Genomic DNA, 113518 nt, shown 5'->3' with positions numbered 1-113518 from the left:
TCACTGAGCCGGGCTCAGCTTCAGCTCTATTGATCAGCCTGGGATACAGGCCTAAATTTGGAGCGGAGTAATTCAGATTCCACAAACACAGACACGCCGAGCAGGCTGACACATTTCAGGTTTCTATATGTTCAGTTTTGCATGCAAAACATTACAACGCTCATATTATACCCGAACCTAAACATTTCATTCAACATCCACGACAGCAGTCACCAGATGTCACCCGTCTCTCTCAAAGCACAATGGCATGAAATATAATGTTTCTGATAAATTGTGATTTCTGCAACAATCTGACAAACCCTTGTAGTTTTGATAGGGAGAGGAAATGTGCCGTCCTGTTTCGGAGGGTTAAAATGATGGAAGCCTACTCAGCCTATCTCAAGGTGAACAACGCTGCCTGCCTTCTCCAGCTCGTCCTATTGTCTCGGGTTGATGCATGGCGTTTTTGTGCCTCTGTAATCTCCATCCACCTCTCATTACACATCGCACCGTTTTGCACTATAATGATATTAAGTGGCCTGAATAGCGAATATATCACGCAGCATTTTCACGCTTAAGAAAAAAAAAAACACACACACACACACACACAGTTCTTAATAATAATAATAAAATAAACTATTTTATTATAAGGAACCTGCGCTGTCAGTTCACAGTTTAGAGCCAAATCATAAGAAGGTTATTTAAAATAATAATATTAATAATAATAATAATAATATACTTAAAATACAGCTTCATAACAGAGATGCATCAGCTCCTGAAAGGCATGGACTGACTCTCCCTCCCCCTGAGTGTGAGTGTGCATGCTTGCACGTGTGCGCGCGCCCGCGTGTGAGTATATGTGTGTGCTCCTGTGAATAACTGCACTCTCACTGTCTTCGTCTGCCTTGACCTATTTCAGGTCAGGTAATCAAATGGAGTAGTAAATACATTACAGGCTACATCCTCTGCCATGCCACAAAAATAGAAATATTTAGTCTGGATGGGAAAGTGGCCCATTCGCAAAATTAAAATAAATTGTATTTTACTGTAAAAATATATTATCTGGATTTAAAAATAAAATAAGCTCTCCAAAAGGGATAGCTTATATTTTGCATCAGTGTTGGCTGTAATTAAGGGGGGAAATCCACACAAGGCAGATTAATTTCCAATAATTTCTAAATTATAAATAAATTATTCCTTTTATATTATAGATTCTCCATCTGAGGTCCCTACTGGGTTTTTCAAATAGATTGCTTTCGATCCCCAATATAGTATTCAATATTTGCTTCTTAAATGTAATAACTAAAATAAAATAAAAACTCATTTAGGCAACATCTAATAGAAAGCAGACATATCATTTAAGCTATTTCATTTTCAGCACCATTATCTACCTATGCTGCCAGTTATAGCCTTCAATCCAGTGCCACACCAACAACAATAAAATCGCTCCATACCCAGGTCCTTGGGAAAAAAAAAAAAAAAGAATCGCATTGACCGAGCCTTCTTGAGGTAATGTGTGAGCTTGCATGTGAATCCTCAACGTGAAAACGTTAAATAAGCCCTGCTATAGCACACATGACCGCTGAAGCCCGAGTCTGTAGGCTGCAAAGCGATCCAAGGTGAATGGCCGCTCGTCAGGAGGACTGCCTTTGTTTCCACACTGAGAAAGTGCTTTGCAGTCGGCCATTACCTTCCCCTCGCCATGCTGTTACATTCAGCCTTTCCTGTGTGCCCACTAACGGCCTGTAAGAATAAAACTACCGATCCTTTACTAGCGTTGTAAATATTCCAAAACTGTACGCACGGCATTTATATTGCTGCTGCGTAAATGTGCTTGGCTGTTCGCTTTTTATTTTAGCTGAAAATTTACGAAATCCTGCATCAAACAATCGTTCGAATAAGAAAAAGAAAAAAAAAAAAAACTTCAAAGGATCGACGACCCTAATGTAACCGATTAAGCAAATGTCAATTACATTTGTAGAATCGAGTCGACAGCAGAAAAGCAGATTGTAAATCAAATTACGCGATATCGGTCGGATCGTGCAGCGAGACAAGCGGCCCTCAGTGACTGAGCTGGCCGGCAAGGAGTGCACCTCGGCCGGGGCGTGTGAAGACATTCCTGCCGTTCTCTTTCAATGCAGATTTTTCGCTGAATTTATAAGACTGGCAGCCATAATATACACCCACCGACAGGTATAGGTCTATAGTCTAAATAATTGATTAAACGATCTTTTTTTTTTTTTTTAAATATCCTACATTAAAAATAATTTAAATAATTTATAACAAAAAACAAAGATAAAATACATATAAGCGTCTTGATAATAAAAAAGAGCTCCAAGGTCGTTGATCAGTAATCATTTTATAAAATTACAATACAATGGAATAAAGCTTCTAATAATAAAATAAATAACAACAACAACAACAACAATAATAATAATAATAATAATAATAATAGCCTGTTTAGGTAATGTAAATGTAGGGTATAAAATTACGATTTATTCCTCGGAGGATACACATAATCTTGTTTTGTTATTTTGGAAATTATAACAAGGCACTCGATAATGCACAGCATGCCACATACAGCCTGGCATTTTTTACTACATTTTTACTACACCATCTGTCATTTCACAACGAGGAGACAGGCCCTGATATGTTTTTATTAAAAATAAAGAATATCAGGTATATAAAATTACTACTTACTGGTATGTTAAATCCTTGCATAACCATAAATTATAAAATCACAAAATTCAAGGAGGAAAGGTGCAAGGCCAAGTGCGACGCCCATTTAAAATCAAAATCTGAAATAAACCATGTGGCTAGAGTGTAATCCTACAGTAGACTATTTCCATCTGAGGCTGTGCAGTAGCCTGCTGGTTCACTCTATGGAAGCAGTGGGACCGGGGCTTCCGGCCTGGCTGGATTGCGGCTCGGATCTCCGAGCAGCGGTTTCTCTCCCGGTGCAACTGCGTACCTCGCGTCTCGAGGGCAGGGTAAACACACCCTCCCATTGGTCGGATACCTGCATGTTAATGAGCTCGTGCCGCCCGCCTGCAGATAGGGAGGGTTCCGATTGGCTGGCAGCAGAGACCAATGGTGTGGTGACTGGCAGTGCTAAACAGAGTGAGAAGCGCCAGATTTAAAGCTGGGATGGACAAATCACTACAATAGAGCGCAGTGCACCATCAGCACAGCTTGTTATGTATGGCAGATAAAACTCTCATAGAGAAGAGCTTCATAATAACGTAAAATCCAGAGTTAAACTGCAAATATTACATTTATGTGTGGTAATTGTGTATAACAGTGCTCCAAACTATTTAACAGAACAGGGGAGACACACTCAAATAAATAAAAAAAGAAGCTGTTTTAGCATTTACCAAGATTTTAAAGCCACAAATGAGCAGCAGCCAACATAAACTTAAAAAAAAAAAAAGAATGTAAACTAAAGCAAAATAAAAAGGCTACATTATTAGAGGTTCATGCTTTTAAGATGACTCGTTTCATTCTAAATAGAGGTCACATCTTTGCCTACAAACCATCTGAAAAACCCTTCAACCACTAAAACATATAGTGTCCAAATAATCAAACAGGAGGAAATTGACAAAATATTAAATGAAATTTCAAAATATATAAAAAAAGAACAGTTTTAAAAACAAAACCTTGCAGCACCAGCTACAAGTAGACTATTTATGGTATAGATCAATAGCCTAGCTATCTTCCAGCTTCTACTTAAAGCCCCCTTTTTATATTTTTGTTATCAATTCAAGGCATTTAGCCATGGACATCAAATGCCATTCTTGTGTTTCTATTTCCCCCTTCTTTATAGCCATTAGAGGCTTTTTGACCAATGCTTGCAAAATCAATTTATCTAAACTGTATGCCGAACATGGAGATAAGACAGAAATTGCCCCTTTTTTCCCCCTTCCACACACACTATTACTATGGATTGGTTACTGCGTTATTTTAAATGTTTACAAATGAATCCCCCCCTTGTATGTCAGCTTCTGATTGGCTGGCACGGGGCCAGAGCATTGTCAGTCACAGAATGTAAACAAGACTGTGATTGGCTGTTGGCCAGTCCGCATTGGGCTGTCCGGGAAAAAAAAAAGGCAATAACTGGCCCTGCAGTTTCAAGGCGTCCCGGGTTGGATGATGAAAGGGGATAAGAAGAAACGGTTTCAAGGCGCCCCAAAGGCGGACCCCTATTGGCCCTGAAGCCATATGAGTCAAGCGTGAATCAAAGGGAATACTGCAGAGAGGGGGAAATTATATGTTGGATATTTAAAATAATGGAGGTTAGTTTTCGTGTAAATGTCGACTAGTGACGCCTGTGCTTTATGAAAAGTAATGAAAACAAGTGAAACGAGCCTCGAAACGATTCAGGTTATAGGCTGCACGTGAGGGCGCTGGGAAAGGGGGGCAAAAAAAAAAAGAAAAAAAGCTCCGGTTTTGGATCACCCCGCCGAGGTCCGCTTTAATGGAGAAGAAAATCTGCATGGAGTCTTTCAGCGTTTTAAAGTGTGGCTGCATGAGGTTTGTCGTGGTCGGGTCAGTGCGGTGATAATAAAAATCCTGCGTGATTTGTTTGAAGGAAATTTACTTGGAGTTAATCGGATAATAGCGTCGCATGCTGTTTGTGTGGTTTTCGGTAAATTCAGATTGGGGTGCAAAAGAGGCGAGATAGCGGATGGCTCTGTGGAGAGAACGTAGAGACGATCGTGAATGTGGTGCAGCCAAAATATTTGGCTTTAAAAGAAAAAAAAAAAAAAAAAAAAGGAAAGGAAAAAAGAAAGCGGTCCTGTACGTCTCTGTTACTATTCCAGCAATAATTTGTTGACTCAAGGATTTACTGAAAATACTCTTGATCCCCCTGCTTCGCTGCTACCTACGAGTGTTTTATTTTATTTTATTTTTTTAAATTCAGGCTTTATTGTAAGAATAATAAAGAAGCGAATGGTCATGTTGGGGTTTTTTGGTTTTGTTTGTTTTATTTTTGGCATAATGCCTAATAATAACTTTTTTGTTAAAATGTCGACTTTAGGAAAATCAAGGATATCAATTTATTTATGGCAAATATGAAGGATTTAGGCTGAATTGTTTGTCTGTGTGTGTGTGTGTGTGTGTGTGTGTGTGTGTGTGTGTGTGTGTGTGTGTGTGTGTGCGCGCGCGCGCGCGCTAGTAACACATCCATCTAAGAATCTTTTATTTTTAAATAGGTGGTCAGACAAAAATGAGAAATCTGCTTATTTATTTTGAGCAAAAAGAAAAAAAATACACCTCAGACTGGTTTGGGTGTCAGTATAATTCAGAAAGTCTGTATACGTCAGCCCTCTGTTGCTACAAACAAAATATGTCCTATGCTGAGCTGGACTTTGCTAATTGTTTTTTCTTTTCCTTCTTCTTCTTTTGAGTCCACTCAGTGTGTTTCCAGTGTGCACTGCCCTGTGTGAGATCTCACAAACCCTCGGCCGCATTGCTTGAATACTAACTTGTATTTTAGCAGAAGGTGCTGGAATTTCATCTCATCATGAGCTCTTCTCAAGTGAGTGCGTGCAATGCGAAATACTCAAAGGGTGGTTAGTTGCACACAGGAGCGCACACGCTAATACGCGCGTGTGCATGCACGCCCACACACAACAGGCGGAGTGGTAATTAATGCGGAGTGAGATTTCTGCAGAAAAAAAGGACCCATTTTACGACGGGGATTGTCCTTGATCAATGAAGCATTAATGATTGACAGTCTGTAGCCTCCCACCCACATCTACAGACGGATAAAGGGCCCTTGGATATTAAGGACAGAAAAAAAAAAATCTCCATATGATTTTAGTTCCACAGTGAAATACCCAGAAACATTACAAGCAGCTGATCATCCGGGGAATTTTGAGCATGATACAGAATCCACGTTAAGAAAATATCCGTGTTTGGTCAATTTGGGGGGAAAAAAAGATTAAAGTTGGCCGGGCAATTTTAAACTGATTTTCTTTACAATTTAACCCCATATTCAGAAAACCGTTTCATCTGAGTTTTAACATAAAACACGGAGATTCATCCCTGAATGAATTTATGACTCAGGGTCGCTTCTATGCTCCTAGTTTGGTCAAGTTAAGCCTTGAAACCACATGCAGCCTGAAATAATACAGAGATGGCTGAGAACAGATGACCTTTGACCTGTGTGTGTGTGTGTGTGTGTGTGTGTGTGTGTGTGTGTGTGTGTGTGTGTGTGTGTGTGTGTGTGTGTGCGTGTGTGTGTGTGCGCATACTTGTGTGTTTGTAAGGTGCTAGTGCTAATAACTGTGAATTGAATTGTGATGGCATATGGCATCACCAGAAGCCTACTAGGGTTGGCACGCTATTTAAAACTGCCCCCCAACATGGCTCTGCCTTCACTACAAGGAGAGAACTCTGGTTTTACCACACTAATAAAATGATTTCAATACATTTTATTCTAAAATACTTATCACATAGATCTTATTCTGGCTAAAGAAATGTTTTAAACCAGGACTTCTTCATTTGCATCTTATTGAAAACAAAGGCTTGCTGAATGAAAGTAGTGCAGTTGATGTCTACAGCCAATGCGAAATGTACACACACACACACTTATCCAGCAAATGTCTATGTTTAATGAAAAAGTACGTGTTGACTGCTTAAAAAAATAATGCTTAATAAAAATGTGAAAATAAATGTTTCAGTCAAAATAGCACAGAGTTCGAAGTCAGAGTTTTGAATCATGCAGGACATTTGTTTATATAAATGCAAGATCTAATCTTTAGGTTCACTGAACCTCATGTCATATTTTAAAACCCTCATTACCTCGGTGAGGATTACAGTAGAGCAGAGATGTTTCCCCTGTCGCCCCACAGGCCCACAATAGAAATGATAACATGTGAAGAGTGCATCGCCAGTTGTTAGTACGATTCCATGCTTCTGAAGTAACACGAAGGAAACGCACTCAAAAGCTAACTGAGTTTCATGCTCATGTATGTGCTAAAAACTAAGAAACTGTTGCGAGTAATGAATTCAACTGACAGGCTGCGCATTCGGTAATGTGAGCAAAACGGCTGTTGTTACCAAAAAGCTCTTGTCTGGGAGAAGAAAAGAGGGTTTGTGTGTTGGGTGATTGATTTTCACCCCAGCCGCAGGTTGGAGGACATAGCATAAGCGTCACATGATCAAACTGGGCAACGATCATGAAGATCAGTTAGGGGGGTCCCAGATGAGCCTGGTATGTCCCAGGCCAAGGTTTGTTCATGGCAAGTCAGCTCAGCTATTTGGGCTTCCTCTTTTCATTCAGGAGCTCCTTCTTCATTCATTACACACACACACACACACACACACACACACACACACACACACACACACACACACACACACACACACACACACACACACACACACACACACACACACTTCTCTCTCCCTCACAACACCAGGAATCCTTGTTAGGACTGGTTTATTAGGATATTTTTGGTTTCAATAGGCAGTTTCAATACTAAAGGATTTCTGCCGGCTGTGAAATAGCTCAAATGAAGACTTTTTCCTGCTTGCTTTGTGATGTAAGAGAAATTATGTTGCAAAGCCCGCTTTAAGATGATTGTTAACACACTGATAAAATTCTTTGCATGCAGATGAGTTTTAAAATGATAAGAGCCCAGATTAGCTTGAAATTTCACTAGAATGAATGAAAAGCAAAACAATTATGAGCAACAGTTTGGGTTAAGCTTCTCTTCACTGTGAATCAGCAAAAAAAACAAAAAAAAAAACTCTCATAAAATGATCAAGGTACCAGATAATAATTACCAACACATATAAGTCATAGAGAAGCCTCAAATAAATCAATAATAAAGCACACACACACACACACACACACACACACACTTTATAGCTTACAAAAATAGTAAAACAGTGTCGTCACTACAACACTCCATTATGACTTTACTACAGCACATGAAGCAGTCACTATTAGAGGCTGCAGAGCGGAGCATGTTTAAGGCCAGGAAATGAAACCAGAGCATAACACGGAACCGCTGCTGAATCAAGAAGATGCTGAGCCTGAGCCCCCAGTTACTGATGAATGATCAATAGGGATTCAGTGATTCAAGCCTCGCAGCACAGCAGGCTGCGGCCCCGGCTAAAACTGTGTGGCTTTTAGTTGAAGTCAGGACATGTTAAAAATGGCATGACTGCCAATAACAGGCAGAACAACTGGAGTAAAACTAAGCGTTCCTTCACAGCTATCTGATGTGGTGCATTGATTGTAAAGCAATAACAAGAATATAATAATAGTGCCCGCGTGTCTGCCTTTGATTTATTTTCCTTCTAAGCATCTCTCCTTCTTGTCATGTCACTGTCACTCCGTGTGTCTGTTTGTGGGCTACTATAAATCCATTCAGCCATCATTCCAGCAAATGAGTTTATATGACATGTATATATTTTTTGCATGAAGCATCCAATTAAAAGTGTCCACTGCAAGGCCTAAACCAGTTTTCCTGCATGGTATTGTGGTCTCCAATAGCAGATGGCCCTTCTGTCATAATAATTTCACATCCCAATGGCCAATTGGGATTCCAACATAAAAGTGAGCAGCTGTATTTCAGGGCCCTGGCTAATACAACTATGGGGGCAATATGGGGGCCTTCTTTATGGATCTTCAAATATGCAGCTATGATTTCCTGTTGCTCACCTGACAAGCCTGCAATGTCTGCCAAAGATAAAAGTTTAACAGTGCCAGATCCATTGCAGCAATGCTGGAGCAGAAAAAAGCAGAAATTGCATCAGACGCTGTCAGTTCAATAAGCAACATGTGCTCTAATATCATCAATAACCCCTCATTTTTAAGAAAGATTGAATGTTATGAGATGCCAAACCAGCAGAGTCACAAAGCAAGAGACAAAGAGAGAAATGATTTTTGTTGTTGCTGTTGATGATGATCTCACTACGAACTTCATATAAATGGGCGCCCTTTCAGAAAGTTAGTGCTTTCACATTTTCCTGAACTGAGCATGTGCTAAAAAAAACAAACAAAAAACTTCATTTAAATAATTTTCCAGTATATACCGGGCTGACTTTAAATGCAAACAGCAAGTGTAACTTTAAGTATAACTTCATTTGTGCCTCTAGTGTTTACATATTTTTTTTCTTTCCTTATTAAGTGGTCATGATTTTCAAATTCAAACAATGCTGTTTGTTTTTGTTTTTGTATGTGTGAATGTGCATCACCCCCCCCCCTAAAAAAAAATATATATATATATATATATACATTTATTGCAAAAGCAAAAGGTTAATATTCTTATTTGCTTGAATATGACCAGGAAGCCACCTTCTTCATCCTCAAGAGGACATGACACATGGCCTAGGCCAGAGAATAGAATAATGTGTGGTGGAGTGAATGGCTGCACATGCTCATTAGTGTCATTAATCACTAGGGACAGAGATGCCTAATGATAGAGGGAGGAGGGGCTTCACAGAGAGAGGGGAGAAAAGGATATGACAGAGATGAAGGATTCCTCAAGAATATTAACATTTGGAAAATATAAGAAGATTTCACATTCATTCAAATTTATCTATTTTGAGCACTCCTGGGTCTGGCAACATCGCAGGGATTTCTTGAAACAAAAGGAACAATGTAATTAATACCAGGCTTAATTGTCACTCTAAATTGTCATATAATTCTCACTCCAAGTGTGAGAGCAAAGTGGGCTGTGCCTGTTCCCTTGTGGGGAGGAAAAAGATCTCTTTTGGGATCAAATGGGTGTGCGACATTTTCTCACAAACGTTTGATTGTGAACTGATGGATTTTTCTTATGGGGGTTCTGCTCACTGCTTAGGCCTTCGTTACCCTCCGTCATATATGGCTAATGGGAATAACTGAGCCTTGAACCAGATCTCGGGGTGGAGAGTGTCGAGTGGAGCTGCTGGCTCCTCTGTAGCCTGTGCGGTGAGAGCAAGAGGCCCTGAGCTTGTCCATCCCTCTGCAGCAGCAGAGGCTCCGGGGATAGTCGTACACGGTGAGGGCAGACTGTTTGATCAGCACATATTTTTAATTGGCTCGAGGCACCCTGGAGTGTCAGCATTGCCATGGAGTAGACTCCTACCGCACCTTTTCTAATTAAAATCATTATAAATTCCAGGCGCATCATAAAGGATTAAATGAAACTTGTGTGTGTGTGTGTGTGTGTTTTATCTAGTGGTGTGCCTCTGCACGGGCGCGTTATCTCCTTGATAGCTAACACGTATAGCTTAATTGTTTTCTTCTTAGTAATAGTGAATGAGAGAGGGCTGCCTGTAATCCTGGTCCACTAATCAAATTACAAGAAAGGGGATCTCTCAATATATTCACACTGAAATGCTGTGATGGAATACGTGTCATCGAGAAATTAAACGCAAACACCAAAAAAACCATCTTGTTGGAGTGTTTACCTGCAGTTTTGTATCTTTTATTGAATATTCACATCTGTCCTGCTGTGCAGAGTAGATTCAACAAGAGCAGTTTGCCTTATAAGAAATAAGTGATGTCAGACAAACTGTGCAGTTCCACAGAGATTTCTGTCTGAAAGGCTTGGAAAACAAATGAGCTCAAGAAAACTTCTTTAACTTCAGTGGATGTCTTATTCCCCACTCTTTTTGATGGAAACATACCTTGCCCATCTTAATCTACAGATGATGAAAATATTGTATTAAAGCCCAGCTGGTATACTGCGCTTTAACGGGAAAAAAGAAGGAGTGGCTCCAGTCTCCTTGACAAAGGAGGCTTAAATCTCTTAAATATCTAGCACTGCCACTCTGCCCTGAGGGAGCATAGGAACAAGGGAGTGTTTCTTTGGTCTGATATTGGAAGCTAGAGTTCATGGGAGCAAAATGCAAGCAAAGACTATAGACGGATTTGAGGAGCTGGCTCTGTTCAAAAAACATGCACCCAAAGCCTTAACATACACCCTGAGATAAATTTAAAAACTGTGACAGCGAAAACTACTATCATTCATGAATTTAATAATCATGTCTGACCAACATTTACGATGAATATCTCAGTCAGGAGCAGTTATAAAAACCTCTGTGGCATTCAGGAACAATATGCAAGTGTTGGAAAGTAGCTTCAGAGCCAAGAGTTATGGAGATTTGGATTGATAATGGCTCTTTTGGAACACAGTGGGTCTTTTCACATCAACAACCATAAAAATACAGCAACTTGTATAACAGTTAATAGATGGCATTTTCCAGCAATGAATGACTCTACTATAGGTATGTAGATACAACAAAAGATGCCATACAGACAGTCAAAGTTCATTCTAACTCTTCCTTTTGGGGGGTGTGACTGCTAAACTGGAGAGAACTGCATGTGTTTGGCTGAAAATATTGAAAAAAGGCTGTACAAAAGGAGAAAATGGATAACACGTATTTAGGGATTTTTTTTAAGCTCCCTTCATACAGTCAAAGTTTGCAGAAAATACATTTTCTCAGTGTTGCTCATGACCAACAGACTAAATATAGACAAACGGCTTTGTGAGGATTCAACTTTGTAGAGAAAATATGAAAAAAAAAAAAAAGCAAACCATCCTTTTGAGGCCTATTTTTGTGGAACTGGGTTTCCATTGATGCAAAGAGGACAGACAACTGAGAGACATGGCAGATGCAAGAAAGTGAAAAATGGATCGGAAAGACGACTGAGGGTGGGGTGTCTCTTCAAACATGGACGCTTCCTGTCCGGAAAAGTCCATTCATCATTTTCACGTCTTCGTGTCGTGGCTTACTTTAGCAATAGCCAGAAGTGTGGCAATGATGACACAGAGGATTGATGAGGTGCAGGTGGGGGTGGCTAGCAGGGGTTTTTGGGGTTGAGATGGTCAAACCAGATGTGGCAGGAGGTGGGGCTGGATGGACCGAGCGGGAACTGATGAAGGTCACAATGTTACCTATTGCTCCAATAACCATATCTGTTTGCAGACCTAAATGAATGTAGGCCGTCTACAGCAGCTGCACTATGTAATCTGGTGTATATGCAAAAAGACACACCAACGACACTCTCCACTCCCATGTTTCCCTTCAGAAGACAGGGATGCTTTAGCCATGTTATGGACAATACATCAGCACTGCAGAGAAAACATATTTAAAGTGAAAAGAACAGCGTTGGGAAATTCTCTTGTAAAATAACCGCAGTACTCTAACGTTTGCAGGCGATGTGCAGTATACAAAGCTACTGCTGGTGATGCACAAATAGCCTCTTACATTCCTGCACAACTAAACTGCATTCTTTATCATGCTTTGAATGAAAGGCAGCAGAGGTATATCTTTCTCAGCTGGTGTGCCTGTGTGTGAATGCATTGTCTTCTTGATAGCTAACAGATTTCTTTTTTTAATAGTAGTAGCAGCTGCTCCTGCTACTAGAGAGCTTTATATTTGAAAGAGGAGCGTGTGGAGGTCAAATGCAGATCTTTCACCCGGGCACCAAAAGTACTTGGCAAGGTTGATTTGATTATGGTTTGATGTGGTTTCACAGCATTAGCCATTTTTTTAGAGACTAATCTGCTTTTTTTTTTTTTTTTTTTTAATGGTTGACAGTATTGCCTTGTGTCATTTAAAAAAAAGCAATTTGAGAGAAAATATATCCATCAGTCTTCGTCTGCTTATCCAGTTCAGGGTCGGGGGGCTGCAGCCTATACCAGCTGTCAAAGGGCAAGAGGTGGGGTACACCCTGGACAAATTGCCAGTCTGTAGTGGGGCTGATACAGAGTCACAAAACCCATGCATGTTTTTGGATTGGGGGAGGAAGCTGCAGTACCCAAAGAGAATCCACAAGATCTCCAGCTTCATCCAAAAATTTCTTGAGGATGTATTTCTATATGGGAAGATAATTTGCAGATGCCTGCTAAAGCTCCTTGATCAAAACAATGGTACACAGGTGTAACCCCCCCAGGGGGCTTTGACTAACTACCTTTAACATTTTCATGACCCATCCCTAAAACCAAGGACGGTCAGCAATAGCACCAGCATGCCCACTAATCCTGTGAGCATTTTTTTTTTGTTCCTTTAATACCAGTTTAAATACTATTACACTGTATGGTGAAGACCAATATAAAGAGAAACCTAACAAAAGCAATCTGTGCCATTTAATACAACCCTGCAGCTTAGGTGCAAATAATTTGACCTCTTTTGAGTCCTATTTGTCCTTAGGTGCTTTAAAAACTCAAACCTGTTGATCGCCAAATGATATTAAAGGCTACAACATAGGCTTCTAATTATCCTTCAAACTACTGTAATATTTTGGAAACCCCCTGTGGATCTGTTCATGAAAAAATGCATTGATATTCTAGCTAACATCAAACCTGAAAAGATCTGCCCATACTTTAGTGATGAAAGCTCTTGGGCCTACAGAAGCAGCAATACAGGAATGGGTATTACCAGACTCCCCCTTGTGGCAGAATATCACAACTGTAAAAGAATGCAGTCTGCCAGACAGACAGCGACACTCAAAATTGTAAAGGGGCAACAGAACTCAAACTGAATTTAATTAGAGCCAAGGGTGATATCAAAATGTGTCCTCTCTTCCTTCTCTCTCCATCTTTCACTCGGCAGCATACCCCTGCTGGCACAAGGCGGACTCCAAAGAGTGCGGTTCTCCCAACTCAGTAGCTGATCAAAACCAGGTGGGAAGGCCTCCATGTGCTTTCCATTTGTGCAGGATGTAAATGGATTCAATTAGATCCAAATGCACAACCTGTCAGCCAGGGGGAAGTGGCAGACTTTCAAAGGCCATTAGATTATGGACAGGATTTGGAATAAAAACTTCACTGGTCGGGATTGCACCATTAAATTGGTTGATGTGAAACTACTGAAGTGATTTGAGCTCGCATGCTGACTGTGCACTGTTCATGTAGGTGCAAATTCTGTCACATACACCCCCTTCCTAAATTATCATTATAAGACCCCCCTTTCTTTTTCCATCTCCTTCTCATGTACGACCTCTCACACATGCGAATGCAAACACACAAAGGGTATATGCCTAAAGCAGTAATATGTTTTCAAACATATTGCCAGTGGCCTCATAATCTTGCCTGCATAACAAACAGGAGCTCCTACAGCTTTAAAGTCAAATGGCTCCATCAGTCATGGCTATTAAGAAGCCCAGCCATAAAAATTAAAGACTTCCAGCAAACTGACCAACTGTAACACATTTCCTTTGTTTTGATTGGCTACAATAAGATGATGTCTACTGTGCACATTCGCTAACACTCACCGGTCTGTTTAAAGGTGCAAAATATTGTAAAGTCTGGAGGATGGTATATTTTAAAAAGCAATAATATAAGATAAAGCATTTTCACACTTTGGTTCAGGAAGCCTTACAGAAATGAATATCAGCAGGCTGTGCAGATGCGTTAACTACAAACCAGCTTCACTTATGATGAATTAGAGTGGGGGAGGGGCAGTCAAAAACAAAGGACTTGCCAACCCGATACAGGCAAAACACAGAGTAGGAGAGACTGTTCAGTTGATGACCTGTGATTTTAATGAAGAGAGAGCCTTTACTTTACTAGCCTGATACAGGACTGAATCAATGAGACATTTCTAAGCCATTATTATCAATCACCATTGCTTAAGACAACCTAGTGAGCTCATTAGATAAAATGAACACCAGATTGATTGCAGAATGTGGCAAGTAAAAAGTAAGATGTAGAGTAGTGGGAGGTGATGGAGGAGAAAGGAAATGGGTCTCATGGATCTCTCCAGAAAGAAGAACTGGGGAGTGAAATTAGACGACAGGTCGTGTGTCTTGAACCGTATTTGAGTTTCCATGTTCTTTTTGTCCCAGATTTAATTATTTGCATCTTTTCAGTCTATTTAAAAAAAAAAAAAAACCTGCACAGACCTGACCATAATAACTGAGATATTTTTTTGTTTGTTTGTTTGTTTGTTTGTTTTTGGAGAGGCAGAGTTAGCTTCTGATGGCAAGATGTCATCAAACGGAGTGACAAAATGACCACAAACCCTCGCTGCTTTCAAAATGATCTTGTGTCTCCCACATACAGCTATCTGTATGTGTTCCATGCAGTTAATTACGAGTCACCAGCCACTTTTATAATATGTGGACATATTATTAAAGTGGGGGAGGGAAATAGAAAAAAAGGTGTGGGGGGGGAGAGAGAGAAATGAGAGAAATAAAGCAGAAATAAAAGAACAAAGAAAGAAATTTCAGTGAAGTCACACAAGCAAGAAAACAAAGACGAGGAAACAATGCGTGTGAGAGTGTAAAGTATGTGATTTGAGCAGACATTTGTTCCCCTTGGGCGAGCGTAATAGACTGCTCCGCCTGAATAGGGGGAAAGTACGAGAGCCCCGCTGGTGTAGGATTTTGGCTGTTGTGGTGCTGCAGTGGATTGAAAAGTGAATATATGTAAAAGAGGGTCAGTATAAAAGCAGCAGAATCCCACTCTGTCTCCACCTAGGATGGAACAGATGTGCCCACAACTCCAGCTGTTGCCAGATGTGGATATAGAACCATCTGCATGAGCTGTTACCGTGTGTGCATGTGTGTTAAAAAAAAAAAAAAAAGGCATGCACAGAAAGCTGCAGCTTATATGAGTCAAACTGAGTAATGTCACTATTTTTGATGATTTGATCCTGACAATTTTTTTTCTCCAATTATTCTCTCTTAGAATTACAGAAGATCCTGATAGCCTCGAGGTGCACGTGGGCTGTTTTTATGGGAGAGAAAAACAGCTAAATGTTTAATTACTGGAACATAGTTTGAAGTGTGTACATAAAAAAAGCAGATCATAAACTGTAGCTGTACAAACACGGTTTGATCTCTCCCATGTGACTGTTTCTATTCATTAGTTTAACCATACTGACGCACATACAGCATTCATAAAAGACATATTTCTTTCTATTTCAGTGCAATAGTAAGTGCACGTCTTTCTTAAGTCTTGTACTGAAGTGTAAAAACAATACTTCAACTCTTCTTAGAGCCTCATAACATCATCCACTCATTTAGCTGGAAATATCTTAAGAAAAAAATTGATGTGACTGAAAAGCCAAAAAGGAGATCAAAGACATAAAAAGCGGAAAGTCATCTTTTGTATGATCGTAGAATATAAAACCTGATGAGACATATAAAGCCATAAAGTGTTATGAGACCCCGGGAGATGGCAGATTAAAATGTGCAAGGGCAATTTCCACCAATAAAGTCAGAGACAGCGGCTGCTCCACTGCTGTGCTCTGCTCCACCAGGCAAAGAGAATGGTCTGAATAGATTTCAGCAACCTTCATAAAGCCAGGACTAAATCCACTTTACAAACGGGAACAGAAAGCAAGCCAATCAATTAATGCCCCCCCCCCAACAATAACGAACACAGACAGGTAGAAATGCTTTCAGACCCGGTGCATGTTTGATACTCGCTGGGTTCCAGCGTCCTGTGGCATTGAGCCGGAGAGTCAGGGTCTACTCTCTGCATGTTCATGGCTTCTTTCTTTGTGTGTGTACATAGGTCTGTGTTCTAATGTATCCGTGTGTGTGTCTGTGTTGAAAAGCTCACTATTGAATGAGTACATTCAACAGAGCGCTGTGCTCTTTAAATGCCAAGGAAAATAAAGAAAGGGAAATTGTAGGCACTCTGAAGCAACAGGGAAAAAACCAACAGAGCGAGACAGAGAAAGCAAAACCTTACCGTGCCAATAGAGACTTCATAAGGTTTAGCAGCCCTCCACTCAAATATATAGGGGCCATAAATCCTCCACTTAATGTCCTTTGGGCTCCACTTTTTATGGGCAGTGACAGCGACAGTGAGTGACTTCTTTTTTAAAAATGTTAATCAACACAGCAAATTTCAACAAGGCTGTCTGGACAAACTCCAGCTTGTACTCTCTGAAAAACTCCAATTCCAGTAATGAAAGCCGACATTACGCTCTGTTGCACTACACAAGACATCCAAAGGGATGTAAAAGATTATGTTTCCACTGAAGTTTGGAAGGAGTAAATCATTAAATAGAAACTGGACAGCCCAATACATGATACTGCACTATTTTAAAGACCACACTTGAAGAAATAAATGGATTATGTTTCTTTCTGGGCATTCTTTGGAGATCCTATTTTAGTCCTAGGAATTAAATTTACGGCAACAATTCACGTGCAACCTTACAAAAGAAGTTGCACTTAAGTATCAGCTGTAAAATTTACTACTCAGGAATCAAAAGTAATAGTCATCTTTGTGAAGAATGGTCCTTTCCGGAGCGATAAATTATTAATGCGCAAAGCTGTAGGGAGGATTTTAATGTAGTTGTGCAAACTATTTCAAACAGTCTTAGACAGTCTGAACACCTATTATCATTTCAGGAAAAGTAGGGTTGTCAGTGAGAAGGGATGCTGTTCACACAGAAAGTCCAACATTTTGGGAAACATTCGTCTTTTGGTTGAGTGTTAAATGTGAAAAATCAATATTGTCACGCTTGTCTAGGAAATATGAAATTAGAGCGAACAACTTCGTCCAGGATAAAGATTCAAAATGGGGTCAAATAGACAATTATGGCTTTGTTTAAAAGGAAGACAATACACCTACCAGTACTACAGATTAACTTATTTTTGTTTGTTTGATCTACAACCAAATGAATATGTCAGTATGTTTTATGCCTTGCTGTTTTTTTTTTAAGTAAAATTGATGGCTTTGAACATATTCTTAACACAGTATGAATGGAATATTGAGCATAGAATACAATAACACTGTGAACGGCTCAGTGGTCCAGGTCAGTAAATCGAACAAGCTGAGGATGCTTAGCAGAAAGCTGGGCCTAGTCAGCACCACTTGTCACATAAGTGTTCATGCCCATAATAGTGAATAACTTTAAGCCTTAATACAATGTAAACAGGTAAGTTTGCTGTAAAGTTGGGCACATTAACATGGCAGTCTGTGGGGACTGACCACAGACTGATGAACGCAGCCACCGTTGATGTCACCCACTGGTTTTGGAGTTCCTTTTGAAAGTCTCAGCTTTAGCATTTTGTTGTTGCTGCTGTTTGTTTGTTTGTTTGTTTGTTTTTAAGCCAGAAGTTACCTTGAAGAAGAAGATGGTGGCGTGCCAAGATATCAGCTGATGTTAGCAAGGTGATGCACATACACTCAGATCTGCTAATGAGTGTTTACAGACTAATAAAATGCTAGAATTTCACTCGGCATAACTGAGGCACAAACTTGAACAGGCTGCAGACGATTATGCACCATCGTTCACAGTGACATTTAGATGTTTCGACAATCATGTGCATGCCCAAACCACACTCTGTCCAAGGATTACTCACTGCTTTCTTTGGTGAGATGACACACAGCATGCCATATTATTTATCAGATCATTCAATTAAAAATGCTCCAAAAGGCAGAAAGAGCACAAACACATAATGCACAGTTCAGTGGAGGTTTGGCCTAGCAAAAAAAAGCAATTAGCTACAACTAGTGTGTTAGAACACCTGTCAATCAAAGGGGTGTGCCCTTTACTCCACAAATTCAAACATTCTCCAGCTGTACAGCTGTTATGATGTGGAAAACTACCCATGGAGGTCAAAATCATTTATTGTACCAAGCTGTAAACTTTTACTTTTTTTTTTTTTAATGCTGTTAAAGAAGCAAGTCAAATCAAATGGCCATTCGGAGGATACTTAAGAGTAGAATAGGACACGGAGCCTTCAGCCTTCTTTTGTGGAACCAGCTCCCAGGTTGGATTCAGGAGGGAGACACCCTCTCTATTTTTAAGATTAGGCTTAAACTTACCTTTTTTGATCAAGTTTATAATTAGGGCTGGATCAGGTAAACCTGACCCTTAGTTACACTGCAATAGGCCTAGGCTGTTGGGGGGGGTTCCCAAGATGCACTGAGTATTTATTTCCACTCACCTCTTTTTACTCTGTTTAGACACCACCCTGCATTTAATCATTAGTTATTATTAATCTCTGGCGCTTTTCCACAGGCTCTTTTGTCCTGGCTCCCTCCCCTCACCCTCGACCAGTCGTGGCAGATGAGTACCTCTCCCTGACCCTGGTTCTGCTGGAGGATTCTTCCTGTAAAAGCGAGTTTTTCCTTCCCGCTGTCACCAAGTGCTTGCTCCTAGGGGGTCATTTTAATTTTTGGAGTTTCTCTGTAACACTGTAAAGTCTTTAAGTTACAATATGAAGTTCCTTGAGATGGCTATTTGTTGTGATTTAGTGCTATATAAATAATTATATTGAGTAGAACTGCAGTTTCTGACACTGGAGTCACTACAGGGTGACTCACTCAGAAAATTGAAATCAAGTCAGCAACAAAGCATTTGAGTGATAAAAATTAGTTAGAAATTGACCACATTTCAATTGCTGCTTGGGAGTTACTCGTCTTTGGTGTCGGTCTTTAGATTAACAATTTTTGGCACTTTCAGTGTGTTTTTCAGCCCAGGAGGTTGTGCTTGCAAAACTCCATCCATCCACCCATGCATCCATCCATCCATCCATTCCCTGCTGCAGGTCCTGGTTACAGATGCAGCAGCTCCAAAAACTACATTACCCATCCTGAAATGAGCAGCCTTTACAACCACCATCCCCATCTCTAAATACCCACTTTGTTTAAACATCTCACCTCCAGTTTGTAATGCAAGCTTTTTGTTCCAAATATGAAGTTGGAAGACCAAACCAAAAGAAGACATTTTCAGGGTTATTACCGTTTCAAGTTGAAAAGATCACTTCACAGCCAAAGAAGGCAGTAGGTGGTTTAGTGACTCCTTTAAAGGCACAATATTTTTCTTTTAATTTCCTGGAATAAAGTCTCATGTAGTAGAAATAGTGAAGGACAGTTAAATCAAACAGAACTAAAAATAAATGCACTTAAATATATTCGAACTCTAGTAACTTTAGTCCAATTCAGTTCCCTCAAAGAATTAAGAATGAGTCTTAGATGTTGAAATATTTTTCTTCATTGTTATGGATATTATTAAAAGCTTTCTTTAAAAAAAGAAAATCCTGCGCATATATGTGTATACTGTTTGTGGGATCCCCTTTCTTGTTTAATGATTACTTGTGGTTTCACACCCTGTCAACTTGTAACCAGTCCAGGCAATTATGCACCATCATTCACAGTGACATCAAGGTGTTTCAGCAATCATGTGTGTGCCCAAACAATACTCTGTCCAAGGATTACTCATTGTTTTCTTTGGGGAGTCAGTTTGTTTTTCTGTTTTGTCCATATATCCATGACTCCATATACCCAAGCTCTGTGATGTCAGCCTTTTCTCTCCACGTTTGTGGTTGCTCAGCATCGGTCTTGATGGCTCATCAAGTTGTCATGGCCTTGTAGCTTTTATAGCATTCCTTTCTTTATGTCCAAGAGGTGATTTTTTTTTTTTTTTTTTTTGTGCACACTAACTGTTCTGTAAAATAAGCCTGTGAATAGACCAAACGCTTTGAGCTGCACTCAAGGCCAGGTATGCTGTGTTGATATTAGAGGAGTACTATTTTCCCTCAGAGAGTGATGCCGCTTTGGACCTGGCCTTCCTTTTGGGGGAAACAGTGGGAGGTCACAGTCTTTGAAAGTCTGCTTTGGGTTTTGTATGTGTGAAAACAAAGGGACTTGTGCTACATGGAAGAAAGCTGCATGGGAGAGAAAAAAAAAAGGAGCAAGAAGAGGAAAGTTTGGTCACCGTGGCCTTGGCTGCACATTCAGGAAAAGAGTGATCATCAATGGTTAAAGCAGTAGGAGGGAGAGATGGTGACTGAGTGATTAACAGCCCAACAGATGTGATAGATGTTTTTAATAACCTCTGGCTGTTTTCTTAGTGTCCTCAAGGATTTGTTGTTATTAAGAACCAGGTCTTATTATGATGACCACCTCTCTCATCGTCTCCCACATCACACTGGGCGTCAGTCCAGACAGTCAAAATAAACACTAGTCCAAAGCCCCCCCCCCCCTCTGCACTTGCGCTGATGTGGCACTTGTTGATGGTGCCAGCATGTCTCAGTCCTGACCAAGGCATATGTGGCCTCACAATAGTCAGCAGTGAGGAATAAACAGAACATCGTATCACCTGTTGAGTCAGCTGGAACCTGCACTCCATGATCTAGCATCACTGTACAACAGGGTAAATAGCAAAAATATGGTTAGGGAAGTGGTGTATAATGGTTTTTATAGGCATTTCCATTATTGGAAGGAGAAGAAGATAAAGGAGCTCATTAGGAAATGCATGTTTGACCATGGGAGCCATAAGAACTCGTGCTCATCACTGCTGAAAAACAAAATGAGAACATTTTATTGGACTTCCACTTCTCCTCCGAATAAAAATCACAAACACTCTTTCCTTTAGTGTGTCTAAGTAGCTCCAAGCTCTATCACAGACATAGAGTTGGTGAAGGCCCATGTTTTATTAATTTGCAGATGAGCTCAGCTATTGATGGTGTTGGCCGCCCATGGGTTCAATTAGTATAATACAGGGAGAGGGGCAGATTATGGGCGGCTATTTAAGTGAGGGTATATCTCTTCCTGACAGTTATAGTCCAAATGCAACAAATTGCCCTTTGGTGGCTGTGAGCGGCGCCATATCGGTCCTCTGGTGATGAAACATGCCAGTGTGGCAGGTCAGCCGTGTTGAGACGACACCAGGCTGCGTGAGCCGTGTAGCTTGTCCTCTCTGAACTAACAACACAGGCCTGAGTGCAGCCCATTTCCATTCAGTTAATAGGGTCCATTTAGAAAACAGCAGTCTATATGGTGGTGTGCTGAGTGCATGTTCTACCCAGCCAACCCTAAACAGTCCCACTTAGCACGACACTCTCTAAACTATTGCGCTTATTCTCTGCGGAGCTCTCTGGGTTGAAAGGTTGCAAGCATTGACAGCTCAACAGAGCAAAGCCGAACCACGTAAATATCACATTTTACAAATACAAGACGGTGTGGGTGAATATTCTCCCAAGCATCCATAAAAGGAGGAACAGCTGCAGCCTGCATGCGACACACAAAACTCTTTTCTGGGATGAACGTTTATAGCGGCTGATCGGGGCCTTCACTCGGCTGTGCAATGAAAAGCTTAAACTGTACACTGCCCGTGGAAGGTATTGTGTGAAATTGAATATGGAGGCCATAAAGTGGACTGGAGACAGTGACCCAATTATGCAGAGCTGGTTATATTCTGTGTCTGGTCAATCTGTGCCTTGACTGTGCTTTCTTTTGCTAAGCGACATGGTAACTGTGTCTCAGCCGCATCGGAGCAGCATGTTTAGGCTACACAGTCACTGAGATAACGCAGTCCTCCTCTCCACATCCTGACAGCAACATTTGGGAAAAGAGTTTTGGGCACTCAGTTTTGAGCAAGTCGTTTCAGTGCGAGTGCTGTGCTTTAATGGCCATGCATTCTAAATTTTAACGACCTCTGCCCTGAGCTGACTTTCTCTCCTCCTATGTGAAGAGTCAAAGAGTGTATTTTTATTTCCTGATATTACAATAATTTCACTTTGGTTTTAAAATTATTAATAAAGGCCAACTGTATAAAGACAAACTACTAAACATTTCACGATCACCTGAAAATTTATTCATCTCGATTCCTGTAAAGTACTTTATCATCCCGACACACTAATCCTTCCCTCTCCTTGTTTGCCTGTCCTGGCTTTCCTTGTTCCCAGCCCCAGCCAGGCTGGGGCAATAGGGCACTGCTAATGTGCTTGGTGGGTCATTAATCCTTAGGATGGCCATAGGGGCAGCAGAGCAGGCAAGCTTTGTTGTTTGATATTGGGGGAAATGGTGATGGGAGGCAAAGCAGATGTTTGTGTTGGCTGGAGAAAGAAAACAGCAGACTTGATGCCAACCCAATCACCATTTCATGCCAGGCAACAGCTGCCCAAATACATTTCAGCCAAAGTCTGGCAAACAGAGGCAAAGGTGACCAGATCAGCTTAACACACACTTTTGCTGTGTTTTCTCATATTCCCATGTTCTTCTGGTCCTTCCATATATGTTGCGTATATATCAGAATGCCCCCTTACTTGAAGGACTGGCCTGTGAACATTTTTTAAAAATTATTCTAGGTTTAATATTTGCAAATCTTGAAGTTGAAGGTGAACCAGACACTGATGAATGTAAAACACGCACACATTTGTCTGTTTGCCTGTACTGTTGTGTGTAACTGGTGTTCACTGCGCGTTCACCTTTAAAGAGCGATGGGAATCAGCAGAGAGGACACACAGAAAAGAAGCCATAGACTAACCCAGATTTTTTAGCTGGCCATGGTAAAAATATAACAATGTATGCGCATACATAGACCACAGAACAAGGACAGCACATTTAACTCTCTCCTGCCTCTCCACTCAACTGATAGGAGCCATTCATCATCGCCCACCTTCATGCTGCAAGGAAAGGACTATGTGTGTATGCGTGTGTGTGTCTCTAAGTGTTTTTGTGTGACAGCAGATTCAAGATAAATATCTTCTATATAGCTCACGTCTCGATCCTGCTGAGGAGTTGTTTACCGTTTATGAGTTTCAGACTGAGAGACACAGTTTTTGTCTGGCTAACAGAGTCTGCTGCCCTCTGCTGCTCCGCTCGTGAACATCTGTGCTGAGAACATCTGCTCCCACCACAGCACCCTGAGTGGGATGCATGCTCAGTGATACTGGGCTTGTACGAACAGCAAGTTAGTTAGGAAGCAGCCATTGGGCTTTTGTGCCTCTGAAATGATATTTACTGTTTAATCAGAACAGTAAATAAATAAAGTGCATGCTTGGTTAAAACAAATTTTCCTTGGCTAAGATTTGCTGCTGTATTACTTCATTACAACACCTTAAAGAGGGCCTACTGATGGTGTGCTATAATCTGCATTTTCACATGCAGTATTTCCTTAATGTGCTTCTTTCCTCATACACATTCATAAATAAAAATATCCAAGATGCTGGTAATTAAATCCCCATCACAAGATACAAGAGCACATTCAAAACATTCTTCAGATGATGTTTAGATGACAGGCTTTATGTTGCTGTACTGTAGTTAGGAAGCCACGCACCTGAGGAAGGAGGGGTTTGCACAATGCAGGAACATTTCTAACCCATTTGTCATCTCCAATTTAGCAGAGGTGGAGTGGGGGGGGGGGGGGGGGGGGGGGGGTCAAAGGAGGCAAGTAATGAGCACCCACAGTAGCCAGTAAGGTAACCGTGGTTACATGTGGCGCATTAATGTATGTAATCTATTACTGTGTGTGTGACAAGGACACAGTGTGCTAATTAAAGAAACCTTTCATTGTGCTTCTCTTGGACACAGGTCATGTCTCATTAAAGATGGTCTCAATGCATGGAGAGCCATTCATTACTGGATATATGGGGGGGGGGGGGCTGGACAGAGGGGATACCTGTATGCAGACTTTACACAGTGTGCAAATCTGACAGCATGAATAACCAATAAAAGACATTCCTTCCAAGTACCAGGACAAACTCTGCACTCTTGTACTGAGAATTAAGAGTTGATATATTAAACCAAACCATGCCCTGAGTTTAGAAAGTATTGTCACGAAATTTTAGCACAGACCAAGGGCCAAAAAAAAAAAAAAAAAAAGGAGACAATTGTTCAAAAACAATAAATTTTATTTATGAAATGAGGGGATATTCACAAAAGAATCAGTGCGACATTAATATCATGTACATTACTAAATACAAAAAATATAAAATTGAACAAAAATAAACCCCATCTTCAAAAGGCTTTCATTTCCTACACGCCTGTTAAAAGAAACAAAAAAAAAAAAACACAACAACAGCTGAGTTTGCTCCTGGGACAATGATTCAAATAAATCAATCCCAAAAGGATGTTAGAAACCCACCTGGATGTTTGGTGCACAGAGACACTCATGCAGCAATGTCTGAATGGTAGTAACAGAGGCAGAAAGACTCATCTTCTGCTCTAGAGCGGTTCCAGTAATATTGCAATACTAGCCTTTTTTTTTTTTTTTTTTTTTAAATTATTAAAACCTAAAGGCTGCACTGCAACTCTACCTGGACAGAAACAACTAGATGTCCCTCAAATGCACCATTCACGCATCCAAAAAAAAGGCTTCTGGAAGGCTGTAGAGTTGATGGGTGTTATTATTATTTGGATTTCTCTTTGTGGTCACGAGATAAAAAGTATGTCATGCTGGATCACGTTTCCAGGGTCACAAAACACAAATGATCTTTAGCTTGTCTGAGCTCACCTAAAAATCATCACAGTACTCTTATAATACTCAGCTTTGTCTACTCATTAATTTTTACATTAACCAATCTATACTGTCACTACTATAAGAAAATTCATAATCCACAAAAACAAGGTAATCTCAACCAGATATTTCTCCTGATGACTGCCACAGGTGACCGGCCCCCCTTGATGGTTATATTGATATATGGGATCTTCATTTGGAAGCAGTTTCATCAGGTCATAAATATGTCACTGTTTTATAACCAGTGCTCCTTATTATAGATGATTTTCCCACATCACAGTCTACAGTAAGGGTTGGATGATCTAGCAATCTTATTTCTTCTCATATGAATTGTACAGATTGTTTTATAAGAAGGTGCCATATGTTGGCATATTATTTTAGGTTTAATTGCTGTTAACCATCTTACCCCAGCTCCTCTCGTACTTCCATCTTGGGAATAAAAGACCTACTGAAGAGGCAGCTGAAAGGTTCAGGAAAAAGGTGTGACTAGCTAGTTAGCAGCAACTGAACTTTCAAACTAAAATGCTTAAAGCATCTGAAAAATAAGTAAAAATCACTGGCCAAATGTACTAAGTAAACTTAAGTAAAAGAATGATTTTTGTGAGAATGTGAGAAACAGAAACGATCAGTTTCAAAATCAGGATAAAATTAAACGAAGTAAAAATGAACACAAGAAGGCAATGGCAGTGAACAATAGTTTACCAATCAAGCTACTGGACATTTTCTGTGCTGGAGTGTTATAAAAGCCTTCAAAAACACGACCCTCTCTGTGAGCCAATTCAAATACATTTGAGATGTATTTACAAAACTTTAAAATAATTGATTTACTATCTCAGGGTGGAAAACACGACCTCTTTTGCCAAGTTAACACCCATGGTTTCTACAGCCCCCCATAAAGTAGTCCCTGTCTGAATATGAAAGCAAATGAGCAGTCCAAGACAAGTGCAAATCCTCCCTGAGACTGGTCTATGTACTTACACAGACATCTGATTCAGCATTTTACAACCCAGCTACCCTACTAGAAGCCTAAAGCAGTCACACTGACCAGCCTAAAATTGTGTATGGTGCCACTTTGGCAGCTTGCCTGTTTTCACACAACATTAAAGACAAAATACAAGGATTCATCATCATCATCATCATCAAGTCACAAAAAGGCTTCCAGAGAAGCACGTAAACCAGACTGGTCAGAAAATAAGTGGATCAAAAGAATGGTTGTTGATCACAGTTATTATTGCTAATATGATTATCATTATGATTTATTTTAATGATGAACCGCCCTTGGATACATGACCAGATGCTGGTCTCCATCCACACATCTATAGAGCTGTGACATACCACAGTAACTGGAGATGGGTGGGGAAGAGCTGTGTGAAGTGATTCAGCATGTGATGCTCATACGTGTCTCAAGGATTCAGTCCTCTGGCGGCAGACAGAGGTACCCTGTTGTCACGTGTCTCTCGGCTGACCTCGGTTTTGAATGCTCTGGAAGTGGGCCTCCTTCAGGATGCGGTTGATTTGCAGGTAGGACACCGGGTTTGTGGGCTCTAAAGAGTTGCCCGCGCTAAGGGGACTGCAGGGCCCCTGAGCACACTGACTGATGCAGCTGGCAGCTGCATGTTCAGGACTGCTGATGCTGCTGCTGCTCTCACTGTTGGATGACTGAAATGCAGATATCAACGTTAGTATTAGGATGTTAAAATCCAGGGTCTACACAACAGAGAGTTTAATATCATACAACCTAAAGCGGCTTCTATTTTAAATTTGCATCTAGTAAAATTCAAAGCCTCAAAATTGATTATAACTTACACTAAACATTACAAAGGTGAAATTAGCCACACCTCTACACAGACTAATATTGGAAGACAAGGGGACTTTCATACTAACCAGGTGGGCATAAACAAACATATTGAAAGACAATGCGGAAAAAAAATTATCCTTAAAATAAATCTATGTCACAAATCTATAATACCAAGCATGATGGCTGTCCTGCCACTGACCTGAAAAAGCCAGCAGAGAAACATATCAGCCAATCATGGTGTTGCACAAAGGAATGCACACAGCAAAGGTCCTCAACCGTTTCAGCTGCATAGTGGCAGTCTCAGCTACTCATTATCAATGCAGGCAAGTGCACTTACTGTTTTCTTGCTTTACTGTATCTTCTACTACTCCTGCACAAGATTACAGCATCACTAACGGCTCAATCAAGTGCCCACCATCTCTGTTCCTCCTATCAGAGAACTGAACAAATGCCATGCTAATTTAAGTTATACTAAATGAATAAAGAGATACACCTGCTAAACAGTGATTAACCTCTACTGTGGACAGTAGGTCAGTGTAACAACATGCCTGGCTAATATGTTACCGTTTCAGTTGTTGATTGACTAAAGGTGGAAGAAAGCCACCAACTTTTATCATGTTAAATTCTTCCATATACAGTGCTGTGAAAAGTATTTGCATCATTCCTGATATCTTAATTAGTTTTTGCATATTTGTCACATTTTTCAGATCAAACAAATTCTAATATTACACAAAGATAACCCATGAAAATACAAAATGCAGTTTTTAAATCATGGTTTCATTTATAAAGGGAAAAACACTTTCCAAACCTATCTGGCTACATGTGGAAAAAGTATGTGGTCCCCTTTTTAAAATCATGAATTAACTGCGATTGACCACATTTTCTGGAAAGCTAAGTTCATTTTCACTGGCTACACCCAGGCCTGATTACTGCCAAGAACATGTAAAGAACTGCAGGCCTCACCTGCATCAGTCAAAGCCAGTGTTCATGATTCAACAACAAGAAAGAGACTGGGAAAAATGGTATCAATGACAGAAAGGTGAAAACAACTGCTGACCAAAAAGAGCACAAAGGCTCATCTCACATTTGCCAAAAAAAAAACAAACAAACAAACAAAAAAAAAAAAAAAAAAACATCTTGATGATCTCTGAGACTTTTGGGAAAATATTCTGTAGACAGATGAGACAAAAATTGTACTTTTTGGAAGGTTTGAGCCCCATTACATCTGGTATAAAATAACATTTCAGAAAAGATCATCATACCAACAGTCAAACATGGTGGTGGGAGTGTGACGATCTTGGGCTGCTTTGCTGCTTTAAGACGACTTGCTGTAATTGATGGAAACCTGAATTCTGATCTCCACCAGAAAAATCCTAACAGAGCATGTCTGGCCATCACTTCATGCTCATGAAGCTCAAGCACATTTGGGTTATGCAGCTGAACACTGACCCAAAACACACCAGCAAGTCCACCTTTGAAAGTTTTGGCTAGTTAAAGTCACGACTCAAATCTGACTGAGATGTTCTGGCAAGGCCTTAACCAGGCTGCCCATGCTCAAACCCTCCAATGTGGCCAAATTAAAACAACTCAAAGAAGAGTGGGCCAGCAATGTGAAAAACTCATTGCCAGTTATCGCAAATGGTAGACTGCAGTTCTTGGTGCCAACTGCTTTTTCACACAGGGCCAGGGAGTTTTGGATAACACTGTTTTCCTTTAGTAAATAAAATCATCATTTTATAAAACATAAAAAAAAAAAAAATCTGTCTTATATATGATGATCTGAAAAATGTAAACGTGACAAATAGGTAAAAACAAACAAACAAACAAACAAAAAAAACCCAACAACAATTAAGAAACGCTTTTTCACAGCACTTTACTTCTATTTAGGGTTCTATGAGTGTCACGTTACCTTACTCTAGAACACACTTGATGCAAATTATTGGTTAACACTGGTACCTCAGAGTCCCAGGCATCCCGGCCTGGTTCCGGGGAGAGAGGATGTGCTCTGTTCTGCCTTTTGGGTTGGGGCACCAGGTGGCCATTCTCCTCATCACCACCACTGTGCTGCCGTTTCCTGCTCAGGTAAAGAGCCAAAAAAAAAAAAACGTGCCCTTAATTGTAAGCTTGAAGTTTGTAGGCAATCATTTATCCCTGCGGCAGTGTACACACAACGCTTATTATGCAAAGTCACTGCAAGCTGCCATTTTTACATTCAAAACCAGCTAGCTGGCTCCATTGTCAACGCTACTTCAAAGACAACAAGGGCAGACGCAGATACAGTTGTTATATCAGTACAGCTGCTCTGACCAAGTGCTGTTACTGGAACCAAGATTATTTTTTGTTAGCACAATCACCATTATTTTCGTGGGTCCTGCAATAAAGGCCACGGAAACGTCGAGCCACCCCTAGTTCAATCACTATCTACTCAAATAGTGTTAAATTACAAGCTCACCTGCTTTCAGTCAACATATGATATCACTTGAGCAACCTAGGCGAGCTTCTTCTTTTTATTTTCTTCGGAGCAGACAAGAGGAGCCGGCTGGCTGACGTTATTTGCTAGTTAACGCGACTCGTTTCCTGTTAGTCGATGGCCTGTTAGTTAAGCTAACCTTGTCTGGTTAGCTAATTACACTGAATAACAATGTGATACAATTGCCCATTTCAGTGACAGTGTCAAAGAAATCAGCTGGCGAGATAAGCCACACAGACACTTCAAGGCAACGTTAATTGGCTGCCAACAAAAAGATCGGGCGTCTAGGTAGTTAACAAGCCTGTCCTGAAGCGCTTTATCATTTGTTCCGAGCTAAATGCTAACGTCACCGCAAGCTAACGCAAACCCGCTTATCTGATGTTAGCTGACTACAGCAAAAAGTACACTTTTATTTCTTCTCAGGACTATCGATCTCTTAAACCCAAATAAAATTACTAGGGTTCAAACTCTACCTCGCTAGCGATACTTGCTACTGATAACCGCAACTGTTGTGTTTACATGGCATTGCGCCTGCGTACAGATCAGTAATGGTGCCTTTAAAGACCTATTGGAAAAAAAGAAAAAAACCCCACTTACTTCATATCTATTGGAGAACAAAGCAGTTTTCTGTGCTATCATAGATGTAAAGTGTAATAATACGAGCGATGAACATAAAGTTATCTTATATAAGATACTCTTTTGCTTTTTTTTTTAAGCAAAAATGTGAGTGTAAAGGTAACTTGGGAAGAGAGAAAGGATGAAGCATAAAATAATACCGGTGTAATCATAGTGTAGTGGTGTACACATTCGCTTAGCAAGCAAAAGGTCACTTATTTGATTCACAAATTCCTTCGGATTTGCGTAAAACTGCCACATCGAAACATGCGGAACCACCCACTGTGGCGACCCCCTTGCGAAAACGGAGCAGCCGAAAATAGCCTGTGTAATCAGAGACTTAAATGCTAGGCAAGATAGCTTTAGCCAATTAACGTTAAACGCCACAGTATTTTTAGCTCTAAAAATATACTTCGTCTGCGCACGCCAACCACCCCTGTAACGGTCAATAAAATATTAATTTAATCAAAGGATGTCGCTGTTTACAGAACACATTTATTGTTTTAATTGTTGCCTTAAGGGCTGAAAATACCCAACACCAAAAACTGATCAACAAAGCAACAGGCAGTGGGCTGAAGTCTATTTCCCCATAAACCACCTTATGGCTGTGTTATACTAAAGAGTGGACTTGAATATTAGGATATAAATCATATTGTTTTGTGTGCATTTAAACAAAACATCCACTATGAGTGAGTGGCTGGCATCTTATCAACCCGGAAGTTGCACCCTCTATTGCAGCCTGCTTGTCCAGCCAGCCAATAGAGTGAAAAACCGTCTCCGCCAATGACTCAAGCGAAGGACGGAGGTGAGATTATCAGGGATTCTCTATAGCGGCGGTCTTAGATGTATAAAGGCAAATAACCGCAATGGGCAGCACCGACTCTAAATTGAACTTCAGGAAGGCAGTGATTCAGCTTACGACCAAAACACAGGTGGGTTATGTGCATTTTATATGTATATTCTATACAACCAAATAAAGCGTTAAAAAGACAGGGCGAGTGGGCGCACCGAAGACCATCGTCGACGAGATGACGGGATAACGCTTGCGATGCAGGGGCACAATATAAAACAAATACAAAAATAAAAAAGAAATGAACGGTTGCTGTGTTGCATGCAGGCTTTTCAAGTCACATCTGTTTATTATTTTGCAGATTGTAAATCTGAGTGTAGCGCACCAAATAGGCCTATGTCATATTTGTCTGGATTAAATTGTCGCTGATCCTGCTTTGTGAATCACCGTAAATTTGTGTTTTGTTTTGTTTTCCAATGTTTTGTTTTCCAATGTTGTAAATTGACTGTAAATTGTGGCGTACAGCAAAATTAAAGGTGATGACGCAGGTCTCGAAATGACAGCGTTTGCAGATGCGGCAGGTGGACTGTATCGTCACTGTCACAGATATTGTTTCCGCTGCTGCTAGAGCAAGCAATTGTGTTTACATTGCCATTTGCTCGGATTATGTATGTAAGATATGAAAGCAACTATGCAGACCTTTGTATTAAGATAAAGAGGTAAAATACGATTTTAATGCTGTGCAGTGCAAAAGCAATCAGGCTATTGTAATTTAAATGCTCAGTTTGGCTTAAAAGGGATATGAAATGTGCACATATTTTCTCCAGCCAGTGGAAGCCACAGACGATGCCTTCTGGGATCAGTTCTGGGCAGACACCACCACCACGGTCCAGGATGTTTTTGCACTGGTGCCAGCTGCAGAGATAAGAGCTGTTCGAGAGGAGTCCCCCTCGAATTTAGCGACCCTTTGTTACAAAGTAAGCATCAAACAAACTCTCAGTGCATTTGTGTTACATAATGGAATAATGTTGTTTGGAAACTGTGCATTATTTTGATTGTAGAGCCCCGCATAGGCTCTTAGATGTCTGAATAAATGAGTCAGCTCCCCTTCCCTTTCCTTTTGCTTCCCGTCTCTAGCTATCAGCTTCCGTTTTGAAGCTGCCTGTCAGAAACAAAACATACTGGGGCCCACAGCATAACTAAATAGAGAGGTGGGAATGAGAGCCCTTGAAGCTAAGCAAATTCAGAAGGGTTGTTACTTATTTTTAGACATGAGCTTTTAAATTTAGATAATGAATCATCAAGTAAATCTTTGTTAAAAGGTCCAAAAAACTGCAGATACTCAGTGTAAAAAAGAAAAAAACAACAGCGATTAAGTATGCACACATTTTAAACCAGAATTTGCTCCTTTTTTTTTAAATTTTTGATTTGTTGATAAGCTGAGCATGATGCCATATTCATTGACACATAAATGAGCATGGCTTAGTACCCTTGATGACTGCTTTTGTTCATATGTTATATCTTTATGCCATAAAATAATAAAATCACTATATCAAACTGAGAAAATGATCAGTAGATATAGATGCCGTGTTCCATACTCAATACGCTCATTCACTTATAATGTTTCCTGATACTTCAGGCTGTCGAGAAGCTGGTCCAGGGAGCTGAGTCTGGCTGTCCCTCTGAGAAAGAAAAGCAGGTAGTCCTGAACTGCACTCGCATCTTGGCCCGCATCCTTCCCTACATCTTTGAGGACCAGGACTGGAGAGGATTCTTCTGGTCCACAGTGCCTGGTGCAGGGCGTGCTGGTGTGAGTGGGCACAGCAAAACAGAGCCTATTTTCTCACCATTTAATACTATAGATGGCTCACAGAAGTTCAGAATGGATAAAAATATGTATAAACATACTGATCACATGTAGAAATCACTCTTAACACAAAATATTGTTGTTGTTTGTTTCTAAAAATAAGATAGATAAAAAAACCGTGTGTCATCATTTTACATATGTGATAATGCGTTCATCTACCAAAAGCGTTATACACTTGGTGTTTTGTTGAATGTGAATCCTACACAAAAACACAAAAAACATGAAGCAGCAAGGTCATTTTAGTTGTCGCTGAGTTTTTTCTCCTGTAGCATGGAAACAACTTCAACCAATTAAATAATATCTTTCAAAAAATATGAATATCTTCATCCACATTTTTCAGACGGATGAGCTGGATGATGACGAAGGAGCGCGACCACTGGCTGAGTCGCTGCTCCTGGCTATCGCTGACCTGCTCTTCTGCCCTGACTTCACTGTGCATAGTCACAGGAGGGGCCCTGTGAGTAACCGCTCTCCTGACACGGTGTCATTAATTTGTCATCCCTCCTCCATCCAGTAGAAGTAGCTACTGCTGACTCAGCAGAGCAGCACAGATATTTATTTCTTGACCTTACCCTAGTAAGCTGTTCCAAAGGTTGCACATATTTCTTCAAGTACTGTTTCCTTCTTCCTAATTTTCCAACTAACTTGTCACTCAAGTTTAACACAAGCACCGGGTTTTGGTGGCTGATACACTCTTAGAGGCAAAAGGAAGAATTCCCAGTGTTTCACATCAGCCTGGAACTTTGAACTCCTCACTGCTCTTCATGTAATTTCCATTCTAAAGTACGTGTCGGAAAAGTCTCTTATGGCAGTGAAAATGAAATGATCTGTTATATAAAAACTGAAAGTAACAGGAAATTATACCTACCTACAGTCTGGATGGTAGTGACAGAATATTAGGATTCAAATGCCAGAGTTCACGCTTCATATCCCTTTGCTTACCAGGAGTTAGCATTGCCCAAATCTTTACATTATCTACAACTGATTTTAAGTTACCTAATAATTTGCTTAACAAATGAAAATCCAGGAAATGTTCAAGAATCATTTTAGAATCAATAGCGGTGCGTTAAATATGCTTTGCATAAAGGTATTTTGACTAGAATTTGTTGTGACTCTCTGCAGGACTCAGTAGAAAGCATGCAGTCCATAGACAGCTGTGAATACATCTGGGAAGCAGGGGTGGGATTTGCACAGTCCCCCCCTCTCAATTACATTCATGACCTGAATAGGTGAGTTGGCCTGTTGTGTGCATCGAAACTGCACTCTCATTTTTGTGTGTGTGACTTATTTTCTGTTTGTTTGTGTCAACTTCCATGCTTCAGGACAGAACTGTTGAGACTGCTGCTAACCTGCTTCTCTGAGGCCATGTACCTGCCTCCTTCATCAGACAACACCGTCCTCAATCCTTGGGTGACATTCTTCTGCTCAACAGAAAACAGGTAATGGAAAATGAAAACACATCCACACATACAGTCATTGTAAAAAGAAAGTACGCAATCTTTAAATTCAGGTGTGTGTTAACACGGTACCAAAGATCAGCATTGATCTGAAAGAAGCGCTTGTTGTGACAGAGTTATAAAGCCATTTCAAAGCAGTTTGAAGTCCATCCTTCTACAGTGAGAAATATTATTCACAAGTGGGAAACATTCAAGATAGCTGACAATCTTCCCAGGAGTGGACATCCCAGCAAATTCACCCAAAGATCAGACCGTGCAATCCTCAGAGAAAGAGCTGTGGCTCAGAGAATACAGGCCTCAGTTAGCATGTGAAATGATAAAATTGCTGTTGTTTGGAAGGGTTGCCAGGGGACAGCCTCCTCTCTCTAAAAAGAACATGGCAACACTGCTTAAGTTTGCAAAGCTGCACCTGAACAAACCACAAGACTTCTGAAACAATGTCCTTTGGATGGAGACCAAAATTGAGATGTTTGCTCATAATACACAACTCCGCGTTTGGAGAAAACCAAACACAGCATCTCAACACAAACGCCTCATTCCAACTGTCACGCACGGTGGTGAAGGGGTGATGATTTGGCTTCGTTTTGCAGTCCTGAGCACCTTGCAGCCACTGAGTCGACCATGAACTCCTCTGTATGCCAAAGTATTCCAGAGTCAAATGTGACTCCACATCTGTCTGGCAACTAAAGCTTGGTTGAAAGTGAGTCATGCCACAGGAAAATCGCCTAACCTTAGCAGCACATCTACAACAGTATGTTTGAAAAAGGAAAGAATCAGTGTGTTGCAATGCCCCAGTAAAAGCCTTAACCACTACTAGTATTGAAATACTGTGGTGGGACCATAAGCGAGCTGTAATGCCTGGTATAAACTTTTTGGGTGTCACAGAATTTAGTGACATTGTCATCGTGGTTTTGTTCCTAGACATGCCCTACCTCTGTTTACGTCTCTGCTGAATGTGGTGTGCGCTTATGACCCGGTGGGTTATGGCATCCCGTACAACCACCTGCTCTTCTCTGACTACCGGGAGCAGCTGGTGGAGCAGGCTGTACAGATCCTCATTGTGACGCTGGAGCATGACGGAGTGGTTCCCCACCCTCCTGCCTCTCCATCCAGTGTAGAGGAACAAGATGTAAGCCAAGACTGTGACAAAGAAATGTTATGACTTTATTGCATGTGCTTAATGTCACTCAAATAAATCTTTATGAATTTGTCTGAATCAGTCTACAGGACCTGAAAACCTGTTTGTGAATTATTTGTCAAGGATTCACAGAGAGGAGGTATGCATGTCAGTGTTTCATAAAAATGCCTGAATATCATTACTGTGAAGACTGCAGGTGCAAATGTATATTTGTGCTCTCCCAATAGGACTTTGACTTTGTACTGAAAGGCCTTGCTCGTCTGCTGACCAACCCTTTGACTCAGACTTACCTGCCTAACTCCACCAAGAAGATCCAGTTCCACCAGGAGCTTCTGGTGCTTTTCTGGAAACTTTGTGACTTCAATAAGGTTAGAACAAAAAAAAAAAAAAAAAAGGGAAAAAAAAACACCTTCTTTGGGGAGGTGAAGCATTAAAGAGTGCTTTCATTAGACACCACAATCTACTTTGTGTTCCCACTGCAGAAGTTCCTGTTTTTTGTCCTTAAAAGCAGCGATGTGTTGGATATTCTGGTTCCTATACTGTACTACCTGAACGATGCACGGGCTGACCAGTGTGAGTCTCCTTAGTTGCTTCACTGCACACACAGCAAATCTCTACTAGAAGCATGCATTTATTAATTTCTGGTGTAATTTGTCCTTGCTGCAGCACGTGTTGGACTCATGCACATTGGTGTGTTCATTTTGCTGCTTCTGAGCGGTGAGAGAAACTTTGGTGTACGCTTGAATAAGCCCTATTCTCTCCATGTGCCTATGGACATCCCAGTGTTCACAGGGACTCATGCCGACCTGCTTATAGTGGTGAGACAGACACCTGCTGCCAGTTTTCTTGACGGCTACCTAATTAAAGTACAGATGAGTCTCACAGCTGTCACTCTGTTTGGTTTCTAGGTGTTTCACAAGATAATCACAACAGGCCACCAGCGTCTCCAACCTCTCTTTGACTGCCTGCTAACCATTGTTGTAAACGGTGAATATGCAGTCTGTTGGACAATACACAGATTTTGTTTGCAACATAAGCATGTAATAAGAATTATTTGTTACAGTTTTTCTTTCACACCGTTTTAATACTCCACCTGCTTCTTGTTCAGTTTCCCCTTACTTGAAGAGCCTGTCCATGGTAGCAGCTAATAAACTGCTCCACCTGCTGGAGGCCTTTTCTACCACCTGGTTCCTTTTCTCTGCAGCCCAGAACCATCACCTGGTTTTTTTCCTTCTCGAGGCTTTCAACAACATTATCCAGTACCAGTTTGATGGTAAGAGAAAGCTGGAGAAATTCAGGGCATATACATTTAAACAGATTTTGTTTAAATCTATATGCCTTGACAGGAGTGGCACCTGCTGTGCTTTTGTATCTCATTTGTTGTGAGATGCACTTTTTCAAATAAGTGTCCATGTGTCTCTCCCTGCCAGGTAACTGTAACCTGGTGTATGCCATAATTCGCAAACGTAATGTGTTTCATCAGCTGGCCAACCTGCCCTCTGACCCCACTTCCATCCAGAAGGCTTTGCAAAGAAAGAAGAAGTCGCCAGATGTCATTTCCCGCACCAGCTCCCAAGAGACTGTATCCATGGAAGGCTCACACCCTGCAGTACCGGCGGAGCCTGGTACACTGAAGGCCAGCCTGGTTGCTATGCCAGGTAATGACTCTACATGCTATTTTAATGTTGTAATTAGAGTACAATCTATTCACTGTGCGGTAGATGCACCACACATAACATGTGCCCTCGCCAGACACTTTATTAGGTACACCTACAGTAGCTAGCACTGGGTTGGACCCCTTTTTTTCCTTCAGAACTGTTTAAATTCTTCATGGGACAGATTCAAAAAGGTGCTGGAAACATTTCTCAGAGAGTTTGGTCCATATTAACATGATAGCATCACGCTGTTGCTGCAGATTTGTTGGCTGCACGTCCATGATGTGAATCTCCTGTTCCACCACATACCAAAGGTGCTCTTTTGGACTGAGATCTGGTGACTGTGGAGGCAATTTGAGTACAATGCACTCATTGTCATGTTCAGAAAACCAGTTTGAGATTATTTGAGATTTGTCAGATGGTGCATTGTTCTGCTGGAAGCAGCCATCCATCAGAAGATGGGTACGCAGCTGAAAGTTGTCTGGCCATTTTATTTTGACCTCTTACGTCAGCAAGGCATTCCAGAGCACTGCTGCTTACTGGATATTGTTTGTAAATATAGATGGTTGTGTGGGAAAATCCCAGTAGATCAGCAGCTTCTGAAATACTCAGAGCAGCCCATCTGGCACCAACACCCATGCCACACTCACCATTCTTCTCCATTGTGATGCCCAGTTTGAACTTCAGCATCCTGTTTTAACCACGTCTGCATGCCTAAGTGGACTGAGCTGCAGCCATGTGATTGGCTGATGAGATGCTTGCATTAACAAGCAGCTGAACATATGTAACTAATATAGTGTCAGATGAGTGTATGTCATGCACATATGCACATCTTGCACATGAAAAGAGCTGTGAATATCTAAAATGACTCAGAACTGGCAGGTTGAATTAATATGTCCATAATTTAGGCTGAATTTGTTTGGTTTATTCACCACACCAGATTAGTTGGTGTTTAGTTTTTCAGTAAGACTATAAAAAAATGAAATAATGTCCTGTGATTTATGATGGTGGTTTCCTGTAGGCATTGATAAACTGACTGAGAAGTCTCAAGTATCAGAGGATGGCACCATGGTGTCAGTTCCAAAGACAGACTCCCCTAACACAGTCCACCCAGACCAAAGTGCAGTCGCTGGGACCAGTGACACAGAGTCTAACTCAGGCAGAGACAATGAAGTAAGTGCCTTTTTTTTTCTGGGTGCATTGGTTTGCTACAATATATTTGCATATTTCTAATTTTATTTCTTCACATTATCAGGATGTTTTCTACACTGAAGCAGAAATGGAGAGAAGACGCTTGTCGAGCGCATCTTCAACATCTTTTTGGGTTCCCACACCAGAATGGGTCAGGATACTCTTTTGCCCTCAGCCTCTCCTTCAGTTTTTGGTAGTCTTTGGATATTTAGGAGAATTAGAACATGATTTAGATTTACTCATCTTTAATTTCAGGTCCTCTCTTGGAAGTGTAAGCTACCCCTGCAGACTATCATGAGACTCCTACAGGTGCTGGTGCCCCAGGTGGAGAAAATCTGCATCGACAAGTATGCAAACACTTTTATAAATTTTTTGGTCAGCCTACAAAAGTCACATCCTAGCTCTTTTGAAATATTACTAAAAACGTTGTAAATGTCCTTCTCTATCTAACAGGGGTCTAACAGATGAATCAGAGATCCTGAAGTTTCTACAACATGGCACATTAGTGGGCCTGCTGCCAGTTCCTCACCCCATCCTCATCAGAAAGTATCAGGCCAATGCAGGCACTGCAATGTGGTTTCGCACCTACATGTGGGGCGTTGTTTATTTGCGGTGAGTCAAGTATTATAGATAGTGATATCCTTATATGATGATGAAAACAAATCAGTTATTTTGTTTTTTCTGTTGTTGTTTTTGTTGTTTTTTTTTTAGCAATGTCGACCCGCCAATCTGGTATGACACTGATGTTCGACTATTTGAGATCCAGAGGATGTAGAGAGAAGACGTCATCACTGAAAATGAGACCGTTCTGGCTCTAGGGTTCTTCGTCCCTTCAGTATCTGCTGGTTTTGTAGAAAACCTCATTGTGTTTAAACTATCCTTGTGATCCTGTTGTTTGCCCCTTACACCACCAAACTGGGCAGGGGAGTCATTCAGCTGAGTGGAGTAGAGATTCCTCTCGTGTTAAGATGGAAGGTGTTTGAATTATCACTAGCGTCCATAAACAACTGTGTTTGTAACCTTAAGACCACAGAATGTCTGTCAAAGCACTGAGATGGCTGGAGCATTTGCTAAGGGCTGAGGCTACTTTTGGCAGCATTGTTTAACTTTTCGTTGAGATTTGCTGGGGGGAGATATGCTGCGAAGGCCCGTAACATATCTCGTATAGCTCAGTATTACTCGTTCCACATTATTTGTTGTACTCGCCATGCTTTGAAGTGAACTTGCACCTTTTTTGAGTCGTCTTTTGTGGTTGTAGTTTATGTGATGATACTTTGAGACAGTAATACAGATTCGATGTATTTATTTATATATGACCAGGTTTAATTTTTTTGATCTGGCTAGAAATGCTTATAATGCTCAAAGCTGAAATTGTATTTTCATTAACTTGTCCTGGAAAATAAAATAAAATAAATATATGCATCTGCAAATTCTACATTGGTCACGTTATGATTTATCTAAGTTTTTTTTAGAAGAGTAGCAGGAGTTCTGCACAAAGTCCAAACCTGCCATTTGTAAAAGTGGCACTTTCGTACGTAACCACTAGATGACACTATGCTCCTCCTCACCACTCAATCTGCTAAAGGTTTGATATTTGAACAAATTTACTTTGCCACATATGAAATCACTTTACTGAATCCTTCCATAGCAGTCTACAAGTTTGCAATGATGTACAGGAGGAGAACACATGTAACTCAACATGTCAGCTGTTTTAATGTTGCAGCTGTATGTGGGAATTTAAGGAAACTGAAAACACAAATGTTTGTTTATTAAATGTATGACATGTTTTGATACATAAAACTATCTAGTTTCTAAAAACATAAATTGAGATAATGAGTGCAGCTAAGAGATTGGCTAACCTCTTAAATACACTTCAAAGAGACTGGCAACAGCATGCATGCGATAGAAGATTCCAAAAGGAAGTCCAATATTCACAATTGCGTTCCACATTGTGTATTTGTAGAAGTATATCTCAGCGGAGTGGTCAAACTGCGGACGAGCCCCAAACGCAGGCATAATCCATAGCTGCCAATACAGAAAACAGGAATTAAATAGACATTTTTACAGAAAACATCAGTAGTCTGTTGCACTCGTAGTTAATGCAATAAAAATAAATACAACTTACAATTATATTTGCCAGGAGTAAAAAGGCACACACTTCCTTCAGAACTCTTCTTTTCCAACTTGTCTTCTTAGGAGTCGAGTGTCTGGGCTTATGGCCGTCTGCTACATTGGTCATTTCATTGTGTTCTTGAAATGCACGGGCATTTGCCTGCATTGTGTGGACGGGCTCCCGATGGAGGCCTTCAATAATGAAATAGTTCTGCAGACCAATCTCGAGCACCATCAGCACGGCCCAGGCCAGGTTGAGGCCATTTAGGTAGCCCTTGGCTCCCGTTGCCACTGTAGCCACAATACTAAAATAGCTAATGATGAATTGCCCCAATGAAGATCCCACCAGTAGTCCCACATCCAGGCTGCGAGATGGGTTTTTCTCTGATACATATTCTCTGTGGTCCAGCCTGTAAAGAATGCAGCCAATCACAGTGGAGAGGGACATCAGACTAACTATCACTATGTTCATAATGAAGTGAATCAGCAGGGCCGTATTTCTTTTGTCTCTGTCTTCTTTCAGTATGTTAACCTTGTACAGTGTAAATGTTACAAGTCCTGCCGCCACCACGAGCAGTCCTACAACAGGCCCCACAAAAACATCTTTCACATAGACTTTAAATTTGTAGCGCCTGTTGTGGTCAACAATTCTGCCCACGTTTTTCCACATTATGTAGGCCATGGCAGACGCAAAGAGGCTGTATTCTATGTTGAAGGGATACAGGTAGTAGAAGGCCTCTTTGAAGGTGTCACATGCTGAGTGACTGCATGTACACTTCTTGGCACCATAGTTGGCTGCAACAGAAAGACCAGCCTTTAGTTATTTTTCCTCTTAAGCACTGACCTTTAAATAAAAACACAACAAACCGCAACAAAAAAAAAAACCTATGCCTTGATACCTCTGTACAACTTGTGCGAGACACTTATATTTAGATGGGTTATCTCAGTTTGGTGTATCGACTCTTCAGTCACTGCTGCCATCCAAAGCACAAGGTTAGTTGAAAATGTAAGCGTAAGCCCACACCTGAAAAGGAAAAAAAGATGAGGATCATTGAAATGAGTAAAGAATTGAGGAAAGTCAGTATACTGCTCAAAAAAAAAAAAAATGAAAGGAAAACTTTTTAGTGCATAAATTAGAGTATAAAGTATAAATTAAACTTCTGGGATATTGATCTGGTCAGTTAAGTGGCAGAGGGGGTTAATAATCAGCTTCAGTGATAATGAATGATTATCAATTAAATTTGTATTAATGAATTCACAACAGGTGCACTAGAGGGGCAACAATGGGACAACCCCCCAAAACAGGAATGGTTTTACAGGTAGAAGCCACTGACATTTTTTTTCTCCCTCATATTATCAGATTTTTTTTTTTTTCCACTAGTTTTGGTGGGTCAGTGGGTCTTTGTGCAAGAAAATGACCTCCAGCGTGAAGGTCACATCATGAGGGTGGCCTGAAGGCCTGATGTCCTCTAGTGGAACTTAATTTAATTTGCCGTTGGCAGGCCCACTTCTGGTGCCCTGTGCTTTTCACGGATGAGAACAGGTTCACCCTCAGCGTATGTCACAGACGTGGAGAATGTTATACTGGCTGTAACATCATTTAGTGGGTCAGTGATGGTCTGGGGAGGCACATGCATGGAGAGATGAACATGCTACAGGCTAGGTAACAGCACCCTGACTGCCATTAGGTAATGGTATGAAATCCTTAGACACATCATCAGATCCTGTGATGGTGCAGTGGGTCCTGAGTTCCTCCTTGTGCACGACAATGCCCGGCTTCATGTGGTGAGAGTATGCAGGCAGTTCCTGGAGGATGAAGGAATTGACCAGCCCTCACGCTCGCTCGACCTAAATCCAGTGGAACACTTCTGGGACATTATGTTTCGGTCCATTTGACACCACCAAGTTGCACCTAAGACTGTCAGTGAGCTCAGTGACACCCTGGTCCAGATCTTGGAGGAAATCCCCCAGGACACCATCTGTTATCTCATTGGGAGCATACCCTGAGATTTTCAGGTATGCACACAAGTGCATGAAGGACATACAAACTATTGCGGTGCTGCAATGAAATTTCAGCAAAGTGGACCAGCCTGCCGCATCATTTTTTTTTCACTTTGATTTTCAGGGTCTTTAAATTCAGCTCTTTGTAGGTTAATAATGTTCATTTCCATCAAACAATGTGGCATGCTTTCATTCCTAGCATAATGTGCTAGGAATGAGTCCATATCACTATAAATACCCAGCATATTGATTGTCCCATTGAGATCTGAGGTGTTTCCAAAGTGTTTCTTTAACTTTTTGGCAGTGTATATAAAATAATTTACCGTGTTATGTTGGTGTGTAGCTGCACACAGTCCCTTGAATGAATCCACAGGAAGTAGGTCTGAAAGAAACAAGTTTTACTAGCACAGGATGCAATAATGACCACTCGCAACGCACAAAACAGAATTTTCATTAACATGCAACAACCTGGAAAAACAAAAACACAGCTTGCAGAACAGGGAAGGCTACTTTAACAGGAGAATCACAGTGAAGGTAGCCCACATAAGTGGCAATCTTGAAGATGTCCATGAGGAAACTAAGCAGGCCAAACAGCACGAGCCCAGCTGCAATGTAAGAAATTAGGAGATTAAGATGTGAAATGACCCATCAAAAACAGAGCCAGAAAGTACTACTCAGAGTTCTCACCCTTGAGCCATACAGGCCCAGCATGGCAATCTTTAAATAAGACTGCTCGTTCCTTCCGGGAGGTGACGACCATGTAAAACAGCATCCACGACATAGTGAGGAGGAGGAGGGTGATGAGGAAGATTTGCCGGTGGACTGCTGTAATGGTCGTAATGTTGAAGGCACTGCTGCTGACCAGAGCACAGCCCAGCATCAGGATGTTGATGCAGATTATGCCAGAAAGGAGCCATCCACTACCTTGGGGGGGCTTCTCCTTAACTACTTCCACATGGTGTCCATTTTCTCCAGCACCCTCCACATTGGAACGATGGGAAGGGCTGGATAAATGTTGGATGCTGTCCATCTGTGTTACTGTTGCACTATTAGATGGATGGGCCTTCATAACATCATTTGGCATTTTCCTACAAAAGATCATGTGCTTTAGCTGAAGTGAAGCTGTAATAATCCTGTATCTTAACAAGTCAACAGCTGATCAATACAAGATTGTTTATGAGCCCACTAAAGAGAATGCACTCAAGTGTATTAAACATCCAGAATCTTTTAGTGTAGAAAATAATGACACAATATTTTTTTTTTCCTCCTTAGCTAAAGGGTTAATTTTATTTTAATCCACCGCTCCTTCAAGTGTGAGTTGTCTTAAAAAAAAAAAAAAAAAAAGCTGAATTTCTGAAGTATCACCTACACTTTACATGATGTACTTTCAAACAAGTGTTAAGAAGCGACAGGGTGTGTGTTGCTTTCATGTTAAAAGTTTTTCCGTGAGCACTGAGTTGGAAAACACGATACAACCTAATTGGGGCAGCGCTCTTGTTTATGCAGGTCAGATTGCACATAAAGCCTCAGCAGCGCGCAACTAAACGAAGACAAACAGGTGCAATTAGTTTTGGCTGATTGTTTAACCTCGTTTCTCTCACCGCACCCAAAGTTGACTTACACCACATTTTTGGGGGACTTTTCCCAGTGATCGCTTGTGCTGGTCGGGTCCTGTTTGCCACGTATTTTTTCGTTATTCCATAAACAACTCGCGCTACTAGCTCGCAACACTGGCGCACGTCAGGCACTGCCTGGGGGGGAAATCCGAGTGCGACGAGTGCTTGGGTATGTTTAGTATGCAGATTCAGGCTGCTTCCAAGAAGCAGTTATTTTGATCTTGCAGGCTGAAAGTTTAGCCCCGTTAACCTTAGGCATTTGAAAATGCAAAAAGCAGTAAATGAGCTGGCCTTCTTGGTACTCTGACTCTCTGCTTTGTTCGCATTTGAATACAAGATAAATAATGTGCTCAATATGGATATTTATTACATTTATATTAAGCATATGAATCTGGGAGCTGGTTCCAGAGAAGAGAGGCCTGAAAGCTGAAGGCTCTGCCTCCTATTCCACTTTTAAAAACCTCTAGGAACCACAAGCAAAGCTGCAGTCTGAGAACAAACAGCTCTATTGGGACATTATGGTACAATGAGGTTTTTAAGATGTGATTGGACCTGATTAATTAAGACCTTGTATCTGAGCAGAAGGATTTTCATTTAAAATCTGGATTTAACAGGTAGCTAGTGACGATAAGCTCATGTGGGAGAAATCTGCTCTCTCTTTCTGTCAGCACTCTCACTGCAGCATTTTGGATCAACTGAAGGCTTTTTATGGAACTTTTAGAACAACCTGATAACAATGAGCTACAATAGTCCAGCCTAGAAGTAATAAATCCATGAACTAGTCTTTCAGCTTCACTGTGAAGAGGTTTCTAATTTTAAACATATTGCGCAAATGAATGAAAGCAGTGCTACATATTTGTTTAATGTGCTCACTGAGGGACACGGACAAAAGTTTCCTTACAGTATTACTGAATTCCAAGGTAATGCCATCCAGAGTTAGTATCTGGTTAGACACCATGCTTATAACATTTTTAGGACCAAATCCAATATCTTCAGTTCTATTTGAATTTAGGAGCCAGAAAGTAGAGGTTGTCCAGATTCTTGTCTTTAAGACATGCTCAGATAGTTGTTTTACAAGAATTTAAGAATAAAAGGGAAAAATCTGACAAGACAGCGGGGTCAAGTAAAGGTAAAGTAATGGTTTAATTGCCACCATCTTAAAAGCCTGTGGTACATAGCCCATTAGTAGAGATGGATTGATTGAAGCATTAATTAATGGTAGGATGTCTTTGAGCAGGCTTGTATAAATGGAGTCTAACAGACATGGTAATGTTAGGAGGAAGTAATTAATGAAGTTAACTCAGAAAGATCAGAGAATCAAAAAACATTAGCGAAAAAGAGTCAAAATAAATATCAGCAGTTTTAAAAGTTGCTTTACTGAATGGTATTTTTGTGGGACGTTCTAAATCTCTTTTTCCCTCTATTAGATAAAAATTTAATTGTGAAGAAATTCAAGAAGCCATTAATAGTTAAAGTTAAAGGAACTCTAAGACCAATAGAGCTCTGTCTCTTTGTCAGCCTGGCTACAGTACTGAAAAGAACCCCAGGGTTATTCTTGTTTTCTTCAATCAGTTATGAATAGTAAGATGTCCTTATTCCAATAATATTTAAATGCCAACCCCAGCAGAAGGAAGAGGGAGGCCCATCCAGAGCCCTCACAGCCAAAGGGTAAGAGCACCGGAGAACCAGAGGCAGCATGCAGCCAACCCTGCCAGAGCTACCACCCCAGCGCAAGCTGAGAACAGGGCCCAAGGCCTCAAGCGCCCAAGAATTGCCCGGCCACATCCATCCGGCACCAGTTACTAAAATCAAGACTAGCCCAGTGAGGAGGAAAAAATATGTTCCTTTTTTTTTTTTTTTTTTTTTTTTTTTTTTTTACACCAACAAAAATCTGAAAAGTCAATTGAAGGCAGGCTATGGCACAATCAAAAATGATGACAAGACTCTGCTTTCATGTAACATTTTATTGTTTCACATGCACAATTGTGCACAATTGCGGTGTCTCCATAAAAACCGTCAGCATAACAGAGAAGAACATGTATGTGCAAGAATTGCACATCACATTATTAAATATAGCATAAAGTTGAAAGGAAAATTAATCGTTTCCCCCTATGACACATCTGGGATAGGCTCTGGTCAAATGTAGTTGATGACCCCTGTCCTAAAGGGTTCAAGGCTCAGCAAATCCTAGACCCAGGCCCAGCCGTATATACACACACACACACACACACACGCGCGCGCACACAAAGATTCACACCTATCCACATCGATCCCCCTCCAAGTGACGGAAAATGGATACATCCAGGGCCAACAGCAGCCCTGGATGTATCCGGTTGTTAAGGGATGACGTAGAATTCCATTTCCAGGTCCAAACTGTCATGTGATCAATATGCTGCAATGCTGTGTCCCTAGTTGTTTTAATGATCCAACTTGAAAAAAACACACACAGTTGTCATTTTACCGATGAGAAAGAAACGGAAATGGCTGCAGTTGATAAGGTATGTTATTATCATCTTTAATAGTGAACAGTCATTGGTTATGCCATTGCTGTTTATTTACGAGCATTTGGACCCGGAAATGAAGTCAGACTGGATTGGAGCAGTGACTGAAAGCCAGAAACAGAAAATGACCTTCACCAGTGGGCCTGCTGGAGGTCATTTTCTTGCACAATGACCCACCAAAACTAGTGAAAAAAAATCTGATAAGATGAGGGAGAAAAATATCAGTGGCCTCCACCTGTAAACGTCAGTGTCTGACCTCACAAATGCGCTTCTGCAAGAATGGCCAAAAATTCCCATAAACCACACTCCTAAACCTTGTGGAAAGTCTTCCCAGAAGAGTTGAAGCTGTTGTAGCTGCAAAGGGTGGAGTGACATCACATGAAACCCTATGGATGCGTGTGGAGGCAGACACACATATTTTTTGGAATGTGTAGAAGGGCCAGGAAGACAATAGATGCAAACAAATACAACTGGTCTTTAAGTATTCCAGGTAGATTGGAAAAGGCTAAGAGTCAGGGTTTCAGATGAGTTAAGATTCTGTCTACGTCTTTGGTTTATTAATAAGCTGACGTGAAAGATTTCTGCCTCACCTTCTCCTTCACCTGTCCTTGGAGGATTCTGAAAGTCTAGCTCATGGGTGTTGATTCATTTAAACTTACATATTAATCCCACCTTAAGTACTAAGAAGACAATAGATGCCAATGAATACAACTTGTCTTTCAGTTTTCCAGTCAGGGTGGACAAGGCTAAGTGTCACGCTTTCAAATAGTTAAGACTGTCTGAGTTTGGTTGCTTAATAAGCTGGCGTGAAAGATTGCTACCACGCCTCCTTCGTGGCATGTGTTTTGAGGAATCTGATAGCCTGACTCATGGGTACTGAATCATTTAAACTATCATATTCTGTAACCAGGTCTCTGTATAGCAGAATAAATTAATATATTGATCAATTATTAAGTCATTTACTAACAGGGATTTAGAGGAGAGAGACCTAATGTTTAATACTCCACATTTAACTGTTTTACTCTTTGGTGGAGTTGAGGATCTTATATTATTCTGTCTGTGTGAGTCTTAGTGAGTTGGTATTTGTGTGTGTGTGTGTGTGTGTGTGTGTGTGTGTGTGTGTGTGTGTGTGTGTGTGTGTGTGTGTGTGTGTGTGTGTGTGTGTGTGTGAGCGCGCGCACGCGCTTGGTCTGCTTTTTGGTGGTCTGGGAGCAGACACAGTCTTATAAGTGTGAGCGGTCTCTTTACAAAATATTATTATTGCCAATTTAAAAAGCCAGTGAATGAGTGCTTGGATATTTTTTATTTACATGTTTTAACTTTCTTACATCTATTTAGATGAGTTAGTTTACTTATAGCCAGTAAAGAGGGAAGAATAGAAGAAATCCCACATCTGGATAATGAGTGAAATATTCCGAGGACACACCACCTAAAAAAGGTCAGAAGCATAAACCTAATAAATTCGTTTCTACTTTACTTTCCAGAAAAATGAAGTGGAGTTTTGGATTGATTAATAGAACTGGTTTGTTGTTGCAGAAAATGTAAATGTTTTACAAGTCACCTGCTTTAGCAGGCTGATTTGGTTTAGTGCCCTTACTAAGCTGTATGCACTTGTGCTAGTCACAAGGTTTGAAGCAAAGGTCATGCAGTATGCTCTCAGCCTGTCACAATTATTCAAGATGCTGAAAACACCAGACATGCTCCTGCTCTTCTGTCTTGTCGGGGCAGCAAGTGCCATGTACAAACAGTGGATTCCTGATACCAACTATGAGAATAAGACCAACTGGGACAAAGGGAATGTTCCCTGTGGCAATGACATAATTCAGTTTCCGGCTCAAAGAAAAGTGTCTGTGTTTGTGGAGACCACACATGCTGTGCAGGAGATGAGGATGCCACTTGATGGAGAGTTCATCCTAACCTCAGGGGCTGGATTTTATGTTGTCGGTGGACAGGACCCAGACTGTGGAACGGGTGTCACGACTGAGTTCAAAGATTCTGAGTCACTTCAGTGGTTCAATCCAACTCTGTGGCAGACAGCTGCAACTCTGAATGACCTGCAGCAAGGAAACTTCCTCTTCTCGGTCCACGACGAGAGCGTCCCCTGCCATTATGACGATGTTGTTTTTAAAGCCCTCTCCTCCTTCAGAGTGGACACCAGCTCCAGTCATTCTAGCATTGCTGTCAAATCTGTGTCTGTGCTGGGGAATACATTTACTAGCCAATCGGAGTTCTCCCAATATCTCAGCTCAAGTTCAGGCAGACTGCAGTTTCATGGATCCTCTGCTGCCACTGTTGGAAACTCAGGCTGTGAGGATCCCTCTGGCTGTGACTGTGGGAATTCTGTACACCATCAGCAGATCTGTAGCACAATAACATGTGACTCGCCAAGCTGCAAGAAGCCTCTTCGCCCCATAGGACACTGCTGTGATGTGTGTGGTGCCATTGTTACCATTCATTTTGAGGAAGGTTTTAACCTTCAGACTTACAGGGAACGAATCCGTCACCTTTTTCTTGCCCTGCCACAATACAAATCCATTAAGCTGGGGATGTCAAAAGTCTTAAAGTCACAACGGCTGATGGGGATCATCAGTCTTGGCACGTCATCTGAAATCCAGGTAGTAATGCTGGATGGAGAGAAGGGAATACAGTCTGCAGCTTTGGCTCAGGACATAGTGAAGGATGCTCATTCTCACGGCTCTATCATGGGAATCACAGGAGCTGAAGTTCAAAGTGCTTCCGAGGAGCAGTCTGGAGGCAGTGCAGGGCTGGTGGTTGGAGTTGTTTTTGGAGTTTTTCTACTGATTACACTCATTATTATCTTGGCTGTATTGATTCGTAAGGGGGTTGTTCAAATGCCAACTCTGAGCAGATTTAAGAATAACAGTGATATGCCAGATCTTGGTGGGCCTCTTGACTACGGTTTTGATAATCCTATGTTTGACAAGCCCTCGATGATGCCCGATATTCCTAGTCTATATGGGACTGGAGCTAATAATTCAATCTCTATGACTCAGACAGCTGTGCACTTTGTAAATCCAGTTTATGATGAGAATGAAACAGATTTTAATGTCTGAAGTTAAACATCAGTTAGCACTTAATGACAGAGCACTTTCAAATATGGTGATTTTAAAGCCCGTGATATAGTTGCTTACAGTTTTACAACCACGGAACAATGCAAATAAGTGAACTGACAGGCACCAAATCTTCGAATAACTAAATTAACGTGTAACACAAATAAATGAAATGTTGGCAGACAACTGTGTGTTTTCCCTCCTCATTCATATCACATTTAAGAGCAATAAAGTTTCAAAATGCTGCAATATATCCATAACACATCATGTGCTGCATAGTTTCCTCCGTGTTGCACATTTACCACCACCAACTGGTATTTAACCTTGTATGTAATGTGTGTGGGGAGAAAAAAAAAACCTCTTTGTGTACAATATCTTTACAAAGCTTGTTATGTAACATCAATAAATACATTGTTTCTTTTCTTTTACAAGCTAACTGTGAAGTCAGCTCATAATCTGTTAGCAAATACATGATTCAGTGTTAACCAGAGAAACTACATTGTCTGACAGCCAGGCCAGAATGTATAAAGGCTCAGTGAAGTCAGCCATGTATAAATGTATGAAGCAATTTAACATGGGGGATAATGAATGGCAAGTAACGATGACCGGCATGCCAGGCAGAGAAACCTCTGCTGTTCTTTACCACACATGCAGCTGCTGCCTGGCTCTCCTTTTCCATCGATACTCTTGTATGTGGCACCTTTATGTGAACCTTCCCCACTCAGCTCTCCTTCAATATAGTGTCTTCCCAAGTAAACCCTCTCTGAAGTCACAGCTTAATACCAGCATTCAAAGCATCCAGGATGTTTGAGTAGCTGTGCTGCCAGGGGCTGGTGTTGATCAGCTTTTTGTTGTTCTCCATCACACGCAGGAAGTGATGTGCAGTGTTTGGGTCAAAGGTCAGACTTCTTGAGTCTAAAAAATGATGAGATGCAATGTCGATATAAAACTAAGATTTGACAGCAGGGAAAAAAATGATGTATTGAAAGGTTATTTAAATTTCAAGAAGTCTTCTTGGGTCTCAGAGTTAGGCAGGTTAGAAAGTTGAGATTCGGGCATTGAGGATTTGGTCCCTGTAATTAGGCACAGAGATTCTTCATGTGGATTTTCACAGTGTAATAACTATTAACTTTATGTGGCTGTACTACATCAGTGCTCTGAGCTCAATGCTAATGTTAGTATACAAGATGAGCGCACAACAGTTATAAAGAAATTAGCTGTGTGAGGTCACAAAATGGGTCGCTGAAGATATTTCAGTTCATTCTAAGGGCAACATGAATGCTTGCAAACTTGTAGTGTTGCTCATGACTCAACAAATTAATTGTCACAGACAACCATATACTTTTTGCAGCGCTGTTTTAGTCTGGGCTAATGTGATCAGTTTGCTGACGCCGATAACCCATCAAGTGTCATCTCTAGTTTCATGCCAGAATAAAAAGATCACATTGTAAGATACATTGGACAATGTGTCTGAGGACGTTCTTGTGTAACTAAGTATTAAATGTGGAACAAAGCCCATGCTGTCAATGAAACTCTCCACTTTTGCACATCATGCTCAGCTTTTCGCTGTAGCAGGTGAAAATCAGGTTGCATGGTTCAAGTGTAATATCAGTTACTATTGTGGCTAAGAGTGTCCATGTAGTTCATGTTTACAGTGGGCAGCCATACATTTCGTTCCTTTCTTCTTTCCTGGAACAAGCCAATTTCATTCAATTTCATTATATTTGGCTATCAGGGGACGTTCCATTGTATGGTAAGACCATAAAATATTATAAAGAGAAGCACAGTGATTTGCTATGAACGATGGTGGTGGCAGCAGAAACAACAACAACAAAAAAAAATCCCTCAAAAACCCTTTTACAGGGAAAAAAAAAAAAACCCTCTGGACAAACCAGGATCAGGGAGAGTCACATATGCCTTGACCGCTTGGTTATGGGAAAGTAAAGAAAAAAGCGTGTGGGGAGATGACACACAGCAAAACATTTAAGAATTATGACTTAGCAGCTTGGTGGGGGTCATAACTGCAGATCAGGGACATGCAACCTGATGTATTTATTGTCAGTGATTTTTTTTCTCTCTTTGCATTCCCCTCCCTAGTTGCAGTGGATGTGAAATTTCTTTTGTTTAAAAACCAAAATACAAACAACAGAAACATTGTACTTCTTTTATGTATAAAATATCCCAGAAGTTGAAATTCCTGCTCTGAGTGCACTGTCAACACAGCAGTGTCCAAAATAAACTCTTTGACAACTCTTTGAAAACTTTGTGCTATTCCAACAGGCTGTGACACTTTTGGCCAAAATGATTTCACACTCACTTGACTATATAAACTCCCCGTACCTGCAGGAAGTCAACATCGGACTTTCAGCTGGACATTTTGTTTATATGAGCCGATGTTTTTGTCAGCTCTGCTCTTTTCTGCTCCAGATTAAAACATTATGCATTAGAGCAGGGATCCTGCATTAGAGTATCACATCATCACATTGTTAAAATAATGGCGTTAAGTCATTTTTTTTTAAATGAAAGCTTTATTTCTGCCTAAATCATCATATTTTCGATGTTTTGTTCTTTTTTTTTTTGTCTTTTCTGAAAAACGTGAAAAAAAAAGACTTAGGTCATAATTTTAACAAGGTGACAATATTCAAACCAGAGTATTGTGCTTTAAATTAGAAACAGAAAGTAGGTTATGATGTAATATTTCTCTTCATAAGGTTACCTTTATTAAATCATCATTTACAGTTGCTGAGGGACTCTCACGGATCTCCCCCAGTTTCTTCTGGAGCTCAGCCTACATGTACAGTCTACAACACATACTGTATCTGCCTGCTTGCATCTGCCTAAATGAGCTTACACACTAAAAACATTGTTCAGCCATTATATTCCAAGTGATTTTTACTCTTTTTTTTTTTTTTATCCTGTAAAGAAATTATACTTCTTTTTGACCTCAATCTGCATGCATGCTTCCCCCAAAGATGCAGCTGAGTGCCCCTTGTGCTCCTCTCACAGTCGAGACACATCAAGCAGTCCTCTATCAGGAAGAAACCTTTGAGAGGAAGCTCATGAACCTCACAAGGGATCCACCAAGCAGCAGTTTTGAAATTGATCTGAGATGTCTCTGGCAGTAGGAAACCAGACAAGTCAGGCAGGATTTTAGGGCTTTGCTGGGGCCGTCTGTACAGAAGTCGCATACCACGTCTTTTAGCAGTTATGTGCTGGATGTCTGAATTGCAGGATCTTCCAGCTCAAACACTCCTCAGTGTTACTGCTAAGAGTTTCCATGGTTCAGAGTTCTTCTAAACTTGATCCAGTTGAGTTTTGCACTTACAGTAGTTTCCTTTTCCTGCCTTTTCTAAGATTCAGAGATTCTCAGAGTGCATAAGGAATCAATTGAGAACCACACCTAAAGTATTTTGTACCCTCTCAATTTTCACACTTCCCTCGCTTTGCACTTCATCCATCCTCTCCAAGTTTAGGACAGAGCTGATTGCACTGAAAGTAGGACATAAATGTATAATTGAGCCAGCCAGAGAGGGGAATGCATATCTGCCCAAGTTAGATTCAACTCATTGTCATTGTGCACACAAGGCACACAACGAAACGATCGTTCCAGATCACTCGTCCAGAGACGAGCATCTGCGGTCATGCAGCCAGAGACCGGCACTACCGTTAGGCAATGTGGTTTAAGTGTCTTGCCCAAGGACACAACGCAGCACAGGGACAGGGGCTCAAACTAGCAACCCTCCAGCTGCGTCTATCCACTGCGCCACTGCCACTAAGGTCAGACTAACTGCACAACTGACAGGTTATTGTTAAAATATAACAATTTAAAAAAAATGCATCAAGATTCTGTTTTGAGTGAGACTAATAAATTATGCACCAATATCCTTTATAGATTACATCTGAGCTGATGTTGAACATCTGTTTTACCCACAGGACTTCTGGTAAATGAGGACAGTCTCCTTTTTCTTTTGTTAGACACATGAAGATAGCATCACTTATCTAGAGTACATCCTCCTCATTTCCTGTCATGCAGCACAAAGGCAACAATGGCACTTGGGAGCAGCAAGTGGAGATTATCACTATGGCCAAAACAATGGCTTTTCACTCTGCACGTCTCTCTCAAATACAGACCCACACACCACTGTATTGTCAGAAGCTTAAAAAAGTCACTGTAAACAGGAGATGGCCAAAACAGGATGTTCAGTGTCTAGTAAAAACTGCATGGTACAACATTAGTTAACTCGGAACTCAGCATATTTATGTGACGCATTCCCAGAAATATGAACTCAGGCAGGAAGTTAGTGTCCCTAATTAGAGTCAAGGCTCTGCATCATACAGTAAACCTTTATTCTGTAACAAGAAGAAGTAATGCAGCAACGGGGCGCCCAGGTGGCTTAGTGGTGACGCCAGCGACCGCATACATATCATATGCCACGTTGTGGTGCGGGTTCGAGTCCCGGCCTATCACCAACTTGCCCGCGTGTCTTCCCCCCATTTCCTGTCTCCCTGCCCTGATGATAAAAGCTGCTGTAGCCAAAACTGCAAAAGAAAAAGAAGTAATGCAACAAGTTGAACATGCACACACCCTTTAAGCAAATTACAGCATTGAAACATTTTTTTAATAGCAGTAAATTCAACTTACATCTGTTTACAAAAGTTAAGAGAGTGAACATTAACATGCTACTGTGCAGAGGTTATTAAAAATAGTCAGGGTAAAAACAAATACAAAAAAATAAAAAATAAAACATTTTCAAGATCCTGCTTTAGTCTAATTCCACTGTGAAATGCTACATTGTGTAGTATACAATTGTTTAAAAATACTGTGGTATTAGATTTTACAGTAAGTCAGAACAGTAATCACAACAACAGAATTGGCCTTCATTACCAGTAACCTACTCTAGGCCTGATGTGGCTTCCTGTTTGAAAACAAATACAGAGACAAAATACAAGAACACAAGTAAATGTGAATGTGTTTAAAAGGCTGTTGAATTCATACCCATGTATTACACTTTTAATGCACAGGCACAGGCAATGCAGGCACACGAGATGCAGTTTTACCCCACAGAGGAATACATGTTCAGGGGACACAGACCCCCACAATCATGTCTCTGTTAACTCTGCCAAATGGCACACAATGACAGCACACAGTGCTGCACTCAGATAAATGTCTTTCAGTTTGTGAAACCATGCAGCGCAGGTAACACCAAGCAACCAAACAGAGACATTTTTGGTGATCATCCTGAGCTAAAAAGAAACTGTAAAGGAATCCCATTAAGGATTTATCTCATGCTTGACATACTCATCTTGACATCCAACCCGCACGTGACGTTCACTTCACAATGCTCCACTGACCTTTAACTCTTGATGAGCACACAGCAGGACGGTGCTCCACATCTTTTATTATCTGCAGGAAAGAATGAAACCAAGAACAAGAACCAGTGTTTGTAAATGAAAGATTTACTCGGGAGTCAGAACAATAAGAACAACAAAATGTGCAAAAACTGTCAAAAAACATTCACAATTTTGTCTTTTTAGGTTTTGGCTCTGCTCCAGTTCGTGACTTATTAGCTTAAAGAAGGCAAGCATTTCTTGGGGATGGAATGTTCTTGTTTGGCAGTTGTCTGACTTTAGTCCAAACTGAGCATGTGTTTCACAGACTGAAGACAAAAAAAGTATCTTTAATCAAGAGTAATGTAGTAGCAGAGTAAATACAGCAGAGTAGCAGTAACTACTAGAAATAATTTTAATAAGTAATGTTTTTTAAGAATATTCTGACTTGGCTCATCCATAAGCTCAAAGGTATTACAAAGCAAAGTGGCTGGCTTTGTTTCAAACTGTTCCCAACATTAAATATTGTGTTTAGAAACGACCGTGACTGACACCGGGTTGTGAAATCTGTGTTTGAAGGCTTCTGTAGTCCAGTATTTGAAGTACAGCAATAACATGACAAAGAATGTGTGACTGTACAAGTACTGCCTGAATATCCTGTGTAACTCACAATTCGGTGTCCTCGATGCAGTCAGGCTCCTCTAATGTCTCTCGCCGCCTCTTACAGGCATCTAAGATCTTTTTCCTTGGTCCTAGGGGAATATGGATACTCTTAAAGTCATGATCAGAGCACAGCAGCAGCGCTGCAAGGTCGATCTTCTCCCTCTTGAAGACAGAGAAAAACTCGCTCATGCTCTGAGTGGCGAGGAAGACCTCCAAAGGGCTCGTATCAGGCTCATCATCATCATCCAGCCCGAGTTCAACCTCTTCCCAAGGCACCTCCTCCAAGTTTCTCCCCTGTAGGCTGCTTGCACTGCCAATGCTGTCTTCGTCTAGACTCTGGTGCTGCTGCAACCGACTGGACAAACGCACATTATTGCCTGACCGGGCCAAACTGGCTGCATCTTGTCCGAGGTCAAACATTCCTCCACTCACATAGTTCCTCCTAAAGACCATGGTGCCAAGACCGGGTCGGTTGAAAAGGGAATCGTGTCCAGAGTCGGTGCTGATCTCGGAATAGTCCACATCTGGTCCGTGCAGGTCTGGCTCACTGATGGCACGTGAAATGGCATCGTCATTGTCTCTGGGAAACATGTCACGAACATTGCGCCGGCCTCGGTCCTTTGGGTTGGCATAAGTCCCTTGTTTGACAAACATGACATCATTACCCAACTGAAGTCCAGAGAGGGAGCGTACACTCTTCCTTCCATCTTCGTAGATTTTAAAGGTGCCATCTCCTTGTTTTTTCCTCTCCAGCTTCTTCTGGATCTTCGTCTTCCCTCGGCTTGTGGCATGGAGAGTTGCCTGACATGATAGAAACAATGCAGCAGTGAGGCACAATCAGAAATCAAAGCAATACATCTGAAAGGCTTTTGCAGATTTGAGACAAATATTCTTAAAGCTAGTATCTTCCATATTTTATTAATGACAAATTTTAACTGATTTATAAGCTGTTGCTACTTTTTACATTGCTTTTGGCCTCAGTTGGCATCTAGGCTTTCAATTCTTGGTTGCACTTCCATCCAAACTGAAATATAATGGATAGACTGTCCAAGAGCCCAATTTTGATGCACCAATTTTTTTCTTTTCTTTTTTTTTTTTTTGCTGCAGTTTATAAAAATTTGCATCTCAAAACTGAAGTTACGAATACACTTAAAATACATTTTCTGTGGTTTGAAAGAATTTTGTCCAAATGTTTTTCATTCACAATTTTGAGGGATACAGCTATGACATTTCATTATCTAGAAAAAGATGTGTAAAAAAGTTATTTACTGCATTCTTTCAATTATTTATTTAGTTACTATGGACTTCTTACATATATATTATTAAAAATTGGGATATAAAGGTTGTATTGGTGTATAGCATGTTGAAATACTCCAAATAACATCACTACAACAAGATGAGCTCTGGTGAACTTGTCCCATGGTAGGTTATAAAGGGTTAAAGGCTGGTTTGACGTGAGGACAAATTAATTTTTAAAACGAGTCAACCCCGGACTCTATATCTTCTGCAAGAAGGTGAGGGCTGACACTCTGGTTGGAGGATATACGACAGGCCTGACAGAACCCTCTGTGCTTGTTTGAGTACAGATCGCTCAGGTGAGGAACACGTAAATATGTAATCAGTTTGTTGGTAATTTCTCAGTGACCATGCTAGTTTTTTTACTTAGTCTACTCAGACTTTGCGGTTAAAAGAGGAAAAATCTTTTTAGTTGACAACTTATTCATGCAAAAGTCCCCCAAAAAATTAATAACAAAAACAAATGACAACTAACAAACCTGGGAATATGGCACACTGACAGTGGCTGTGTTAAAGTTGTGCAGCTTGTGGCTAAGAGAGCTGCTTGTGTAGCTGGAAAAGCTCATGACATCTGATGCAGACATCTCAGAGACTTCCTTGTAAAACTTTCTCTCCATGCGTTTGTGGTGCTTCTTCTGCATCTTCATGCATTCTTTGATTCGCCGCTCAGCATCATGAAACGCCCGGTCCTTCAGCTTGCTGACCAGCTTGGGATTAAGGCTCGTCTGCTTGGCAGCAATGGAATCCAGGTAGCGAACACAATCCATGTGATTCTTTGTGGCAGCCATGTCCAAAGGCGTGTGGTAGTCATTGTCCAGGCACCATATGTTGGCACCAAAAGACACCAGGAAGAAAAGGCAGTTGAGGTGACCATTAGCAGCTGCAAGGTGGAGTGGCGTGTTGCCCCATATGTCACACTTGTCTGGGTTTCCCCTGAAGATCACAAGAAAGGTGTTGGACAGATTTTAAAAATCATTTAGCAAATATCTACATGTAAAAACATCTGAAAATTCCTATTCAGAACATGAGGACAGAGGCTGGCTTCTGCCTGACGTCTCACTCATCAGCAATGTGATTTTTGATGATTTCATCATTGATTGACCATGCGTGATTTGTTAAATAGACCTTATTTAATAATTTAAACCTTAAACACTACATTTAATTGTAGAAAACAACTGCTCATCTTCTGTAGTTTTGATTAATGGAAAAAGACTGTTTGGGTTAATGTCAACCCCCCCAGTGAAAGGACTACATTGAAATGAATCCTTTAAATAAAACAAAATTTACCCTTGGCTGACATTCCACGACCTTAGGGTCACCTCTATCTGTATTGCAGTGGTGCTGCCAGTTTGTAATATGACCATGGGCTTGTCAGTTCCACAGATACACTACCATTATCCTCTTTCAGGGAAGACTGCAAAAAGAATGCTTTTGCATGGATGGTGACATCACACTGAAGGACTCAAAGCAGAACATATTGTTAAGCTGGTTAGGTGACTTTGAGGACACATTTTCATCGAGGTTTTTTTTATTGTATATTACGAGTGTGCACATCTGTTAAAGCTGTTTGTACGTTTGCTCATTACTAACAATTTTTACAAACAAGCATTTCAAGAAGCAACTTTCTGGGAATGCGTTAAAAACATTATTTATTCATAATATATAATTTCTGTAGAGCCAAACTGAGGTTAATATTTCTACTTTTTCAGTATACAGCCCTCTTGTTGGCATCACACTCCCTGTATTTACATGCTTAGTGACCTGTTTTGTGTCTTGTCCATGTACCTCGACAGAGGTACTCTGTGTCCTTAGCAGCTGACTGTGACTGCAGCTTTATTTACACTTATTTCATGAGAAAAACTACATTTATTGTTACACAGCAGATGATAAACTCTGGTTCGCTGCTGGGGCATTTCAGGAAGACACTGACTTTAAAAATAAATATGCTTAACATTTCTTTAGCTCTCACAGTTTGCATACAATGGAGTAAGAATTAATGAGAGATGTTTATGCCTTTGAATTTTTTAATCAGTTGAGCAGATTCATAATGGCCCCTTTTTTGGCAGGGCTGGCATGCAAACCAGGTCAAGCAGATATGATGAGAAATGGGCTGTTGCATGCGAACACCAATCACATTTGTAGATTGTGCTGAATTCTGGCCAGCACTAAAGATATAGCAGCCCCCTAATAAGATCTTATTTTTATATTTAATTTGATAATTGATTTTCCCATCTCTGGGATTAAATTGTGGAAATATTATAAAACAACCACAATAATATCTCTAAGTCAAACTCTGTTTTAAAGAACTCGTGTACTGTCATCATCATCATGCAACCATGTGAGTCTTTTATGGGCAAATATAGTTTTTCGTTTTACATGAAATACTCAGGCAGTTCTACAATGTAAAGCATTAAGTAAACCCGCCACACCGTCTGAGGACCCTGAGCAGTGCCATGACTTTGAACAGCGTATATTTATGATATATGTGAACATCCGACTCCAGACGGGTCAGTGCCTCCGGTACCCGTCACAAACCTCACCGCACGTCACTGCCTAACAGTATATCTGCATAGTTGTCAAAGACAACAAATACTGATCAAGTGTTATTTCGGTGCCTTTTATACTCAAGTAATGAATACAAACATTTAAAGGTTGTGCTGCGAAACTGGGTGTAGTTTAAGCTGAAATGTGATTTTCTGTAGAAGCACGCGGACCACTATGGATACAGTTTATGAATAACATTTTGCGCGTATGTTCTCATAAATCATACACACCCCCTCGCAATGATCAGTCGCAGAGCTTCCAGATTGCCGTGATAAGCGGCCCATAACGTCGGTGTCATGCCATCCTCATCCGGTGCATTGAGATCCTTCCGAGTTGCCTCCTTTAGCAGGTCCAGGTAGCCGTCCCGGGCCGCCTTGTGGTACCTGTCATTCATGGTGCACAATTAAACCACGCTGCTCGACTCCATTCCGATTCATCAACGTTCCCACCATCGTCTTTGTGCGTGAACGTAATGGAAGCAAAGCAGCTACAGGCCCAGTTTGTCCTTCTAATCACTCGGAGCCAGTTGGTCGCTTCGGATCACAGAAGGAGCGCCAGGCTGAACGCGTCGGTGGTATCTAAGGACGCCACAAAGCGCATATTGTGTCCCACAGTGCTTCCTGTGGCCGAGGTGGTCCGAAACTGAAATACCTCTTTTGGTCTCTAAACAACAAAAAGAAGTCCCACCCTATATATATATATATATATATATATATATATATATATATATATATATATATATATATATATATATATATATATATATATATATATATATATGATAAAGAGTTTCTAATCACACTTGTGTCTTTTCATATAACATATTCTGATATTCTAAAATGTTATTAGCATTTCTGCAACTTTTCTTTATTCCTTTGAACTAATATTTCACAGAGGGTAATAAATCTCAATATAAAATTATGAATCAAATCCACCAGATGAAATAATTACAAACGTAATTACAAAGTCACGTCTCATGTAGCTGGAACATAGAGGGGGGAAAAAAATCCGACACTCTGTTGTCTCTGTTTATCCTTTTGAATAAACCATTGTTCTCACATTAAACTTTCCATTGCACACAAAGAATGATTTCATTAATACAAAGGAGTGTTGCAAGAACGAAGCACCTCACCTCACACTCCACCCTGAAGAAAAAGAGCAACGCTGTAACATAAGCATGCATGTTCTTAGTCGTACTACTCAGCTGAAGCTTCCATGACTAAGGGTACATAACTTGACCAGATGTGGTACACCTGGGAGATTTAGATGTTCAAATATTAAGGTAATTTGCTGTATTTCTTTAATAATAAATAAAAACAACAACAACAACAACAACAACAAAAACATAAAACTATGCAACTACAGACTAAAAAGGTATTCAATACAACCTGCAACCATTTAGAGATCATAGCTTGTAGCTGCTTACAATCTAAACCAGAAGAAAGGATTTATTTTAAAAAAAATGAAACAGTGACAACATAAAACCTCAAAAGTATTTATGAATACAAAAATGTGTAATATGACATAACATAGTGTTTTTCATGTACACTATTTACACACCCATAGCATTCCTTGCATAACAATAAACTGTATAATATCAAAACACAGCTGTTTATCAGTAAATGAACTAGTTTCTTGTGTTTAGTTTCTTTTTTCTCTGAAATGTCTTTTGAACTTTACAGAAATATTTTGTGCAGTACACGGTCTGTTTGGAATGTGTACGCTTGTAACAGATTTATTGACATTTATGACACTTTGTAGAGCTCATGCCTGTGTTTTCCAGGGCACATAAATGCCATGACTGTCTAAACTGTTCTCAGAATCTTGTTAAGACAGATAAGCTTTCTTTTTTTTTAACAGGATAGGTCCTTGATAAGGGCTATTTTTGTATTATTATGCAGCTGTTTTACCTGTTTTGTTGAAATTCTTTAATTAGATGGTAATAGATAGTGTTGATGAATTAAAGAAAACTGCACAGCTGACTTAATTATAATAATTTTCCTTCAGGAATTTCATCTGATTTTGATGCTAAACATGTTTGCTTGTTAAACATGTTTGTTTATTATTATTATTATGCACACAGTGTTAAAACCAGAAACGGGTGTTTAGAAATGAAATTTTGTTTGTTGATTTGAAATTGCTGTTTTGTGTAGCATCAGAAAGGAGAATGTTATGCTGATTTGGCATTAATGGAAAGGTTATTTCTGGGCAGGATCAGTCTTTTATTGGAAATAAATACAGGGTGTGGCAGCGACACCTGTGATGTGCTACATAAAAACAGGTGCAGCAGACAACTCATTTGGGAACAGAGCTCAGAGAAGAGCAGTCATGTGTTTAAACTCTGGCTATCAGTGTAACTGTCTGACCACTGGAAATCTATGTGAACCATGCAGGACGAGAGCTGAAGACATGGGAACAGAGGAGGTCAACCCATCAAACCACATGAATGCAGCGGGTCAGGAGAAAAGGGCAAGTGAATCCGAACTGAACATCTCTTCAAGCAATGTTGGAAATGACCATGGCCGAAACTGGGGATGGGTGCTCTCTGGGATCATATGTGTAAACATTTTGATCCTGGGTTGTGTCTTGGTCGTCGGAAGTGCTTACGCTGATATACATATAACAACCCCTAACCTGCAGGTTTTCCTCATCATCATCATCCTACTTACCTCTATCTGGATGGTTTATTATAGCGTCTTCACAGCGAGAGAAGAAAACGCTGTCAATTACAAGGATGCCCACGCTGGGCCTGTATGGCTCAGGGGTGAGTAAATGTTCAGCTTGTTTGGATATTAGTCTTTTCATTCACAGAGCATTGGTAGATAGTTTTATGATTGCTCATCTATTCCACATGTTTTTGTTTTCTCCTTCAGGAGGACTTGTGCTGTTTGGGCTCCTCGGCATTATCATGGACATTTTCAAGATAGTCAGCTATGTGGGATACCTCCACTGTGATTCTGCTGTTAAAGTCGCTTTCCCTGTGGTGCAAATTGCTTTCATAATTGTGCAGGTAGGAATGTCAAAAAAAAAAAAAAAAATCACTTTACAAGATTTAATCTGGTCTTGATGGTTGCAAAATAATTATTGTGATCAATTTGCAGACATACTTTTTGTGGTTCCACGCCAAAGACTGTGTGCAGCTACAAAAGAACACTTCTAGGTGCGTACTTAAGATATTTCCTACTCCTTTCTTCATCACTGACCTTCCTGGGAGTATCTATTTCGGTCCTGGGAAAGTAACCTACTTTCAGTAAAATCTGTTACCCAAGAAGTTGTGAAAATATGAAAGTAATTTTATACTGAAAATTCTTCTGCCATGACTTAAGTTTTTCACTGCCCATGATTCTTTGTATCATTTACAGACCTTGTGAAGGTGTCTTTTTTTTTAATGTTGTAATAAGACTATTAACAACAATATTAAAAAATTTAGAAAGGACAAAATTAACATGGTTGAACTGAATCTGAAAAATCATTTATAAAAAGGGAAGTTAGTTTCCTGTAAGAATCAGTAAATATTTAGATTTGACATTTTTGCTTTAAACAGTATTTAGCAAGTTTATTAGTCATGGTTTAGCTTGAAATTGTAATACTAACTTGAAACTTTATACTCAGAGTTCCTCTTTGTTATGTTTTATGCTGTCATAGCTGATCGCAGTTTTGATTGACCTCCCTTTTATCCCTTCATTTTAGCTGTGGGCTGATGCTCACCCTCTCCACAAATCTGGTTTTGTGGATGTTTGCAGTAGCTGATGAGTCTGTTCACCAAACAGTTGTTCCTGAAGATCTGACCAACATCACTAAACTCTCCTTCCGAAGCTTGTACATCAGTAAAGGTAATTAAAGCACATTAATTAAAAAAAATCTGACTAGATAAAGGAGTTGGTTTGAGATCACAACATAACAGTTTTTTGGTCATTTCATGTTTTACAGCGGGTTACGGAGACGATAAGTGTAAGTGCAGCCACACTTCCTGCAGCATCTTCAACCAGACCTACTTCTACCTGTACCCTTTCAATATCGAGTACAGCATCTTTGCCTCTGCCATGGCCTACATCATGTGGAAAAATGTTGGTCGTGTAGTAACTGAATACGCCCACCACATCAAATTCCGATTTGAGGGCATATTTATCGGTCCTATTTTTGGACTTGTGTTAGTATTCGCAGGGCTGGGGACATTCATTGTATATGAGATGGAAATGCAAAAAGAACATCATGATAACCACAAGACAGACCATGCACTGATGATGCACTTTGTCATGAATATAGTCATAGTTAGCCTGATGTCTGCTGTCACTGTGATCGGCAGTGTGATCTACAGGGTTGATCACAGGGATCGTGTGTCACAGAAAAACCCCACACGCAACTTGGATGTAGGGTTGCTGGTAGGAGCCTCACTGGGCCAGTTCATCATTAGCTATTTCAGCATCGTAGCCATGGTTGCAACAGAAGCCAAAGGTTACCTGAGTAGGCTTAATCTGGCGTGGGCTATAATGATGGTGGTCCAGCTTGTCCTGCAGAACATTTTCATTATTGAGGGTCTGCATCGGGAACCCTTTCATGAAGTGGACGAGTCAGTCGCTGTGTTTGCAAATCCTTACGTGCCGGAGCCAAGCAAAGATCATTACAGCCACGAAGGCTCAAACACAAACACAAACCCCCACCCAGAGCACAAACTGTTGTGGAAGCGACGAGTGTTGAAGGAGGTCTGTATGTTTCTGCTGCTGGGCAACATAATTGTGAGTATTTCTTTCCTTTTCTCCTTTAAATGTGCTGTTTTAAATTCACTAAATAGTAAGCGTGCATTTTTCTTTACAGCTGTGGATCATGCCTGCATTCGGCGCTCGCCCCCAGTTTGACTACAGCATGGAAAGTGAATTCTACAAATTCAACATATGGGCCGCTGTTGTAAATGTGGGACTTCCTTTTGGCATCTTTTACCGAATGCATGCTGTGGCCAGCCTTTTTGAGGTGTTTCTGAATGCGTAACATGGAAGCATAAAATGTGTACAGATGACTGTGTGGATATTATAACCATAAATAAACTGTGGTTTGTTTTGATGCTTTTCTTTGTTATTAGTCAAAACTGACGAATGAATGCTGCCACTGCAATGTCTCTGATTTAAAAAAAAAAAAAAACATAAACAGTGTATTTATAATGTTTTCAGAAAAATAATTTGTTTCTAATCTTGTAAGACTTGGTTTCAGCTTCAGGCATATATGTACAAAATAAAAGCATGCAACAAAGGAACATAAAAGATAAAGAATTGTTGTTGTTGTTGTTGTTGTTACTGCAAATCTAATAACAGTATGTGTGGCTGTAGCAGACCTAAAGCAAAACTAAAGCTTATTTTAAAATGTAATTCTTTACTTCTTTAAAGACAATTTAAAGAATTGATTGAAGAAAGTAAATCTGCAACTACACTGACAGCCTAAGTCATTATTAATATTTTCATTTCTTATGTTTTATTTTTTATTTATGGTTAACTAAATAGTATTGGTGCTCTGAATTTAAGAGAAAAACAGCTAGCTTAAAAAAAAACAAAAAGAAAAAAAACATACTGGCATTGTTTTCCTGATTGTATAGACTAAAACATTAGTAGATAGATATGAAGAAAACATCACTAAACTGACGACACAACGTTGTAGTGCTTTTTTCTTGACCACAGCCGCGAGATGGCGCTGTGATATCACTGCCGCCATCGACCTTTGGCGTCTTAATTTATTATGACTGGATGACTATTTCTAATTCGGTCAATGAAACACTAAACTTTGTTAAATAAATTTTAAAAAGTAAATAAAAATGTATCACTATTATCATCATTATGGACTTAAATAAATGGAAATAAAAGCAGGACAGAGTTTATAGAAAACATTACGAGTTTATAGAAAACATAACAGGGTTTCTCCGATTAGTCAGCGCCTCTCGTCACTTTCAGTTATTTGCCAAATATCGGTCAGAATTTCGTCATTTCCAAATTTACAAACAATTTAAAATGTGCCAGTTATTATTATTATTATTATTATTATTATTATTATTATTATTATTATTATTATTATCTTTCTATTTGAACATTAAGAAGTTTTCTAATGACTCACCTGCGCTAACTTGTGTCGGTGTTGTAATATAACGACCGGTTAGCGTTTGCATCTTAAGTTCGTTGCCCTTATTACACTTTTTAGAAATTACAAAACAAATATAAGAAATATAAGATAAAATTCAGCAAAGAAACCCTTTCCCAAAGGCTGTACAGCAGGCAGGTTACTTATTAATACAACAACCTTAAAACATAAATGGGTAACCTAATTATTTTTCAGCGGATGTGCTTACCTTTAAGTCTGGCAAATTCAAAGCCACACCTTCGTGGGGTCCTTAGCACACGGTTTTGTTTACAACACGTCACCAGGAAATAAAGCTTTCGTGTCGAAATGCATAGACAGGTGATGGACCCTAAATTTGATTTTTATTAATATTTAGGAGCTATTATTTGTTGAAATATCTTCGCAACACGTCTTAATCGACGTTTTAGATTTTAATATTCATCACATGTCCGACTGAAATAAAACTAAAGGGACGTAGCAGGTCCTTTGCTCGGTGTATTCAGCATTTAACTTTTTCTGTTTTCAGGACTCCCTCGAGGCTCCTCTTTTTGGAGAAGATGATGAGAATAACCAGGTAAAAAGGCCAAAAATGAGGTGAGATGTTCTACTTAATGTGTTTATAGCCGAATCTCCTTTAATCATAAAAACTAAAGTCTCCATTGGGGTTTCAGACATCCTCTGGCCTCCTTCTTCCATCTGTTCTTTCGAACAAGTGCCATCTTGGTCTATCTCCTCTGTGACATCCTCAGCAGCCGTTTTGTAGTCTGTATGGTCATCATCATCCTTCTGCTGTCGTGTGACTTCTGGACTGTCAAGGTGGGTGATGTTTCACCACAGGGTCATTACAGAAACCAGTTATATGAACTTTAAGTGAACCTAATTTTCACAAATGACCACTAAAGCAGAAAGTATGCAGGAATACTTCTACATTGAGGTTATTATTTTTTGTTTGTTTTGTCATTATTTAGAAAAAAATACCAAATCATCTAGGAAAGATTACCTTTTGGCTTTTAGAATGTATCTGGCAGATTGTTGGTGGGCCTTCGATGGTGGAATCAAGTGGATGTAGATGGGAAGAGCCACTGGGTGTTTGAGTCAAAGAAGGTAAGTAGGAGCTCATCAGGTATGAAAGGTATACACGACATGACCAGCTGGTGTTTGCATGACTCACTTTTCAACTCATGGAAAAAAAGGAAACAATAAAAAACATGTCTTCTCACATGTAACAGGAAGCTAGAAAACAAAAACAAATCGTATATACACAATCACAGCATTTAGTCATGTGAAAAAGAAACTTTCCTCGCCCTTAAAGTTTCCACTGCAATCAAGATGGTAAGTAGCAACAGGTTGCTGCAAATCAAATACACTTGATTGAGTAATAATTAGCAAGTGTGAACACTTCTATGAAAACAGATGTTTTGGTAGTTCTCTGGAGCACTCAGTGTGTGTTAACACAGTGCCACAGTCTTTCCAAATTCACCCTGAGTTCAGACTGTGCAGTAGTCAGAGAAACTGCAAAAATCCCAAGAGCTACATCTCAGCCTCAACAGACCTCAGCATGTTAAATGTTAAAGTTCATGAAAGCACAATTAGGAGACTGTTTTTTTTTTTTTTGGGGGGGGGGGGGGGGGGGGGGGGGGGGGGGTTGCCAGGAGTAATGCATAAAGCGCAGCACCACATTTGGCAAAACCCAAATACAGCATATCAGCACAAACACCTCATACCAAGGGGTAGAGGGGTGATGATTTGGGCTTGTTTTGGGCACCCTGCAGTCATTGAATTGATGGTGAACTCCACCGTATACCAACGTAATCTAACATCAAATGTGAGGCCATTTGCCCAACAGCTAAAACTTGGCTGAAATTAGTTTGTGCATCAGGGCATTGAGCCCAAGCATAAAGAAAAGAATCAGGTGTAGCAATGATCCAGTCAAAGTCCAGACCTCAACCCAGCTGAAATACTGTGGGTGAGATCTGTCCATTAAAATAAACAATACCGACAAACCTCAGTGAATTGAAGCAATATTGTAAACAACAATCTGAGAGACTGCTGAAGTTGTGCAGAAAATGATTGTTTCAAATTCTTTAAGCTATTGTCATTAAAAGTGGTTCTACAAGCTATTGAATCATGGGGTGTTCTAGGGCTGGGCGATATGGACCAAAAGTAATATCTCAACATTTTCTAGCTGAATGGCATATACAACATATATCTCGGTATATAAACAAAAAGGGACTTCAGAGTCAAAGCTACGTGTCCCAAATGTCACACACATTTTTATTAACATTCAGCTGTAGATATACATGAGAAATTGCTCAAAAATCAACTATTGGTATATTTAAATAATAATGCTCCCCAAATAAACTACACTATATCGATATAAACTATATTGGCTCATCTTGTATCGCGTATGAAAATAGATTGATTTTTTTTTTTTTTTTTTTTAAAAACTGATATATCGCCCAGCCTTAGGGTGTACTCAATTTTTCCATAGGACTGCATAAAGTTATGAGAAAACTTCCTTTTTCACTTGACTGTATGTTGATGTAACGCGTTGAATATTATGATGTTATGATCCTCATGTATTTCATTAATTTAAAAAAAATCTTGTGTGCCTTTCTTAACAGACAGACAGCAAAAACACAACACCCAGTGCTGAATCACGGGTATTTTGGCTCGGACTTATTGTGTGCCCCATTTTCTGGATCCTTTTTGTGTTGAGCACCATCTTCTCCTTTAATATTAAATGGCTGGTCAGTTCAGAGTTTCAACATGTCAGATACATTTCTGACTACCTATATAGCGGCTAATTAATGGTTGACATCTGTTTTTGGGTTCCTCCAGGTTGTGGTAGTAATGGGCTTGGTTTTACAATGGGCAAACCTGTACGGTTACATCAGGTGCAAGCTGGGTGGAAAGTCTAACCTGAGAAACATTGCAAAGAACTATCTTGGTGTCCAGATTTTTAAACAGGTATGTGAAAGATTATCTGAACTCTTATGTTTTTTGTAGTTTTTCTGAATATTTACGTTGATTTTTTTTTTTTTTTTTTTTTTTTTGTAACAAAGGCAATGAAGAAACCGGAAAGACTTTGAAGTCAGCACTGGCTGTTTCTTACTGAAAAAAGTGTTCGGTCATCTTTCAGAGTCTATGGGTTATTTAAATTTCACTTAATTTTCCTATCAGGATTTAATTTAATTTGGATAAAGAAATCTTTCCTTTTGGTTTGAGGGTGTGCCACTTCTGTAGCTTTTTACAGCTCGGCCCTTTCTGCAACCTCATTAGAAATAGTTTATGGTGCATTATTGGGGGGAAAAAATGTATGCAAATGACTGTTACCTACCTTTTTTAAGAAGTTTGGTATGACATTATGGTAATGTAAAGACAAAGTGCAACTTTATAAAATTAAAAATATTTTGGGATAAGGGCAGCTTGGGTAGAATTTTATACCAAAGTTGGTAATATTTAAGGTATGTCTATGTTATGGTAAATAGAATAATATATGTTTACTGTCATTTTTGAGTGGAAATGTGAATTTTACCAATGGAGCACATATATTATTGAGGTGTTAATTTTATATCTTAATAAAGCCTTAAACAAAGCCTTTTGTCATGTGGCCCACCAGATTGTATAAAGCCAATGATGCTTTTCTTGTGGTGTTTTCTACCAATTTGAATGTCAAAACTATGGAAAAGGTATCCACTTTATTAGGTACACCAACTGCTTGTTAGTGCAAATAACTAATCAGCCAATCACATCAATCACATGGCAGTAACTCAGTGCATTTACTCATTGTAGACATGGCCAAGAGGACCTGTTGAAGTTCAGACCAAGCATCATAATGTGGAAGAAAGGTGATTAAAGTGACATTAAATATGGCATGGTTGTTCGTGCCAGACAGGCTGGCCTGAGTATTTCAGAAACTATTGATGCACACGATTGAAAATGAAAACGATTAATTCATAGATCATAAGGCTACTGTTTCAGAGCAATAAAAACACCAGAAGTGTTTCCAAAAATGTCAACAAATGATCAAACAAAGAACTGAAAAACACTTGAAACATATTTACATATGATCTGATATAGGCTCAGGTTCGTATGGCCCATTGTCATGCCATGTTGATTCTCATGTTGTGAGACATTGCTGTCATTCTGTGTGTGAAACTTCACAAAACAGTTCTTCTATGCTGTAAAACAGAGGTGCACATTACATTTTATACACATTGCTTTTGGTGTTCCTGTGCACGCATTAACCTCCGTCTTCCTTTGTTCTCATGTTGTTGGCCAGTGTGATGTACTGTCCAAATGGATATCATGATTTGGAATGGGGGCCATGGGTCCCTGCTACTTCCTCTTCTCCTCATGCTTTTGAGATATCCCACCTCACCTCTGGTTTGCCCTCTCTTGCTTTCTTTTTTGGATTTGCACACAATTTGTCCAACTTGGGCTTGGAATCCATACACATACATGTGGCCACTTTTTGTCATCCCATTCTCAGTGCAGTCCAGTCTGTAGAGCAGCCAGCATGTCACCATTGCTATGTACATCAAAGGAAAGGCAGTGGTACCACTGTTTTTTGAGTGTTAGGGATACCTTACGTTACCTATGGTACCCGAAGCCCAAGTCTCCCTCTAGAAGTACCCCTTACTGTGCAACGAAAAAAAAAACAGAATTTCTGAAAAAGCAAAATAAAAATCAAACCCATAAACCTGACAAAATCCCTCTCTACAACTTCATAAACACTCCTGCATTTATTTTTTATTTTTTTTTTAATTTAGGATTTATATCATTTTAAATGATTACTAGGACAATTTTTCTTACCTTCTTATCACACCACGTGCTTCTCGGACAATGTGTCAGAAAAAGATGTCGCACCTTCAAATCATGTTTGATAGTGACTCCAACATGTTTTTGTACTGAAATTTAATACTTTCTAAAACATTCTCATTGGTTTGCATCATTTAAGTTCACATGTACTGGGCATGGGGCTTAGAAAACCTTTCTGTTGCTCCAGGGCAACGCTGTGCTGTAGAGGGACAACTTTGCCTGGTCTGATGAGTCTCAATTTCTGCTGCTAATGGTATACGGGATAATTTCTTGGCAGACTTTTGGCCTCTTAGTACCAGTTCAAAGCTCAAATGATCTCAACCTGGTTTCTTGAACAATTAGTTTACTGTAGTCACATGGCCTCCATGGTCACTGGTCTCAATAGAGCAAATTTAAATGTGGTGGAACAAGAGATTGGCATCATGGATGTGAAGCCAACAAATCTTCATCAACTGCGTGATTCTATCATGTCAATATGGACCAAAATGTCTGAGGAATATTCCCAGCACCTTGTTGAATATATGCCATTAAGAATTAAGGCATTTCTGAGGGCAAAAGGGGGCCCAAGCCAGTACTAGGAAGGTGTACCTAATAAAGTGACTGGTGATTGTATATTGGCCCAAAGTTGAAATATGAACATCCTAATGATTCAAGTAGTGTTATGGACATTCAGCTACTTTAGTAAGTCTCAGAGTATATCTGAGTACCTGAGTGGAAAATCAAGGGGAGGGTAGTAGAGTGCAGCGTCAGCAGTATTCAGGAATGATTCAGCCACTATGTGGCAACAAAGGAGCAACTGGGTTTAGCAGATTGTCCAGTAAATCGTCTCATTTGTCATTTCTTTACTTTTGAATATTGGTTTAATGTGTTGATATTCTCGTAATACTAAAGTCCTAAATAAGATATTGTGGAACCTTGGACAGTTCATCAAGAATAAATAACCATATTTATTATGTCATCAGTGAAACAAAAGTTATTTATTCCTCTGATAATAGAAATATACAATAACGTATTTTTGTTAAATATCAAAAGAGAAACTACAAGTACACACAATAACTGGGATATTGACTGTGTGATTTAACTAATAAATACATTCAGAGGTTTTCATCACTCTGCATCTGAAATATATCTTAAATTTGCAATTTCAAATAAAAGTGTAGATTGTGTTAATAAATGGTAAATGAACTAATTCTTATATAGTGCTTTTCTACTCTACCTGAGCTCTCAAAGCGCTTTATGCAACACTTTGAGTAATACACATCAGTCATTCCAGAAATCAAAATGATCAACGTTACATTTAAACTTTGTCATAATTACAGTTATAATAACAAGGTATCCAATGCCAGCAATGAAATAGATCCAGAAAAAAGTCTTGTCCAACAAGTTGGCAAAGTTGTTTTGTCTCTCCTTTTCTGCTTCGTTGGTATTATGAGCTTCCAAGAATTTGGCCACCTTTCTGAGTATCTGAATGTCCTCTGTGGCATTTAGCTGGATGGTGTTAATATCAGCTTTAGTTTCTGAAAGGATTAAAGGTTAGAGCAGGTCATATTTACTCTTAAAAAAGAAAATAAAATCAAGCATCAGTGAGCATCATACAATTTAACAATGTACAGTTTCAATATTTGCAGGATTTGCTCAATAATCAAGCCTTCCTTACCCTCATCCTTGATCGCTTCCTTGTTTTCTGTGATTTTGCGGGCTGATCGCATTGACCAACAGCAGAGAACCAGGTGGCCTTCTTGGGAGATCCGTGTAGTTAACATGGACACCAGCATACTCATGATCAAGAAGATCAGGCAGACACAGAAGTGCGGCCCTGCAGTACAGGCAAATTAATTAGTCAGTTATTTAAACCCACTGTGATGCTGTTTGTGCAAAAATCTCTGACTTACGGATTATTGGACTGCATTCGCTGTCTCCAGGGAGCTTATCATTGAGGATATTGATGAAGAGGATTAAGCTGAGCACCAGAGTGACCTTAAAAGAGTTGCGTTTTCCATCTCGCAGTGGCAAAGCAAAGCTGACCATGTCAACAAAGATGAGCAGATAACTGGGCAGCATCAACGTTAGGAAGGGGTTGGCAGGCTTGAGTTGTAGTCCCACCTCAGGAGTATAACAGAAAGCACAGTGAGATGAATCTGAGTTTTATAAAGTGGCTTTTTTTTTTTTTTTTTAATTTGTGAGCAATGACATAATTTTTTTTGTGTCTGTGCATGATAGCCGGTTTTCAGTGTAAATATGAAAGGGACACTCTATCTGTGCTGGTACCCGCTCTCTCACACTAGGGGTCCACTTATGGTGTGCGTGCGTGCATGTGTGCGTTTATGCGTGTATGCACAGCTGGGCCTGGGTCTGTGGCTTGCCGAGCCTTGGCACCTGTGGGAGGGGCGGGAGTACCTCCCTACCGCTCTACGCTGCTCCCCACTGATTGTCACTGCCGCTCCTGGGGTGTGGGTGCCTATGTGTCCCGGGGTATATGGCCGGATGTCTTGGCATGGTTTCTGACCCGCTGCCTTGGCGACTGTGGCCTGGGGGTGGCTTGGGCCTCCTTGGCGTTGGGGGGGGGGGCTCTGCCGGGTGTCGGGCCAATCTTGGGTGCTTGGGGCCTCGGGGGCCGCATGCTCGGCTCGTGCTTTCCTATTCGCCTCTGGATCACGGGGGGCATGGTTGCAGTTTCTTACCCTCATTGAGTACATTCCATGACAGGGCGCATACACACACATTACTGCAACAGCAAAACTGTGTGTATATGTATATGCATAGATACGTGAATGCATGTATGTATATCTCTTTCAAGTATTTTTTCTTTCCTTTCTCCCCTTTGCCCCCCCCCCCCTCTTTTTTTTTTCTTCTCTCTTCCATTTTTTTGTCCCTCCTTTCTATCCCTTTCCTTATTGCCTGTCAGGCCTGGCATAAATAACTAAATAAAACAATAAAAATACAAACATTAACAAGAATAGCCTATACAAAACTTATAGAGCTGTTCTTGTAAAAGCAAATATGTTTGGTACATCAGTGCATCCAGATCATTGTTCCGATTGCGAAAACTGCCAGACATGACAGGCTAAAAAAAAAAAAAAAGAAAGAAACTTGTAGCTGAAAAATTCTCAGAGGCCAAGATGACGTAACTAGTTTGCTTAGTTGATCCTAGCCCTTAAAAATATTAGATTCACCATCATGTGTGACAAAGAATAACAGCAATTCCTCCCATCTAAGAGTCTGAGATCATATAGAGTCAGGTTCATAAATTTTTGGACAGTGAGAATTTTTGGATGCAGTAAAGCATTTGCTGATGTCCACAGGTTTAAAAACAATCCTTATAATTAAAATTGATTTTGTCCAAGGATTTTTTTTTTCTGCTTAAAAACAGGGACTGTGTATAAAAATGACTTTAATTCTTAATTCTTCTTGCAATCTCTTTAAATTACAGTTCAAAGTCTGCACTACAATCACATCTATGATGTAATGTATTTGCGTCAGTTACACAAGTCAGTTGCTCTCATTAGGGTTAAATTCTTGTAGCTGAATACGGGCACCCAGTTTAATTACAAATTGCAGGCTTGGGTGGTTCACTTACCTGGATGTAATTTTGTTCATCTCCTTTTTTCTGAAACGCTATATACATTGTTTCCCAGTCTCCATGGCTGCTATCAACCAGCTCCAATTCGTCCAACTTCAGGGTTGGACCACATCCTGAATGAAATACAGCCTGATTTGATGTTGTTTCTTTTAAAATAAAGTCATAAAGACCCTGTGATTTTTCTGTGTTTGAACATTTTGAACTATAGTTGCAAATGTAAGATACAAGTTACATGCAGTAAAACTGGTAACACAAACCTGCAGAAATTGAGTTACATTGTATTACCTGAAAGAACTGCAGTTACCCGTCTTTTTGTTTTTTCTTTATCCTTTACTACTCTATTATCATTGAATGGGTTTAGGGTGTTATGATAGTATCGTAGTGTTAAAATAATTACAATGCCATTCATGTGGTAAGGAATTCTTTTTACATTTTAATTAATAAAAAAAATTGAGCAAAAAGGAGGCATTGTAAGACAAATCTCAAGAACTAACATATATATTTACAAAGTTAAAAATACATGTAGTACATTAGTGAACTTACCATCAGTGCTCCAGGTTTCTATTGGAACAGGACAGACATCATAAGCAAAGGGATAGTTGAACAGGTTGATTTCACAGTTCACCACTGCATTTATGGTCAAACTGTGCTTCACAGTCCCGTTACTGTACACCAGCACATCAGCAGAGGTCGGCTGCACAGTTGATGTTACTCTACAAGTAAGAGATAAGAGACGTCTGAAAAGAATTTTAGCAATTCTTTGATATGAATTTGCCCTAATAATTTGATGTAACTACTTACGCATTTGTTATAAGGAGCTCAGGCGTCCAGATTTTATCTACTGGCAGAATCACGTCATCAAACGTGTACACCGATGTGTCCCAAGCCAACTCAGGATCTTCCCATTCCTGTGTTTTCAAATCAAAATGGATGCTTTCAAAAAACAAAAAAAAAAAAAAAAAAAAATTTTTTCTTCTTTTTTTAAATTTGAAAGTGTTTTGAATCTTACGACTGAGGCTTGCAGAAGAATTTCTAGATTGACATCCTTTGTGTCCTGTTCAAAACATAACAAGTTAGTCAAAGCATTGGTTAGCCTGTGTTTGCCTCTCAAAAATAATGCTTGGTTGGATAAAATTTTTATGACAAGCTGTATATAGTTTTACTTTATCAAAATCTGAACACATGTTGACCAGGTTTGCATTAACAAAACTTGTGTTAAATAAGAGTGATACAAAATAGAGGTGTTTTCAACAAGGAGCTGCCACACAGAGAACCTGAGTCATAAATTGTCACTGAAGAGATCTAAAAGGAGAAATGAAAATTTATTAAACGTTAGCTTCACAACAAATGAAAATATACTTACAACTGCCAGAGTTGTGTACTGTAATCGTGGCACACGGATTTCAAGCTTGCAGCTTTGATTCTGTGGCTGTGATAACAATTTTTTATCTATCAACACAATGCTTAGACATCGGCGACTTGTGCAGTTGCTGGAGAGTGCGCTCCCTAAAATGGGAGATAAATGTGAACATAAGATTGAATATTTTTTTGCAACACTTTTCTAAATCTGGTGCCTCTTACAATATATTTTGTAGGATAATCTTTAACCAAAGTAAGTTAGACTTACCGACAGTTGGTACACACAGTAAGAACACAACCTTCACTATACTGTGGGTAAGAAATTTCAGCATTTTTGAAGTCTGCAGCAGAGCTCACATCCAACTAAAAACTTTAAATCAAGTGACTGCTGTGTGCAATTTTTCCACCATCCCTGTCCTATCGTTCTTGTTTAGGTTTCAGCCTTAAATAACCCGTCTGTGACGTCCGCTTGGAGTGAGCACACTCCAAGACAATATCATTCACCCACAGTAGCGTTTAGGAACACAATCGCGTGACTAATAATAACAGAGGATTGTGTTTCTATGGTCATCAGTGAGCCTGTGTAAACAGTCGGTGCAGTTATTCCCAGTATCTGTGTACCTGCCCAGAGATACAGCTGCTGTTTGTCATCAGAGCTATGCTGCTCTGCATTATAATGGGCTGTGCCTGTCATGAGAGTGAAACAAAGCACACAGTAATATCAACATAATTTTACTTGAACAAGGCTGATCTCCCAGTCATAGATGTAGAGCAAAGATTTGTCACGCCTGTGGTTTAAGTCAAAAAGGTGTGGTTATGACAGCTGCTTGATGAATTCACTCAGGTTATATAATGCTTATAATAATTTCTGTATTGTGCTGTCACAATGCATATTCTTTTTCATATGTAAATATGTATTGTTGGTGTACATTATTGGCCTATAAGATTTATAATTGAAGTATTAACAAAGGAAAATAAACAGATATCTGTCTTTTAAACTACATTGCTGATGTGTGTTGATTTTAATTCAGGCCATCATTAAGTTTCAAACTGTACAACATATTAATTCATCTTATATTAATGATCTATTACATACTTTTCAATTGATATAACTTTTAATTAAAAATATGCATTTGGATCACATAGAGTACTGCTTTGCAAACTCCTGCATTAACCTCAGTGCACTTTTAATATATATCAGCCTTTTCAGAACATATTTACAACTTTATTAGACCGTCTGTCATAAAATCAAGAAAACAAACATTTTAGAAATCTGCCAAAAACCTGTTTAAAAATGACTCAACTGAAATCATGTTCTTATACCCAAATTTGAGTGGGTACATTGGACTTCTTTGAGAAATCAGAAATTAACATTCAGCTACTAAAACTGAATACATGAAGTAATAACAATGTAATTTTGTATTTTCTCCTTTATTTGTGTAAATTTGAAAATTCATGAATAACAATAATAATTACAGTTTTGTGCTAAAAATATAGGTGGATTAACCGTTACAGCAACATTAAAAAAAAAAAAACATTTAATTACCAATACTTTTAATTTAGGGCAGCTGTGGCATAAACATTACATTGAGTGGTGGTTTAATAAATTTGTTAAGCAATGAACTTACTTTTTTCATTCATTGAAGTGACTTAAGCCATCACCTCTATGATCCTTCAGTTAATTTAATTAGCATCATAATTCAGGCTTGTGTCCTAAATATCAATTAATGTGCGCCCACATAGACACACAAACACACTGACTGTCAGTATGTGGTTGCTGTTGTGGTTTGTTACATTTTCTTTGTCCTGTGTATGATTATCCGTACTTGAAAATGTTTCTTTACTTATTTATCTGATCAAAATGTTCTTTTAACCCTTGTGTGGTGTTCATATTTTTAATGCACAATAATGTGGACCTGCCATATTGTTGTGTCATTAAATCAATACACCATAACAATTTATTGCAAAAATGCTCAGCAGATGTTTAGTTTATGTGAAGTTCTTCAAGCAATTTTTTTCCTGTTTCAGTGCCAGCTGTAACTCTGTTAACTGCATTCTGCCATTATGGCTAGTCAATCCTGTCAATCCTGGATTGAAACTAAGAAGCTACCTAGAGGGGAAGAATGACCTCACCCTAGCCACCCTCAGACAAATATTAAGAGCCTGCTATGCAGAAACGGATGCAACTGTGTTATACCAGCAACTGACTAAAGCAGTGCAGGGACCAAATTAAACAGCACTCGGGTTCCTCATCCGTGTGCTTGATTTGCATCAAAAGGTCCTGTTTGCATCTGAACGAGCCCAGTCTGGCCTGAAATACAATAAAGAGTTAGTCCAAAGCCAGTGCCTTCAATCTGTCATGATAGGTCTGTCAAATGATAATGTGAGGGCAGAGATGAGGAGCTATCTGCAGGATGTGAGCAGAAGTGATGAGTCGCTGTTACAAAAAATGCAAATTGCACAGCGCAATGAAAGTGAAAGAGCTCAAAAGATTAAAGCCACAAACAAGGCCACTTATACAGCAGGCCTAAATTTTGTGGAACAGAGCAAAGGAGAAGACGACCGTCCAACAACTCCTGTCTTAGCCAAACCTGGTAAATCCACAAAGGAAAACTCTTTATTTACAAAAATAGAGGAGAGTAACATAGCAATCAGAGAACTTACAGGTCACTCTTGCAAACTGTCCAACCTGACAGAAAAGATAATGGTGGTGGTCAAGCTAGGGTGAATGTAACTGTTTTGAAGAGACTAAAGAGACGCTGTGTAGCATGTCAGCAGACCCGAAGTGACTGCAACCATTGCTTTAAATGTGGTAGTGAGACATGCTGGGCAAAGGGGTGCAGAAGCAGTCGGGAAACTGAAGGGGGTTGTGACTGGGGGACGTGCCATGATCTCGAAACCAAAGTCCCAGAATAAGCAAAATCCAAAGCTTACTTCACTCAGCAGCCAGGTAAGCCCACATAGTAAGCAGGTGGCAAAGGGGAAAAAACTAGTCAAAATCTCTCAGTGCCCTGTGGGTCTGGTGGTAAAGATGAGGAACAACCACCTCAGTTATACATCCCTTATGCTAAACGTAAGAAGGTGGCACAGTTAATAGGTAAGAAGTGTCTTGGTTGGTGTAAGATGAAAATCACTATGACTCAGGCTCTGTGGGATACTGGAGCACAGGTATCGATTATGAGTGAGGCATGGAAGTCCCAGAACTTACCTGATGTAAAAGTTCGCTCCATCACTGAGTTGCTGAGCAGGGATGAGCTGCTAGACTTAAGAGCTGCCAATGGGTCAGAAATTCCCTTTGAAGGCTGGGTTGAGGTTAACCTTAGTCTGTATGATCCCAAGGCTAAGACAACAGGGTCTGAGGAGATTCTCGTCCCAGTACTAGTGAGCAAGGACCTGGTACAGAAACCAATAATAGGGTTTAATGCCATTGAGGAAGTAATGAGAGCACGAGAGAAGCAGAGTAAACCTAGTGAAAGAATAGTGTTACTCAGAAATTCTCTAAGGCTAGGGTCAAGAAAGGCAGAAGCGCTGCTGAACCTCATCCAGGGGGCAACAACTGAGAATCTTACATACCCTATAAAGACTGGGTGTGCACCAGTTGTAGTTCCAGGAGGAAAAACACAGCGCATTAGCTGTTCCCTTTGAACAGATTTGAAGGTGAAAGCTGAAATGCTTTTCGAACCCGAACAGAGTCTTTTGTGGGAGGAGGGATTAAAAATAGACTGTCAACTGATCAATTTTTCCTGCTCAACAGGCAGAGCAAACATCTATGTAAGAAATAGCACACACCATGACATCACGGTGCCAGGTAGGACCCTGATAGGGAGCATAAAGAGAATAGCAGCCTGCCACCCAGTGTACACAGAAGAACATCAGGTGAATTCAGTAGTGGTTGAAAACATCCAGACCCCACCTAATTCAGCCAAAGAAGAGCCTCAGAGTGACTCTGAAGGTGAACTGTGGGATCCACCGGTCAGTGTCAGTCACTTTATCAGTGAACAACAAGCAGCCGTTAGGCAAATGCTCAGGGAGGAGTCAGGTGCATTTGCTAGGCACAAAGATGAAATAGGCTTCATTAGAAACCTAAAAACGGACATTAAGCTAGCTGATGACATTCCAGTAGGCAAACCATACAATGCCATACCTCGACCACTGTATGACGAGGTAAAGAACCGCATCCAAGACTTGTTAAACAAGGGCTTCATCCGCAAATCCACCTCCCCATATGCATTAGCAGTGGTTTGTGTTAGGAAAAAAGATGGGAGCCTACGACTGTGCATTGACTACAGGGGGCTAAATAAAAAAACAATCCCAGATAGGCACCCCATACCACGCATTCAGGAGATACTTGATGGGCTTGGTGGAAATGCATGGTTCAGTGTGCTGGATCAAGGCAAAGCTTATCATCAGGGTAGCATCAGCGAGGACTCTAAAAAGTTCACAGCCTTCATAACACCATGGGGGCTGTATGAGTGGAACAGAATCCCTTTTGGCCTCACAAATGCACCTTCAGCTTTTCAGCGTAGTATGGAAGAGAGCCTGGAAGGCATCAGAGACAAAATATGCATTCCATACTTGGATGATGTCCTGGTCTATAGCAAGACATTCTCACAGCACGTAGAGGATGTGAGGTCAGTTCTTCAGCGTCAGCGAAGCTGGGGAATCAAACTAAGACCAGATAAATGTGATAAATGTTGGAACAGTGATCTCTGCTGAAGGTTAGAGAATGGATGAGAAGGAAATAGCTGCGGTACAGGCACTCAAAACAAACCCCCCAACCAACATTAAAGAGCTGCGTAAGCTTCTTCGGTTCCTGGGGTATTATCGAAGTTATGTCCAAGATTTTTCTCGTCATGCGAAATGCCTGTATGACTTGCTGTCAGTGAATGGGAAAACAGGCCCTGATACAATGTCAAAGTGCCAGGCAGCCAGGGGAGGGCAACCGCCCCCAAACCAGAAAATAACTTGGACTGATGCTATAGATATATAGCAATATAGATGCAGACTTTCTGTCCCGCACACCTGTGAGTATGGAGTCATACATGAGTGAGTGTAAGGAGCACTGCCCTCTTGAAGTATTAGGTGCAATATTTAGTGCAGTAGAGACACGGGACCAGTGTGAAATGGACTGGATCTCAGCTATCACCTGTAGCCAACAAAGTCAGGAGATAGCTGCTCATCATGGGCCAGACATAAGAATAAAACACTCTGAGCTGTTAGGTGCACAACTTCAGGACCCTGCAATATCACATGTCCTCCACCTGAAGAAGTCTGGGGGGAGACCCAAGAGGGGGCTCGTAAACAAAGAAACTACCGAAGTCAAGCAACTCTTACGTGAATGGAACAGACTGTGTTTCCCACGATGGTCTGCTGAAGCGCAAAACAGCAACATGCACTCAAATTGTTCTGCCAAAACAGTACAAAAAACTGGTGTACCAATTTCTTCACTGTGAGATGGGTCACCCTGGGGTAGAGCGCGTTTTACATCTTGCTAGGAGCAGATTTTACTGGTCGGAAATGCAAAAAGACACTGAATTTTTGTAATAACCAAAGTTTGTAAATGCAATATTCAAAAACAACCCACAGTGTTGAGCAGAGCCCCCATGTGTCATGTACCTGCAACAGCACCATTTGAAATGATTTCCATAGACTACCTTCACCTTGAAAAAAGCAGGGGTGGGTATGAGTATATCTTGGTGGATATTGACAGCTTCACAAAGTTTGCCCAAGCCTACCCAACCCGTAACAAATCAGGCAACACTGCAGCAGAGAAAATCTTTAATGATTTTTCCTTGAAGTTTGGGTTTCCTGCTAAAATACACCATGATCAAGGCAAAGAATTTGAGAATCAGTTATTCAGACAGTTGCAGAAATATTCAGGAATTGGGAACTCAAAAACAACTCCCTATCATCCACAGGGGAACCCAGCAGAGAGATTTAATCGTACTTTGTTATCAATGCTGCGGACCCTGGATGAGGAGAAAAAGGGAAATTGGAGTGACTATGTCAATAAGGTTGTACATGCCTATAACTGTACTACCAGTAAAGCAACTGGGTATTCTCCATTTTACTTGCTTTTTGGAAGGAATCCCTGTCTCCCCATCGATCTGATCTTTGGCCTCACTAACGAGGAAGGATGTAACTCTCACCAGGAATATGCTAGAAAATGGCAACAGCAGATAAGAGAGGTATATGATATTGCATCAAAAACATCCAAAAGACCACAGCAAGGGGGAAGGCATACTGTGATCAAAAGAGACAGAGTGCAGTGCTCTCAGCAGGTGACAGGGGCTTAGTGAGGAACCTGTCAGAGTGGGGAGGGCCGGGAAAGTTGCGCTCCTACTGGGAAGATCAGATACATATTGTGGTCTCACAAAAAGGGGAAGGTATCCCAGTGTATGAAGTGAGGCCTGAGCGTGGCACAGGGAGGATTAGAATCCTCCATCATAACATGTTGATGTCATGTAATGCTTTGCCTTTTGAAGAGCCAGCACAGCGTATTGGGGAAAGTGAATCCCATGTTAAGCGGAAGGAAAGGCAGTATGCCAAAATGCATGAAATTGCAGAGGACCCAGTGAGCTCAGATGAAGAGGAACAATATTGGGCTCAGAGGGTTGTATACCGCCACCACCGGTCTGGAAAGCAGGATGTTACACCAGCAGTCACCCCGGAAACTCCTGAAACAGTGCATCAGTTTGAGCAGGGTGCAGAAGCAGAGGAGTCCACAACGGAGACTCAAGTACAAGTGTTTTTGGACAATACCAGCACTGGAAGCGATGCCACAGGAGCAATACAACCTGGTCAGTGTGCAGGTCTGCCCAGTGATCAGGAGACAGACTTGCCTGACACAGCCCTGCAGGTCCCAGAGAGAGCGATGACCTAAGGAGACATTAACATGTGAAACATTAGGTCAACCAGTTCATCGCGTGGTAGGGGCTCACACCAATCCACTGTATGTAAATGCACTGACACCATCATTTGGTTATTATAATCCACCCTGGGTACTTCCACAGATGTTTGGATCACCTATAATTTATCCTATTCTTGCCCCAGGATACTGCTAAGAGAAAGGCAGAGAGTTTTGGGACAGGAAAGTGAGAGAATGGACAGGATAACATGCACTGTTTGTAAATCTAGTGGTTACTGGTGATGTGCATTTTCAAAGAAAAGGGGAGAGTAACTGTTGATTTGTTATTGGTAATGTTCACCAAGTTAAAATTACTGAAGAAATGTTCTGGTTATGCAGATGTTAGACTCAAACTGAGACATGTCAAATATGTAAATGGGGTGTTTTCAGATCAGTGTTATACCTTTTTGTGTCTAACAAGAGTTAACACGGGGAAAAGCCGTTGCACTGCTGGAGAAAACTGAATATGTCACACAGTGATAGTAATGCACTAAATGTCTCTGCCTTACACCTTATACTGTCATATTTTGTACTGTTGGGCTTTTTAGTCAATGTTAAACCGCGAATCAACACATATGTTGAGGACAACATTTATTTTGCAGGGGAATGTGGCCCCTGTAGAGTGTATTTTCTTGTATGTTCAAATACCTGTCTGGTGTTCTTAAACAAGGTTTGATCCATTAAGTAGTTTAGTCATTTATGCCATGTATATACTTGCCAGCAGGGGGCAAGAATGAGCTGTTGATGATGTTTTAGGGTTCAGAGTGTGGGTGGGCAGAAGAAGTGTATGCCCCTGAACTTGTCTTGTCCAGCTTGCTTCTTGTGGTGTGAAGTAATAAACTAAATGTTATCTACACCTAACGTCGTCGCCGTCTGAGTGGTGTAACACAAGCTCATACAAACTATAACTATAAACTAATAATAAAATATGATCACATGCATAAGTAGCTGAATGATTTTTTGTTTTGTTTTTTTGGCTACTTAACCCAAGTGTTAACTGCTTTTTCACTTAACCTTTCACCTTGTAAGGTCCAAGCAGGTCCACAGTTGTAAATTCAAAAGGGTTGGCTGAACATGCTCTCTCAGGGGGGAGGTCACTCATGATTTGCTGGCAAAGCTTTTTCTCAGTTCTAAGCAATACAGACCACACATGTGGTTAATATATGTGGTTACTGAATAAGAAATGGACCAGACTCATAGCACTGTATACAACTCAGCCCCACTGAAAATTATGTCACCCTGTGCAACACATGAGTGTGTGTGTGTGTATTTCCTGTGCTTGTATGCGTGTATACTGTCCATAATGGATCCACACATATCTAGAACAAGAAGGGCATTCAGGGTCACCATTTGTTAACACCCATATTTCTCCACTTGCTGGCTGCTGATGGGCTTGTTTTGGAGCTGACTGATGGTCAGTCTCATCCTTCTTCAAACTCCCTGTCAGACTGAGGTGCTGTTATAGCTCGCCTGGTAAAGCAAGTGGCCCATGTACTGAAGCCTAGCATCCCCACTGCAGAGACCTGGGTATGAGTCTATCCCAGACCATTTCCTGTGTGTCAGTCCCTGCACCACCGTCCTATCCAATAAAGGGAAAAGGCCTCATTTTCTGAAAACAACATCATCCAAATCTCTCTCTCTTGCCATCTTGATCGATAAGGACCGACACATTCAATACTATTTATTGGTTGTATCCCACCCACAGTTTGCTACTGCGATAAAGTGTGAGAAAATATAGAGTAAGTCTCAAGAAACAGTGAGTAAAATCTTCAGGAATATAGGACCAGACAGGCGTTGGTGCTTGACATGTAACTATATTGGAACCTTGTGCTGGAAAAGCAGGAGCAGAAAGACAAAACGCGCACACACAGACAAACAAATGCGCGGCAAGACACACACACACACACACACATACTGGGCTGTGTGTGTAAAACCCAAAACAGCACACAAGGGTTAAATATCTTGCATTTTCAATTTTGCCTCATGGTGCCCATACAGGGCATTATAGGCTTGTTTGCATTACAGTTAGAAAATCGATCATGGATCTGGATGCCATAGTTTGGATTGTTGTGTTTTAGTGTGGTGTCTTGTGAGCCCAAAGAGCTTGGCATACTGCGGTGCAAGAAACCTAATTAAACCAATAAACTAATCAGTATAGTCTTTTGTACCTTTCATATTTGCATACTATTTCCTGTCTGTTTTCACTTATTCATTATAAAGCTGCTACCTATAATTGACACACTGATTGTCTTTCTTTCCCGGTTATCTCTCAGAGGAATGTCTCTTATCTCTGTGTTCACACAACATTTTACAAAGTCAACACTTGGTGAATCAGGCAGGTTTCGAAAGACACGGGTGATTATGTTCTATTTTTGAACGCACAAGGTTGCTCTGCTGTTGTTGTTGACCTTATTGCAACAGCCAAATTTGCTCTTATGGCTGCAATAAAAGTCTTTCAAAAGTTAACGAGTACTTGTTGTTCACTTGTGATCTTCCTTGTCTTATCAGAGCTAAATTGGGGACAATTGAGACAAAGAAAATTTGTGTGCCAGTGGCAGCGTCTCCACCTGATTGAGCAAAGGTTAACTTCCTGTTGAATGAATCATTGAAATCTGAAGGAAAATGACTTCAATAGACATACCTGAAAAATAACCCATGGAATAACCTTTAAATCATCAGTATTTCTCAGCCTTTATTGTCTCATGAAGAACTATTCAGACTGCACAACTTCTGTTTCAACAACCGGGAACAGTCAGAGGAACTTCTAAAATATTCCCTAGGTCTAGATCATAAATTCTTCTATCCAATGAGATTTCGAAAAGACAAGTTAGCAGTGATATCAGAACAAAATGGGACTTCGCCTCAGGACCAGGCCAGCCCCCTGCAATGTCATTCTCTGCAACCAACTAAATGTGAAGGTTACTGCAACTTGGGCAACACATAGTCTAAAGCTTGGTGGAATTGATGGACACCTGACATCCTCTGATTTCTACTCCGCAAGTAAGTTGTGCTTGGAAAAGGGCTTATTAAAGGGATACTTAAAGTGCAAGATAGCTCTTCTAATTGTAAGATTATATTTTTTTGAATAAAAGAATTACCTTTGTGATCTACAAAAACAAAGTTGCTAAATGGAAACAAATGCGTATAGCATCTTTTACTTTACACTGGCTAATGCTCAAAAGACAAGAGACTCTAAAAGTAAAATTCACAAATCTCACAGAAAACATGACATTAAATTAGGAGGACTTCATCCCAAATAATCCTTTTCATTAATACTTCTATAAATGCAATGAATTTATCTGGAAAGACACAATTTTCCCAGCTGGAGCAAAAAAGCTAATATAATGCAATGATGCAAGAGTGCCAATTAATTAAGAAGTAGGACTCAAATTTACTGGTTTAATGTGCTCTCATTCAGCACAGACAGAGTCTGTGGCTCTTAACGTAGTCCTATGCAGTTCCCCACAGAGAAATTCACAAGACTGCAAATGAAAAATGGAAAGGGAAAAAAAAAAACATGTAAACTCACAAACAGAAAAATAAGACTGTAAAAATCATCCTGTATGCACACAAACGTTGGTGGTAAAGTGCTAACTCAGCATAGGTAGTTTCTGTAATTTTAGAATTGTTTTGTGGAAGTCCTCAAGCGGGGACAGGGTGGTTTCAGTTACCCTTTTCCTGGACTCGACTGTCCTTGTCATTTGACATGCAGTGAACAGTCTTTGTGTGCTGCAGCAATCATCAGTCCGGCATTCACCTACTTATAATGCATGCAGACTATGTACTTACTTTCCTCTGCTTTTTTTCTCTGTATTAATTTATCATATACTAACATGCAGATGCTACTTTGACATAGTTTTCAATGGAACAAGACTGAGTAAAGATTAGAAATAAGCTACGACAGCTTTTTTTTTTGCATTTTTTAAAGCATTTATTAAAATTCTTTATGCATGACAGTGCATATTTTGGGCAGGCATTTAGACTGTCTGGAACACTGTTTTAACGACTGTGATTGGCACGACTGTACAAACATTATAACCAACAGTAATCCACAATTGTTTGGTTATATATTTAAACCACAGAAGATGTAAGATTTGACCTCTCGAGAAGCCATTTATCTTAACACGAGATAAACATCAGCTCGCATTTGACTGAATTAACTAATAAAAACTGACTGGAAGGACATGGGTTGTTGATCGGTGACTGACTTCCTGAAGCACAAATCTGGTAGCGAGCATTTTATCAATGGCACTTGAAGCTGTACAAGAAAGTGATCTAACTGTCCTGGCTTTTTATTTTATGTGTTATTGAAAAGAGGTTGGCATGGTTAAAGTTTGACAGCTGAGGTAACATTTGGAGGTGAAAGCTGTTAGAGGTTGTTGGTGAGTAATAATTTACCCTCATGAGGACAAATGCTGATTAATAACTACACCGCACTAAGGTCAAGATTTTGCTTAATTAACCAAGACTTACATTCTTAGGACCCAAGTAAAAACTTAAAGTAGTTGGCCTCAACCTTTCCTGACTTTAATTTCTCTGATGTCATTTTCACTCTGCTGTCAAAAGACTGTTCTCTGCTGGCCATTGTTCTGGGACACATCTGCACGACAGCAAACTTGGCCAAAACTCAAAACTAAAGAGATAAGCCAAACCGATTAAAACGAGGTTCTTCACTGAGGAAAATAGACTTTCCTGACCCAAAGCTTTAGTTAATCTTGTCAGATGGTCAAGGCTGAATCTATATATAATCAACAAAGTCTGTTAAAATGATTAATTTTAGCAAACGTATTAAATTGAATGAAACTGCACAGACAAAACAATAAAGACTGTGGATGGAGCTTTATGAAAAAACTGGGACAAATTTGTGACAGCCACACAAAATACAAAATGACACACGGCAACAGTGGGTCTTTGTGTTCTGGGATGCCCACTTAAGCTGAATAAGTTCATACACAACATGTAACAATTTTTAATCAGTCATTAACAATTATAAAAAAGAGAGCAAAAAGAAAAACTGATCCAAGTTGAAGTTAATTACTTTTCTTAATGAACAAGTGAGTGTTATAGCATCAGCAAACTCATGTTTATGAAAATTTATTGAAAACGTACTTTTTGCCATCTGCAAGTCAAAATTTTTTGTTAGTATCAAAATTTAAGTATCTTCAATTAAGTATCTTGAAATTTTGTCTTAGTAACTCAAAAGTTTGAGTTACTCCAAAGTAACTTCAAAATGGTAGTTTTTGTTTGTTTTTCAGTGGTAGAATTAAACATGCATATTTGCTCCATTGGGTGTTTGTTCATTTTGTTCACTTAATCCATGCCCCACCTGCAGTGGCTTTGTACCCCACCAGTGGTCCCCGCCCCATAGTTTGAGAACCACTTCACCAAAGCCTGCAATGAAAAGAAGCGAGCGACCTAACGAAATTTAGCGGGGCTAAGTTTTGTCTAAGACAAAAAACATCATAGGAAGAAGGCAGCATGTGGTTTGATGAATGACTGAATAATGACAGATTTTTAAAAATATCTGCTAATGATTCTGACTGGGTGAAACCACAACTTTATTTCTGATGCCTAACTAGATTGTAAACGGCTTTATTTTAGTGCTGGTAAGTTAACTGAAGTGAAAATAAAAATTCACCCTTCTTTATAATGTAGCCATTTAGGAGTTTATTGAGAGCTCTGTAATGGAACTTCTAGTTAATCATCAGCCAACAAGAAGTTGGTGATCATGAAGTGTATTTTTTCACACCTGCTCATTTTCTGCTAACAGCCTGGGGCACAGAGTGACCGTGGCTGCTAAAACATGAAGCTTTGATTTAATAAACAAATCTGAGAGCCTCTTACAAGTCACATGTAATGACTGAAATGCTTTCCATACCAACCATGAATGCAGTGTCATGTTATTCAGCATAAAAATATAATTGATGCCATGGTCTGTGTCTTGATCTCATCCCTGTCTTTCTGCAGGAGACTGAAGCATAGATCTAATCAAGATGAGCACAGAATGGCGCGAGCCGGTCATTGATACCTGCTGCAGCACTGTCCACACACTGGACAGGCAAAACGGAAAGAAGGGAAGGAGGCCCCGCTACATGGAAAAAGATGGTAGATTCGCTGTAGTGTTTCATCAAGCCCCTGGAGACTGGAGCACATATTGGATGGACATCTTCACCACTCTTGTAGAGATCCGCTGGAGGATGATGTTCCTTGTTTTCTCCCTTTCTTACATACTCTCTTGGCTCTTTTTTGGTCTGTGTTATTGGCTCATTTCCCATGTAAATGGAGACAGTGACAATGCCGACGATGATCTCTGTGTTGCAAATATGCGCGGCTTCACTGCGGTCTTTTTGTTCTCAATGGAGACCCAGGGAACTATTGGTTATGGCTACAGGAGCATGACAGAAAACTGTATTGTGGCAATTATTGTGATGACAATTCAAAACGTGTTTAGCTGTCTTCTTGACACAATTGTCATTGGCATAGTTATAGCTAAGATGGCATGTGCTCGTAAGAGATCCCAGACGGTGGGTTTCAGCAGATGTGCAGTGGTCAACTTGCGAGACAGGGTTCTGTGCCTGTCGTGGCGCCTCGGGGACTTCAGAGATAATCACATTCTGGAGGGGGTCGTCAGGGCCCAGTTAGTCCGCTATGTCAAACAGCCAATGGGCTCAATTGTGATGTCTTACCAGGACTTGGACATACAGGAACGGGACATTGTACTCGCCACACCAACCACTATTATTCACAAGCTAGAGCCTGGCAGTCCCCTGTACAGTATGGGCCCTGATGACCTGCTGGAGAATTATTTTGAAGTAGTAGTTTCTTTCACCTACACTGGGGACTCCACAGGAATGCTCCACCAGACACGCACCTCCTACACACCAGCAGACATCCGCTGGGGCCAGCGTTTCCAGGACATGCTGAAAATGGGCGCAAAACACTACAAGGTGGACTACGGTCTGTTTAATGAGACCACATGGGTGCCAGTGCCTTTACTCAGTGCACAGGAATACGACAGGAGGGGCCATCCTGCAGAGGGCAGCACACTTTTACCATCAGCCAAAAGAAATGGACACACTTGTCAGGTGAATCTTGACGTCAGTGAGGAGGTGATCCTGCAAACTGTTTTGTAGCTTAAACAAGTTCTTCAGGATTGTGTGATAAGTTAAACTTTTGTAAATATTCTTAAGAGCTTGAAAAAAGGGGACTGGACCTCTTTAAGTTTTTAAGACATTTCACTTCTCATGCAAATGGGTTTCTCACTTCTGAAGAAGAGAAGTGAAGAGGTCCACTTGCCTTTTTTCAAGCTCTGAAGACTACCATGACCTGGATGACAAAAAAACTACCACAAATTTATGTAAATATATTTATAGCCTATATGAAATCAAATAATCACTAAAGAAATTCATGTTTGTTTATGCTATATATGAAAATATTGATGGCCACAAATAAAGTGAGTGAAATAAAGTGTAAAAACTCTGCTATTTGGTCATTTTAAAGGGGGTCTTATTTCCATTTGTATTACACTAATAATATTGTTATCAGTCATAAATACCTATTTGATTCCAGCACATATGTACATTTAATCACTTTTTGTAGCTCTATACCGCCACCTTATGTTCACCCACTCAATATTATTACAACCCTACAGATTTTGTGCAGGTCATAGATACATTCATATTATTCTCACCCTTTTACTCATTTATTTACTTAAGTCATGAACACCGATTGACAAACGCGTTACCTCATAGCCTAAAATCAACTATAGCCTGCTTCATACACTGTATTACTGTGAGCAGTGCATGTTTGTTGCTTGCTTCCAGTTTCAGCATCAGGTTTTACAAGTGACGCTGTCTGACTGTCCCAGTCAGCCAAATAAATCAATAAACAAACAAACAAGCATGACATAAAACTTCTTTGTGGACTAGAACCTTTAAACAGGCGCTGCGGCTTTCCATTGGCCATCACTGCCACAGGGGCGGGGAAATGCGCACGTGTCGTTAAAGTCTGTCTTTGCAACCCCAAATATCTTCTTCAGTATTGCTGGAGAGGGTTATGGCTAGAATTTACAGCTCCACACGAGAAACCAGGAGAACATAATAAAAGAACCTCAAAATTTGATTTAAAAAAAAAAAAAAAAAGGACAAAGTGCGCATATCTGGCGCGCATATGGGACTTATTACAACAATAAAAGATCCAGTTTGCTCCGCAAGGACCAACAGGTAGGTGAAATGAGCGGGAGTGTTGTGGGAATGTTATTTGTAATTAATATAGCAACATTAGGAGTAGCTGAATGTGTGCAAGGTCCTTAAAAACGTGAAAAGTCATGACATAAAAGTAATGTCAATGTCACTTCTAAAAAACAACAAAAACAAAAACCGGCTTCCGGTGCTATATTATTATTAAATATATTATTATTATTATTATTATTATTATTATTATTATTATTATTATTAGTTGAGTCTGGTTTATTGTAGGAGTCTGTAGACCAAGATATTAATAAAGATTATTAACAATGATAAGTGAAATTGCTCAGATATAATATAGTGCCCTTCTCTCCCCCCTCTCTCTTTATTTATATATATATATATATATATATATATATATATATATATATATATATATATATATATATATATATATATATATATATACACACATGTGTGTGCCATTTGGCTATACTTATTGATTTGTGTAATGAAAAATGGAGCACCTTTATGTAATCAGTTTCCATCTGCCTCAGCTGTTAGCTCTAAATGAGAACACATGCAAAATAAACAATCCCAGGTTGCGCAGCCTTTGGAAGCCTTTTCTGTCACCATGAAACAACTTGCAATAATAAGTGATTTTATCTAGTGAGCAGATTAAGGCTAACTGAGCAGGAAAGAACTGAATAGTGTAATGAGTGGAGCTTGCAGTGCACTCAGTATAGGTTTTTCAGCACTTGCAAAGCTGGAGATCTGATCGTAATCAAAAGTAAGTGTTTGAGCTACAGTAGTATGATCACTTAAAGAAGATTCCCAGCAAACAAACAAACAAAAAAAACATTATAAATGTAAGACTAGCATGCTCAAAGTTTCTTGTAAAGTAAATACAAAGTCAAATATATTTAAATCCTGAAACCATTTAAACAAAATATTTTGGCATGCTTCGCTCTGAATGATGCCACATATTGTGAGTATTGCTGTTTCTAGTTGACCCCACAATGACATCATAAGTTGAGAAGAACAGACATGATGCAGGCAGACCACGTCCAGCAAATCATCCCATGTGACCTTTGACAATATCCAAACAGTTTAAATGACTTGTGCTAACCAAGGACTTTGTTTTTAACATGCTGCAATTTAAGAGTTAAGTGCAATCTGAATATGTACTGAAAAGAGCTCTGGGCTTCATTTATGATGTGAGGCTCTGATTAGATAGTTTAAAAAATGGAGTAGCGATTTATTTTGGCACTGGCAGAGCATGTCTGGCTGTCCATAACCTTTTGTAGCCTGTGGTGTTGTATTTTAATGGACCTCTCATGCCACACACATCAAGTCAATAGCGTTTCTAATTTAGCTGTCCTTGTTCTATTACATATAAAGCAAGGCAACTGGTTCATTAACTATGGTTCAGGGCAAGTCTGTACTCACTCAGTAATGAAATGTAATAAGTTGTGAATGTCCTGTAACTTTATTGTTATGTCTGTGCTGGCCTGTAGCTTGTACTGTATTTTTGTTTGAGAGGCTCACTGAATTAAGATGAACTTGATCTATAATTTGACTCTGTTCCCCAGGGATGGTCTGCCCTAATTAACTCTTATATTAAGCAGTGTAAATGTCCTTTCCTACTTTGGCAGCTGTCTAATATTTTCCCTTGATTACTGTTATTCTACACACATTCATGTATTTTCTGAGTTTACTATGCAAAATACTATACTATACTATACTATACTATACTATACTATACTAGAAAACCTTGATGCTGATCTTTGTTGTGTCTCTGTCTATAATTTCCACAGCCCACTTTACTGATGAGGTTCAAGTCAGGCATCAGAGAAGAGTGACCTGCCCTCACCAACAGTGCTCAGCACTGGCAGAGAAGCACAGGCCTACTCCCCTACCCCCGTCCCTCACAGGACTGAGTCCTGTTGCCCAGATTTTCTGCACGAGCTTGTCCCCAGGATCATTTAAAACTGTTTCTCCAACGCTTCTACCAAAAACTTAGACTGTTTTCCAAAGCAGAATCGGCCCAGCCCTCCCAAGAGGAAACTATGGGGAGTGTGAGAGGCCATCGTTACAGTATTGTGTCCTCTGAAGAAGATGGCATGAAGCTAGCCAATATTGCTGTACCAAATGGCTATGGCAATGGCAATGTCAACAAGGGGCATACAGAGCACCAACATCAGAGCCGCTTTGTCAGGAAGGATGGCCACTGCAATGTGCAATTTATCAATATGAGTGAGAAAGGCCAGCGTTACCTGGCAGATATCTTCACCACCTGCGTGGACATTCGCTGGCGCTGGATGCTGGTCATATTCTGCCTTTCTTTTCTGTTGTCGTGGTTGTTTTTTGGCCTTGTCTTTTGGTTAGTGGCTCTCTCTTATGGGGACTTAGAGACTGAGACTCAGATGTGTGTTTCCAATGTGGACAGCTTCACTGCTGCTTTTTTGTTCTCAGTGGAGACCCAAACCACAATTGGCTATGGTTATCGCTACGTGACAGAGGAATGCCCCATTGCTGTTTTTATGGTAGTCTTCCAAAGCATTGTAGGCTGCATCATTGATGCTTTTATTATCGGTGCTGTTATGGCCAAGATGGCAAAGCCCAAAAAGAGGAACGAGACGCTGGTCTTTAGTCACTACGCTACAGTGGCCATGAGAGACGGCAAGCTTTGTCTGATGTGGCGGGTGGGAAATCTGAGGAAGAGTCATCTGGTGGAGGCCCATGTAAGGGCCCAGCTCCTCAAGTCCCGCACCACTGCGGAGGGAGAGTTCATCCCTCTGGATCAGGTAGACATCGACGTAGGATTTGATAGTGGCATTGACAGAATCTTCCTGGTATCTCCAATTACCATTGTTCACGAGATTGATGAGGACAGCCCATTTTATGAGATGAGCAAACAGGAGTTGGGAACGTCAGAGTTTGAGATTGTGGTGATACTGGAGGGCATGGTCGAGGCCACAGCCATGACTACTCAGTGTCGGAGCTCCTATGTCGCCAGCGAGATCCTCTGGGGCCACCGTTTCGAGCCAGTGCTCTTTGAAGAAAAGAACTACTACAAAGTGGACTATTCTCGCTTTGACAACACCTATGAGGTACCCAGCACTCCCAGTTGTAGTGCCAGGGAACTGGCTGAGAAGAAGTCCTCTGCCTCTAGCTCGAGGAACTCCTTTTGTTATGAGAACGAAGTGGCTCTTGAAAAAGTTGAACTGGAGGATGAGTTTGAAGAGGAAGAAAATATGGTAATGAAGGGTGTTGAGGTTTGTGCACTCGAGAACACGAACACAGATGAAGTGTTAGACTCTGAATGCAACCTGGACTCTCTGCCTTTAGAGTCGAGGCCTTTGACGGCAGAATCAGAAATATGACCACAGGTTAAATACTACCACAGGCGTATGTGAAGTTTCCCATGACTTTGGTCTCGATTGCTGTGTTTAAAAATCCTGGGCATTGTGCAAAATACTGCAATTGGATTATAAACTTCTCTGCATGCAGAAACTCTCACACAAGACATCACATAGAGACAGACATGTTGTGCATGGTAGCTGGTTGCATGGCACCAGAGGGATCAAATGGGTTAGATTCCTTCATTTACACACTGTGGAGTCCATGTCCACGCACAATGCAGAATATTATCCTCGGTAAAACGTTTTACTAGAATAGTCAGTTCATTTAATGACTAAATTTGCCTATTAATCAATTGCATATTCCCAGTTTGCACTTTTTGCATTCGGTTCATCTGTGGTGTAATACCTCTTCCTTGTGGAATAAATGTCACGAGGCTGTGATTAGCTAGAATAATGTTATATCTAATTATATATATATATATATATATATATATATATATATATATATATATATATATATATATATATATATATATATATATTTGAACCACAGGTTTCCATCATTCTTTCCAACGCCAACCCAAATCACAACATTTTTGTTTAACAGGCTATAACATTTTTACAAGTTCAACCACAATTAAATAAATAAGGTATCATTTGTTAATGAGCTGGTCTCTTAGCAAAGTGTTCTTCAGTGTGTTGGTCTGAAAGCACGATTGTGGAAAATTGTGTCTTGCACAGATTACAAGCATAAGTACACTACTGTCCTCAACCTATCATCTTGTCTATAGAGAATCTCTTGCAATGTGTGCCTTAACAGAAGTCTTAGTCCCAGTAGAGGCACTCAGGTGGTTTGGCTTTGACTGAGCACACAGTGCATTAGATGTAACCAGAAGCAGTAGCATTAAGATGTGATTCATTGTGCAATATACTGCAACTTCTTACAGGTCTTTGTGTTGTAATGTGCAATACTGTTCAGTGGTGGAAAGTGACAGGAAGCTCAACCTTGAGTCAAGGCTATGAATGTTGATGATAAATGCTGCTAAGTTACATATTGTATGTCAGACAGAAATCTAGAAGCCAAAATGTATTATTTGTGTTTTAAAGTGTTTTCAGATTTTGCAGATGCTAGTTTTATTAGCTAGTTTTATTTCTAGCTATAGACAAGCATGATTCTGTTGGAGTGTTTTCCAAAGCTTTAGCGCACTTTCTTCCTCACTAGAGATTTTCTCCAGTAAAAGCAGAAACTGTTTTATTACCAAAAAGCCAAATGTGTACATATTAATGACAGACAACTGTAACACATCTGTTAGTTGATTTGAAACTTGAACTTTTCCTCATCTAACAGAGGTTGGCTTTTGAAACACTGAATTATTTGAATTGTTTTTACCATTTTATTTTAACATCAGTGTTCTTGGCAAGGTAGATTTTCAGCATTTGGACACATCCTGTTTAACCTTCTGACATCCCCACTGTGGGTCTTGTGAAGTTATTTGTCATTTCTGAATGGACCCCTGCTTTGTCTTATGAAACATCAGAACTGCTAATAATTCACTTACAATCAGAAATCCTGGCTGGATGGAGAGCGCTTGACTTCAGTCTTACATAACATTAAGCTTTACCTATTACTGTTGGAGTTACTATGACACATTCGAGCACGAATAATGTCAGTGGATGCCAGAACACTGTAGTGCTTCTTTGGTATGGAAATCTCATATGGGCAGTTCTCCTGTCTTAGGTCTTTATTTTTTTACCAGAGTCTTCCCACCTTCCTGCACAAAAGACAGACTGAACAGATTTTTTTTTAAACTTTTGTAAATTATAATGCAAATACTGTATATTGATATTGCAGTTGTTGAAAACAGTTTGTCCTTTTTTCAATAAAAAAAAGAAATCATCATGAAGTTGATGCATTAATTATAAACCCCACATCATGATGATATTGTGTCTGCATGATCAGTGAGCTGATTAACTACCCATCCCGCTCTGTTGCTTTTTCAAGAGCGTGCATTTTTGACTGAAGACGTGTGACATCTGGAGCCGCTGAGTGAAGGCCTGTGGGACACAAATCCAAATACTCCTAATAATATGGTGCTGTGACCCAAAATTTCCAGCTTTTAAAGGCTAAAACCATCAATTTCTATAATTGAGCAAACTGTTTAACTCCATTTCTGTGAAATCCCACAGAGGCAGGTGGCTTTACTGGTTGTAATTGTCAGTGACAGCAATGGACCGAATTTCTCCTTCACTTTAGTTGAAATGATACAAGTGTTGAAAGAGACTACACAGCGACACTGATTGCATAACAAACCAATATTCTAGATGAAATATGCAGAGAGGATATGCGCCCTGTAAGTCCTCTAATTCAGCATTAACATGCACAAAATGCTGTCAAGTCACAGATGTGATCAATGTGGCTTTATCGTAGATGAACCTCTGTTTGCGGGTTGACACGTCTGTCTGGAAATTTAGCTATTTTCCATCCACAGAATAGACTCCTCCTGGTCTCATTCATGCCGAATGCAACAGATTGATCTCTCACATCCGCTGGGAGGCAGTGGGCTGATTTGATTTGTTTCTGCATAGGAAGTGGCCCCTGCCTCTGGGCTTTTTCCACATTAGCCAATCAAAAAGCCACAAAGCTCCAGTCTGGGGGCTATCCCTTTTTCCTCCATAAAAAAGAAATTTCAGTTAATTCTCTGTGAAAATCACAAGGCCTTGCTGTTAAACAAAACCAATTAACTTTCATTTTTATTAGCTGAAAAATACAGAACCATATGAAGCCAGATCCATTTATGATTCATAGCTTCCTTCTAAAAATATCCTCTTGATTTCACCAGTATTACCTCTAAATCTTTGCTATGTTTGCAAAGACATTTAACTGAATGATATGGTGGCTGTTCAGTCCATGCTGGCTGCTCTGTTTGAAAGAAATTGACAACCAGTGCTGGCCAGAGAGCTCCTGTCAATGCTTCTGATGACGTCTCTCTGGCGTATTCCCTTGAACTGGCTTATTAGGAACAGACTGATCAGTTTGACCTTCGGATTAGAAGGGTGAATGTAAACATAATCAATTCACCAGCAGAGTCATCCAACATATGAAAGGACATATATCTCACTGTTTTATGCTAAATACTGTTTCAACACTTTGAACAAAAAACTCTGACATAGTCCATGTTTCAGATCTCAGCTTAAATAAAACCAAAACATATGACCTCCTGTCAAACTTGTGAAAGCAGAAATGTCCCTGGATTGTCTCAACGATTATCCCTTTCTGAAAGTTTATACTCATAATTTTAAAATGTTTTACAATCACAGGCATATTTATTGCTCAGGAGGAAGGGTGTCCGTAGTCTGGACAAAGTTGGCTGTGAGCACATCTAGGAAGGGAATTATTTCTGAAAAACTATTTGAGTCAGAGTCTTATGTGGGCCACATCCACAGCTTGTTGCTTTATAAATAGCTGTAACAGTATGTGTTTGGCCTGCATTAATGTCCTGAGCGTCCTGGTGAGGTCATCAGGTGACATCACTACGGTTAATGCTGTAAATCAGATTTATAAAAAGAGGGGATTATAGAAGAGTCTCCTCTTTATTATGAAAACAAATTGTAAAAGTCCAAGACAGTGACATGTGTGCTTTAGCCTAATTAAATGAGTCCCGTCTCTCCGGTTTCAAGGGGTTAACCTTGAATCATGAGTTGTAGTGAGCTGCCACTGAATGCCACTTAATTTGCAGCTGTGAAGATGTGAATCTGTGTCAGTTGTTTCCGCAGATTGTTTCTAGTTATCTAACAGGCAAGACATCTCTGTTACAGTCACATCAAATGCAGGTTTAGCTCAAGCAAGTCACTGAGTCAAGCTGAGCAATAATCCTGGTAGATCAGCTCATGGCTCAGCTAATATCCTGGCAAATCTAATATAGGGCATGCGACCCACCTCCATCCCAGGTGCTTCTGAAGCTGTGCTTGACTTCATCAGTACCATATATGTTGTTGTTACTGACGCCTGCTCCATTTGTAAAGTGAGTCAAGTATGACAGTGGCTGGGGCAGGGCATAGAGTGGAGCCATATTGTCAAATATGAATTACTGCAGGTGCTGTAAGCTTTCGGATAAGTTTTTTTTTTTCCCCTCTGATGAAACGGTGCCTCTGGCCTTGGATTTTACAAGGGTATAACTGAAGTTACGTGATCACTTCACAGAAATGTCATAAGCAAAGGGCTGCTGCAGTCTGTGATACAACACTGTCACATAACCTGAACAGGGAATGCCACAATATTTCAGGAATTCAGAGTTATAGTTCATAATTTTCAACAGCCTTCTATAAATCCTTGAACCTCAGTGTAAATAGAAGGGGGGGCATGACACCATAATGGTGTTCAGTGAGTGCATCGGGATTAAATTAGATAATTATATAATTCTGATGACATAGCAATTGCATAAGTCCCGTCGGTAGGTCTGGCAGCGCAGCGGAGGCTTGCTGTTCAGCATGTTAGTCGATGGTTGCAGGGTGACTGATAAGGGGCAAAACACAGATACTCACGTGTTGCCTTTAAATTGCAACACCAAAGGTGATCATGTTGCCATATTTCTTATGTGATGCTGCTGCTGCAGAAATGCTAACTCAATTATGCACAGAAATGCAATCTTAATAGTGCAAAAGCATGTGACCGGTAATGGGAGTAGCTATTATGCAAGCACACAGTATCTAGCATTATATAGCAGAGAATTCATTTTTTTTTGTCTTTACGTGACATTTATGATCTACTACCCACAAAACTGATGACCAGTGGCATTTAGCATTAAACCAGCTTAACATAAACTTGCTGGTATTATGATCGGTAGCACAGTGATTTGAGCATTTAGCACAGAGCACCATTCACTGGGGCCATAAGTAATTTTTAATATCTGAGATATTAGAATACATCCAGGACTGGATTTTTGTTGGAGGCACACAGGTGTACAGTTAACTTTAAAGTGTCAGATCACAGATACATGTGTCACACCAAGGAGCCAACAGTAAACACACCTTATCAGAATCTTCTCCTTTTATCAGCCTTGATATTCCAGCAGAAATTTCTTGTGTGTTATATCAGCTGTTATTTAAGTTTGGGTGTTTCTTTCTACCAAGAAGATTTCAGAAATGTTTCACGTTACATTCTCATATGTTCATATTTTTCCACATCTAAATATTTAATGCATCTGGGATATTTTGTATCACATTTCATGTAATCCTTGTTAATCTTTTATGTAGTTTCAGCTATAATAACCTTACACATTTGCACATACACATATACACACACACACACACGCAGCAACTGACACTCAGTTTGGCTTCATCTTTGACAGCTGAGTGTCTCATGACACTCAGGGGAGGAGTAGGAGAATCCATCAGGTACAATATGCTGGATGGGATTCAGGCTTTTTCCATTCCCCGAGCCCGGTGAAAGACAATATGTATATTTATTCACAGTGGGTGTGTCTGGTCACACAAGCAGCAATGAAAACCACATTCAGCACATAGCAGCAGTCATGTTTATGCACCGTCAGTTTACTTTACTGTTCCTGCTTTGCTTTCTTTTTTCTTGCAAATGTATTTTTTTGCAAACAATGTCATTAAGACAGAATACATGCACAGACTTGGAATCATATCTCTCATATCTCAGTAAATGCTTGTATTAATACCTCTGATCTTCTGGCTCTAGCTCCTTTGACCTTGACAAAGACAGCCAGAGCCAGGAAACAAAAGCGATTCCAACTTCATGCTCATTGTTGGCTCTTGACCAGTAGCACCTTGTATTTAGAGACTTGGCTGTATGTGGTGTTTTGTTTTTGTTTTTTTAGATCTGTAATACAGGTGCTTCAGAAAGCCTTCCTGTCCCCCATTCAGCATCCCCTGCTGTCTGTGTGGATCTGCTCGCAGGGAACAGCTCAAATGAATTACTCTTCCTGAGGTATTTTATAGCATAAACAAGTGCAGCTTTTGAGACTTGTTTTTTTTGTCTTATACTTGTTTTGTCTGTGATTATCCCACCTGCATCAATACCAGGTCTCCCCTTAAACTTAGTCAAGCCTGGAAAACAATAAAATAAATCCTGTGTGATTTCATAGAAGGAGAATTTAAATGGAAATGGATACTTGAGAAGGGTTTGTTTGTGATGACAGCTGAGGAGTGATGGATTCCTCTCAACTGTGTCCAGCCCTTGAGTGATAAAGGTCAACATCAGACCAGTCTTGTCAGCCAGCAACTCCTGTATATTCATATACAGAGCACCGCCAACTGCAGCTTTCAGTGCCAGACAGCATATTGCTTATTTATGTCAGCAGATATCAGACCAAACTGTGTTGGCTGTAACACAAAGAACATTTTCTTGTTTACTACGAAGATTCAGATCTTCTTCGTAACGTTTTCACAAAATAAATGCAATTCCACATATTGTCACCACATTGTTTGTACACTGAGACTTTTCAAGAGATATAGGAGAGATAACCCCTCGCTGGCACCCATTTCGACCACAAGCCTGTTTCTTTAAACAGCGCACCAGCTGGCTCCATGTTAAAGGAATCAAACTGCTCATTCAGTGTTGTAAATCTGTTTTTTGTGAATGGTGCTGTTATCTTTCCACTGAACGTGTGGCACAGCAGCTCCCCGAGGACAAAGCAGCTTCCATACCTAAAAGAGCCAACAACCAGGGTTACCATAACGACATCTGGGCAACGAGCGACGTCAGCTGCAGCATGGATCCCTCAGTAGGACAAATAGAGTCACAAAAGAAACATGGACTCCAACTCTTGTTGTTTGTTTACTGTCTGGGACAGACGAGGATGAAGATAGTATATGTTTAACTATTTTTAGGGCTCATATGACAACCCTCATGGCTGAACCTTTGCTCCTCAGTAGATCTCTGCTGCTGCTGTGTAACTATGTTTATTTGATTTGCAATGAAGCACACAACATGTAACAATATTTGACTTTTTTATTATTATTATTATTATTATTATTATTATTATTATTATTATTATTATTATTATTATTATTATAAAATTACCAGAGGGAGCTGTTTTTTCACCAGACCTAAATTGTGGTAACCTAACAAATGTTGGATAAACAGCCATGAAATTTTTGTGTAAATATTTATGTTTTCCAGAAGATGAATCCTATGAAAATTATTTGATTTGACCCACACTGGTGGATCTAAAATCTATCTCAATAGACAGGTCAGATTTGACCTGGAACAGCCTCAATGTACAAACATTTATAGCACCCATACAACAGTAAATAATGTTTTAATTTTTGTGTACTTTGGTTCACTTTGGGAAAAGTCATCAAATATCAGGATAAATGAATGGCATTAAGGGTATTTTTGCTGCTCTCAGATGTCAAAACAGGACAAATTTGACCCAAACATTACTGTAATCATGATAACAATCATCCCAAAGTTGTGCTGGAAAGGATGGGGGTTAAGGTCTGAACTCTATGGTGGCCAGTCCAGTCCATGCTTGAAAATGATGTCACATGCTCCCTGAAGTGCACTTTCACAATCTGAGACCAGTGGATCCTGGCATTGCCATCTTGGAACATGCCTATGCCATCTGGGAAGGGAAAAAAAAATCCAGTGATGGAAAAATCTGGTCATTTAGTGTCTGTGTAGGTTCTCAGTCATCCAGGTCATAGTAGTCTCTGGAGCTTGAAAAAGGCGACTGGACTTCTTTAAGTTTCCTGAAGAGGAGAAACTTAAAGAAGTCCAGTCGCTGTATATTTATATTGAATAGACACTACTCAAAAACTAAAGCGATCTGATGAAACACATCAGATCTCAATGGGAAAAAAAAATCATGCTGGATATCTATACTGAAATTGACTAGGTAATGTGTCAGGAATCAAAGGATGCCACATTGTTTGATGGAAATGAGTATGATCAACCTTCAGAGGGCTGAATTCAAAGACACCCCAAAAATCAAAGTGAAAAATGATACAGCAGGCTAGTCCATTTGGCCAACATCTCATTGCAGCAAATCAAAATGGTAGTTTGTATGACCCCCACGTGCATGCGTGCATGCATGCATCCCTCACAACGTCAGGGCATGCTCCTAATGAGATGATGGATGGTGTCCTGGGGGCTCACTGAGCTCCTGGACAGTTTGAGGTGCATTGGCAGCATTGGATGGACTGAAACATAATGACCCAGAGGTGTTCTGTTGGATTTAGGCAAAGTAAACATGGGGGCCGGTCAACTGTTCTTCCTTGCACAATGGAGCAGATACCAGTCCTGCTGATGGGTTAAGGACCTTCTACCTATGGCTCTCTCTCTCTCCTGGAGTAACTACCTGTCTCCTGGAATCTCCTCCATGCTCTTGAGATTGTGCTAGGAGGCACAGCAAACCTTCTGGCAATGGCACACATTGATGTGCCATCCTGGAGGAGTTGGACTAATTGTGCAACCTCTGTAGGGTCCAGGTATCGCCTCATGCTACTAGTAGTGACACTGACCCTGGTCAAAAGCAAAACTAGTGAATAATCAGAAAAATGTGAGTGTCTTCCACCTGTGAAAAAATTCCTGTTTTGGGGTTTGTCTCATTGTTGCCCTTCTAGTGCACCTGTTGTCAATTTCGTTAACACCAAAGCAGCTGAAACTGATTAATAACCCCCCTCTGCTATTTAACTGACAAATCATATATTGATGCTATACTCTGGTTAAAAAGTGTTCCTTTAATTTTTTTGAGCAATGTACTAAAGAGCTGACCTCGTTTTTTTGGACACGTAATTTTGTTGAACCTTAACCTGACCAACTGAAGTGACCCCAAATCATAACACTGCATCGCTTTGTCTGCCTCTTTTCTTTCCCTGATCCATCATCACTCTCTAAAAGGTTAAATCTGGACTCATCAGACCACATGACCTTTTTTCATCATTCCAGAGTCCAATATTCATGTTCCCCAGCAAATTGAAGTCTTTTTTTGTCTCTTTAGTTGTTTTTTTTTTAGCCTGATGCAGGTCAATAATTTGATCCTTCTGAAACAGAGTAGCATCTTTTCCATGGGCACAGGATATGTCTTCTGACACGGTTATTTAAAATGAGAAGCTACTCGCTGCATGAGTTAGGGTTAAATAACCTCCTGCCAGCCAAAACATATTAATCACTGTAGTAATTATTCAGTGGAAGGCTCTTACCTGTGGTTGCTGACCCAGCTGGTTTCTGCTACTGAAATTAAAACTCATATTTATATTCATTGAGTGTATTCATCTGAAATATGCTGTTGTGGTTTGTTGGTGAATTCATTTGCGTGCATCTTTATAAGCCACACTTCCTCATGTATGAGCTTGTACAATGGATACAAAAAACACCTTAAACATTTTGTTTGAACTTAGATCATCCTGGATGTCTATTAATGCCAGATAGAAATTGTATCAAATGATAGAGGCAGCTGTCTGACACTGTAGCTGACTGTTAATCATGGGTGTGAGGAAGATGAAGAGTTGCAGCAACACGCACACAAACACAGAGATGTGGGGCAGTGAATGTGATCATCTTCCTCTCCGCTTTAAATTTAATTCACGCAGAACAAGATTAGAGGATCCAATCAGTAGTGACACTGAGCCTGGCACCCAGTGGAATGAGACACCGGGGAGGCCTAATCATCCCCATGACTCCACTTTGCTGCAGCAAGCCAATCAAATCCCCTCCAAATGAAGCAGATGGTTGATATCAGCTTCTTTCTTTTCTAGGTGAGATTATCGCTTCAAACCTTACAAGTGCATGTTTACTGCACTGGTGGCCTTTCTGCCATCCGGCTGTGGGACACTGATGTTTCCCACTGCTGTGTGAGACCCAAGATATACAAAAAGGGAAAGGGTCACCACTGTTCCCAGTGTGATGCAGTGAACATCACATCTTGGTTTGTATCAATGAGAGAATCGTTGAGTTTCTATGTGTAATAGTTTAGTGTTGTAGGATAATGAAGATGATCATTTGAGGCTATATTAATAAAACTGCGCTGAACTAAATTTAATGGAAGCTACCAAGGAGGAGAAAATTTAAAGAGCAAATAGGAACAAGTGCTATATGCTACAACTTTTTTCTTGAGTCCGGAAGACACTAAAAGGTATTAACATATTAACATTTAAATAATTAAACAGCATTTCCATTAAAAAAGAATTAAATAAAACACACACACTCAAAGCAGTTTCCTCATTATGTTCGGGCTGCTATTTCTCCAAACAAGAAGATTATTTCTTACGTCACAGCACAATTTTCTCTCCTGTCCTGCCCGTCCTGAGATTAGAGAGGTAGCTTATGCTTGATTAAGCAGGTCGCCCCCTAAGGAAAACGATGCAGCAAAAGCTCAGCACGAGATGACACGTGACCCCTGATTAGAAACTCAAGATGGGAAATAGAAAGGGAAAGATCAGGCCAAGGTTGACATGATGAGACTTTTTTTCCCTTTATGGCCAGTTATCAAAAATATTAATGTAACACGTTAATGTTGCCAGCTTTATCAGTTTAAAGGCAATCTGAAAGCTCCACAATATATCACTAAACCAGTGACTAGAATGGAAATTGCTGTAAGACAAGTGTTGCATATGACAATGATACATCTGTGCACCTCTGGAACAGCAAACAAAGTAATACAGTATTTCTTGTAGCATGGTACCAAAGTAAGGACCGGCTCTCCAGTGCAGTCTAATTAATGTGATGTAAAAGAATCACAAGTGTAACAGAAGCTACTGTATCTCTGCGCAAGTAGAGCATTGAAAGCAGGGCAAGTTTTCTGTCCAAAGAGAGGGACAGGTAACAGAAGAGGAGCATCACACCACTTAAGGACATTCTCGTGCCAGAGAGAGGGATCAGCTTTACACTTGAGGGTGAGGTAATCAATGATGTGCCCTGATCTCTTTACTTTCTTGTCACATACAACACTATGGAGGCAGCACAAAGACCTAGCCAGGAAAAGTCATCCTCCTGAGATCAAGACAGCAAGATTTAAACAAGTGAAAGGGAGGGGAAAAAAAATGAAGTGACCGGCCAGAATTTTGGTTAAAATAATGTGCTTGTGATGCTGCGACCCCATGTGAATGCATGTGACGCACTCTTTTGCCAATTGAAAGATTACTTTGAAAAGGAGGCACAGCACATACACCATCATCCTTTTCCCAGAAGCCAGGATTATTTGTGTCATTTAAATATTGGCAGACTTTGAAATAATCTGGACAAAAGTCAAATGCTTTGCCAAGTCTATTTTAAAAACAATACATCATCCCTTTCATGAGGGACGATTACTTTCCATCACTAATTTTTTTTTAAAAATGGTAGTAGTGGTGTGTGTGTGTGTGCGAGTGTGTGTGTGTGAGTGTGTGTGTATGGGGGATATTGATGTTAATCACTTCCCGGTGGATCTACCAGAGCCAGGGGAGCAGGATCAACTGACTGGCTGTGCCCCTGAAAGTGAATCATGTCACCGGGAAGAAAGTCATTCCATTTTTTCCACTTCTCAACACGCAATGGCTTTCATCACTGAAAAATTGTTTTTGGACACATTAGATCTCTACTTTCTTGTTCCTAAACTATGAAACACAAACTTTATTGTATGAATGGATCTTGTGGGTTTGTTTTCATCTGGCTGACTCGAAAGTACTTTCTGCATATCTCTTGCTACTCAGTAATGATAATATGGTAACGGTGGCTCTGTAAAGATAAAATGTGATCACGTGTTTCATGATCAGACTGTAGGAGATGAAAATAACTTTATTTTTCCTGTAAAAGTCTAATTAAGACACAGAGAGGCAGAGAGGTGCCCTTAATGAGAAGCATCTCTCTGCCCTTGCTCCCACTAGGGACAGCCAAAATCTGGGATGTAGTGCAAAAAGTTAAAAAAATATAATAATAATAATAATTACAAGTCATCAAAACCCCCATATTTAAGTTAAAATGTCTATGAAATTGTATGCTATTCTCATTTTGAATTTAATACAAGACAGGAGAAAGGAGGACAGAAAAAAAGGGAAAGCAGTTGGTCGAATATCTCACAACTAATTAGTTAGTGCAACAGGTCAATAACATGATTTGGTGTTTAAAAAAAAAAAAAAAACCTCCTTGGGAGGCTGCGTCTTCCAGAAGTAAAGATGGGGAGAGGTTCACCTTTTCCACCAATGGCCTTTTTCACTTCAGCAAGAAAATAAATCCCATTTGGAGCATAGCTGCTGCACTGGCCTCCCTAAACCTGAGCCCTGTTAAAAAAAAAATAAAATTAACTAAAAATAAAACAATGGAGGCCAACTGCTGACCAATGGGAAAATGGCTTTTAAATCTTCAGCAGCTGGTTCCCTCAGTTGCCAGTGCTTAAAGGCTGCTAAGTTAAAGAAGAGGTGATGACTCATAAGATGTTTTTATTCCCAAATTAGACTGGCAGCACTGAAGAAATAAAGATTCATCTTGAGATAATCTCAGTTAATTAATGTACTATTTGTGCATCGGTTCCTGACAGCAATGTTGGTGCAACAGTGATGATGCAGGCAGGTTGTATTCTGCTTTAGATAATATTGGATACATTTTTTTTGTAGGCACATTTGTACTTTAGCTACCACTCTGCACATTAAAAAGCAAACTTGCACACAAAAACTCCTGTTTGTGTTGTCGTCTGCCAGTCGCTTGAGCAGCTACTTAGTGTGTGGTTGACAGATCCTGTAGGATAAGGATTAGCCACAGGAATGTATTTGGTCACCATGTGGTTATTTAATGTGTGTAAATGTATCTGAGCACTAATTTTAGTGCAAAGTCGATTCATGGGTGTAGCACGCACTCACCTCTTTTCTCCTTTGTCCTCCGCTGGGCCTGAACACTATTTAAAGGTTCACAGAAGAGGCCATGGATGAAACACGGTGGGGTTGACATTTAGGGAGTTTTTAGGTGTTTAACTGGTTATTAGAATCACATTGTAATATAAACTCATTATTCATCTGTGGCGCTGATAGTGGAAAATGTGTAAAATTGATACATGGCTTAATTGGAATTTGTGGAAAATAGAAACACCCAAGCAAAGCAAGAAAGGAGGAAAAGGTACCTTTTGCCCAGTTAGGCTTGCTGTTTATAGAGGCCACAATTGCAACATAACCCCTCCATTTTTGAGCTTTGTAAATTTAATGCTGAGCAAATAAATTCCAACATTTTAAACACCACTTCCTCCTCACTAAAGAGGAGAGGGACCATCCAGCTTGTCATTTCCGATCCAGATGATGTCTTTTTCAGGTAAGGCCTAGCTAGAATCCTGTATCACACAAGAAGGGGACAACATTCCCACCCCAGCGTCCAGCAACTGGTCTCCTGAGTTGCCAGACATTTATGAACTGTTAAAAGAATTCAAGATGCTACACAGCTGCAAACATGGTCCTGTCGCAACTTTTCTGAAATGTGTTGCTGCCATCAAACTCAAAATGAGCTCATATTTTTCATGAACTAATAAAATGTCTCACCTTAAACATTGTATGTGTTTTTATTTTTTATGTCCTATTGTGAATTTAAAATGGATTTATGAGATCATTGCAGATGTCATTCTTTGATGTTTGTACATTCCCTTGTGTCGCTGTCTCGATTTTCAATGTAGAGGTTAAAAAGGGTACATTTTATTTCATACAAACACTGTACAGTAAATCCATAAAGTGATGGACTAACTAAGAGACACTGCACAGAACCATGATGGCTTAAAAGTCAAGAGTTGCCTGTGCTGGCTTGTGTGTGTGTGTGTGTGTGTGTGTGTGTGTGTGTGTGTGTGTGTGTGTGTGTGTGTGTGTGTGTGTGTGTGTGTGTGTGTGTTTGCAGGCCACAGTCTTGACACAGGCTGCAGAAAACTCTCGAACATGCTTTGCTTTATTTGGGAATTTCTAGCATTTTGAGTGGCGTTACCAGTCTGCTCATTTGCCCAGCTGCCTACCACAACAAAACTGGTAGATCAATAGTTGCTTGTCAGTATTGCTGGAGGTCATCAATGGAAACACGGAAACACATTTACGTAATCAGGCAAATGGGTAACGAGGGGTCAAAAAAAAAAAAGCTCTTTTCTTCTTCTTTTGGTCTGGCTGAAGTTCCCGTGTGTAAGCAACAAATTAAATGACCTGGACTGGAATAAATATTCATCAGTGAGGTTATTATTCCAGATTTGGATGGTGAGGGCTCTGCCTTCAGCCGTGGTTTGACAGGAGAGGCTGCCTTGTATCACTGCAGCTGTTCAACTTGTTGACATCAGCTCGCAGCACTTCTGCTCCAGCAGTGATTGTGAAGATATTAGATTTCATCTTCTTTGGCTGTCCTGAGTTTTTAAATAGGCCAAATGTTCCCAATCATGCAGTAAACAACACACCCTCCTGGTTCTCTCAGCAGTGTAATCCATCATAGCAGCAATCTTAGCAAGGGGCTATTACTGATATGATTATGGTCTCTATTAATGTTTCATACTTTATATGGTGGAAGAATCATTGCGTGATGGCTTGACTAAATACGACTGTGTGAGGATTACAATGCTAAGCAATCCAAATATCACACTCACCTGTTTTGGGTGTTTGTAGTGGATTCATTTTACTGAAACCAGAAACAAGCACAAACATTAGAGCTGAAATATGATTGCAGAAACCTTTCCCAGTGAATAGATGCACAGAACCTATCTCAGCTTTGCAGTTTGATTAAATACGCTGTCATCTCTTTGTTCATGAGGAGCACTGATGACAAATATTTGCTTTAATATGGTCTCTGCTTATTTAAACATGCACTTTATTCTGCACAAAGGAAGCAGCGCAGAGGCACACAGATCTCCTCTCAGACTGTGCTTTGGCGGTGTTATTTAGGATGGACGCTTGCCATCGGTGCATCAGGGTTTAATTACAACATGCTTTAATCCAGGCCCTACTATCAAATCACTAATCTGTCAAGGTATCACCTTCAGCCCAAGAAAGAAGTACCAACATGCACCTAAGTACTGTTTCAGGACAAAGTAAGGTCAAGCTGCTGTATGAATGTAATGTAATACTATATTGTTGATTTCCAGCAAGTTTAGCTTAAAGAAACTCTGAAGTAGTCTCAGGATATCCAGTTCAAGCAAATCATTCTGTCAAGATGCCAAGGTCAAGAAAAATCTCACTAAAACAGCTGCTATTCATAGTGTAATGCTTCTATTAAATCTTTCATTCAGTTTGCCCTCACATTTGATATGCAGCACTGTGACCTTGTACCTGATAGCATGTTAGAGCTGTTTTCAAGGATGGATTACCCACTAGGCAAAGACCTACAAGGGCCCCAAAAGCCACTGGTTTATTAAATATAATATCTATCACATTTTTTTTTTTTTTTTTTTTTTGTAGTTTACACTTATTGCCAGTGTTATTAGTTGCATCTTACATGATTATACAAGCAGTTGTGGATATATTTTGGGTAACACCTTCAAGTAGCACATCTCTCGGTCCACCCAAAGGTACCACAACAACATCACATCACATCACGGTGTGTTATCCTACTCAAAGTAACCGATAAAAGATGGGTACACTTTGGTCAAGGTTAGACATGGTCACCAGCAATACTGTGGCATTTAAATGATGCTCAACTCATGATGATGCTGTGCCAAAAAACATCTCCCCACACCACTGCACCAGCCTGAGCTGTTGATGCAATGCAGGATGGATTCATTCAGAACCAACATTTTTATTTCATTTCAGCAGTTTCTGAAATGACCCCAACAGCCTCCATCTTCATTGTAGCTTAAATCACATTTTCTCTCCTTTTAGGTACCTTTGACCATGTCGTATCCTTTGTGAAGTTGTGATTTATTGAATAATGTAAGTAATTAACACAGAAAAACTTGTTGAAATGCAGCTATTATGAAGAAGAGTATCATTAAAATGCAAACAAACCAAAATAAAATCAAACAAAAAACTATCAGATATTCACAGCTGCTACCACTTATTTTTTTGACTCCAAGAGTTGCCAGATAACAAAATTATTTCCAGCTGTGATTCTGTGGTCGCTGGTTGGTTGGCGAGTGGGGAAACATTAAAATCAACTTGTATTCAGAAGCGTCGAAAGGGCCAGTGGGGAGGTTAATCTGGCCACACCGCATCTGTAATACTGCAACCCTGAAAAGCTGGAGAAAAAAAAAAAAGGTACAGCAGTAGACATTCCCAAGCCACTGGCTCTTTTTGGTCCCAAAAGATCTCACCAAAGTGTAATTATGTAATTGCCTCGTCCTGTGCAAGTCGCTCTGAGACGTTTTCTTTTCTGCAGATTTATTTATGGCCGAGCGTCTGCTTTGTCACCCAATCCTTTGACTGCAGAGAGCACAGAACTCCCCCCAAGGCTTTTAACAGAAAGAGGAAAGTTTACATCCTGCGATGCTATGCTGCACTCCGGCATGTTTGCATGCAAACATGTGCTCTGTTTTGTAGAACTGTTTTCAGCCCTCTCCACATACTGAAGTGATCAATAACCTTTATGTACTCTTCAGTGGTGAAAAGCAACTTCTTGAATCTACTGAGGTACTCGTATAAATAAAATACTCAATTACTTATTTCTTATTTTGTTTTATTATTATTATTTTTTTTTACATTTTAACCTTAGATGCTTTTATACTTTCACTGTGCTACCTTGGACAGGGAAAATTTACAAATTTTACTAAAAAACTATATTGATTTTTTCAGATGTATTTCCTAGTTACAGTAGTAGTTTGCACCCAACACCCAGCAGATATCAACTGACTAACATTTGTTGCATGACCACTGGTTATTGCTTTAAAAGGCAGCATACATCCTTAAGTAACAACCTTCAACAGACTCACATTTAACTGCAATAATGATTACTTACACTTTTAGGCACATTTTCCAGAAATGCTTAAAGACTAACGGTACACCAATACTGAGGATGGATTTTCCATATGAACTCTGAGGATTCAAAAAAGAATATTGCATAAGATCGTGATGTCTGCCCAGGGCTTAGGAAGATCTTGTTCCGTAAAGGTTCTTTCACTCGTCTCAGTAAAATGACCCTATTCTAACTTCCCACCACAGGCCACGCTGTGTTATGCCTGTCAAAGGGAAACATACACGTCATCTGCTTCTTGTGCATCTGCCCTCTAAGGGCACAGTAATGGCCACATTTTCCCTGGCAACGAATAGAGAAAGAGAAGGCTGCAGATTCAGGCTGGCTTGATGAGGGCTGATGTCCTGAGTTTTCTCACAGTTCTCATTATACTCATTAATTATGATATTAATTATGATAATTAGCAGTTATAGGCAGGTGGTTTGATTGCATGGAAGAGTATACATGTGTTAGACACTAATGAGTTGTTTGGTGGCTTGGAAAAAATTGCCACTTGAACTTCCATCTGCAGGACACAGGCAGGTCAGGAGATCGTGAGATCTGGCATGAGATTAAGAAAACATTTCTAAAACGGAGTGCGCATACTTTGTCTTGTCTGGCGTTCTTCTGTCCATCTGTGGGGCTCTTGGGGCCACAGAAAGAGTTCCCAAACTTTACTACACCAGGCAAAAATAGGCACGAATTTAATCCACTAGTGCTTATTTGTTGAATGAGACCTACCAGAGAATTTAAAATGAAATAGTGAAGGTTGAACAGAAAAGAAAACAATTATCAGTGCAGAGCCTGAAATCTGCCTGCACAGCTTCCTTATGATTGATATCTCACAGGAGCTGCTTGCATTGTTGTGTTTGTGGTGCATTGCACTTTGGGATAAGCACTTGTTTGCCTGCATTTTAAACTGCTAAAAATACTTAAACATAAAAACTATAGTCTTTCCTAATTAGTACCTAGAAGTTATAAATAAGTCAGGATTGTGTCACAACCTGCTTTGGCATATTCGCTTCTGCATCACAGTCCACTTTCAGCTGAGCTGGGACAGTAATTCAACTGGATGCTAGCTTTAACACCCCCCCCCCCCCCCCCCCCCCCCCCCCTTCACATGACAGTCTTTTGTGTAGCATTATATAAGTCATCATCAAAAGCTTTCTTTCATAAAAAGAGTGTCTTTAGCTTGGCTGACAATCTCCCTCCGCTGCACAACACTGGACCTCTGCCTGCAGTCTACTGGCATTGAGTTTTCTCATCCTGGCGTGAAACCATAGGCCTCTGCCGCTCTGCTGCTCAAAGTGAGCTTTTGTTGATATGCACTGTTGACACTCGCTTTAAAAAAATAAAAAAAGCAATCAGAAAGAGCCATCAAAATGAGAGAATTATGTTCACCACGCGCCCGTTAAGGGTCGCCGGGTTCCAAAAAGTCTGCATTCACGTCAGAGTAATTACATAAGGATGTTTACACAAGTAGAAACTGCAGTGTTACTGCCACAGGCATACCCAAAGAACAAAATGTGATATCTGAATTCGAAAACTGCCGGCACTGGAAAGTGTGAGACATTTAAGCCTCGTTTATCATAACTTGCAGCTATTAGAGGTGATCAGGCATATAAAAGGTTTGTGTTTTTTAACTCCACTGAGCAAGAAGACAGCAGAGTAGGAGGGAATGCATGCGCATCTCTTGTCTCAGTCATATAAAATATAAAGTGTAGGAGGATGGAAGTCTTGATGGCAGGTGTTTTAGAAGAAAGGGAGCGAGCTGGAAGCTGCTGCAGGTGGAAAATCAGAAACTTTGCTCCCTTATCAACTGGATCACTTTAACTCAGGGCTCTTCAACTCCAGGCCTCGAGAGCCCCTGTCCTGCAGGTTATAGATGTGTCTCTGCTTCAACACACCTGAGTCAAATATAGAAGTCATTAGCAGGACTCTGGAGAACTTGACTGCATACTGAGGAGGTAATTCAGCCATTTGATTCAGGTGTGTTGGATCAGGGACACATCTAAAACCTGCAGGACAGGGGCTCTCGAGGCCTGGAGTTGAAGAGCCCTGCTTTAACTCATCAGAGAGCGCAGGGCTGCAGGAACAAGCGTCTAAAGTGGAACTGTTGGTAACATCAATGTACAGTGTACTGCAAGACATATCTACAAAGAGATGGGGGGGGAAGGGTAAATCTGCATTTCATTTCAATGCATTTTAAGCGTAAACTATATATTTTAAAAAAAATGAAAGGATGAATCAGCTCCTGGATTTTAGACTAAGCCTTGATTGAGCGATTTAGCCAATGTCATCTTTATTTTATTTTATTTTTTTAAACTTGACGTGACAAACGATGGTTCTGAGCAAAAAACCAAAGACACCGCCTGCTCACACAGTAGTCGTAACATATTACTCTAAGACCACGCTTAGAAATGGACACGTTTTATTTCCCATTACTTGAAACTACTGTTTGGGGACCATAAACTCATAAGAGAAGAGCTTACTGGCCTCACTAATCAAGTGAGCAATATTTTCCTCACAGACCTCTGAGCAATCTGACTTGTTTTTGCACCACTGCTGGCCATTACAGGGAATTTAGGATTAAGACAGAGTTTGTGGTCCATGTCCATCTTTTTACCCACAGTCTGAATAAATGACACAACAAACAACTTCCTAGCCCCTTCTTATCACCAGCATCTGAGTCACATTTAAACTTTAGGACTGTGTTGTAATGTTCTTATTACCCTTGCAAAGTTTTATTGGCACGCACGCAGGAATAATGACGTAAAAGTTACAATACAGTTACTGAACAATAAAGCATTTTTTTTTTTTTGTGTGTTTTGTTGCTACCTTTTCTTTATTCTCAATCATAAATACTAACTTCAGCAACTTAAAAAGGTAGAACTACAGTGTAAGCCATAGAGGCAGCGAGTGCTAGCCATCATTGATATTGCCTTAACAGCCTCTGAGGGGAACACTGCTACATAACAAGGGCCTCTTGCTGTGTGTCCAACCATGCTCTGGATAGCATGGTCTAACAGAAGAAATACTGTAATGGCTGCCTGCCACAGACTGAAATGAGGATCGTGGTCCAGTGCTCAAGAACACGATGACCTGGGAGGTGGTGGG

The 113518-nt window shown here is 40.2% G+C and overlaps 10 protein-coding genes across 12 annotated transcripts; 6 read left to right on the top strand and 4 right to left on the bottom strand.

Moving 5' to 3' along the window:
• Positions 1-24879: 24879 nt before the first annotated feature.
• On the bottom strand, positions 24880-29945 carry LOC115785226 (protein FAM104A). The gene is made up of 3 exons (XM_030736737.1): positions 29388-29945; positions 28892-29009; positions 24880-26796 (listed from the first exon to the last, which is right to left on the bottom strand). Exons 1-3 carry the CDS (start codon positions 29402-29404, stop codon positions 26584-26586), a joined length of 348 nt encoding a protein of 115 aa, XP_030592597.1. The 5' UTR covers positions 29405-29945; the 3' UTR covers positions 24880-26583.
• An 854-nt stretch (positions 29946-30799) lies between these two features.
• On the top strand, positions 30800-39551 carry hid1a (HID1 domain containing a). The gene is made up of 19 exons (XM_030735685.1): positions 30800-30952; positions 31638-31787; positions 32450-32620; positions 33018-33134; positions 33800-33906; positions 34000-34116; positions 35056-35263; positions 35355-35411; positions 35500-35640; positions 35755-35845; positions 35939-36090; positions 36181-36259; positions 36381-36545; positions 36703-36930; positions 37949-38100; positions 38183-38269; positions 38374-38465; positions 38572-38730; positions 38830-39551. The coding sequence occupies exons 1-19, from the start codon at positions 30887-30889 to the stop codon at positions 38891-38893; spliced, it is 2403 nt and encodes an 800-aa protein (XP_030591545.1). The 5' UTR covers positions 30800-30886; the 3' UTR covers positions 38894-39551.
• A 421-nt stretch (positions 39552-39972) lies between these two features.
• On the bottom strand, positions 39973-43900 carry LOC115785170 (proton channel OTOP2-like). Its single transcript, XM_030736663.1, has 7 exons — positions 43853-43900; positions 42919-43319; positions 42700-42836; positions 42555-42613; positions 41130-41254; positions 40244-41025; positions 39973-40143 (listed from the first exon to the last, which is right to left on the bottom strand). Exons 2-7 carry the CDS (start codon positions 43313-43315, stop codon positions 39973-39975), a joined length of 1671 nt encoding a protein of 556 aa, XP_030592523.1. The 5' UTR covers positions 43316-43319; positions 43853-43900.
• Positions 43901-48011: 4111 nt separating this feature from the next.
• amn (amnion associated transmembrane protein) lies at positions 48012-49481 on the top strand. The gene has a single exon (XM_030736723.1). It carries the CDS (start codon positions 48028-48030, stop codon positions 49420-49422), a length of 1395 nt encoding a protein of 464 aa, XP_030592583.1. The 5' UTR covers positions 48012-48027; the 3' UTR covers positions 49423-49481.
• Positions 49482-54069: 4588 nt separating this feature from the next.
• Positions 54070-59798, bottom strand: ush1ga (Usher syndrome 1Ga (autosomal recessive)). 2 transcript variants are annotated; one of them, XM_030736009.1, is made up of 4 exons: positions 59481-59798; positions 57186-57639; positions 55418-56211; positions 54070-54823 (listed from the first exon to the last, which is right to left on the bottom strand). In XM_030736009.1, the coding sequence occupies exons 1-4, from the start codon at positions 59642-59644 to the stop codon at positions 54820-54822; spliced, it is 1416 nt and encodes a 471-aa protein (XP_030591869.1). In that variant the 5' UTR covers positions 59645-59798; the 3' UTR covers positions 54070-54819. The 2 variants fall into 2 exon arrangements, with proteins under 2 accessions (XP_030591869.1, XP_030591871.1); XM_030736011.1 differs by lacking the exon at positions 54070-54823 and having other exon boundaries at positions 55414-56211.
• A 1766-nt stretch (positions 59799-61564) lies between these two features.
• Positions 61565-64392, top strand: LOC115784599 (proton channel OTOP2-like). The gene is made up of 6 exons (XM_030735883.1): positions 61565-62014; positions 62124-62260; positions 62352-62410; positions 62941-63083; positions 63181-63986; positions 64066-64392. Exons 1-6 carry the CDS (start codon positions 61579-61581, stop codon positions 64234-64236), a joined length of 1752 nt encoding a protein of 583 aa, XP_030591743.1. The 5' UTR covers positions 61565-61578; the 3' UTR covers positions 64237-64392.
• Positions 64393-65615: 1223 nt separating this feature from the next.
• On the top strand, positions 65616-69219 carry LOC115784600 (Golgi apparatus membrane protein TVP23 homolog B). 2 transcript variants are annotated; one of them, XM_030735884.1, is made up of 7 exons: positions 65616-65688; positions 65876-65943; positions 66021-66165; positions 66364-66453; positions 67974-68099; positions 68191-68319; positions 69145-69219. In XM_030735884.1, exons 1-7 carry the CDS (start codon positions 65677-65679, stop codon positions 69202-69204), a joined length of 630 nt encoding a protein of 209 aa, XP_030591744.1. In that variant the 5' UTR covers positions 65616-65676; the 3' UTR covers positions 69205-69219. The 2 variants fall into 2 exon arrangements, with proteins under 2 accessions (XP_030591744.1, XP_030591745.1); XM_030735885.1 differs by lacking the exon at positions 69145-69219 and adding an exon at positions 68415-68956.
• Positions 69220-71216: 1997 nt separating this feature from the next.
• On the bottom strand, positions 71217-75524 carry LOC115784978 (5-hydroxytryptamine receptor 3A-like). The gene is made up of 9 exons (XM_030736392.1): positions 75381-75524; positions 75117-75259; positions 74763-74807; positions 74555-74661; positions 74297-74466; positions 73751-73866; positions 72066-72276; positions 71831-71989; positions 71217-71690 (listed from the first exon to the last, which is right to left on the bottom strand). The coding sequence occupies exons 1-9, from the start codon at positions 75442-75444 to the stop codon at positions 71434-71436; spliced, it is 1272 nt and encodes a 423-aa protein (XP_030592252.1). The 5' UTR covers positions 75445-75524; the 3' UTR covers positions 71217-71433.
• A 9385-nt stretch (positions 75525-84909) lies between these two features.
• LOC115785153 (inward rectifier potassium channel 16-like) lies at positions 84910-89152 on the top strand. Its single transcript, XM_030736639.1, has 2 exons — positions 84910-85019; positions 87987-89152. The coding sequence occupies exon 2, from the start codon at positions 88013-88015 to the stop codon at positions 89150-89152; it is 1140 nt and encodes a 379-aa protein (XP_030592499.1). The 5' UTR covers positions 84910-85019; positions 87987-88012.
• A 947-nt stretch (positions 89153-90099) lies between these two features.
• On the top strand, positions 90100-94010 carry LOC115784894 (inward rectifier potassium channel 2-like). The gene is made up of 2 exons (XM_030736296.1): positions 90100-90241; positions 92023-94010. The coding sequence occupies exon 2, from the start codon at positions 92275-92277 to the stop codon at positions 93589-93591; it is 1317 nt and encodes a 438-aa protein (XP_030592156.1). The 5' UTR covers positions 90100-90241; positions 92023-92274; the 3' UTR covers positions 93592-94010.
• The last annotated feature ends 19508 nt before the right edge of the window (positions 94011-113518 follow it).

The sequence above is a fragment of the Archocentrus centrarchus genome, chromosome 8 (assembly GCF_007364275.1).
Source record: "Archocentrus centrarchus isolate MPI-CPG fArcCen1 chromosome 8, fArcCen1, whole genome shotgun sequence".
NCBI lineage: Eukaryota > Metazoa > Chordata > Actinopteri > Cichliformes > Cichlidae > Archocentrus > Archocentrus centrarchus.
Note: the sequence above shows the minus strand (reverse complement) of the source record. Positions and strands in the feature narration are given on the sequence as shown.

What these genes read in the sequence shown, in the direction of transcription:
- LOC115785226 (XM_030736737.1), bottom strand. An exon ending in GGGATGCCTGGGACTCTGAG is followed by an intron (nt 26,797 to 28,891) that starts GTACCAGTGTTA and finishes TCTGCATTTCAG; the next exon opens with TCATCCAACAGTGAGAGCAG.
- hid1a (XM_030735685.1), top strand. Translation starts at nt 30,887, where the DNA reads ATGGGCAGCACCGACTCTAAATTGAACTTCAGGAAGGCAGTGATTCAG. An exon ending in TAGCGACCCTTTGTTACAAA is followed by an intron (nt 31,788 to 32,449) that starts GTAAGCATCAAA and finishes CTGATACTTCAG; the next exon opens with GCTGTCGAGAAGCTGGTCCA. An exon ending in CCAGTGTAGAGGAACAAGAT is followed by an intron (nt 35,264 to 35,354) that starts GTAAGCCAAGAC and finishes TGTCTGAATCAG; the next exon opens with TCTACAGGACCTGAAAACCT.
- LOC115785170 (XM_030736663.1), bottom strand. Translation starts at nt 43,315, where the DNA reads ATGCCAAATGATGTTATGAAGGCCCATCCATCTAATAGTGCAACAGTA. An exon ending in TGGGCCTGTATGGCTCAAGG is followed by an intron (nt 42,837 to 42,918) that starts GTGAGAACTCTG and finishes CTTACATTGCAG; the next exon opens with CTGGGCTCGTGCTGTTTGGC. An exon ending in CTACACACCAACATAACACG is followed by an intron (nt 41,255 to 42,554) that starts GTAAATTATTTT and finishes TTTCCTTTTCAG; the next exon opens with GTGTGGGCTTACGCTTACAT.
- amn (XM_030736723.1), top strand. Translation starts at nt 48,028, where the DNA reads ATGCTGAAAACACCAGACATGCTCCTGCTCTTCTGTCTTGTCGGGGCA.
- ush1ga (XM_030736009.1), bottom strand. Translation starts at nt 59,644, where the DNA reads ATGAATGACAGGTACCACAAGGCGGCCCGGGACGGCTACCTGGACCTG. An exon ending in CGACTGATCATTGCGAGGGG is followed by an intron (nt 57,640 to 59,480) that starts GTGTGTATGATT and finishes TGTGATCTTCAG; the next exon opens with GGGAAACCCAGACAAGTGTG. An exon ending in TCAGTGTGCCATATTCCCAG is followed by an intron (nt 56,212 to 57,185) that starts GTTTGTTAGTTG and finishes CTATCATGTCAG; the next exon opens with GCAACTCTCCATGCCACAAG.
- LOC115784599 (XM_030735883.1), top strand. Translation starts at nt 61,579, where the DNA reads ATGTGTTTAAACTCTGGCTATCAGTGTAACTGTCTGACCACTGGAAAT. An exon ending in TTGCTTTCATAATTGTGCAG is followed by an intron (nt 62,261 to 62,351) that starts GTAGGAATGTCA and finishes ATCAATTTGCAG; the next exon opens with ACATACTTTTTGTGGTTCCA. An exon ending in AAGCTTGTACATCAGTAAAG is followed by an intron (nt 63,084 to 63,180) that starts GTAATTAAAGCA and finishes CATGTTTTACAG; the next exon opens with CGGGTTACGGAGACGATAAG.
- LOC115784600 (XM_030735884.1), top strand. An exon ending in GTGACTTCTGGACTGTCAAG is followed by an intron (nt 66,166 to 66,363) that starts GTGGGTGATGTT and finishes TTTGGCTTTTAG; the next exon opens with AATGTATCTGGCAGATTGTT. An exon ending in GGGTGTTTGAGTCAAAGAAG is followed by an intron (nt 66,454 to 67,973) that starts GTAAGTAGGAGC and finishes CTTTCTTAACAG; the next exon opens with ACAGACAGCAAAAACACAAC.
- LOC115784978 (XM_030736392.1), bottom strand. Translation starts at nt 75,444, where the DNA reads ATGCTGAAATTTCTTACCCACAGTATAGTGAAGGTTGTGTTCTTACTG. An exon ending in TTCTTCTGCAAGCCTCAGTC is followed by an intron (nt 74,662 to 74,762) that starts GTAAGATTCAAA and finishes TTGAAAACACAG; the next exon opens with GAATGGGAAGATCCTGAGTT. An exon ending in AGAAACCTGGAGCACTGATG is followed by an intron (nt 73,867 to 74,296) that starts GTAAGTTCACTA and finishes TATTTCATTCAG; the next exon opens with GATGTGGTCCAACCCTGAAG.
- LOC115785153 (XM_030736639.1), top strand. Translation starts at nt 88,013, where the DNA reads ATGAGCACAGAATGGCGCGAGCCGGTCATTGATACCTGCTGCAGCACT.
- LOC115784894 (XM_030736296.1), top strand. Translation starts at nt 92,275, where the DNA reads ATGGGGAGTGTGAGAGGCCATCGTTACAGTATTGTGTCCTCTGAAGAA.